This window comes from Pelodiscus sinensis, chromosome 3, assembly GCF_052426305.1.
Source record: "Pelodiscus sinensis isolate ZL-2025 chromosome 3, ASM5242630v1, whole genome shotgun sequence".
Classification (NCBI taxonomy): domain Eukaryota; kingdom Metazoa; phylum Chordata; order Testudines; family Trionychidae; genus Pelodiscus; species Pelodiscus sinensis.
Window position 1 is genome coordinate 37,294,378 of NC_143054.1, and position 121,896 is coordinate 37,416,273.

Consider the following 121,896-nt stretch of genomic DNA (forward strand, 5'->3'; position numbering starts at 1 on the left):
AGGTGAGTGGAGAGCTGCACCAGATCCTACCTCTTAACAATACAATGTTTTCTAGATCTTTAGTCATTTTGGTTACTCTTCTTTGGACTTTTTCCAATTTAATGTGGTGCTCAGAAATGGACATAAAATTCCAGCTGAAGCCTAATCATCACAGAGTAGAGTGAAAAAATTATTTCGCATTTCTTGCTTGCAACACTTTTGTTAATAAATCCTAGAATCACATTTTCCTTTTTTGCAACAGTGTTACAATGTTGACTTATATTTAGCTTGTGATCCACTATGACCCTGAGATCCCTTTTTGCAGTACTTCTTCCTAGGCTGCAATATTCCTTCCTTCCACCTGTGAAGTAGGAGAAAATAATTTAGTTCCAATGAGTAAGTACAGTTTCTCTTTGGGTTAATATTGCACTTAAAGCTATACTTAAAAAAGCTATATTTTTTTCTTCCCTGAATAGTGTTGATGGAAAGATGTGTATATTCCACTGCTCATATGTTTAAACATTTAGCTGTAATTTCAATATTTATTTAATTTTTCATGATGAAAGCCATAAATAGCATAACATTTTCTTCATGATCACATATTTCAAATACTCTTGTTTTATGGCAGATTTTACCAGTATATATTAGCATGAAATCCAAAATCGTGACTGAAATAATGGTAGCATTTATGAAAGTCCACTGAAAATAGAATTTTTTCTCATATTTGATAATGTACTAAGTAAAAACATCCCATTTCCATAATCAGTATATGAATATGAAGACACTTTCAATGAAGATCAAAGTGAGCTTTTGTTTTCATCCTAGCTGTATCTAAATTGTTTATGTGAAGCTATTATTAGTTGTATCTCTGTTTTTCCCATAGTTGAATGCTGTTAAGATGAAGCAACTGACAGACACAAAAATTAATGTATAACTCAAAATCTAAAACACATTTTAACTTCAAAACCTTATCCAAAAAGTTATCCAGATAGTTAATGAGGAACAAATAGTGCTGGTTTAAACCAAGTGAAATGTGAGCAATGGTTCTGTAAGGGTATGTCTACACTACAGAGGTTTTTTTTTAAAAAACGGCCATTTTTCTGAAAACTTCACTTACGTCCACACAGCAATCATGTCCTTCTGAAAGAAAATCGAAAGAACAGTGTGGTTTTTCCAGCACTGGTAATCCTCATTCTACGAGGAAGAAGTCTTTTTCCGAATGAACTCTTTTGGAAAAAGGCATGTGTGGACAGGGAAGAGGGAGTTCTTTCGCAAGAAGAGGAAAGAGGAAAAAGCACAGGTGCCCTAGTGACCACTCCGTCCATAGTAATCACAGCTTAAATGTGAGATAGAGTCCATTCAGTGTAGATGCTCTCTTCTGAAAAAGCAGATTGCTTTTTTGATGCACTTTGGCAGTGTGGACACGCTCTCTTTCAGAAGTTTTTTCAAAGATCTCTTCCAAAAAAAAGGTTCTTCCGAAAGAAGCCTGCAACTTAGATGTAGCCTAAAAGTCTCCACAGAGCTCTAGTACACATCTCTGTTTTGATCTTCAATACCACACTTTTCCTAGTCCTAGGAGCTTTTTGAGTAGAGACTGATAATGGTGCAAGTTATGAGCCTGATCTTTTGAGATGCCCATGTGGCCTCAACTTGCAACATCTTGTGGGACTTGAGGTCTCAGTTCCTCACCAGATTAGGTACCTTTTTCACTTTTGAACTAGTATCAGGAATTGCAACTGTACCACCAAGTCATTTGATTACTAAAGAATGGATTGTGCACTGTCTTGTTCTGTGCCCTATTCCAATTATAATCACTTAAATAAGATCCATCTATAGATTTCAAAACATATCATACAAATTTTACTTTTATAGTCCTTTTCAGATGATATGGACAACAAAGAAAAGAGGAACTACTAGAAAACACCGCTTATTAATTTAGCAAGTAGAGGAAAACCTCAGAATTACACAAACCAATTACAAACTAGCCAGACAAGCACGCACCTCATTTGGAACCAGACATATGCAATAAAATACTGTGTTAAACATAAACTGCTAAAAAAAATAGAGGGAAGGCAGCATTTTTTTCTCCATAATAAAGTTTCAAAGCTATATTAAAACAATGCTCACTTATAAATTTTCAAAAGAACAACCATAATGTTTTGTTCAGAGTTACAAATAACCTCTATTGCTGAGGTGGTCATAACTCTGGGCTTCTACTGTAAAACTTTTGCACTATCTAGCCCACAGCCTGTTGTGCTTTTCAAAATTGCCCCATATTTTAATTTGTTACCTCTTTTCATACTACAATCTTCCAGAGGTGGGGGAGGTTTACGCCATTTAGAGCTATTAAACGAGCTGTTTAATCGCAATCCTATGTTATAAGCTCTTCTATTATCACGTACTATTCTGCTGCCCAAATACAAAGTATGAACAAGTTAATTTTGTTTATCCATTTGTTTTGAACATTCCATCAGCTAAGCCTTTTATGGCAATTACAAAAATCACTCTCTTATAACCATGTGTAAATTATACAATTTTTTCTTCTATTTTTATTTTTTGTATCCTGATTTATATTAAATCCAGTTGGTTGTTTACACATCCATCAGGGAATGTTGGGATTATTCTGAATATACAAAACATGCCTATTTTTCTTAGCAAAAATGTTCACTAAAATCCCTGAAATTACTTACATCCTAAAAATCAATTAATTCATGTCAGGACTGAAAGTACTCAAGGACTTCCTTTCAAAAAACAGCTAACCACAATATATTTTATGGACTGAAGTTATTGCAATCCTTGTGTATAGTAACATCCAAAAAGCTATACTAAAATACAGTTGCCAAGTTAAGCAGTCAAAAGTTAGGAATTGCTCAAATTAAGGCTGCTCATGAAACTTCTCCCCAGGGGACTGCTCCCTTAAGAAGGGAAAAAATTGACTGGATGAGGAACCAAAAGGGGACTGTGATAAAGCAAGGTGGAAGGAATGGGGACAGGCAGCAAGAATTTGAGCCAACTGGGAAGAGACCAGAACTGGGAACAGAGATGGAGCCACTGGTATTGAGTGGAGGTGGATACTTGGGCTTGGACATAGAACCTGGATGGGAAAATCGGGAAAGTAATGAAAAAAGTCTTAGGAGTGGAGACTAGGACTGGTTAAGTGAGAATACCGGGACTGGGATAAGGAGCCAGAGTGGGGAAAAGACAGAACTGGGATAGGGACAAACTGAGGAAAAAGGGACTCTCTGTGGACAATGGACAGAAGCGTCATTTATTGAAGCATCCTCTGTGGCAGATCCTACAGCAAAACCCTCTAATTCATTATGTTCAGAGGAAGACTTTACCAAGCAACAAACTTTTGGAACGAGTATGTGTTGATGTCCTGTTTTTAGATGAGGCCTGCAAAAAAGTAGGATATTTTTTATTATGGACTGACTATTTCAAATCTATATGCCCAGGCATACCTAGACACAGAACTGAAGGCCACTACAATTGCTTGACTGTTGCAGGAGAAACACTTCAGACTTTATGGATTTCCAGCTTTGATACAAGCGGACCATGGAAGACACTTTGAGAGTTGTAGTGATTATTGAACCTAAAAAGTTACTGTAAGCTCAGCCATGAAAAGTGTGTGAAAGTTCATAAGATGTCAAAAATACCAATGATTTTTTGCCTGAGAAAATTAATCATGGAAAGTAAATCAAGTTATTTTCCATAAATGAATGTTGTAAATAGATGCAAGAAAACCAGACAGAAAAAAATGAATTAAAAAAAACCCTACAGCTATAACTTAAGGACTATGGTGGACATACTTAATCAACAAGAAAAAGTGGGAACAAAGTTACCTAAGCCATTTTGGTCTTATTGAAATGGATTCAATTGTTGGACAAAAGTGAAGCCAAAGTTAAAGAGAAATGAAACAAATTTAAGTTCTTTAAGGTTCATTTGCCTAAATGAGACACTTCAGTCTTTGACATTTAGCTGAACTAAGCCACGACATTACATGGCCAAATTCAGACTATAGGATGGCCAAGAGGTATAATTAAAAGGTATCAGAAGATAAGCATATCAACATAAGATCTTAATGGTAGAGATAGGTGACCTTAAGGAAGAAGATGGAGACAAAAATGTGGAGAGGTGAGATATGAACTTTGTGGGGGTGCTGCGAGAACTGGGCTGGGAGCACTATAAAGATATCTGCATATCTATGGAGAAGATACTGGTGCTTAATTGTAGGTTGTAATTCCATATAAAAAAAATTGGCAACTGCACAAACCACTCTAGATTTGTCCTCATGGCTTGACAAGACCCGAATTACTCAATGGATTATAGAGCTACAGTCCACAGCTTTTTGTTGCTAGAAGAAGCATGAAACACAGAAATTGTAAGTTCTCAAATTTGAGATCTTATTGTCCAACTAGCAAAGTTACCTTTTCTGGACTTTAGAAGCTTATGTTAATGGAAAAGTTCACAGATGATCTGTCTGTGTTGGATATTTAAAATTTCCAAGTGATACTATGAAGTATAATGAATAGAGAACAGAATATGGTCATTGTTTTAGGCATTACAGGGGGGAAAATCCTTGTTCTTGCAGATAAAGTCACATGCACCACAAAACATGAGCCTCTGAAACACATCCAAGGATATTATATTTTCCACTGAAAGCCGAGCATCCACAAACAATTTATTTTTCTAGAAGTGGTGATTTCCCTTCCTGACCCTTTGCCTTGACAGGGACTTTCAGTAATACTAACAGCTGCAACCAAAAAAGTGTTTGGCTGAGCCTACGATGCCTTACAGTCATCTTGATGGCATTTCCCTTTTTGGAGTTCCCCAGAAACAGTGGTCAAACTAATTCATGATCCTTGTTCAAATCTCTCCTTAAAATTCTTTTCTGCTGTGATCTCTACAAAATCTGGACAACATTTATTCTGTGATCTCAGCAAACCAGAAACCTATCATGTTGGTCATTATTATATAATTATTTCTATGTGTTGGAATCCATCTGTTGTCTCTTGTCTGGCATTTAGCTTTTCAATTATTTGGGACAGGAACTGTGTTTTAGCTGTGTTTGTACCTACCACAATGGAGTCCTTACCCACGTCTAATAACTAATAACTTGCTTATCAATAATATTGTGGTGAAATGTAAATAGCAACGTAATAAGTAAAGGGCCACTGCTATACTCAGACATTCAGGGCATACCTAATATGCTGTTTGCTGTTTGGGAAGCTATAACAGCAAAGCATTATGAGACACCCATGGTTTGGGAGCAGGTGGTGACACGGCTCCTTACTGGTCTGGTTCATATCCCAAAATATGACACCCTTCCTCACACTCTCAGAGCACAAAACATTCAATAGTGTCCTACTTTCCAGCCAAGTGCCCTCTACTGTTGAATTCCATTTTGGATTATACAATCTTTTACATTTTTCCTAGAACCATGGCCCTCCAGCCAGGTTTTCTCAATGTCCAGGCCCTTTTGGTGTTACAGTTCCTTTAAAATCATGCACCTCAGTAGCTCACTCTAATCTTGCTCAAGCTCCTTCAATGGCCAAGCATCTGGAGTCTCTAAATCACCTCTTCTTTCCACCATCTTCCTCTTAGCCCTGACTCTTTTTTCAGGACCCAACTTCCTTTAGTCCAGGCCTTCTACCAGCACCCAACTTTATTATAGTTCTGCCCTTCTTTCAAATCCCACTGCTGACAAGTGTTTATTTCCTCTATAGCCCAGCTTTTTCTTGACAGCCTGGACCTGGTCTCATTGCCATTTCTCCATTTCAGTTCCAGTACTTCCTCTTCCTAATTCTTCTTTCCTCCTGAACTACACCTTCTTCAGGTGACATTCAATTACATGACCCCTTTCAGGTAATCCTCATGTTTCGATTACTATTCAGTAATGCTTTATTAGTCCCAGCTGAGCTAAATGCTCCCCCTTCAGGTATGCTAAGGCTGCTTAAAAAGGCGACATCATCTTGTGAGGGAGAGACACAGAACTCCTGGCATGAGGGTGCAAGAGGGGATAGAATCATAGAATCATAGAATAATAGGACTGGAAGGGACCTCGAGAGGTCATCGAGTCCAGCCCCCCGCCCTCAAGGCAGGACCAAGCTCTGTCTACACCATCCCTGACAGATGTCTATCTAACCTGTTCTTAAATATCTCCAGAGAGGGAGATTCCACCACCTCCCTTGGCAATTTATTCCAATATTTGACCACCCTGACAGTTAGGAATTTTTTCCTAATGTCCAATCTAAACCTCCCTTGCTACACTTTTAAGCCCATTACTCCTTGCCCTGTCCTCAGTAACCAAGAGGAACAAATTTTCTCCTTCCTTCTTGTGACACCCTTTTAGATATTTGAAAACCGCTATCATGTCCCCCCTTAATCTTCTTTTTTCCAAACTAAACAAGCCCAGTTCATGAAGCCTGGCTTCATAGGTCATGTTCTCTAAACCTTTAATCATTCTTGTCGCTCTTCTCTGTACCCTTTCCAATTTCTCCACATCTTTCTTGAAATGTGGCGCCCAGAACTGGACACAGTACTCCAGCTGAGGCCTAACTAGTGCAGAGTAACTAGTGCAGGATAATTGCATTAAGTTCATGGATGGATGGGAGGCACATCAAGAGGCAGGAGACAAGACCAGAACAAATCAGAAATAAAACATTTAATCTCCAAAGAGAGTGAAAATGGACAATCAAGTGAGGAAAATACCTTTTCAAAAAGTCTATAAAATGAATGAGGGAACAGTGTTTTATTAAAGTGTGAAATTTCACAGTCATTTAACTAAATAATATCCTGTAGCTTTAGGCCCTAATCCTACAAATTACTATCTGTTTGCCTACACAGATCCACTTTAACTTCATTGTTCAGAATCCAGCTCCATTTATTATGATCAGGGCCATCCCCAGATCTGCACATGGCTTGGAGTAACCTCCTCCCTCCCCCTCTCTGACCAATCCTTGCTCCATCCCTGCCCCAAGCCCCATCCCTGCTTTGGTCCCATTCCTTCCCCTGAGCAATGCTGCCCAAAGGATTACGAGGGGTCTGGTGCAGGGTGCCAGCAGGGGTCACCCCTGGTCCTTCCCACTTACCATGGCAGCAAGAGCCAGAGCAGTCTGGCAGCCTTCTCCATTCCATTGTGCTACCCTCCTTGCCCACTGAGTTCTACTTTTCCACAAGTACAAGAAGTGGACGGAACTGGGGCAGGAGCATTCTACTTCCCACCACTGCTGAGAACTGAGCACAGCCGGCTAGGAATGGGTAGCAGGGCAGAGTGGAGAAGGATGCCAGGTCACTTTGGTTCCTGCCTCTGTGGTATTCCCTGCTGCTGTGACACATGGCCCATGGCCCCAGGTAATCCCCAGGTCCCATCCATAGGATGGTTGGGGTGGCCACCATAAGCCCCCCAAAAGCACAAGCCTGGGGCAGCCACCCCAAACTATCCTATGGACAGGACAGCTCTGCTTATGATTTTTATTACTGTAGCATTTAGAACCCTTAGTCACGTATCAAGACCCCATTATACCAAGTGCTTAAGAAGCAATCAAATAGAATATATCATCCCTTTTCATGTAAGATCAAGGTTTTGTTTGGTTTTGTTTTAATAACACTATTTTAATTCATTTCAAATGGAGGAAGCATGGGAATATAAAACTAATCTCGCTGTTCTCAATGATTTGAGAGATTTGGGAATGGTACAATAAATCTGATATTGGCAATCACGGATATCACATTCAATGCTCCTGTGTTTTCCCTTTTATAAGCTAATGAATGATCTGCACAAGCCACTTAAAAAAGCTGAGATACAGAAAGGATAAATGTCTTTCAATCCTGTCTATCATTAGAAAGTTTATGTAAAATTAATATATCAAATGTCTTGTTCCCAAAGTATTTTTGTTTGGGCTTAGATCAATTATGTGAAGGCTGGAGAAGCCACAGTAAAATGTATTCCTTGAGGCTTCTCTGAGTTTGCGTAGCTTTTCAGGGTAGAGAAGAGAGACAGTTATCCTGCATCCTTAGATCTTAATATTGTCATTAAAAAAAAAAAAGATTTAATGAAGGGAGTTTTGGAAAAGCATAGTCTGTGATGGTGGGCACCTGTTGGAAGCATGGCCTAGTGATTGGGGAGTCAGTCCCCTCTTCGGGTACGTATAGACTACATGCCTCTGGCGACAGAGGCGTGTAGATTAGGCTACCCGTCATAGGAAAATGAAGCGGCGATTTAAATAATTGCCGCTTCATTTAAATTTAAATGGCTGCCACGCTGAGCCGATCAGCTGTTTGTCGGCTCAGCACGGTAGTCTGGATGCTCCGCGGTCGACATCAAAGGCATTTGTCGACCTCCCAGGTAAACCTCATCCCAGGAGGCATACTTGGGAGGTCGACAAATGCCTTTGATGTCAACCGTGGAGCATCCAGACTACCGCGCTGAGCCGACAAACAGCTGATCAGCTCAGCGTGGCAGCCATTTAAATTTAAATGCAGCGGCAATTATTTAAATCGCTGCTTCATTTTCCTATGCCGGGTAGCCTAATCTACGTGCCTCTATTGCCAGAGGCATGTAGTCTAGACACACCCGTCATGTAGAGGGAGTCCCTTGGGGAGCCGAGGCTCCCACACCACAGGGCTTCTGCCCTGCCAGAGTTACAAAAGTTTGGACACCCAGGAGCTCCTTAAGGCTTCCCTCCTTGGGCTACTTCCAACTATCCACTCTAATGTCCAAGTTTTTCTGTCTGTAGGAAAAAGGTAACTGACAACGGTAGTAACTGCACCTTCAGTCTGTCTGCCCCCAGCAAGTAGGCTCCTCTTCTTCAGGAGAGGCTTCTTCAGCTTCTCCCTTCCCCCCCCCCCCCCCCCCCAGCTTATCAGGAGATCCCAGGATTAGCTCCATCTTTTTCAATCCCCACTCAAGCTTGCTTTTAAATTCTGCAGGTGGGGCTGGGTGGGGTCATCTTGGCCCAGAGTTGCTCTTTCATCCCTTTCAGTTTTAGTGCTGGTTATGAACCCCCCGCCCCCCCAGGCTCCATTGTCTCCCCAGAAATTCTGCTGGAGAAAGGAAATTCCTCAGGAAGTGGAGGGTAGGACATGGCATGGACACAGAATCATTCTGCAACTGGAACTGGAACCTAAGGACCAGAGTAATCTCTTTGGCCATATTGTCCATCGCCCATCTTGAATGAAAGAGTCAGAGAAGCTGCATAGGATAGCACCTCTATGTCCACGTCTACCCCCAAAGAACTAATGCATATCGTCTCACCTAAAGTTTTCAGAGAGGTGGGATGTGTGGAGGGCAGGAGCTGGATTCCCTGCAGAAGGGAACATGAAAAAGGTTATAGAGTGGTTTTCATGGCTCCTTCCCCACTCTGGCATGATAAATGCAGAAGTGGGGGCCAACAAGTGTACTCCAAAGCCTTATCTACCAGGCTTTGGTATAAAACTTCCCCCAAAATCTTAAAAACCTAGATTTTGGGAATAAAATTTACGCTGCCACCACCCAAATATTAATAACGAGATTAGGGAAAAGATCATTTGGGAAATCTCACCCCTATTATGAAAATCAGGCACACAATTAACCAATGCCAGGTTAATAAAAAGAAAAGAGAAAACTTTTATTATTACAACAATATTCCTGTTTCAAGCATAAGGATCAGATGGAAAGGTAACCAAATATACTCATGGAGGAATTACACCCTGGGCTAGAACTTAGTTAAAAAGAAAAGCCAAACATCTCTTAAGCAGTGCCAGATATCAGATCCCATACCCAACCCTTAAAACAATAAAGCCTAACGAAACTACCTAAACTTTACCCTACTTACAGAAAATGAAGAATGGTGTCTTGGAGAGAGAGAGACATGCTTGTCCCTCTCTGTAGCTGCAGAGAACTCACCCAGGCCGTGTCCAGACTCAGGGGTTTTTTCGGGAAAAGTAGCCTTTTCCCGAAAAAACTTCCCCTGCGTCCAGACTCAAGCCGCGTTCTTTCGAAATTATTTCGAAAGAACGCGGCTTTTCTTTCGATGGCGGTAAACCTCAATTTACAAGGAAGAACGCCTTCTTTCGAAAGTTCCTCTTTCGAAAGAAGGCGTTCCTCAATGTAAAGAGGCCGTCTTCGAAAGAGAGCATCCAGACTCGCTGGGTGCTCTCTTTCGAAAAAGTGGATTGCTCTTTTGAAAGATCCGCCTGCAGTCTAGACGCGATCTTTCGAAAGAGGCTCTTTCGAAAGATGCTTTCGAAAGAACCTCTTTCGAAAGAAGCCTGCAGTCTAGACATAGCCCCAGAGAGACAAAAGGAGAAAGGAAAAAACCCAAATTCCTTTGTCCCAGTTTGAAAGTCCCACCTACATTCCTACTGGTCACTCCACCTAGCTAGGTGTAGTTAACTCCTTAATCCCCAGGCTGCTGGCTAACCCTCATAATCATGACAGTGGTTTTGGTTTTGGGGGAAAACCAAAGGGTATGGAGGAGCATATGGATCAGAAACAGACATCAATTAGAGAAGGGTCTATTAATAGAGATTCTGTATGTTCTAGTCAGGAGGAGAGGATGGACGGTGATAAAATATGGGTTAGATCAGATGAGACACAATCAATTGAGAAAGAGTCTAACACATCAGGAAATGGCAGACAGATAAATAGGAACAAATTTTTAAAGTGCTTATACACAAAAGCTAGAAGCCTAAATAATAAGATGGGTGAACTAGAGTGCCTCATATTAAAGGAGGATACTGATATAATAGGCATCACTGAAATTTGGTGGAATGAGGACAATCAATGGGACAGTCATACCAGGGTACAAAAAATATATCAAAAGGAAAGAACAGGTCATGCTGGTGAGGGAGTGGCACTATTCGTGAAAGAAAATGTAGAATCAAATGAAGTAAAAGTCTTAAATGAGCCAAAATGTTCCAGGGAATCTCTATGGGTAGTAATTCCATGCTCTAATAATAAGAATATAGCAGTAGGGATATGTTATCGACCACCTGATTGGGACAGTGATAGTGACTATGAAATGTTAAGGGAGATAAGAGAGGCTATCAAAATAAAAAACTCAATAATAGTGGGGGATTTCAACTATCCCCATACTGATTGGGTACACGTCACCTCAGGACAAGATGCAGAGATAAAATTTCTTGATACCTTAAATGACTGCTTCTTGGAGCAGCTGGTTCTGGAACTCACAAGGGGAGAGTAAATTCTTGATTTAGTCCTAAGTGGAGTGCAGGATCTGGTCAATGAGGTAAACACAGCCGGACCACTTGGAAACAGTGACCTTAATGTAATAAACTTTAACATCCCTGTAGTGGGAAAAACACCTCAGCAGCCCAACACCATAGCATTTAATTTCAGAAAGGGGAACTACACAAAAATGAGATTAGTTAAACAGAAATTAAAAGGCACAGTGACAAAAGTAAAATCCCTAAAAGCTGCATGGAAACTTTTCAAAGACACCATAAATGAGGCCCAACTTGAATGTATACCCCAAATGAAAAACATAGTAAGAGAACCAAAAAAGTGCCACCACAGCTTAACAGTCAAGTAAAAGAAGCAGTGAGAGATTAAAAATAAAATCTATTAAAAAGTGGAAGTCAAATCCTAGTGAGGAAAATAGAAAGGAGCATAAACTCTGTCAAATTAAGTGTAAAAATACAATAACAAAAGCCAAAAAGGAGTTTGAAGAAGAGCTAGCCAAAAACTCAAAATGTAATAGTAAAATGTTTTTTAAGTACCTCTGAAGCAGGAAGCCTGCTAAACAACCAGTGGGGCCCTTAGATGATCAAGATGCTAAAGGAGCACTCAAAAAAGATAAAGTCATTGCGGAGAAGCTAAATGAAATCTTTGCTTCAGTCTTCACGGCTGAGGCTATTGGAGAGATTCCCAAACCTGAGCCATTCTTTTTAAATGAGAAATCTGAGGAATTGTCCAAGACTGAGGTGTCATTAGAGGAGGTTTTGGAGCAAATTAATAAACTTAACAGTAATAAGTCACCGAGATCAGATGGCATTCACCCAAGAGTTTTAAAAGAATTCAAATGTGAAATTGTGGAACTATTAACTGTGGTTTGTAACCTATTCTTTAAATCAGCTTCTATACCTAATGACTGGAAGATAGCTAACGTGATGCCAATATTAAAAAGGGCTCTTGAGGTGATCCTGGCAATTTCAGATCAGTAAGTCTAACGTCAGTACCGGGCAAATTAGTTGAAACTATAGTAAAGAATAAAATTGTCAGACACATAGATGAATATAATTTGCTGGAGAAAAGTCAACATGGTTTCTGTAAAGAGAAATCATGCCTTACTAATCTACTAGAGTTCTTTGAGGAGGTCAACCAACATGTGGACAAGGGGGATCCAGTGGATATAGTGTACTTAGATTTTCAGAAAGCCTTTGACAAGGTCCCTCACCAAACACTCTTAAGTAAAGTAAGTTGTCATGGGATAAGAGGGAAGGTCCTCTCATGGCCTGATAACTGGTTAAAAGACTGGAAACAAAGGGTAGGAATAAATGGCAAGTTTTCAGAATGGAGAGAGGTAACTACTGGGGTTCTCCAAGGGTCTGTCTTGGGACCAATTCTAGTCAACTTATTTATAAATGATTTGAAGAAAGGGGTAAACAGTGAGGTGGCAAAATTTGCAGATGATACTAAACTGTTCAAGATAGGTAAGGCCAAAACAGAGCTTTAAAAAGATCTCACCAAACTAAGTGATTGGAGAACAAAATGACAAGTGAAATTTCATGTTGATAAATGTAAAGTAATGTGCATTGGAAAAAATAATCCCAACTATATATACAATATGATGAAGACTAATTTAGCTACAACTACTCAAGAGAGATCTTGGAGTCATTGTGGATAGTTCTCTGCAAATATCCTGTCAGTGTGCAGTGGCAATCAAAAAAGCAAACAATATTAGGAATGATTAAAAAAGGGATAGAGAATATCTTATTGTCCCCATATAAAGCCATGGTATGCCAACATCTTGAATACTATGTACATATGGGGTTGCCTCATCATCTCAAAAAGATATATTGGCATTGGAAAAGGTTCAGATAAGGTCAACAAAAATGATTAGGGGTTTGCAGTGAGTCCCATATGAAGAGAGATTAAAAAACCTGTGACTTTCCATCTTAGAAAAGAGGAGACTAAGGTGGGATATGATAGAGGTCTATAAAGTGATGTCTGGTGTGGGAAAAGTGAATAAGGAAATATTATTTTCTTGTTCCCATAATATAAGAACAAGGGGTCACCAAATGAAATTAATAGGTAGCAGGTTTAAAACAAATGAAAGGATGGTTTTTGTCATGTAGCTCATAGTCAACCTTTGGAACTCCTTGGCAGAGGATGCCATTTGAATGTGTCCTTAACTATTTATCCTGGCATGCATGTTATTTTTGCTAAACACTGGATCTGGTAGAAAAATTTTAGATGGAGCCATTTTTCCATCAGAAATTATGTCTCATCAAATTTAAAACTTCCAGGAACATACTGATTTTGACAAAACTTTTAGCTGAAGAAATTTGAAGCCATTCAAATAAAAATGGAGTAATTTGTTTTGATTTCCTCATTTCATTTCAATCTAGCTCTTTTTTGTTTGTTTGTTTCAACTTTTAGGCTTTTTAAATTAACATTTAATATAATTCAGCCCAGTGTCTACCTCCTTCCCCTCCCACTGTGGTGCTCAACTGAGTGCTGCGCCCCTCAGCCAGGCTGCCACCGGCAGCGCAAGGGTCCGTTTGGGCTCCCCCGTAGTGGGAGGGGAAGGTGGCGGGGTGGTGACATACACAGCCCTGCCCCCTGGCTGTGTATGTCACTACCCTGCCTCCCTCCCTCGCAGCAGCCTGGCTGAGCAGGCAGCACTCAGCCAAGTGCCACGGCAGGAGGGAAGGGGAAGGGGAAGAGGAAGGGAGCGGGAAGAGAGGGGAGAAAGAGGCAGAAAGAGGAGGAGAAGAGAAAGAAAGAGACGGAGAGAGAGGCAGAAGGTGGAGGAGAGCTGAGAGAGAGGGGGGAGGCAGTAGGAGGAGAGAGAGAGAGAGAGAGACGGAGCGAGAGAGCTCAGGAGAGAAGACCTGAAAATGCCGTCTTATGACGGGCTAATTGGCTAGTATATATATGATAGCTTAATTGCACATTTTCCAACACTAACAAAACAAAATATTGACATTGCCCAAACAAACCAATTAAATAAAGTCATTCTGATATTTCTGAAAATAAATACTTTACAAATTTGTTTCATGGTAAATTTTGAAACTGCAACTTTTTCTTTCAGTTCAGTCTCTGACAAGCTTTACCACATGCTTTTCTTCTTCAGTATGGGCCTGATCTAAAGTCTATTGAAGTCAGTGGAAATACTCCTATTAAGTTCGATTGGCTTTGGTCTTATTCTATTCTTCACTATTTATTTTACAATTTTTTTGCCCCTTTGTATACTTTTCTTCCTAATGTACCTTTATTCATGCACTTACTGGTGCATATTTCTCTAGAAGGTTTCCATTTGTGTGTTTTTGAAGGGTTTGTCAACCCTGTAAGTACAGCAATTTAGTAGAGATGACAGCATTCCTAATGCAGCAAAAGAACAAGTAAATGAAAGTTGCCTTAAATATGTTGAAGGTGGTTGGATTATAAAAGCCCTCATGTACACTGCACATTTTCAATACAAAATACTTTTGGTGGCCACTGAGAAGTAAGCAATGCACCAAATAAATTATTTCTCCAAGCTTTACACAATGAATACAAATATCACAGGCTGAATTACATCTGAGGCATGCTAATACTATAATTTCCTTGTATTTCTAAGGAATGGGTATTATACACATTCTTCAGGGATGTAGAAATTGCAGAATTGCTCTTTATTGTAGACAAAATAAAAAAGCGTATCTTATTAGAACAGCATCAGGGCAACTGTGCATAGCTACTCAGGCTCAGATTTGAATCCACAGATGACAAGATAAGAGATATGGCAGCATGTTTTTCTGATCTTAAAACACTTACGTTATGAATCTGCATGTGGCTTTAAGATAAAAGAAGGTGATAGGTGCTTAAGACATACATTAGATAATGATAAGTAACAAATGTAAACCAACATTAATTTATAAGAAGCCAAAGAGAAATTATCATCAGCGGCTTGACGAAGTTGTGAGGCCTGCACTGATAAAGGTATGAGTCAATAAAACATATGGGCTACGTCTACACTGGCCCCTTCTTCGGAAGGGGCATGCTAATTTTGAAAGTGGGAATAGGGAAATCCGCGGGAGATTTAAATATCCCCCGCGGGATTTAAATAAACATGTCCGCCGCTTTTTTTCCGGCTTGGGGAAAAGCCGGAAAAAAGCGTCTAGACTGGCCTGATCCTCTGGAATAAAGCCTTTGAAGTAGGAATAAGAGATCCTCCGGAATAGGGCTTTATTCCGGAGGATTGGGCCAGTCTAGACGCTTTTTTCCGGCTTTTCCCCAAGCCAGAAAAAAAGCGGTGGACATGTTTATTTAAATCCCGCGGGGGATATTTAAATCCCCCGCGGATTTCCCTATTCCCACTTTTAAAATTAGCATGCCCCTTCCGAAGAAGGGGCCAGTGTAGACGTAGCCATGGAGTCTTATGTGTCTTTTCTACAGCATTGCCTGGGTTTCCAGAGGCTGGAAGCAGAATGTTTATTTCATTGAGTCCTAACTTTGAATTTATGAACATGAAATCTTAAGCACAATTATTTGTATCAATACACTTCCTGCATTTAATCACATATTTCATTTAAATAATATCCTACCATTTCAGGTTGAATGTTTTTTGTTTAATGATACACTATCATTACTCCAGAACTCAGTTGTTCTTTGTAGGCATTGGCCTACACTAGGGAAAGTGTCAAGTCACACTAGCCCAGCAACTGCTCCAAGAAGCACTATACAGCTGTAAGGGGGAACCACACCCACTGGAGGCACAGCTGGTGGCAAAGCAAGTTACTCTCTAGCTGGGCAGGTTTTGGGAGTGATTACTGCCACTAGGCAAGCACAGTCCCTTTACTCAAGAAAGCAAGGACTTGGCATGTGGTTATCATCTACACAGGGAGACTCCTTACAGTCACCTGTAATTTGGATATAGGGTCATTTGTTGGCAGTACTTCTCCACAAGAATAATTTTGTAGGCCAGTGGTCTTCAGCCTTTTTGACCACAAGATCATTTTTTCAGTGTAAGTGCAATGTAAGATCCACCTCAAACACAAATACCGTTGTCCCACTTTCTTCCCGCCCCTTCTTTGAGGCCCTGCCCCTGCTCCATGCCTTTTCCAAGGCCTCACTCTGCTTACTCCATCCCCCTTCCTTCCTCATCCTCATTCACTTTCACCAGGCTGGGGTAGGGGTTGAGGTGCAGGATCTGGTCTTGGGCCAAGGGGTTTGGAGTGTGGGAGGGGCTCTGGGCTTAGCCCAGGATGGGTGATCATGGTCCAGGAGGGGCTTCAGGGTGCAAGCTCTGGGAAGTTTGGGTGCAGGGGGACTCATGTCTGGGGCAGGAGGTTGGGTGCAGGAGGAGTTTCAGGACTGGGACAGGGGTTCAGGAAGCAGGCTCTGGCTGAGCACCATTTAACTGAGACAGCTTCTGGGTGGTGGAGCAGTGGTGTTAAGGCAGTCTCACTCCTGCCCTGGTCCTGCACCACTCCCGAAAGCAGCTGGAATGTACAGGAGCCATGTGCTGCCCCTCATCTATTTGCACTTAGCCCATAGCTTCTACTGGCTACTGTTCTCCCCGCTCTGTCTTTCTCAGGGGCTGCAGGGACATGCCAGCCACTTCCAGGAGGAACAATTACCATAGGGATAATTGCTCCAGTTAGGCATTTTAGAACTCACTACTCAAATAATTAAATTTTAACCATGAGAGAAATGAAAATTATGAAATGCAGACTAGTCAAAAACTCAAAATTGCCCACTTTGCAAGCAGTCAAAGAAGCAACAACAACCCCTCACATATGTGTTGGGTCAGAAGATGAGAGTGCAGGACAGTGTGTGTGAGAGAGAGAGAATGACAGAGACACACACAGTGTGTGAGTGACAGAGATTTGCATTGCCAAGCTCCTTCCACCTTCTCTCTGTGTGGAGATAGGCTACAGAAATGGGGGGAGGAGGAACATCCTGACATCCGCACACACCCTCTGTTCTCCCTCCCACACCCTGCACAGCAAGCACATGGCTCCAGGGAGGCAGCTTCAAGGCAGAGGGCAGAAGCATCATGACAGTGGGCGAAGGGCCAACTGAAGTGCCAGCACTTGACAGCTTCCTGGCCAAACCAGTCAGGATCACCTGTCAGAGGTGCCAAGATTTATTGGTAGATCCCAATCTACTGGTTGGTGACCATTGTTGTGGGGGGTAGTAGTTAACAATGACTTCACCTAGAGTATATCTCCTTCAGATACCCTTTGGTTTATTTAAAAAATAAGTTTATAAATCTATATGAGAGTGAGGAGAGTAGGGAGAAGGAGTCTCTTCATATGGCCAGTTTCTGATCTTACAGGTGTTTTAAGGATTAATGTCATATTTGTGACAGTCCTAAAATATGACATTTCCCTTTACCCCTCACTCTCTGTTTTTATTGTGAGCTTTTAGCTATGTACTCTCTCTAGTTTCACTGTACCTTTTTCAACTTTCACTAACAGTTAAGAATTTGGTTGTTATTTTTAAGCAACAGTTTCCTTTAAAAAAAGGAAGGGTCACATCATACTTTCCTTGCTTTTGTGAGAAGCCTTTTGAAGCTGCTCCTCTGAGGGGTAAGGCAAGCAGAAATTGGACTTGCATAGTAAAATGATCTGATTGAAGACTATTCTCCTAAGGGCCATGCTTTTGGTGCTTCAGGTTGAGAAGAGGCAGGAAAAAGTGTCTCCCAAAACAAAGTGACCTTTTGAAAGATGAATCATAGCTGAGGAGGGGGAGGCACCAGATCACCTTCTTGATTGTATGGATTATAGTATGCAGAGAGCTCAATCTCTGATGTAATGGGAAAAACAGTACATGGCACTCCTCCAAGGATTAGGAGGCTTTGTTTTATTATTTGAGTCTTTTCTAAATGAGGATGAACATTCATTTTCAAAACTCTTTGAAACATAAGCTAAGATGAAGCTGATTTCTCCCGCCTACTTAGATATTTTACCTAATTACTCCAGCACTACCCCCTTCCAAATCCCAGAAAATTGGCTGCTGGCTTTTCTGAGTCCCAGGAGAAATTCTTGATTTCTTTTGTAATATTATTAAAATTAAAATTTAATTTATCATGCCCATTACAAACCATCTAAATGCTCTGTTAAAATATATCCAAACAAATTCCAATTTGGATAAAACAATCAGACTATCTCGTCCCTCTATCAAAAGCCGGACCTGAAGACAATTGATATTTGCAGTTGACTTGAAAGGGTTCTGGACTGGGTCTTTAATTTTAGAAAACAGTTTATTGGTGCAAAATAAATACAATACAAAATGAACAACAAGGTGCATGCAGGCATAATGCATTCATCTCTTTTCCACAGTGTTTGTCTGAGTTTTTTATATCAAGAACAGTATACTCATGAAGTTACATACATATAAGGGATATATTTCAGAAAGAAAGATGCTTTCTTTATTCAGTTCTCATTTTTAATATGTATGTAGTTCAAGGAGCTCAACTTCATTCAAGCTGTAAACTACAAGAAGAAGGCAATTGCTCATTTTAATGAACATCTTTCTGCTCATGTTATTGGCCTCATCCCACTCTTTATTGACATAGTATTACTAAATCCAGCCACAGAGGTATAAATTTGAAGGCAGGCTGCTAAAATGTATGATAGGTTCATTGCTATTATCCCCAAATAAAAAGTTTGTTTCCAATACAATAGGATGCCAGGACTGATGTACAACTCTGAACCTTTAAAGTATTGTAGGAGAGCCCTCTTTCAGACTCTAATAGGACGCCTTTGAAATGCAACCAACAGCAGCAACAACTACGTTTTTCCTCTCAACAGATGAGAGTTGATCTTGTTTCAGAATTACAAATGCATTTTATAAAATTTAATTGAGAAAGGTATTTGATCCAGACAACTCTTTCCCTGTTTTTACAGTGTGCATAGTAGTCTTAGAGTTCTTCAAAGAGCAGATCAATAATATATTATGGAGTCCTGGCTGGAATTCTTTCTGTGGGAGTGAATTGGGCTCATTCTTGTACATCCATTATAACTTTCGAAATAGAATGATCCTATCTCCCATGCAAAGTCAGAAGGTACTTTTATTTGTTGCCATATACATTGTGGCTGGATTTGGCATTAAATGAGTGCAATTAGAGGTCCCATTTTTCACACTCAAGTTTAACTAAGGAATCATGTCAGATTAAGACAATGTACATGCAGAAGGCACCACATTTGCTTCATTGTGGAAAAAAACAAAGCTGGGAGAGGGAGGTAGACTATATCAACTTGTCATCATGAAGCTGCTGCCACAACTCACTGTAGTGTGATTTTTTTTCATACTGCAAAAAAATCTTCTAGTCTTGCTTTATATTTGAATGTTTTCTCATAAATACATGTTGAGGAATATGAAATTAGTTAGTCCCACTGCCCTAATACATGTTAGCAATAGCAACAAAATTGGGATCAGGTTATTTGGTTACTAAAAGTTCCAAGGTACTTTTCATAAGAGTGGCAATGTTGGCTGCAGGCTAAACCTCTCTAATCCAGCACCCTCAGGAATTGACCTGTACTGAACCAGAGAATGTGCTGGACCACAGGAAGCTAATATTGCCTAGCAGGATTACTAACACTTCCACTGCTTACTGGGCTCTTAGAAGACATTTAGGGCAAAATTAGAGCTAAATAACAGCACAGAACACTGAGCGCCAGGACTGGTGGCTGTAAATAAACTTTATGGGACCACAGAAAACTTGACCATACCAAATAGACATCCAGCTAACTAAACTTGTGCCAGACCACAGATGTTGCCGGACCAGAGAGTCCCAGCATTGAGAAATTCAACTTCTAGTGATAAAAGGTTGAGATTTGGCCTGGGAAAGCATCTGCACATTTGGCTTTTTCACTACTAAGCTTCTCCCAAACATTCAGATTTTGAGTCCTTTTTTAAAAAAATAGCTGGAGATTTCCTCATAAATGGTTTCCATGTAAGATTTACAACACTACATGCTTTGAGTTATTCCAGCCATTGCACATGATTTGTAATAAATGAGCATTTCTGCTTTCAATCCCAATCAGAAGCAGGAAGTGCAGAGATACGAAAATGGATATTGATATATAGATTTAATCTGAAAACTCCTTTTGAACCTAAAATAAAATAGATTTGGATTTTGTTCTTGTGAAAGGTAGCATGTAATTTTAAAATATGGTTAATATTAGCTTTTTGTTACAAAAGTAATGCTTGAAAAGGATTTGGAGCAAAGCTTTTTTTGCAAGACTTCCTGCTGAAGTTAATGAATGCAGTGACGTAGTTTCATCAAACTAAGCATCCACAATAAAGCTAAGACGCATTGGCAAAGAGATTGAGGACACCTATAGAAATGCACTGGTGAATAAACATGAAAATAGAACTACCTAGGTAATTTTGCAGGAAGAATTTTGTGGTTAGCTCAGTGGCCATGCAAAAATATCAGAATGGGGCTATAAGGATCTGTGAATAAGAGAAAATATGGTTACATGTGTTATAACCCTTTGGCAAGGTGTATAACACTGCAGTACTTTGCATTCTATATCAGCCTCCATTTTAAGATCACAGAGTATGCTAGCACCAACCGAATTAGCATGATCAAATGGACTGAGAATGGGAAATGGAACCAGACTCTCCCATGTTCTAAGCCTGCTTCTGAGAATGAGAATTGCTATATGGACTGGGGAAAATCACTTACAATAGCTATACCATCTCTTGGTTTCCCCATCTGCAAAACAACATTCCTTAGAGTGTTATGTTGTTTGGTTAACACCTGGTATGCGCAAAAAATGTTATCTAATGCTAAGCATTACTAATTTACTAAGCAGCATAAAATTGATGTGACAGTTTCTTCTGGGTAAACTGAGGCACAGATTTTAAGGCAAAATCCAGCTCAGAATTGCATCTAACAATCATTGAATAAGGCAATAAAGTATCTCACTGGTGAGTTAGTGGTGTGCTTACATGAGGAAAATCTAATATTCATCCATCTCTGGCATACAGCTGGAATCATCTTTATTGATTACTCATCAAGTTACAACAGGGCAAGTATCGCTGAAAAAAGGAGGAAGAGCTAGTATAGAGTCAGGCTTTATGTCATATCCTGTTCTCTAGATCATCCCTAGTAAAAGCCACTATGGAGAGAGAGGGGGAAAAGATGTGATACTCCCTCCTCAATGAAGAAGTAAAGGGAGTATACATGGTGTCTGTTTTGTGTTTTCCTCAGGCATTGGCTCCCTTCATTATGTGTGAAAGGGTGCTTGGCTGTATGATTTGGCTGAAGCTGTGATCACATTGCTCTCGATCATGTAGTGCAATTCTTCCACCCATGTGCTGATATGGCCTGGCCAGTGCTTATATTTTCACCATTGGAGATAAGTTCAAACATATTTACATTTTTTCACTGAGCTAAAGTGCAGTCAATGGTTGACTTAACAATGTGACTCAATTTGCTGCATATGCTTAGCTACTGCCTGCTCCACACTAAACAGCATTTGATCCTATGTAAATTGCAGACAGCAGTGGTTTTCAAACATATTTGATCACTTACTCCCCCATTTTTTGTATCTGTAATACTTTACTCCCGCCACACAAATACATACACTGATATATGCAATGGCGATGCTTCACTTGAATCAGTTTAGGCTTCTTTGTTTTTTACCTGAGACTTTTTTTTTTCTATTGCATGAATGAGCCAACAATTTATTGTAATAAGAGCAAAAACAAAACTCCGATTGTAGTTCATGCTTACAATTTAATGTGCACGTCGCATCGTAGCAAATGGATTAACATACAGATGGCAACGACTTTGTATAATGTTATGCAAGCTTAGCTGAAATCCGTCAAAATGCACAATGCCATCTGGAGTCAAATGCACAGCGCCATCTGAGGATCTGATATGTCTGGAGGAATAAGCTTTGCTAATTATTCATTGCTACGAGTAAAATGTGTGCATTGTTATGTTTTCATAAAGCTTCTCATGTCAACCCCTCCTCCATTCTGTGCTCTCCGGGTCGGGGGGGGGGAGAGGCAGGCTTCCCTACCGGTTTCACAACCTCTGTGCTATGGTAATACAACAAATCTGTGGTAAATCTAGAAGCAGAATATATAGCATTCTCTACCAGCATGTCCACACACGCATTTTATATTAGGGATTTTATCATATCAGATTGAAAAGATGCAAACATCACATTCAAATGTGGTAGTTTCCTAGATACCCAGCACAAAGGGTGATAAATATAAGATGATCTGTACTGACAGACAAAACAGATGCATTTTAAGAAATCTTCAGTCATCATCTAATCTCTGAAGAATCCTCAGACAAAACACATGGATCTGAAATATTCCAAGCAATTTTCAAGGGACTTCTCAGCATGTGTGCCCTCAAGTTTTGTATAAGAACAAAAGAATCTATTTGATCATGACTGTTTTCCTGGGGTACCCAAAATAACTGAGACACCTTTGAGAAAATATGAAACTCGCTCAGGGTGCGTCTATACTTACTGGACGATTGACACTCTGGAGGTTGATCTTCTGGCTTTTGATTTTGTTGGTCTGATATAGGCCCCCTACATTGAATGCTGAGGACAGCTCTGCCAGCATCTGGTATTCCTCCTTTTGCAAGGAGTAAGGGAGGCCAATGGGAGTGTTTGATCCCATCAGCCTCCTACTGTGTGGATACTGCCACGGCCTGGCTTAAGGTAAACGAGCTTCAGCTATGCAGTTGCATACTGTAAGCCGACCTTCCAGGTTTAATGTAGATCAGGGCTCAGGGATAAAGATACCTACCTCAGAAAACCAAATCAGCCAAAATCTTTCATAAGCACTGGAAAAGGCATTACCAACAATGAGAAGCTTAAGCATGGAAACGCCAGAGGATGTTAACAAACTTGCAAAAATTTGTGTGGAAGACAATCATGCCAAAGGATTAAGGGATTCCATGATCCAAGGCTGACTTGCCTTGTTTCACAGAAACAGACAAGAAGGACTGGCTGATTCAAGGGGAGAAAGAGAGTTCAGTACTTTGAAAAATCTTCATGAAAAAGTTAATAAATGTCTATTTTGCAACACTGTTTAATGTTTGGTGAGTACATTGCATTGGCTTGCAGCTATGCTGCTGCCTTCTACTGCATCAGTTATTGCATGGGAGGCTGGTGATCCACAGAGCAGTAACTGATTGTGGAGTGCCAGAAAGTCACATGATATGGATCCTTCTTCCTTTTTTTGAAATGAAAACCAGTAGGATGATCCAGCACCAGTTGTAGCTCTACTAGGTATGTAAGGGTATGTCTATACTACAGAGTTAGTTCGAACTAACGGACGTTAGTTCGAACTAACTTTAATAGGCGCTACACTAGCGCTCCGCTAGTTCGAATTTGAATTTTACGAGGATTAAGCCTAGTTCGAACTAGCTAGTTCGAATTAAAGGGCTGTGTAGACCCTTAATTCGAACTAGTGGGTGGCTAAGGCTTCCCAGGTTTCCCTGGTGGCCACTCTGGCCAACACCGGGGAAACTCTATGCCCCCCTCCCGGCCCCGGACCCCTTAAAGGGGCACAGGCTGGCTACGGTGCCCGTGCCAGGTGCAAGCCTGCCAGCACCCAGCCAGCAGACCCTGCACCTGGCACGGATCGAGCCAGCCACCCGATTCCCCCAGCCCTCCCCCTCCTCCCGGGACCAGGCTGGCGGCTCCCGGGAGCTTGCCCGGGACCGCAAGAGGTGGGCACCCACCTGGGCTAGTGTGGACATCGTGGACCTCGTCCACAATCTCCGCACTAGGCACAGGAAGGTGGCCGTCTAGGGCAGGAGAGCTGCCAGCCTGGCCACCCAGGAGCAGGTGTGCATGAAAATCAAGGTGGTCCACTGAGACCCCCGACCCTGAGCCCTGAGCTTACAATGGCCGTCCTGGGTCAGACCAAAGGTCCATCTAGACCAGTAGCCTGTCTGCCGACAGTGGCCAACCCTAGGGACCCTGGAGGGGATGGACCGGAGACAGTGACCAAGCCATTTGTCTCGTGCCATCCCTCTCCAGCCTTCCACAAACTTTGGGCAGGGACACCACTCCTACCCCCTGGCTAATACCACTCCATGGACCCAACCTCCATCACTTGATCTCACTTCCCTTTAAACTCTGTTCTAGTTCTAGCCTTCACAGCCTCCTGCAGCAAGGAGTTCCACAGGTTGACTCTTTGCTTTGTGAAGAAGAACTTTCTGTTACTAGTTTGAAGCCTGCTACCCATTCCTTTCCTTTGGTGTCCTCTAGTCCGTCTTTATGGGAACTAATGAAGAACTTTTCTGTATGCACCTTCTCCACCCAACTCCTGCTTTTAGAGACCTCTATCCTGTCCCCCCTCCGTCTCCTCTTTTCTAAGCTGAGAAGTCCCAGTCTCTTTAGCCTCTCTTCATATGGGACCTGTTCCCAACCCCTGATCATTTTAGTTGCCCTCCCTTCTCCCAGCCTCTCTCTTCCCCTCTCCCACCTCCTTTTCCCAGTCTCCCCCAGTTTTGTTCAATAAAGAGAGATTCTATTTTTGAACACAATTGTCCTTTATTTTGTACATCAAGGAAAGGGGCTAGGGAAGGGTAAGTGGAAGGAGGTGAGGGAGGAATGGGGCACGAGCCCCCGATGGGGAGGACTGGGCCGGCTCTGTGGGCTTCTGGGGGTGGAAGCTCTCCTGCAGCCCCCCAGTTGCCCCCTCTCTCCAGATGGCAGCCTGCGGCAAGTGCAGCCGGGCTGATGGCCGAGTGGTGTGATGTGCACAGTGTGGGCACTCAGGGCACTCCAAGCCAGGACTGCTTTGCAAGCGGGGCACCCCTTAGAACTGTCTGTCCGGGGTGGGGGTCGGGTCCCTTTAAGCACAGCCCTCGGCTAGCCTGAGACAGCATCTCCACGCTCTAAGTCCTCTTCTGATGCCCTGCCGGCACTGCTTCCGGCCATCCTTAAGCCCTGTTCAGGGTCCACTTAATGTGGACATGCTAGTTCGAATTAGCAAAACGCTAATTCGAACTAGTTTTTAGTTCTAGACGCGTTAGTTCGAATTAGCTTAGTTAGTTCGAATTAGCGCTGTAGTGTAGACATATCCTAAGAGACAACAAGGAGAAACTATGCTAGTTGCCAGAGCTATCATGATGGCTCTAGGTGATCAGCCAACAGTTGTCAGAGGAAGTGGAATATTCAGGGGACAAGAGAACCAGGCAGCAACCAGGGAAAGAAGAGTGAAGCACCAGATGAATATGTGAGAAGTGTTAGTAGAAGGAACGAAGACAATAGAAATCAAGGGTTGAGGAAATAAAAGGCAAAAAGAATCCCACATGTACCGCATTAAAGACAATTAGATATATATCTTACTTCCTTCTGTAAGAAATTACTGGTGTTGCCTAGGGATATAGCACAACTGTTGGTGGAATTATGACTGGGATGGAAGGTAATCTTGTAACCATGCAGTGGAAGGATAGTTTCACTATGGTATGATATGATCATAGGAACAATTCTGAAAACTCCTCTGGTTGAATATAGGAAAGTTACATATAGAAAATGGTCCCTCTTTCAGGCCGAAGAAGAGGAACACCATAGTGCTTCTGATCAAATGTACTTTACCATGAGAAGGTTGTGGAGCTTTCCTCAGAAATATTGTTTCTAGGAACAAGTCCCCACCAGCCGTGTGTGTACAGTTTTTTCTTTCCACTCCAAACACACAAAACATTTCAGCATATTTGTTAAAAAGAAAATTAAGCTCAAACTCTGTCTCATACACTTTAATGCCAGAAGGAACTACTGTGATCAGCTGACTTCTTGCATCTCACAGGCCAGGGAACTTCACTCACCCACTCTTGGAAAAAACCGATAACCTCTGACGGAGTTACTGAAATTCTCAAATCATGATTTGAAGGCCTCAAGTCACAGAGAATCCACTATTTAGACTAGTTAAAACGTGTAGGGGTATGTCTACACAGCAAAGTTATTTCGAAATAACAGCCATTATTTTGAAATAACCTTACCAGTGTCTACACAGCCAAACCGCTACTGTATTTCGAAATTAAATCGAAATAGCAGAGTGCTTATTTTGAAATTGGTAAACCTCATTCCACAAGGAATAGCACCAATTTCTAAATTGCTATTTCGAAATAAGTGTTGTGTAGACACTTAGGCTGTGTCCAGACTCCATGCCTCCATCGACGGAGGCATGTAGATTAGCCAGATCGGAAGAGGGAAATGAAGCCGCGATTAAAATAATCGCGGCTTCATTTAAATTTAAATAGCTGCCCCGATCTGCCGATCAGCTGTTTGTCGGCAGATCGGGAGAGTCTGGACGCGATGCCCCGACAAAGAAGCCTTTCTTCATCGACACAGGTAAGCCTCGTGAAACCAGGTTTACCTGTGTCGATGAAGAAAGGCTTCTTTGTCGGGGCATCGCGTCCAGACTCTCCCGATCTGCCGACAAACAGCTGATCGGCAGATCGGGGCAGCCATTTAAATTTAAATGAAGCCGCGATTATTTTAATCGCGGCTTCATTTCCCTCTTCCGATCTGGCTAATCTACATGCCTCCGTCGACGGAGGCATGGAGTCTGGACACAGCCTTATTGCAAAATAGGGGGCCTCCAGCCCTTCCCAGGGTGCCCTGGTAGCCACTCTGGGCACAACCAAGAAAACTCCTCTCCCTCCCCCTCCCCAGAGACCTTAAAGGGGTAGACTCTGGCCACATTGCCTGTGACAGCTCCAAGCCTGCCAGCCCAGAGCCAGCAGTTGCTGAACCTGACCCAGTGGTCCCAGCATGAGCCAGGCAGCCAGTGCCAGCCAGCCCTCCACGGCTCCCTAGGGCCAGTCTGCCAGCTCCCAGGAGCCTGCCAGGGGTTGGAAAAGGTGGGCGCCTACCTGGTCCAGTGCGGAGATCAGGGACCTAATTCAGATTTGGGAGGATGCCTCCAACATTCATGATCTCCGCACTAAATGGAGGAACGCAATCGTATACAAGCGGATGGCTGCCAGCCTAGCCACCAAAGGCCACATGCAAACCCAGGAGCAGATTTGCATGAAAATAAAGGAGCTGCGGCAGGCATATGCCAGGGCAACAGACGGCAGCTCCCAACCAGGGGAAGACCCAGGCCCCTCCCCCTATTTTAATGCTGTGGACCACATCCTGGGGGTCAGGATGGTCCAGGCCCCCCAGGTGGTCATCAGCCCTGGGGCAGAGCTTGCTGCCTCCTGCTGCTCCAGCCCTGCTGCCTCCCCAGCTACCGCTCCTCCTCCCACTCCTTCTTCCCCTCCCCCTTTTTCCTCCTCAGCCCCCCAGGGATGCCGAGACCCCCACACCAATGGTGCAGTGAGACCCCCAATCCTGAGCCTGAACGTCTCCTCCCCCTTCCTCCCCTTGGCTCCCCGTGACGCTCCCGGTGCATCATCCATTCCGCGTAACAACGCCTCCGGGGTTTTCTCCCCGAAATACTCCCTTTTTATCTATTCTCAACCCTTCTGGGGGAAGGGCAGGAAAGGGGGGCCCGGGCCCACCCCCTCTCACGGGCACCAGCCCAGGGCCCTAAGGACTCGGATCCCATGAGATCCGGTCCGGCTGACGGGGTTTGAGACCGTAACTCGTCAGTGCACCAGCCAACTCCGGGCTCCGCCCATGGCCACTTCCTTCCTCGCCCCTCTTGACGTGGTCCCCCCGTCCACCGTGGGGTGTCGCATCACTTACGGCATGTTTGGGGTCCTGGAGAGCGGGCGCCTGCCGCTTCTTGCTCCTGCCACTTCCCCCCCTCCCCCGTCCCGTTGCCGGCGCCTTCTTATAGTCGCGCCGGGTCGGCGACCCTGGCCGTGCTCCGGAAGCCCCACTTCCAGCATCGGCCCGGCCCCGAGATGCCGCGGCAACCACCCTGGCATCCCGGCTGCCTCTTGCGGACGCCGGGCATGACATCATCAGTCGGCGCCCCCTGCGCCGCGGCTGAACAGCCGGGACATCCCCGGCTTTCCCGCAGCCGCCGGCTAAGCAGGGCTTGCCGAGGCTGCTCCCCCGTGTCGGACAGGTGCGTCCCATCACACTCCCTCTGCCAGCTCCCTCCTCCCAGGTTTCCCCCTCGCTTCTCCCACCCTCCCTCCTCCACTCTCCCACCTTCTTTCCCCAGTATCACCTCAGTTTTATTCTCTCCCCACCCCAGTTTTGCTCAATAAAGAGGCTTTGTTATAATGAACACATGTGTCTTTTATTGTACAGCAGGAAGTGGGGTTAGGGAGGGATAAGTGGAAGGACATGAGGGAGGAGTGAGGCACAAGCCCCCCTGTGGGGCACACCAGGGAGACTGTTACTGCCTGCAGAATGTGCTGCCAGACTCGCAGCAACATGTCCAGGAGAAGCACCAGAGTGCCCAGGGATGGCTCCAGCTCCATGCTGCAGAGTGCTGAGTGTCCTGAGTGAGAGCAACCAGAGCACGCAGAAAAAAAAACGCTTTGCTGTCCCTCAGCAAGGTAGGCAAGCAAGCAGGGAAACCTTAGAACTGGCTGTCTGGTGGGAGAGGGGTCCCTTTAAGCACAGGTCTCAGATAGCCTCAGGCAGCAGCCACACAAGGTAACTCCTGACCTGATGCCCTGCCAGAACCGGTTCTGGCCAGCCTTAAATGCAATTCAGCATCCTATCAGTATGGACGTGCTATTTTGAAATAGCAAAACGCTATTTTGAAATGCATTTTGTGTCTAGACGCATTATTTCAAAATAAGCTATTTTGAAATAACACTGTAGTGTAGACATACCCTAGGTGGCCTGTGCCCCACGCTGCAGAGGAAAGCTAAAAATCCCCAGGGTCTTTGCCAAGCTGAGCTGGGGGAAAATTCTTTCCTCACCCCAAATATGGTGATCAGTTAGACTCTGAGCATATCGGCAAGACTCACCAGTCAGACACCTGGGAAGAATTCTCTATAGTAACTCAGAGCTCTTCCGATCTAGTGCCTCCTGTCCAACTGTTCAGGATGTTTACTAGTATCAGCTGCAGATGAGCCACATGCCATTGCAGGCAACCTCATCAGACCATTCCTTTCATCTAGGGTACATCTATACCACAACGTTAATTCGAACTAACTTAGGTTGAATTAGTTAATTAGTGAACTAACGGATCTAGACTAAAAAACTAGTTCGAATTAGCGTTTTGCTAATTCGAACTAGCATGTCCACATTAAGTGGACCCTGAAACGGGGTTAAGGATGGCCGGAAGCAGTGCCGGCAGGGCATCAGAGGAAGACTTAAAGCATGGAGATGCTGTCTCAGGCTAGCCGAGGGCTGTGCTTAAAGGGTCCCGACCCCCACCCCGGACAGACAGTTCTCAGGGTTCCCCGCTTGCAAAGCAGTCCTGTCTTGGAGTGCCCGGAGTACCCACACTGGGCACATCACAGCACTCGGCCATCAGACCGGCTGCACTTGCCGCAGGCTGCCATCTGGGGAAAGGGAGCAATCGGGGGGCTGCAGGAGAGGTTCCACCCCAAAAGCCCGCAGAGCCAGCCCAGTCCTCCCCATCGTGGGCTCGTACCCCATTCCTCCCTCACCTCCTTCCACTTACCCTTCCCTAGCCCCTTTTCTTGATGTACAAAATAAAGGACAATTGTGTTCAAAAATGGAATTTGTCTTTATTGAACAAAACTGGGGGAGACTGGGAAAAGGAGGTGGGAGAGGGGAAGAGAGAGGCTGGGAGAAGGGAGGGCAACTAAAATGATCAGGGGTTGGGAACAGGTCCCATATGAAGAAAGGCTAAAGAGACTCAGACTTCTCAGCTTAGAAAAGAGGAGACGGAGGGGGGACAGGATAGAGGTCTCTAAAAGCAGGAGTTGGGTGGAGAGGGTGCATACAGAAAAGTTCTTCATTAGTTCCCATAAAGAAGGACTAGAGGACACCAAAGGAATGGAATGGGTAACAGGCTTCAAACTAGTAACAGAAAGTTGTTCTTCACAAAGCACAGAGTCAACCTGTGGAACTCCTTGATGCAGGAGGCTGTGAAGGGTAGAACTATAACAGAGTTTAAAGAGAATTTAGATACATTCATGGAGGCTGGGTCCATTGAGTGGTATTAGCCAGGGGGTAGAAATGGTGGCCCTGGCCTCCGTTTGTGGAAGGCTGGAGATGGATGGCACGAGACAAATGGCTTGGTCATTGTCTTCAGTCCATCCCCTCCAGTGTCCCTAGTGTTGGCCGCTGTCGGCAGACAGGCTACTGGGCTAGATGGACCTTTGGTCTGACCCAGTAAGGCCATTCTAAGCTCAGGGCTCAGGGTCGGGGGTCTCAGTGGACCACCTTGATTTTCATGCAAACCTGCTCCTGGATGGCCAGGCTGGCAGCTCTCCTGCCCTAGATGGCCACGTTCCTATGCCTAGTGCGGAGGTCGTGGATGATGTCCACGATGTCCACACTAGACCAGGTGGGCGCCCGCCTCTTGCGGACCTGGGCAGGCTCCCGGGAGCCGCCAGCCTGGTCCCGGGAAGAAGCGGAGGGCTGGGTGGCAGCGGGTGGCTGGCTCGATCCGTGCCAGGTGCAGGGTCTGCTGGCTGGGTGCTGGCAGGCTTGCACCTGGCACGGGCACCGAAGCCAGCCTGTGCCCCTTTAAGGGCTCCGGGGCCGGGAGGGGGCATACGAGTTTTCCTGGTGGTGCCCAGAGTGGCCAGCAGGGCAAGGTGGGGAGGGCTAGCCTCCCACTAGTTCGAATTAAGTGGCTACACAGCCCTTAATTTGAACTAGTTAATTCGAACTAGGCGTAAGTCCTCGTGGAATGAGGTTTACCTAGTTCGAATTAAGTGCTCCGCTAGTTCGAATTAAGTTTGAACTAACGGTTTGCATGTGTAGCGCCTATCAAAGTTAATTCGAACTAACGTCTGTTAGTTCGAATTAACTTTGTAGTGTAGACATATCCTAGGTGAATACCCTTCCACTTTGCACTATAAATGTCATCCCATTGCTATTACAGGCAGTCCCCGGGTTACGTACAAGATAGGGACTGTAGGTTTGTTCTTAAGTTGAATTTGTATGTAAGTCGGAACTGGTACATATTGTAGGGGAAACTCTAGACAAACATTTCTCCAGAGCTCAGTTTTATTCTCCCACACCTTTATTCTCAAGCTGAGGTGTCTGCTGAGAAAAGCCGCTCCGCATCTCCCTGGTCTGCTGGGGGGGGGGGGGGCACTAGCTTCGCGTCTCCCTGGTCTGCTGGGAGGAAGCACTAGTGCGGGGTTGCCTCACCCTGTTTGTAAGTAGGGATCCGATGTAAGCAGCTGTAGAGTGGACGCTCAGGTAAGCAAACCATCTGGCAGCCCTCCAGTGGCTAACCCCAACAAGCCGTGTACTGCCTATGGGCTGAGGTTCTTCACCCCTGGTATAAGTCATAAATGGGGGCTTAGTCCTAAGGATTGTCAACACTAGTAGCTAGTTCACTAGAACTGAGAGATGACAAGTAATAGGGTTGTGGGAGTAATGAGCTAATTTGCAGCTTCCTTGCACCTTCTATAATCTCTCTTCCCCCATCTTCTGTGGTATTGTTTTAATTGAATATGTATAGAGTTCATAATTCATTTTTTTCTTCCATTTAAGTGTCATGATAAGTCTACATTGTCAACATCTAATATCATTTGGATATACATGCTACAATGCTAGTGTTTTCATTATATGGACCTTCCATTCTGGAGTTCATAGTACAGTAGACTTCCGATAATCCAGAACCTTTGGGACCTAGGTGGTGCTGGATTATTGGATATGCCGGACTATCAGGAGGTACTGTAAGACGGTTAGATAGATAGATAGATAGATAGATAGATAGATAGATAGATAGATAGATAGATAGATAGATAGATAGATAGATAGATAGATAGATAGATAGATAGATCTACACAGTATATACTGTATATAAAGTGTTTTAACCCTTTTTATTGTAGCACTAGCACTGTCCAGCATCACACAATGCCAGTGGCAGACTGACTCATTCCCATCCAGTTTTGCTCGGTTCAGCTGCTGCCTCATTTTTTGCCAAAGCTCACTCACTAGGGTCTTGCCATTTTGATGCCGGACTATCAGGAAAGTCTCTAATGTCTTACATCTGCACAGGAGGTGATCTGAAGGATGTTGTGAAAGCCTTGCACTTCTGTGGCCTCAGCCAAAGTCCAATTCACTCAATGGGAGTCTTTCCTTTGACTTCAGTGAGCTTTGATCAGGACGGACTGGCATTATTCATCAAAGGTGCTCAAAGCACCTGCCAAATATTATTTAAATGAGCTGTACAGTGTCTCTGAGATAGGAAAGTGGACAGAGATTGCTTCACCCTGCATTGAAACCATCTTAGGACAAAGGGAAAAAATGCCATGAATGAGGAGCGAATGACACTACGACAACCTACATTTGTGAATGAGGACCACTGAACATTCAGGAGTGCTTACATAGGTAGAATGTTATTCCTTGAGTTTCCTTTGGCACCTCCATTGTGATTCTTCACTAAATCTTCCTCCCCTCCCTCTCCTCCTAACTGGTGAATAAAGTGAACTTTGACAAGTCAACAACTCCAATTGTAGTAATAAATTCATCAATTTTAAGGCCACAAGGACCATCATGATCACTAAGTCTGACCTCCTACACATTGCAGGCCACAGAATCTCACCCATCCATCCCTGTAATAGACCCATAAGCTCTACCTTCTCCCAGGGGAAGTTTTGCAGTTCCATAACCATGACCTACTAATTCTAATGCTGCCCATCAGCCTTTAATGACAACATAAGGAGACTTTGTAAATGAACAGATCCTCCTGAATCCTATAAGTGTAAACTATCATGGCAGATTTAAACTGGAGGGTAGTAAGAGGGGAAAAGGCTGACCTTAACTGTAAATGGGGGAGAAAACAGGCAGGACAAAGGGAAACTAGGGCACATAAGAAAATCAGTTGCATGTTGTAGAGGTGATTCAAGGAAACATAAGGATCATACTAATTTTTTTTAAATCAATATTGGAGTGAGCTATCAGATGCAATAAATATCCTGGAAGTAGATACAAACATCATCCAGAACTAACATTAGCTTCGATGCAAATCATCCTGGAGAACTAGTTTACATTACATTGCAAGCTTCTGGATCTTTCATTGGCATATGCCAAGACGTATTTTTCAAAAGGAACTGGAAATTCCTATGCCCTCCCACAGTAAAGGATCATCTTAAGGCATCTCCCACTGTCAAATTAAAACATTCTGCATAAAAATAGAAAAGTCACATGACACTTTAATTTACTTTTGTAAACCCTGGATATCATTTTCTAACATAAAAGAAAAGAACTCTTCAGAAAATACAAAAATCTTCAGGAGGCTACAACAACATGAAGTACTGTTGATACAGAACACAGCCATGTTATTTGATTATGTTTAAATTCTCAAACAAAAATACTGTGGTAGTATTTGCACAATCTCTGCTTAACATTTTGAAAAGCTCAAAAATAAACTTTTATTACAAAAGTGCAAGAAGTCTTATGTCAGTGCAGACGGAACTGGATAAAGTTCTCTGGGTTGTAACACAGGAGGTCAGACTACATTATCCCTGCTGGCCTTAACCCTGATGACTCTATTCACTTCCAGATGTTGAGATTAGATGAAATACAATAGCTTTGCATATTAGGAATTGCTTTTTTCGTAAGTGAAAATGAGTTTACAGATTTCAACACAGACTTTAATTAGTATCTGTGTGCATCAAAAAATTTGGCACTATAAATGTGTGCAGCCTGATTTTACATTAATAGGAATAATAAATTGATACACCTGCATGTGGAATCCTAAAAGTATTATCTGATTCCAACACAATGTTGTTAGTCATTTGCTTTCTTGAAAACAAGAAACAAAAATTATCCCTATGAGTGAAATTCTGGCCCCACCAAAGTCAAAAGCAAAAATTTCATAAGCTTCAGTGGGAAGAGGATTTCACCCTAGTTGTTAAAACACACCACACACACACACTTAAGACAATGAAATTTTGATTTGTACCAGTGAGAATCTGGAATATCCAGATTTAAAATTCTTATAAATTACCATATAGATCAAAATGATAGCTTGCATATGGCATCTCCAAGCATTGTTATAGATAATGAAGTGCAACCCTAATGTAGTTACTTTATTATACTCTAACTTTTTCATCAGCTCAGTCTACCATCAACTATTTTGGATGATATCCTTTGTATATTTAGGTCTAATTCCTTAGGGTGTGTTTACACTAGCTTGTCCATTCTAGCTAGGTAGGCAAATCAGGCAACCAGAGTTGCAAATGAAGCCCGGGGTTTAAATAAAGCTCGGGACTTATTTTGGATTAACTTTAAACTGCCACGTGTAGCCGCGGACAGTTGTTCGAACTAAGGGGGATTTTAAAATGGTGGCCGGACGGGAACATGCAAATAAAGCCCGGGATATTTAAATGTTCGTTTCAAAGGAAACAGAGCGCATCCACTTATAATCCGACATCACGTGCATCAGGACATGGACTAGGCCGCAGGGCCTGCGATTGTGCTGGACTAGGCCTCAGGGCCTGCTTTAACCACAGACTAGGCCTCAGGGCCTGTGATTGTGTTGGACTAGGCCGCAGGGCCTGCGATTGTGTTGGACTAGGCCTCAGGGCCGGCATTAACCTTGGGGAGAAGAGGGTGGGGCCTGGGGACCCCGCCACAGATGTATATTTAGTGCCTTTATTTTTCATCTCTGTTCCTTTCTCTGCTCAGTTTTCCACAGTCTCTCCATGTGTTTCCCACGCTGCTCACATGCTGTTCCAATTTTGTATAGTATTTCTCTCTGCCACCCAGTTCTCTTTCCGTCTCTGTCTTTCCTAAGCAGAATGTAAGCCCTTTAAGGCAATATCTACATGGCACAGTTATTTCGGAAAAGCTATTCCAGAATAGTTGTTCCAAAATAGCTTATTTCGAAATAGCACAACTACACTGCAGGGAAGCCACAAAATTAGTTCGAGGCAGGCTTCCCTAACGTAGAATGCTATCTTGATTTAGAGCCCCAGGAGCAATAGCTTAGAATGGCCCTTGCAAGGGGCTATTTTGAAATAGCAGAAGTGGAGCGTCTACACACACCTTATTTCGAAATAGCTATTTTGGAACAGGCATTATTCCTCGTAGAATGAAGTTTACCAAAGTCAGAATGAGCTGTTGGTTATTTTGAAATTATTTTGAATTAACAGAATTGCTGTGTAAATGCTAGCATAGTTATTTTGGAATAATGGTCGTTATTCCAAAATAACTTTGCTGTGTAGACACAACCTAACTGTCCAGTTCAGCTTGAATTTTCAAACTCATACTACCTAAGGGTATGTCTACACTACAGCGCTAATTCGAACTAACTTAGTTCGAATTAGTTAATTCGAACTAAGCTAATTTGAACTAAGGCATGTATAACTAAACACTAGTTCGAATTAGCGTTTTGCTAATTCGAACTAGCGCGTCCACATTAAGTGGACCCTGAAGTGGGGTTAAGGATGGCCGGAAGCAGTGCCGGCAGGGCATCAGAGGAGGACTTAGAGCGTGGAGATGCTGTCTCAGGGCTGTGCTTAAAGGGTCCCGACCCCCACCCTGGACAGACAGTTCTCCCGGGCAAGCTCCCGGGAGCCACCAGCCTGGTCCCTGGAAGAAGGGGAGGGCTGGGGGGCATCGGGTGGGTGGCTCGATCCGTGCCAGGTGCAGGGTCTGCTGGCTGGGTGCTGGCAGGCTTGCACCTGGCACAGGCACCGTAGCCAGCCCGTGCCCCTTTAAGGGGTCCAGGGCCGGGAGGGGGGCAGACGAGTTTCCCTGGTGTTGGCCAGAGTGGCCACCAGGGAAACCTGGGGAGGGCTAGCCTCCCACTAGTTCGAATTAAGGGTCTACACAGCCCTTAATTCGAACTAGTAAGTTCCAACTAGGCTTAATCCTCGTGGAATGAGGATTACCTAGTTCGAACTAAGCGCTCCGTTAGTTTGAATTAAATTCGAACTAACGGAGTGCTAGTGTAGTGCCTATGAAAGTTAGTTCGAACTCACGTCCATTAGTTCGAACTAACTTTGTAGTGTAGACATACCCTAAGTGTTTTCAGAAGTCTCCATCCCTAGTGGTAATAGGTACCATGTCATTAAATAGCCCACATCTTCTATCAGCCAATCATTGAAATATAACTGCAACTGATTTCTTGTATTTGACTTTTGTGTTTATGGAAACGTTATGTCTTGCTGAATACCAAATAAGAGAGATAAATCCCTGTTCCTAGCATTGATATGTACATGTATTTTATGCATATGTGAACCGCACAGGTGACATGTCAGGAGGAGCATGAATGGAAATTGCACCCTGGATCTATGACTTCACTGAAAATTTGTTCAGTTTTGACCTTTTTGTTTTGTTTTGTTTTTGTTTTTTGTTTGATCCAAGTCCTTAGCACATCCCCGAAAACCAGTTACACACAAGACCAGAATGACTTTTAAGGTCCAGATATTATGTTTGTGTAGTGAAGTGTCTGCTCGGTTGGTTTATCTAAAAAAGAATCCACATGTCAAGCTTCTTCAAGCCTCTGAATCCTGCAAATGGCTGACTGATCTGGGCTCTTCTGGAGGGTTCAGAACAAACACCCCTGGCAGAATGAGAATATTTGAAATGTAATTAATACCTGACCTAAAGCTATGTGCGCAACCCGCATTCAAAGTGTGGTAAGTGAATTATTTACCATACCTCTCATGGAAACTGGGACAGAGAGGATGCTTCTGCAGTATGCCTATGGCCATTCACCTTGTCCATACCTCCTATAAAAAGGGCTGCAAGAGAGGTAATGCCAAGCCATTTTACTGGCTTTGAATCACTAACAGAATCATCTTGTATCTTCCCAGTCTTTTCTGCATTAGTCAGCTTAGCTCTCCAGATGCAGACAAAGATGGGTTCTGCAGTGTTTCCATCACCTTCCTGAGATTCCTTCCATTAGGGGGTATGATCCTGCATTGTCTCCACTGGGCAGCTGTGGTTTAATGACAATTTCATTTTTAAATATTTGAAGAGAACTTTAAAGAGGGTTTTTCATCTTCGGGATAACACAAAATAAACAAAGTTTGGGAGAAAAGAAAAGAATTTGGAAACAGGCTTCTCATACAAATAGTACATGCTCATCATGCACACCACCACCCTCCACCTCCCACCATATAGGATTAAAGAGTCTTTAATACATCCTGTTGCCTTTTCTACCACTCTCACTAATTTAGAACAGCAGAAGTGATCCTGTTTTGGGAGCGCAGGCAACCTGATTACAAAAAAATCTTAAGGTGCTAACTGAAGCAGCTGTATTGTGTTTCCTTTATTAAAGCAATCAAAGGCCAGTTAAAACTGATTTTTAAAAGTTAAGGGTGACTGAAAAAAAGAAACTACTTCCTAAAGAAACTTAGATCATCTACTATGGTGCAAATGGAAAAAGACAGAATTAATTTTGGTGTTTTGGGTTGCTAAGAAAGGAATATTTCCCGTTAGCCTTATGGAGTCCTGATCCCTGTAGCACATTTAACAGCTTTCTTATATTAGAAACTGAATGCCCTTATCACGCTGGCTGGAGTGGCTTGTGACCATGAGTATCTACCTCAGAACAGACTGTCAAAAACAGGGCAGACATCCAAAACTGGTGATATGTTCTATAATTAGATTTCACCTAGCCAGTGACAAATGTGAACTCCTGGGTCACTGTAACTGTCTTATTATGGAGTAACAGACTGTCCCCTTGGACTTTCCAATAAATCTTGCTACCCAGGCAAGCTGGATTTAGTGATAAATGGTCACTTCAACCAAAATTACAAAATATTCAGGTTACTTCCAGCCCCAAGAGACCAGTCACTTAACTCAGATCTATTTGTATCTTAGATCTTACATCAAAGACAATGCCTATAGCCAGTCCAGTAATACATTCAAGGCCATGTCTTCATTAAATGGCAGATCAACGCTGCCATGATCGATCCTCTGGAGTTTGATTTAGTGAGTCCTTCTGCAAGGAGTAAGGGAAGCCAATGAGAAAGTTTAAGAATACAATAGTAAAGCAGCTAGTATATGCTCACATAGACACACAGACACAGACACACACACACTGTCCCACCAGGCGATGTTATAGTTACCAATCCAGGATCTTTGTCCTGTCAAGATTTGGAGCATTGGCCTGTGCTGACAGAAGCGCAACTACTCCCTCACATTCAGTGTAGCTGGCCATTAGGTTGATATGCACAATAGACTGGTAACTATAACATCAATGGATGGATGGTGTGTGTGTGTGTGTGTGTGTGTGTGTGTGTGTGTGTGTGTGTGTGTGTGTGTGTGAATAAGCAAATATGCATTTTACTTTGTACTCTCAATAAAGATGACGTATTGTCTCTTCCCCTAAAAAGATCACGTGTGCTTCTTATAAGCATAACACCATTGTGTACCATTGTGTATGTAGCTCACCTCCACCATCACACATGAGACAGAATGGAATGAGACATCCCCATTATATCAATTTTGATGAGGCTGTGGGATGAGATTAAGGACAAACTTGCCCAAAGTGAGATCCCAATGACTCTGGATGGTTTCAGAGAACTCATCATCCACATCAACAATTGTCTACACAAGTGACAGGAAGAAAGAAGAGGAGCACCGCAACTGTGCTCGCTGCTATTGGGTTCCATGCACCCAGCTGATCTGATGCAGTGGCAACTTGTCACTGAAGGAGAAGAACATTGGTGATGCCTGAACATGTGCTACCACTGTGGCAATCCAGGCCATTCTATCTCCAATTGATCCATGAGGAGCCCAGTCCAGAAAAAATCTGGGAAATGAGACAGCCCAGGCTTGGTGAAGGAGACTAGCTTGGGTGTCCTTACAGAGTATTCCCCTGAAATCCATCTGAGATCCTGACTGAGATGCACATTGGCTACCATCAACCAGAATTGCACCTAGGAGTCCCAGTCAAATTTTGACTGAGGTGTGGGCAGTTAGATGTAGTGGTCGGAGTTAAGGGTCCAAACCAAAGACTGTATCAGGTATCAAGCCAAAGTTCAGAGCTGGAGATGGCATCAGGTACCAAGGCAAGCATCAGAGACAGAGGCAGTATTATAACCAAGAACAAATTCAGGTGACAGGCCAGGAGTCACAGCTGGAGACAATATTGGAGGTAAGGCAGAAGAGCAGGGACCTGGAGTAGGATGTGATAGCAGGAACTGGTAGGAGACAGGAACCCACAACAGGCAGAAATGCAGGGTTTAGGAGTCAGGTAAGCAGGAGGGGATTTGTAGTAGCAGTGAGCAAGGGATTCCTCTAGTTCAGGACTACTCAACTTTGGAAGCCCTGGGGCCACACTGATACTCAGCACATGCTGAGGGCCACAACTTAAGTGTGGTTGCCTATACATACATATATATGCAAATAGCTTCTTTCACACTGATGGGCATGAAAGCAAAGATTAAGGCAAGACCACACAACCCTCAGGCCCCATTTAAGTCAGTTCTGCTGATATTAATAAAATGCAATATTTACCCGATTTCCACCCATATGACAGCACTTTTAATGAGCAATGACAGGCCAGGAATTTAACTACTAAAACACATATCAAGAGAAGTCCATTATATTGACTACCTTTTTGTTTTGGCTTCTATCAATGGGCCGTGTGTTGAGCCCCGCGTAAACCCAAACTGCACTGCGGGCCACAAACAAACGGGCCGCAGGCCACATGCGGCCTATGGGCCGCATGTTGAGTAGCCCTGCTCTAGATGCTCAGACTACTTCCTTAAATAGAGTCCCTCTGCCAAAAGGAGGGTTGGATATTCCCCCAACTGAGAGCCTTGAAGGCAGGGCTCTGTGTGAGCTGCCGGGTGGTGGTTGTGCCTCCTCTCCCGAGTGTCAGTTACATGGGCCCCAACTGCACCTGAGGGCCCCATTAGTACCCCTACCAATTATTGACATTCCTTTTGAGAGGATTGCATGGACATGATTGGCCTGCTAGAGAAGTCCGCGTGGGATCATCAGAGCATTCTAGTCGGGTTGGACTATGCCACCCAATACACAGAGGTTGTGCCCCTATGCAATACCTTAGCCAAAACAATTGCTAGAAAGCTAATTCAAATTTTTTCTAGGGTAGGGATACCCAAATAAATCCTAACAAATTAAGGGACACCCTTTGTGTCCAAGTTAGCGAGGGGCCTGTCTGCAATGCTTCACATACAGGCCCTGAGGTCATCGGCCTATTATCCCCAAACTGACAGCTTTGTTGAACAGTTTAACAGGAGTCTGAAAAATATTATAGAGAAAGTGGTAAGCCAAGATGAAAAAACTGGGATACCCTGCTGCCATACCTCATGTTTGCCGTAAGGGAAGTCTCTCAGGCTTCTACTGGGTTCTCCTTGTTTGAGCTGTTATATGGCCATAACCCATGTGGCAGACTGGACCTCACCAAAGAGGCTTGTGAGAAACAGCCAAACGAAGGGAGGACTATCATTGATCATGTACTCCAGATGAGGGATGGGATAGCCAGAGTCACCCCACATAGTGTGGGAACATATAGGGAAGGCACAGGAGGCCCAACGAGCCTATTACACCACCGAGCAACAACCTGGAATTTACAATGGGAGACCAGGTAACGGTGTTGGTGCTGATGGTGGAGAGTAAACTCCTGGCCAGGTGGTAGGGGCCGTATGAGGTAATAGAAGCATTGGGGAAGTAGACTATAAGCCTGACCACTGGAAGTTGGAGCAAATATATCATGTCAACCTGTTGAAACCCTGGTGAGAGGGAGAATTACAGTTGGTTTCCCTAGGAGCACCACTCCAAGAAGAAAACCCTCATATGCAAGTGGGATATCCCTTCAGTTGACCCCAGATCAAAGCAGAGGTGGCTGACATAATTGAGAGAAATTACAATGTGTTTTCAGCAAAGCCTGGTAGAACTACTGACGTTTATCTCGACATCCTCACAGCTCCTGGAGAGAAGGTGAATGTTAAGCTCTACTGAATCCCAGAGGCAAAAGAGAGGAGCAGGCTGAAGTTAAGAAAATGATGGAACTAGGAGTTACTGAAGAATCCCATAGCCAGTGGTCCAACCCGATTGTCTTGATACCCAAGCCCAGAGGAAGTCTGCAATTCTTCAATAATTTCCAAAAATTGAATGAGGTGTCCAAGTTTGACATCTACTCCATGTTGTGGGTAGACAAGCCGACTGGGAAAGGCCCAGTTTCTGTACATCCTTGACTTGACCAAGGGCTACTGGCAGATCCCTTTGGCCCCAGGAGCCAAAAAAAGACGACCTTTTCAACTCCAGAGGGTCTCTTCTATTATACTATCCTCCCTTTCCGCTTACATGGGGCCACTGCAACATTCCAAAGGCTCATGGATAAGCTACTACGCCCATCTGCCAAGTACCTGGCCGCGTATCTTGAAGATGTTGTTATCCACAACCCAGCTTGGGACACGAACTTAGAGAAAGTGGAAGCTGTGTTAGATACCCTGAGGAGAGCAGGATGTATGGCGAAACCCAGTAAATGTGTGATCGGGTTATATTGGATATATTGTGGGAAGGGGCATGGTGAGATCCCCGAACCAACAAGGTAGAAGCAATACAAAACAGGCCCCTGCCAGCCTGGAAGAAGCAGATCAGGGCATTCCCAGGACTGGTAAGATATTACTGTGGGTTCATTCCCCATTTCGCTTCTAGGGCATACCCCCTGACGGACCTGAAAAGAATTCACAGCCCAGACATTGTAAAATGGTTCACTGCAGCAGAAGAAGCTTTTAGTGATCTGAAGATTGCCCTCTGCACTGATCCACTGCTCGTAGCCCCTGACTTTGAGAAGTTTATCTTGCAGACTGATGTCACAAAGGTTGGGTTAGAAGTGGTATAGTTGCAAATGGTCAGAGAAGAAGAACATCTGGTCCTGTATCTCAGCAGGAATCTCCTGCCGAGAGAACAGGTATCAAACTATGCTGTAATAGAGAGGGAATGCCTTGCGGTAAAATGGGCCAAGGAAAGCCTGTGCTACAATTTACTAGGGCGAAAGTTTACCTTTGTCACAGATCATGCACCCCTGCAGTGGATACCCTGGAACAAGGACAGGAATAGAAGGATAATCAGGTGGTTCCTGTCCCTGCAACCCTTCCACTTCCATGTGCAACATAGGTCAGGATTCCAGCATGGGAATGCAGATGGCTTATTGAGAGTACACTGGTTTATGACCCAAGTAGCCCAACCCCACAGTGTTGAGCAGGGGAGGGAGATGTGTGATAAGGGTTTCTACAGAATGGGAAAAGGCAGCCCAAAAAGAGTAAGGGCCTGTTAATTAGAGGTGGAAGACTGCAAGGCAATTAGAAGCAGCTGGTAGGGAGCTGGCCCAGGCAGATTGGAGCCAGCTGACTCCACTTCAGTCCTGCTGGAGGCCTTTAAAAGCCTCCCCAGTTAGAAGATGGGGGAGAGGTAGAGAGCATGGAAGGAGAGGTAGAGAGCATGGGTCTGAAACAAAGAACTAGCAGTTACAGAGCTAGAAACAGCAGGGGGAAGAGACACAGAAGTAGTGGCTGGGCTCCCTACTCCAGAAACCAGCTGCAAGACCTGACCCTTGACAAAGGGAGAAGGCTGCTGGTGCAAACAGAGGCCAGGAAAAGAGGGACCTTTGCCACACTTCTTACCCTACGGGTTAGACTAATAAATAGTACCTTGTTTTGAAAAGGCTTCCCTTCCTCACTATAAATATTCTGTAAATATAAAGTCTCTCTGAGGATTCTGATCTCATTTGGACTTCCTTTTGAGATCCACAGTGGGAACCAGTGGGCACTGGAGCCTGAAAGTTCAATCTAGGAATTGCTGAGACTGTGTGGCCTTTTCTTTTGGGGAAGTATGCACTCTAGAGGGCTAGTACACTAAAGGGGCTGCTCCCAGGAGAGTGTTTAAAAGCTGGAGCATAACACAAAACCCTTAAATCTCTTTGGTGAATGGGAGGTGGTGCCCATACTAAAGAAGAGGATTAGACCTGCTGAAATAAATTAACCAGAATGAGATTTGCTTTAAATGTGTAAGCTTGAAGTAAACGGCAGTTTGCAGGTACAGTTCTGTACCTGTGCATAGCTGAATGCCATGCAACAATCTGCTTTTGTGTTATCAATTGCAAGACTAGAGCGATAGGTGTCATAAAAACAAGTAATTACAAATCTGACTCCAACAGAAATACCCTTTAAAAATGTTTTAAAAATGAAAGAGTTTATTGCAACGACAAACATTCCTCTGCAATATTTTTTGCTAATATATTATGCTAGTTCATGAGAACCTGAAACTGAATATGACAACTGGAAAAGGTGAAACAGATCGACCTATTTTTTATTATCCAATCTTTGATAACTGTAAAATCTAAATAACACACATAGTAAATGATACATTCAAGTTTTTAAAAGCTTTCATTTTTAGTAATATAAATTGCCATTAGTACAGTACTATAAGGACTTAAACATGTTTTTCAACCCAATCAGCCTTTCAAAATAAAAATTAGTTAGTACAAGCCAATGCTAGAGCTAAAGCTTATATATACTGCCACATTTTATAGGTATTATATGATTTGAATAAAAAAACTGAAGATAAATATCAAAGAGTGTGGTTCTGTTCTGTAATGCATGTCAAATCCAAGTCAATGTTCAGTTCTGGTGTAATTGTGCACTAAGTTTCCATGAGAAAGGCCTAGACAAATTTGACCTTTTAGCCCAGAATGAGACAGAAACATGTAAAGTAATCATAATACTTAACAAAGAATAATTGAGTGCAGCTAAAATATATCTGAAAGGTTCTAATTGGCACCAAAACATGACCCATTCTGTACACTATAGTGTGTGAAAGTCCCTCAGTTGAAGAATGGTAAAAATGTTAAATTGGGATATCATGTCATAGCAGAGTCTGTAGAAACAGATCATGATAATTAAAATGTACAACAAATAAATTATACCATGTAATAGTAACTAGTGGGTGGCGCCAACTCCCCCTCCGCTGGCCGCTTTTGCTTTCATAGCCAGAGAGCGTGGGAGCATGATGACATCATTCTGTCACCTGGCAGGAAGAACTTTTTTAGAGGGAGAGAGAGAGAGAGAGAGAGAGATAACACATGTGGTATCATCAGCCTTGGGAGACAAAAGATCAGATTATTAAATTATACCAAATGATGGATTAACCCTTTCTGGTTCCCTTGGCTGAAATATTGACAATTTAAAATATTGACAACTGGCTAAATCTGTGTCATGTTACTCATTAGCGGTGAACCACAGAAACAAACAGCTGTTATTGTTTTAGTAGTGGGTTTTTTTGTTTGTTTGTTTAAAAAAAATAAATAAAAAAGTGCAGGTACTCCAGGGGAAAAGTTGTTGAGCTCTGACTGGAAGTGCTGGTACTGCATCTGGAGGTGCCGGTCCTGCGTACTGGGCAGTACCATCACAAAAAAAGCACTGTGCTTTAGCTCATGTGGTAGATAGCTGTGGTAGAGGTTCAAGCATCAAACTCTGCTGATAACTTATGTTGGAGATCTTTATGTTTGCAAAGTATCAAATTTTGTTTTTTAATTTTTTTGTTTTGTTTAAAAAGCTGGTGCATTTAATTCACACAATGAGAAAATATCATTGTAAATAGGTTGAATAATTAAAACTTACTATAATATGTCAGTTTCAGCACTGTGTTCCACAAAAACACAGATGTGTGACATTTTGTTCATGTGTCACATATTTTGATTGCTAGTATCAACAATGGCAAGTCTGCAAGCTGAGAGCTAGGTGTAGTTGAAGACCCCTGCACTGTCTCTAAGACTATTAAGGAGTCTCCTACATTTAGGGAATCTACATCTGGGGAGCTGCAGCCAGTTGTCATTCTTTTTTATGTCATGAGAGCAGTGCAGAGAGATCAGGGGAGGCCATAGATTGTATCCCATGGTGTCCAGATGATGAGAGAGCATTCACTAGGGACTCTACTCAGGCTGTTGATTTTACATGAATGGGGCTCAGATACTATGGTTGTGATAGAATGCTGTCACAGAAGACCCCTTGGGACTGTTTCCTGGTGTTTTGACAAAGCCACTGACACTCACCTTCTTGCTCTCTGGGGCTCCTCACCATCCTGTTTTGCTGGGCCAGATCTTCTGGTCTCCCCCAGATAAGGCACACAACTGAGATAACCCCCTTTCTGCCCCACAAAGAGCAATGCAGATATTAAATCACTTCAGCTATGGGAAGATGCACAGCATCCAGGAAACCAATCCTCAAGTGGGCTTAAAACCCCAAATAAATCCATCTTTGTGTGAGAGTTTCACATGTTGAAAGCTCATTCAGGTAAGCCCCCTTTAACAATGAAAAGAGGATGTGCACACCAATTGTTCCCTCCCAGGTAACAATTATTTACACTGGGTTTGATCATAAATGAAAGTATTGTATTAAGTACGGTAGATTTAAATGGTTTCAAGTGAAAAAGTCACAGAATAAAATAAAAGAAAGCATATAGCTAGTACTAATACACTAAAGTTTATTGCAAACTTACCCTAAAACTATTCTTATTTTAGGTAAACCTTCAAGTCAGAGAAGAACTTTTACTCTGACTTGGGTCCCCAGTTATCATTTTGGGTGTGTCATGCCAGCCAAACACAAATAAATTGATAGCTTTCCATTTAAATAACTTTTTTGGGTGGGAATCCTTTGTTTTCCATGCCCCCCTTTTCTAGAAAATTACCAGTAGTAACTGGCATGGTCACATGTCTTTCCAGGACCAACCACTGCTCAAACTCTAGACAAAACAAGGCTGTTTACAGTCCATTAAGTTGATCATCCAGTGATCGTTCTATCGTCAAGGTTTCCAGAGTATCGGAAACACCCTTGATGGCTTTCATTTGCACATTTAAAACCATTCCATACCCCATCTTTCTAACTTTACAAACAAGAATAATCCATACACCAAAATAAGAGATCCAGATCCAGCAAATTGTGACATCAAAATTTATACATTACCTAAGGCATTTTATTCAAAGAATCTTCGAGTTATGCATATTTGTATATGTAAGATTTAATACAGCATGGGGGGGACCATCGTAATGGTGATGGACAGATATATAAAAGTCTTAGATAAGCAGCTATAAGAAAACACACAAGTAAATCAAATCAATCCAAGATGGAACCACTTTATGAATAATCATATGTCTATCCTTTCTCCCTCTTTACTTTATCATTTATATTATGTATTGGGTTTTGTTTGTTTTGCTCCAATGCTGTACAATACACAAAAATTAAGACTGTCCCTAACCTAAAGTGCTTACAGCCTAAAAGATAGGCACACACTAGAACAGCAGTTCTCAAGCTGTGGATTTGGATCCCATTTTAATGGGGTCACCAGGGCTGGCTTAGACTCGTTGGGGCCCAAGGCTAGAACTGAAGTCCAAGTCCAGGGCAAAAGCTGAAGACTTAGGGCTTCAACCCTGTGCTGCAGAGCTCAGGTTAGAGTTCCCATGCCTTGCGCTGAAGCACTTTGGCTTTGCCCCTCCTCCCCCCTCCATACACACATCCTGGGGCTCAGGCTTTGCCTCAGGCTTCAGTCCCCGTTCCTGGGGTCATGTAGTAATTTGTGTTGTCAGAAGAGGGTCACGGTACAATGAAGTTTGAGAACCCAGCTGTAAAAGACAGGAAGCACTTAATAATCCAGAGAATTAAATCATTTGGAGCTTTTTCCCCCTTATATATAAGAGAAACTTCCTTATACTTCACATTGGACATAATGAAAGAACTGCATTTTTCAGGGGGAGCTGAGTGAAATGAAGGCAGTAGTTTAGTGAATTAGGATTGGGGAGAAATCATTTGATGCATAAGAGCAGTGTAGCAAAATGCATGGAGGTTTATATGGGAGAAGGAATGGCTAGATTCACCAACATGCATTGGCGGGGAAAGCTGGGTTTTCATTTACTTCGCAATGATGCAGCAGTAAAAAAACAGCATAATCGTGAATCTGCCCAAAGGCCGAAATATAGGCTGGTGTCCAGTTGTGTATGGCCTTAAATTCACACACTGAGAGAGATGAAAGAGACAGAAAGAAAATTGTTTCATAAACTCACCATGGAACATTAGACTAAGCCTGTGACACTGTGTGATGCTTAGGAAGTAGATTGAAGGACTCTCATTTTGGTCCCATGGCTGATTGATGGGATTTTAATCTTCTTGGCATTTACACCAGGTAGGAAATGGGGAGAGCTCTTAATGTGTTCCGTTGACTTAAAAATCACTAACATCTGTGGAAGTTATGTATGTTCTCTGGCTAATTTCAGCTCTGGAGAAATAAATGTTTAGTTCATTTTTTCTGCCCACCCTAACAGCTGTCACTGCAGTGGGCATTACTTTTGAGAGTTGGAGACTTGTGGAGACAACTGAGGCAGATACATAATATTATTTTACATGTATGCACAATGTCTTATATTTTTTTAAAAAGTATTTTGCAGTTTGGTAAATTTGTATGGAGGACCTAGAATACTGTTTTGTTGGCTGTAACACATTTTTCTATTATTTATTGGAAATTTAATATAAATTATCATACTTGCTTATATAATTTGAATGCTTGCTAGAATAGAATATTAACAGAGCCTGGCACGTACACAAATATATATAATTAAACTTATACTGACCAGAAAAGAAAAAGTAATTTTCACCTACCTATGGTTTTTTTAAAATTATTATTCATCAGTTGGGATGGTTCTGTTTAAAGAACTATTAACTTGTATCTCTAACAAGAGGTTGAGCCATAAACAATGTTTCTGGTTGTGAATTTTGAATTATGGCTCTGGCCAGTGCTTTGGAAGTCCAGTTGTTAACTCAGCCAATTGATATCTAGTCAATAAACGTGAGTTACCAGTACCTTCTTGTTCAATCAGATTCACCTGTAACTGCTGTAAGACAAATGTTGCTTCTCATTTGCTAGTGCTGCAAAGACTGTTTGTATGATTTTAAAACAGTAATTTTTACTATTTGATTTTAAAACAATCTCAAGAAAATATGAGGTATCTGGAAAATAGATTTTTAAAATATTATGAGGATCTGAGATCAGGAGAGAGCAGCTGACACCAAAATATATTGTAATATTTTAGTTATAAGGAGACATACTGGAATTTTCTTCTAAGCACACACACAGTTCATATGTCGGATGTAACTTTGATTCAGACAACCAGCACTGTTCTGCAATTACTTCAGAAGATGCAGCACTTGCTTTTATTAAATATAGATAGAAATCTTTATAGCTTCAGAGGGGTAGCCAAGTTAGTCTGTAACAGGAAAAACTTAAAAAAATAACAAATAGTCTAGTAGCACTTTAAAGACCAACAAAATATGTAGATGGTATCATGAGCTTTCATGGGCACAACACACTTCTTAAGATGTTTATTATATTCAGAACAACGGCCTGGTTAAATTGCTAAGCTTCTTGGCATCAAAATTTCACCAGTCTTACAAAGAAGAGCACCATAAGGAACATATTTTCTTGTTGTGTACATGCAAGCCAAATAAGTCAAAATTCAATTACATTCTGGCATGGTATGATATTATTAGAATCAGTGCTTGTTAGTAATGCTGATACCCGGAAAAGTGTTACTAATGTGTTATTTCACAACAAATAATTCCTGCCTATTGTTTTTTGAAAAAAAGTAAAATTCTAAATGTCAAATGTAGTTTCTGCTTTATATATTGCTTCGTTAGGTTTCCATATCCAGCCCAGGGAGTGGAGAACAATTTACCGTGAATTACTGTACCAGAGTGTCAATAGTTGTTTTATATGTTTGCTTTACAGTCCAGGTGTTCATTCAGAGGATTTGGAACATTTATTTTAAAGACCAGGTGATGTTTTTTAATAATATAGATCTGTATATTTGTAGCTTCTAAGTCCATGCAGGGTCACCGTGATCATTTGGTTCAATCTCCTGTATAACACAAGCCACAGAGCAACAACTAGTATTTTCCCCTTTCAATTCAAATCCTATATGGCTGGATTGTGCCACTCTTGCTCACATTTAATAGTACTTAACTACGTGTATGTCTACACTACCCCGCTAGTTCGAACTAGCGGGGTAATGTATGCATACCGAACTTGCTAATGAAGCCCGGGATTTGAATTTCCCGGGCTTCATTAGCATAAAGCCAGCGCCGCCATTTTTAAAAGCCGGCTAGTGCGAACCCCGTGCCGCACGGCTACACGCGGCACGGGCTAGATAGTTCGAACTACGTAGCCATTCCGAACTATCTGTACTCCTCGTGGAACTATCTAGCCCGTGCCGCGTGTAGCCGCGCGGCACGGGGTTCGCACTAGCCGGCTTTTAAAAATGGCGGCGACGGCTTTATGCTAATGAAGCCCGGGAAATTCAAATCCCGGGCTTCATTAGCAAGTTCGGTATGCATACGTTACCCCGCTAGTTCGAACTAGCAGGGTAGTGTAGACATACCCTACGTGAATAATTCAAATGAAATCAATTGAATTATCTGAAGCATAAGATATTACTTAACATGAAAAAGGGTAACCCAATCTGGCCCTTAAATGTTTATCACATTTATACAGGTATAAATCTTGAATAACTACACTGAATTCAGTGGAACAATTCTAGTTTTGTTTTGTTTTTATTTTAAATATGCTAGTGTTAACTAAATCAGAAACTGGCCTTTAATCTCAAATTACCTCCATTTTTATTTCTGTAAAACATATCATTGTATTTATTTACCCAACTCACTCTTGTGCAATTAATATGTGTAAAGTACTTGGAGAGTCTGTTTAAATGTGCTATATGGGTAAATATTATTCCTTGTTTGCATGATATTCACTTAAATATGACTAGTAAAATCAGAAAGAACAAATGCTCATAAAATAAAATAATGTCCATCCCAGTACTAAATTATTTTTTTAATTGTCTGCTTTGTAATTACATATGTCTGTTTCCCAAAGAATGAATTTGTAAGAGGGCTTGCTTTGAATGCTAAAATAGAAGTTCTATGCAATTAAGCAACCCTGCTACTACATCCTATTGGAAGTGCAAATTAAACTTCTGAATGAGAACTCATAGGGAAGTGTCAAATCCTGTGTACCTAAGTAATGTGTACTTCCCTAGATGAGTTGAGCTCAGTGTTTGATATGGAAGCATGTCTACCCAGCAGCGTTATTTTGGATTAAGGGTACATCTAGACAGTGATGCTATTTTGGGATATGTCCAGTATCCCGAAATAGCGTTTTCCACGTCTTAGCAACAAGCCCATTATTTTGAAATATACGAGGATTAAGGGACTTGTTGGAATAGCGGTCTATTTCAAAATGTGGTGCTGTGTAGACAGCACCCAATTTCAAAATAGACTTTCTAAATAAGCTACACAATTTGTGTAGCTCAAATTGGGTATCTTATTTTGAGCTACGCGGCACTATATACATGTTCCCTAACTGATGTTATTACAAAATAACATAGTCCATGTATACACACAAGCAGTTATTTAAACATAATGTTGAAATAATGTTGAGCTGGAGGACTTCTTACTTAGGATTAGTTGAAATAACTGCTATGTAGCTCAAGTTGCGTAGCATATTTCAAGTTTAGCCCTGCTGTGTAGACATACCCAAACGGAATAATAATCATATTATTTCTATATTATACAAATGCCATACTCTTGTAAATCTGGGCTCAACTCTCAAAAATTCTCTAGATTTCAAACTGATTGAAAATAAATAATAATATAGAAAAAAAGACATATTCTGGATTTCTAACTAAACTGAGCTTACTTTGGGTACTTTCTAAATTATGCAATGTTATATATTTCCCATTGGTTTGCAGTATCAAGCTAGATGCGACAGCATAGACTGAGGGTACATCTACACTTGCATCCCTATCTCGAGATAGGAATGCAAATGTAGTGTACTGAAACCTCATTGTATGAGGAGTAACAGTTATTTTGAGAGAGGGTTTTCTCTTGAAATAACACTGCTACATGGGGCATTTTATTTCACAATAATGCGGTTTAAAAATGGTGACCGGATGTGATTATGCTAATTAAGCACAGGATATTTAAATCCCATGGTTCATTAGCAATTTCGGTACACTACATTTGCATCCCTATCTCGAAATAGGGAGCAAGTGTAGACATACCCTGAGAGTGTATGGTAGGGGGAGACTATTATATCTTTTATGCAGGGGCACCATTTGTGGGGAAAGGAGGATTCCAGCCTTTCCCCCTCACTCTTGAGTTTTGTATGGGAGATATGCTCCAAGTAGATCTCTGAACTGCGCGGCATTAGTATGAAATGTGAGTTCTGCAGAGAAGTGCTTCTCCCCCCTTCTTCCCCTAGGACAGGGAGTCAATAGTTTGTTTACAAACAGAAGCAGAGTGATTAAAATAAGAAAGGGCTGGTAATTTAATTAAGGATCTGGATGTAGTTAGATGAACCTGTAAAACAGGAATCTGGGTGAGGTGGAGGGGAGTGTTGAAGAGACAGAAGGCAAAAGAAATACAGCCATGGGCAGTGGGTGGGAAAGGCCAGAGTTGGCTGTGCCTTCCCAAACTGCCAGGCATGGTCCTGCCCACACTTTGCCCCAAGCCACCACTTTGGCTGTGCCTCTGGGCTCCCAGGGTTGGGGCCACACCACCCACCTTCCCAGAGTAGGAGGGGAAGGGGGGATTCAGCACTGCTGTATGCTCTCTCTCCTGGTGCTCTGAAAAGGGCTAGGGCTGAGAGCATTAGCCAACCTGGGAAGGGGCCAATAGACACAGTGAGGAACTCTACATTTTAGGGGGTATGGAAGAAGTGGGGCCTCGGCTGGAAGGGGTGGAGCTGTGAGCTATCACCCCTCCAGTGAACAGTTCACATACCTCTCATGAATACAGCCAAGACCTCTGAGCCAACTTTGCGTTCAAAAAAGATAGAGCTCTGAGGGGTAAAAGTGAAAAGAAGGGGTCAAAACCCAGAGAAGGGATAACAGTGGTATAAAGAAGTTCCCATTTACCTATGTTATTAAAGAGGTCCCCACCCCATAGTGTCTGAGTGTGTCATAGTACAGACCTTCAGCGAGGTAGACCAGTGCTTTTATCCCCATTATACAGATGGAGTGCTGAGGCAGACACACAGATGAAAGGCCAGATTGTCAAAGACATTTAGGCTCGAAGTGAGATTTTTCAAGAGTGCCTAGAAATCTAGGTGCTTTGTAAATCCCACTAAAAGCATCTTTTGGTGCCTAAATGCTGAACTTTTGAAACTCTGTCCTTAAGACACCGGTCTGAGGTTATACAGGAAGGATATGGCTACACTACATGCTTTGCCGGAAGAGGCAATGCAAATGAAGCACAAGAAAATGCTAATCTATGCTTCATTTGCATTGCCTCTTCCAGCAAAGCATATAATGTAGCTGTAGCCAAAGAGGGAGTAGAACCTATGTCCCTTGGGGTTAGCTCACTGTCGACTTGACCACCCTTTTTGCTGCATGCTTCAAAAAAAGAAGCCTCTGATGTAGGGGAGGAAAATGAAGCAGGCCAATTCTCTGAGACTCCAGCAATTGGTCCCTGATAATCAGGAAATACATCATGATGGACACTGTGAAAGGCAGTGCAGCAGTCATAATGGATGAAGAGAGAAAATGAGTGTGAGAGGAGAGGAGTATACTTAGCTGCCAACATTTACGTGGGGTTCTGATGCCATTTGGAGAGTGGTTTCTCTGAAAGCTGGGTCCAAAACTGCATTTTTCTTGGACCTGAAGTGTTTCAGTGTCTGTATTGCTCCTTGGAGGAATGGGGGCAGTCATCTCAGCTCTGAGCCTTGGCTGGGGGAGACCAGCTGAGCTGACCCAGCAGGACAGAGCGGTGAGAAGCCCCAGAAATCAAGGAGGTGAGTGTCAGTGGCTTTGTCAGCATTCCAGGAAGCATCCCCAAAGAGTCTTCTGTGACCACACTCTGTCACAGCAGGCTCTGTGTTGTAGAGCAATGCCTGCTGTGAAGTTTTAGATGTGAACTGAGGCTATGTCTAGACTACAGAGGTATCTCAGAAAAACTATGCTGCGTCCAGGGAACACATCTGCTCTTCTGACATTTGTTGCAGAAAAGCAGACATGTTGTTTTGGAAGCCCTGTCTTCTTTGTTCCATGAGGAAGAAGGGCTCTTCTGAAAGAGGAGGTTTTTTCCAAAACTTGGTCCAGTGTAGATGGGCCAAATTTCAGAATATCTTCTTCTGACAAAACTATTGGAAAAAAGTACACAAATGGCGTAGCGCAATTTGCGTACCTTTTTCCGATGAAAAGAGGCAGTCTAGACATAGTCTAAAAGCCATTTTGTTTTGTCTTGTTTTGTTCTGAGTTCAAGAAAAGGAAGGAATGAGAAAGTTTTGTATGAGTATCAGATGTGTTTATGTTTCAAATTCTTAGAGTTTCAGCGTTATCCACGCCAATTACAGAACAAAAACCAGAAACTGTTTTTACAGTGCATAAAGTCGACATTTATTGTCATGATTTGTGTTATTCACTGGGCACCATCTGTGTGCTCAACAATGTTCAGAATATGCCAGAAAATCTACTTCCTGACCCCTGGTCTACACTAAGATATACATTTGAATTAAGATAGGCAACTTCAGCTACGTTAATTGTGTAGCTTAAGTCGAAATGTCTTAACTCAAATTTTGGCACTGTCCACACTGCAGGAAGTCCAAGGGAGCACACAGAGAGTGCCCTCTCAGTTTGAATTAGCACATCTTCACTAGATCCACTAAATCAAACCCCAGAAGATCGACTATGGATGCTTCAATCTTATCTGTAATGTAGACATGGCCTGAGTGAATGTGTATTGGAATTGTAACTCTGAATACAATGGCTCAGATATTAAGTATTAAGTGTACAGTTATTGACCATATATCATTACAAGTTCACTGAGATGTTACCATCTGTAAGTGGAGGCACTGATGGTAATAGTTTTACTTGATTAAGGACTAGAAGATTGAACCCTCCATCTTTCTTTTAACAGGAAGAGCTGCCCACTGTTCCTGTGCCTGTTTATTTTCCTTTTCTACCTACAGTGATCCGGATATATCTCCTAAGTTTACTTTTTTTCTCAACTTTAAAATGTGGAATTTTCTCGGTGTTTAGATTTAAAGATTCTCCTTTAAAAAGCTGCAGCTCAGTCACTGTAGTGTTGTGGTGTGCCCTTCTGGAAAGTAATTGTGGGATGTCACCTGATGTACTGAGATACTGCTGAGCCTGCCTTTTCTGCTAGCCTGGGCACCTTTAATCCTGTCTTGCTGAGCCAGGCTCTTAAACCTCCTCCAGCACACGCACAGGTAGGGCCGCACCCAACTGCAGAACAATACAGACACTGAAATCAGGTCTGGGAAGACTCAGTATAAGGGACTTGCCACAAGGGCGCCCATCTCCCTTGGAAGGCAAACCCAAAACTATAAGAAAATTGCTCCCTCACTCAAAGTCGAGATAATTGCTCAACTTCTAGCCCCGCCTCTCCCTGCTAGAAATGACATAAACTGGATTATATGATAAACAAGAAATAAGTTTATTAACTTCCAAAGTTGAATTTCAATTGGTTAACAAGGTGGCAAAAGGAACAAGACATTACTAAAATAAAACTAAGTATACAAACCAAGCTTGATTCACTAAGGGTGTGTCTAGACTACATGCCTCCTTCGACGGAGGCATGTAGATTAGCCAGATCGGAAGAGGGAAATGAAGCCGCGATTAAAATAATCGCGGCTTCATTTAAATTTAAATGGCTGCCCCGATCTGCCGATCAGCTGTTTGTCGGCAGATCGGGGGAGTCTGGACGCGATGCCCCGACAAAGAAGCCTTTCTTCATCGGCACAGGTAAGCCTCGTGAAACCAGGCTTACCTGTGTCGATGAAGAAAGGCTTCTTTGTCGGGGCATCGCGTCCAGACTCCCCCGATCTGCCGACAAACAGCTGATCGGCAGATCGGGGCAGCCATTTAAATTTAAATGATTATTTTAATCGCGGCTTCATTCCCTCTTCCGATCTGGCTAATCTACATGCCTCCGTCGAAGGAGGCATGTAGTCTAGACACACCCTCAAGGAATTGGTTACAAATAATATTTCCTCATCCTAAATTTTCTTTTAGATAGATTCCTTCACAGGTCAGGTATCTTTTCAGCCTGGGTCAAGCAGTTCTTCCCCACCCCCACTCCTTTTGTTTCCAGGTGTTTTCAAGTATCTCTTTGGGGAGGGAGGCACAGAAGCAAACTCAGCACCTTGATCATTTTCCTACCCCACCTTATTTAGGATTTTAATAAGGCAGGAATCCTTTGTTTGATTACCCTATCTCCCAAATGGAACAATTCAACAGTCCAAGATGGAATTTAGTATCAAGTGACTGAGTCATCTAATTCTGAAGTATTGCAGCATCCATGAGTCAGTGCCACTATGCATCTGCAGTAAGACCAAACCTTTTCATAGTCCATTGTCCTTACTCATGGGCTATCAGCCCTGTCTGTGGCTTTTCCGTTTTTGTACCTGAAGTGTTGGCAGCAGGCATTACCCAAAGTGGCATAGCTGAAATAAAGATACATAGTCAATATTCCTAACTTCGGAAACCACAATGATACAGGAATACAAATAGGATAATCACATTCACTAAATCAGAACCTTTCCAATGATAGCATAGTTGAACTCTCTTGCATAAAATGTATCTCAGTTATGCCATATCATTATCATAAGCATATTTTCATAAAGAAAATGGACTGTAACATCACAGTAACTTACCTTTAAACATATGTAAAAATGGTGTTGTCAGCTTTCATGATTTTTATGAGTCTCATGATAATTGCTTTCCTCAAAGACCCAACTCCTAGAGTGAAATGGAATGTATAATTATTACAGCCTTCATTCTTAAAGAAAAATGAAGTTTCCAGCCCTTGTGGCCATGGAGAAACCTTTAAAATGTGAGTGCTAAAAACTCAAAAAAGGAAAATGCAAATAAAAAGAACACCAAATCAATTATTTTATATCATCTCAATTTAAAGCCAATTTTAGGATTTTTGAACATTGGGAGTTGGCAATACTATGAAAGAGAGTTGAAAATGTCAGTTTCGTTCCTGTTTAAGGTCAGTTTCTAATCCATTATTTATTGTAGGGTACACTCCTAGCATGGAAACTCACAGACCTTTGCCCTAGCAGAATATTTCCAAAAGTTATATGATCCAGTTCGAATTTGGTGAACTGTGAAAAAGTGATGGAAAGTAATCTAGATTTTTACCATTGTTTCAATTGTTGTATTCAAGAGTTACTAACAAAGAATATACATTAAAATGTTAAACCTTACTAATATTCATTAAGTGAATTGAAACAAGATGTCAGAACATGAGCTCAGTGTGTCTAATATTTATTTAATTTTCTTTCTTCTATAGGAATTAGAAACTCTTCCTGTCAGATAATTTCTAAATTATTATCTGAAAAAAGAGATTTTCCAGGTGCCCAAGTAGCCTCTGTAATCAAGGTTAAAGTTGCTCCCCTACCAACATTTAAAATGGTGCCCTTGTGTTCAAGTTCAACTAGGATTTAGACTAAAATATGTCTATATATATAAACAATTTGCAGGAGTTAGTGAAAAGAAAATCCCCTCTCCTCCTACCAGTGTGTGTGTGTGTGTGTGTGTGTGTGTGTGTGTGTGTGTGTGTGTGTGTGTGTAAAGGACTTTAATCTACTAATGAAAAGTGCTATATAAAAGTTAGGTATTGTTTACACAGGATGTGTTCATATTTCATGCTCCTTGATTAGGAACTAGCATAAATGTCCCATTTGTTCTTTGAAATTAAGCAAGTATCTTATCCCATACAGATGTATGTAAGAGAGCGCACCTAACAAAGACAAAATTCTTGTGTACAGTGAGTCTTGTTTTGCCAACTAAAAGTCTGACAGGCATCTATACAAGTACGGAGCTCTGTCTCTCTCACACACAAGACAGGCACAGCAGTATTCTAGTCATTGTAAAAAATTTATTCTAAAGTTTTGGGCGTCCTGCAGAAGTTTGGAAGTGTGGAATGCACTCCCAGAAGCCATGATGAAGTGATGAAGACTGGGGAATGGCTTCTGGAGGAACGGATCGGATTAATTGCCCCCCCATGTTGATCCCGTTCCGTTTCTTTCACCTCATCGCCCTCCACGTCACTTTCACTTTGCAGCAGGACACCCCACCCGGGAAAGTTCTCTAGAGTTTAACTAGATTCGCTGCCACTACGTGTCGCTGTTGTCAGCGCCGGGCAGGGGACAGCACTCGGCTCGCGGCTTGCCTAAGACAAGAGGACAGCTCTGGTTTCCAGCTGCAGGCTTCACGCCCCTACTGAGGCAAACAGGCGCTGGGGGGCGTCCCCTGCATGGTTCTCCCTTAAACGAATGGTACGGCCGGGAGACTGTTCCCACCGCTCGATCCAACTTTGTATTTGCCTTTTAGCTGCGAGGGTGAGGTTTAGCCACACAGTGAACGCAAACAGAAAAGTTCAGCGGGATCATGTTTCAGCATCACCCCTTTCCCCCTTTGAGTGTTTTCCAGGCGGGGGGTGAGTGGGGGGGGGGGTGAATGAGGCAGGCTCCACGCCGCCCCTCGCGCTTAGGAGACCGGGCTTTGCTGCGTGGCCCCAGGAGGCCTCGGGAAAACTCTCTGCCCCGCGCCCTCAGCGCCAGCTCCTGCGCTGGGGTCCCGGCCTCGCTTGGGGCAGAGCCGCGTCGGCTGCCGGGCTGGCTGAGGGAGGGTTTCCAGGCACGGCTCCCAGCGCTGGAGAACTGCCCTTTACAAGAATAACCGAGGGACACCCCGGCTCCTTCCCAACGCGCCCCGCTGCCACATAACCGCAGGCTTCCCGACTGAGGTGCAGCGCAGCCCTGCCCCCCTCCCGGACAGACGGACGGAAAGTTCCTGGCAGCCACGCCAGTGACGGTCCGGGCGCGCGAGCCCGAGGGGGCCGGCTGACGGCGGGCGATGCCCCGCTCCGAGGCCACCGGGTTAAAGGCAGGGGCTCTGCCTCCCACTCGGGGACCGGCTCCTTACGTCGGCGCGAGCCTGGGGAAGGGGGGGCTGCAGCGCCGCTCCGGGGTTGCCAAGCGGACTTTTGTTGATTTCCTCCCACTTGCGGGTCGATTCCATCTGCCGGAGCCGCCGCCTCGGCTTGTCCCGTAGCCTATATAAGCCGCGGCGCCCGGGCTGCCGCCATGGAGTAGCTTGTGTGGCTGCAGCTAGCGCGCCGGGGCGGGAAGGGGGCAGCGGGCACCGCGGGCTACTCCTGCGCGGGGCAGGACCTGGCCGGCGCTGGGCAAGGAGAGACAGGTAACGGCGCGGCCGCGCTGGCCGGGCGAGCTCCGGCTGCCGGCTCGCCCCGCGAAGTGCAGCTCGGGCCCCAGGGGAGAGCCGAGAGGGGCTGCTGCAGGCGCGGGAGGGTCGGGGCGAGGGGCGAGAGGCGCGGCAGGTGCCAGGCAAGGCTCTGTCCCTCTCCAGGCGCTGCGGGAGCCAGGGAGGGGCAGTGCGCTGCTGGGCTCCCACGTGGCTTCGCCTCCGGCGGCTCGGGGCAGGCACTTGCGCCTGTCCTCGCGGTCACACCGCTTCTGGTGCAGCGAGGCATCCCTGGGGCGGGAGCTGGGCCGAGGCCCCAGCAGATTACTAGGCGCAGTCCCTCGAGGGGGCTCATTTGCAGGCCACTAGGGAACAGGCTGCCTCTCGGGGGGCGATGCCTCCCTGTTGGGCGCAGGTCCCGCGCTGCGCTACTGCAGCAGGGAGCGCGCAAGCCACGGGGGTTACACCTCCGTCACCTCATCGCTTGCCCTGGCTGGGCACCAGGAGCTGCCTTTGCTCCAGCGAGCAGCGCGCCTTGAAAGGCGCAAGTTTTCGAAAAGTTTCTGCAGCGGGCTGCCCCCTGCGTGGCGCGCACACGCCTGCTTACAAGGCTGGCCCGCGGTCTGTCCCTCCTGCGCGGGGAGTGACTCCGCTGTGTGTCAGCGCGCAGGGATTGCCCTTTGCTGCCACGCTGGAGATAGGGGATAGATAGGGTAAGAAGCGTCAGTGGAGCCCTAGGAGCGCACTTCTCCATGCAGCAGCCACGCTCTCTCCATCGGTGTGGGCGACAGGGACTTTTAAGGAAACCCTCCCTCTGGACCTGCCCAGGGAACGAGAGGCCCCCTCGGCTGCGCATTTCGGAGTCAGCCCCGGCCTGTGTAAACCGAGAAGGCAGCATGGGAGTACTTTGGCCATGTAGCTCTCGTGCTGCGGAGCGGCTCTCTAGTCGGCACTGCAGGCGAGAATAAAGTTGCTGCTGACAGGGCAGGTAAAAGGTAGATTGTGCCATCTCTTGACCTCAACTGGCGCTAATCTTTTGACTTCACTTGAACCCTGCCAGTTTACACCAGTTAGGAATCTGGTTCATTTAAAACCTAAGGACGTGGTGGGAGGGAGGAAACAAGGCACCCTGATTGCATAATGTGCAAAGTAGATTCTTTGCTCTTCCCCTGTATTTCTGATTTCACCCCGTGACGGCCCCTTCCCCCACCCCATTTTTCTTGCAGTGAAATAGGAGTTCCCCAAAGTGGATCATTGCTTTCCCTCTGCTCGTTCACCGTCCAGTTCAGACTTGCAATGAGTGGACTGAGGTCTCCTGTGCTGCTCGGGCTGGTGCTCTTAATGCTGTCAGCAAGCTATTGCAAAGAGAGAACTGACTCCATAGGTCTAAAGGACAGGCAAAGCCTCTTCAATCTCATCATGGAGATTATTCAGGAACTGAAAAAATACCACACGGAAGAGGACAACGGGGTTCTATACTTCTCCAACCACGATTATACTTTAGACAGAAGAGAAGTAGCTGATTATGGAGAGTACCAGGACGAACAGAGAGCAGGTAAGTCATAGACTGACTGTAATCCAGTCTGCTCTTTTCCTTTCCTGGCAAATAATCTGTTCTTTTTGAAGGGGAACACAGGCATCACTGTACTACTTCTTATAAGAGGTACTAACCTCTCAGGAGATCTGCAAACTTGCTTGGGAAATACAGAAGTTTCTACAAGAAACTGTCTTTGAAAGTCCAGAGTAGAACTCCACTCTTACTTCTGTCTAATGTACTTTAGAAATGCATTTCACTCAAAGCCAGACCTGCATGAGCTTTGGCTTTATACAGGCTATATTTTTAAGGAAGAACAGTGGGATAGATTGGGGTTAAAAAATGACAGAAATGCCTACTTACTGTAAGTCATGTAGTCCAAAGGCCTAGAGTTTTGTGGATTATACAGTTTCAAACCTCTCTGGACTTGACCTTCTTGCCATCTCCCTGGGGAGAGTCTATTCAGCATCCTAATAGATCCCAAACCTGGAGGTTTTTCCTGCTAGGCAGCCTTATTCCCCTCTCTTCCCCCCCCCCCCCCCATTCATTCCTTTAGGGGTTTTCTTTGTTTTTTGTTTTGGTGTTTGCACCTTTTCAAACACTTGTTGATTTTCATAATTTGTCCTTCATCCCCTTAGTTAACCCATGTGGATTTTAATTCTTTCCTCCTAAATCAGTCTGTACATCATCATTCTAATAATTTGAGTTGTTTTTTTCTAAGCTCTCTCCAGTTAATACTGTTGCTGGTAACATAAAGTTTTCCAGACTTGTATGTAATATCCCAGATGCAGTCACATCAGACTAATGTAGAGAAGGGTGGTTTATGTGTCTGTTTCATGAGGTCCTGCTTCTGTACATGCAGCTCAAAATTGAATGGTCTTTTCTTGCTTCCTGGTTGCTCTGTAAATTCATGTCTGTTCACCATCTTTTCTAAACAGAATTACTACTGCCCATTTTTCATCCTCCCTTGATTTTTCTGGGTTTGGGATTGTTTTCACTAGATCTGTCAGTTTACACTTTTCCAAACTGGATCTCATGTTATTTTCATGTTGTTATTTTCTAATAATCTCTTGTGCTTTCTCTAAGCCTCTTTGTATCTTTTCTTTGTACTTAATAGTGTTTAAAACTGCTCCTAATTTGGTGTTGTGACTGTCACTAAAATGTGATTTTAGTCCCATCTCTAGATCATTAGCAAGGATATTAAATAAAACAACTTAATAGTCCCCCATAAACTCTGAAAAATAAGAACTTGTTTGCTTAATGTAAGGTACAAGCTTAATGGGCTAGCGTAACCAATGCACTCTAACTACTCTGTGCAATTGTAGCAAAGCAGCTGTAAACCCAATCTAACAAGAAGGTTAAGCAGATTTTATGGCTCTCCCCCATAAGCAAATCAGTGTAAAGCATCTGGTGTGTACTGGTGAATATGACTCAATGAGAAAACTACTTCAGAAGCAGACTAGTTGGTACCAGTGTCATTGACTCCTAAAAGGGATGTTTTATTATTGTTGTTGTTATTATAAAGAAATTTATTCCCAGAAAAGCTGCTGCCACTGAAAAGAAATTGTTGCTTGGAGCCCTCCTTTATTTCAGTCTTAGCATCACTTTCCCAGCATGTTTGTCCCACGGGAAACTTCTGAGAGAAGCATGTAAGCTTTTAATGCTCTTCATAACACAATTAGGTCAGATATGATATGGTCAATTTTAATCAGGCAAACTAAAGTTAGAAGTAAATGAAGATGGACTTTTGAGAAATGTCTAAGCTTACCAGTGAATTAGATCTGGATGAAAATTTTCTCTGCTTTAAATGTGATAAGAGGTGCCAGGGGAATTAAAAGACTGTTCAGGCATTTCTGGTCAAATAAATAAAAGTACAGCATCTTATACAATCAACACTAAGCTATCAGCATAGAGTTAGTAACAGAAAGAAAATCAACAGGACACAAACATGGATTGATGCAATATGGATTTCAATAAACCAGTTTCATTTTTGCATCTGCTGAACACAAAATACAGAGAAGCAAACTATAAGAGTTGGGGGGAAGCAATTTGTTTTGTACATTCCTTTCCTGTGGATTTTATTTAATACTGGTGATATAACAAGGTCTGTTTCTAGATTTCCTGTAAATATATTGATTCAATCTCATGTTCATAATAGCTATTTCAGATAGTGCTTGTTGACACTTGCCTGTGACAAAACAGTGCAGGTGCCCATAGGAGAATGTTGCATAGACAGCTGTGGAGTAGCCAGAGATCATTCCCTAGTATGTCTCTGAACCTTTATCATAGGTGGAGTCTGTACAGTTTCTAAACATAGTGATATTAAAGTGATACATTTAGATTAGAGGTAGCCACAAGATGGCCCACAGAGCCCCACAATATAAATCATGATTGCTGTCATTTTTAATGTGATTGTTGAGCTGATGGAGACTGTCCCAGCACTGCAATGCTCTACATTCTTTTTAGTGTCACTATGAAAGATTGAGGGTATGTCTACATTACAGAGGTTTTTTTTTGAAAAATGTCTGTTTTTCCGAAAACACCTCACTTACGTCCACACTGCAATTGTGTTCTTTCAAAAAAAAATCGAAAGAACAGAGGGGTGTTTCCAACATTAGTAAACCTCTTTCTATGAGGAAGAATGCCTTTTCCAAAAGAGCTGTTTCGGAAAAAGGTGTGTGTGGATGGGGAAGAGGGAGTTCTTTCGATAGAAGAGGAAAGGGGAAAAAGCACAAGTGCTCTGGTGGCCACTCCACCCTAGTAATCACAGCTTACCTGTGAGATAGCATCCATTCAATGTAGACACTATCTGTCGAAAAAGCAAATTCCCTTTTCAATGTGCTTTGGTAGTAGGGACTCTCTCTTTCAGAAGAAGTTTTTTCAGGTGATCTCTTCCGGAAAAGCTTCTTCCGAAAGAAACCTGCAGTCTAGAAATAGCCAAAGGCAGCTGCAGCTTGTTCCGCTTTACAGCTCTCAATCTCCTAGTAAAAGGCTATTTTGAGTTTCAAGTTAAGCAAAATGTTGGCACTTCCTGTGGTAGTCCTAGCATCCTTAACAAATATATTTGCATTGAAGAATAATGAAACCTTTTTTTTTCACCCCAACAGAAATAGTTCCTCGAGATCTGAGGTTGAAAGACAAGTTTTTAAAGCATTTAACAGGTAGGTAAATTTAGATTTTGCATTGTATCCATCATTTCATACACATACCACCTAAGCCCCAACTCCCCTTCTACTAGGCCTTTTGGGCACTGTTGACTACTGACTTGTTCTTTTTCTATATTTCAGGTCCTCTCTATTTTAGTCCAAAATGTAGTAAACACTTTCATCGGCTTTATCACAATACAAGAGACTGTACCATCCCAGCTTGTAAGTGCTATAATCCAAAGCTAACTTTTTTCAAACAGAAAGCTATGGAATGGGGTGGTGGTTATAGCAGATAATAATACTGTGGTATTAGCAGTGGTAATACTGTAGAAGTGTACAGTGCCTTTTTAATGAAAGGGTTCAGAGTGCTTTAGAGATATTAATTGATCTTTACCCCCTGCATGTGAGGTACGTTATCATTCTCATTTTACAGGAAAGTGAGGCACAATTTCCACTGGATATATTGTGTAAAATGAGTGTTAAAACTGTTTTCTAGGATTCCAAGTTTATTGTCTCTTGTATCCAAATGAAGTGCACTCAATTTACAAGAACAAATTTAATTGCTAGTGTTTCAGATTCTGAAAACCAACTGGTGTTACTTCCTTTTCATGCATCATCACTTATAATACACTCTACAAATTAGGGCATGTTGCATTTCAGCAACCTTGTGGTCTTCCAATTATGCCCTCAATGACATCTCGAAACCTTGTTGCCTTCAATGAGTTTCCAAAGGTACTGTAAACTTGATGGAGATTAATAAACAAATCAGTGTTGGCAATTAATTAACAATGGATGAACAAAAACCCAACTTAATGTATTAGCTGTGTAGACAGTGCAAAAAGGGCTACAGCACTGCAGGATTTTTTTTTTTTTAACAGCAGATTCTGAGTAAAAACTCAGAGTAAACCTGTTTTTCCAAAGTCTTTTTTAGAAGAGAGGCCCACTTTAATGTACATGTTAAAGGTCACGTAGTGGGTGAGTTGCAGAGCTGGAAATAGAACCAAGACTTCCTGACTGAAAGTCTCATACTTTAAGGAGGTTTCTTCTCCATTTGTGACAATCTGAACATTTTATCTGTACATCTGTGAGCCTTCTTCCAATCTGTCATTTAATAGTCTATTTGAAAACAAGATGATGGTCTCCACCTAATTTGTTGTGGACCACATCACAAAAATAATCGGATTTAATGCCAATTCGAATGTTCATCAGTGAAACCAAGGATCAAGTGCACTTAAAGATGAATTAGCTTTTCCTTCAGGCTATGTCTAGACTGAAGGAATTTGTCAGCAGAGGCAATGCAAATGAAGCGCTCATTAGCATTTCTCACGCTGTCATTTGCATAGTCTCTTCTGATCCTTTTTGGAGAAGAGGTGTTTGCGCACACAAAAAATGCAGTGGAGACAGCGCCATTTTGCACAAAGGAGTACTCCACGAGGAGAAACAGTTAATCCAAACTAAGGACTTAGTTCGGATTAACTTTAAACTGCCTCGTGTAGCTGCGGACAGTTCATTCGGACTAAGGGGGATTTAAAAATGGCAGCTGGATGGGAACATGCAAATAAAGCCCGGGATATTTAAATTCCGGGCTTCATTTGGAACTCCGGTTCCCTGATTTGCCTACCTAGCTCGAATTTACAAGCTAGTGTAGACACACCTTCAGGGAATGTCTCATAGCATTTTGAAATATGTATGCTGTTTTTATTGTCAATGTATAATAGTCTTAGTTTGGTTTAGGTCAGGATGGGGCACCTTATTTAGGTCGGGGGCCGCTGACCCACGGAACAATCGGTTGGAGGTCACACACAAATGAGAAGCACAAAAAACAAACAAAAAAAATCCTCACTGATGTGGCCCCTGACTGAGGAGAAAGACACTCCCCATTTTCACTTGCATACCAGAGCCTAGGGAGGACCGGACTAGTAGATTGTGTGCTCCAGCCCCACTGTGGGTGGCGGTTGGAGCGCCAGCACAGGATTCCCAATTCTGGAGGGGGAGCCCTGAGGGCCAGATCCAGGCAAGCTGAGGGCCACATCTGGCCCTCGGTTCCCCACCACTGGTTATTGTTGTAGTATGAATACTGTAATACTTATATAATTCTGATTTTTGGTTACATCTATTTATTTATTTTGTGCAACTATTAAGATTAAATGAAACAAGAAAATAAAGCACTTGCACTTTGCTGTCTCAGAGAGGGAAAAGAGCTCTCTCACTGCCAGTACAAGTTTTTCTTTCAGTACATTTTCAAGCATTTTGCATGGTTTGGTGGTATCATGAGCTCAGATGAGGTAGCTCAAGAACTATTGACACTTCAGTTGTAGTTTAGGCTGTTAGTTATAGAATTGCAGGCGGTCTTCAACTGAGCATGTGAGCAATCTTTGAATAATTCCTTTTCAATCTGCACTGCACACACAATAGATCATCCGACTGAACTTTATGAAACACTTTCAAACATGACCGCTTCAGTTTTACTTATCTGTTTAACAAGACTATACAAAGATCTAAGGAATATAGAGCAAAGAACCATCTTGTCCTTAGTTGGAATACCTCTCCAGGGTGCAAGCCTCAGCAAATTATATAGAGGCCCCGAGTTGCCAGTGTATCAGGACCTCCCTCTTGGTGACAGAGGAGAGGAAGAACAAACACATCTGGTATTTGATCTGCTGCAGGAGTTGCAGTAAAGATACTAAAATGTTCATACCTGACTGCCTTTGGGGCTCCACTCCAGATTTTCTACTGACGTTTATTCTCAGAGTCTTGCATTCTTCTGAATTCACCCACAAGGCAGTGGGGGCTTCTCTATCAGTCTTAGCCTTATACCCTCCCATGCTACCTACAAAGCAGTGGGTTTGATGAGCAGCAGATAATACTGGCTACTCATTTATGATAGTAGGCATCACCTGACCATGGGCTATACTGAGGTGGGCAAGAGGCAGCTAGCAGGCTGAATCTGGCCTGCCAACCCACCAGATCCTGCCCAAGGCCACCTCGCCAGGAGCTTTACAACACAACAGCTCATGTCTCTTTAATCAGCTGGCTGCTAATTGCTCTGGATGCTGGGGAAGGCGGGGGAGGCTTTGCTTGCTGTCCTCACTCCCTAGCTAAATCTCTTAGCTCCCATTGGCTAGTTTCTTACCAATAGGAGCAGAGAAATTTTTCTGGAGGCAAGGGTAGAGAGCAAAGTCTCCTCCCTTCCTCACTCCGTGTTGGAGCAGACCCAGGTGGAACAGCCAGTCCAGCAGACAGCATGGATTCTGTCTCAGGTTCCTGCAGGGCTGCTGGCTGGGAGCCACCTAGGTAAGCACCTCCCAGCCAGGGCCTGCCTCTGACACCCTATTTCCAGCCCCAGGCCATCACCCAAACCCTCTGTATCTCCTCTCCCCACCCGCTCCAGGTCACAACTCCCTCCCAGACCCTGTACCCCTCCTATCCCCCTCCCTCAAGCCAGAATCCTCTTCTGTACCCATAACCCCTCCTGGAACCTGCATCCATTCCTCTGCCCCAGGTCACTACCCAAACCCTCTGCACTCCCTTGCCCCAGGTCACAACTCCATACCAGACCCTGCATCTCCTCCTGCACCTCTTCCCCAGGCCAGAATCCTCTCCTGTACCCATATCCCCTCCCAGATCTTGCACCCCTAGCCCTTGCCCCAGATCATAACCTTCTCCTTCATCCAAATTCCCTCAGACCCCACACTCCTTCCTGCACCCTAGTTCTCTGTCCCAACCTCCCTTCTGCACCCCACCAGCCATTCCAGACCCCCCTCCACAGAAGTGCGGCCCTTAACCACTTACCGAAATCTTGGAGTAGCCCCCCATTAAAGATTATTGCCCACTCCTGGACTATACTTTAGTGGATAGCAGGTTTAAAACTAATAAAAGAAAGTTCTTCTTCACACAGCGTGTAGTCAGCTTGTGGAACTACTTGCCAGAGGAGGCTGTGAAGGCTAGGACTATAACAGAGTTTAAAGAGAAGCTAGATAAATTCATGTAGGTTAGGTCCATAAAAGGCTAATAGCCAGGGGATAGAAATGGTGTCCCTGGCCTCTGTTTGTCAGAGGCTGGAGAAGGATGGCAGGAGACAAATCACTTGATCATTGTCTTTGGTCCACCCTCTCTGGGGCACCTGGTGCTGGCCACTGTCGGCAGACAGGCTACTGGGCTAGATGGACCTTTGGTCTGACCCAGTATGGCCGTTCTTATGTCCTTATACCATCCTGTACTGCCATAGGAAACAGATATTTAAATAACTAGTCTTTTCTTCTGACTCTATGGACTTAAAAGATATTTAGACATGTAACAACTATTCATTTCAATCAGAGTTAGATACCTTTAGAGATCTGAGCCTCTAAGACTCTATTACTCTCCTCTTCAATTGTTCTAGAAGGAGAATTTGTTGGATGACTGTACTGATATTTATCTATTAAGTCATTAAGATCTGCAGTTCAGTGATTGGCCAGTGCCACTGCAAACACCTAATTTGCACAATCAGATGCCATCCTTGCAGGTTCAGATCCAACACTTGTCCACACCATAACTAGTTAGATATACAACTGAACATATATTCATACTCACAAGCTGTTTTCATCTACAGTTGTGCTGTTTGTGTTCAGAACCAAAGAATTTTCAAAGAAAATGCATAGAAATTAGGCACCTAATATTTAAACAGTAAATTCTTAAGCATATCGAGCCAATGTCTATCCTGTTATAATAGCCTAAGTTGTTAAATCTAGGTACAGATTAAAATTAATCATGATAATTTACAGAGCACCTCTAGAAATGTTTATTTTTTGAAACCAAAATCAGTGACTTTAGTTCTGTCATTAAGTTATTGTATTTATCTTTTTCATGTCAGATTATAAAAGATGTGCCAGGCTTCTTACTCGACTGGCAGTAAGTCCAATGTGCATGGAAGGATAAGGTAAGCTTTTTGATAGAGGTAATAACATTCTACTTCATAGCAGGGTTGTGGATTTTGCATTGTGGACATGAAAAATTCATGAGTGTAAAAATGACCATCCTTTGGCTAAGGTATTCCCTTTCAGAGCACTTGACATAACTATCTTAATCTGGCAAAATACTGACCATAAATAAAGGGTACTCCCTACTAGAAGGCATTATAAAGACCTATAGACATCAGTTGTGAATTATTCATAGCTGTATGCAGTTAGCAGATAGTGAATTTGCTCTTACAGAACAAAACACAGCATCTATAGCTGATTTTTTTCAAAGTTGACTCAGCATAGTGGTGTGTACTGGCGCTGGCTGCCCTTTCACATTCACAGCTTTAAATTTTATGGGGACATTTTAATATTGATACTTACATATCTAAATACATGCAAGCTTTTTAAACAGATGTCATTAGTACTTCTAGAATAATTCAGTTGTGATGTATTTTATAGCACTAAAATATGTACGTTACTCAGATTTCTTTGGATTTTCATTACATTCAATTTGTACTCATGGGATTATTTTTCTCTTAATGCACCTACCTCCCTTTTTAACAATAAAGGGAATTTCAGTGCAAACAAAAGGAAGGATGTCCTCACAAAATATCTATACTTCTGGGAGTTGACACCTTACCCACATAGACTAGTCCATGTCCTGGTCCCAGTAAGCTGAGATAAAAATACAGTTGTATGTGATTTTATTTGAGAATTTTTAAATGAGGTTTTATACATTATATATTTTAGTTTTCCCTGCATATTTAAGTATTATAATATAGTTACTAAATGAAGTTTGCAATTCAGAATTATTACTTTAAATAAAGTACATCTCTTCCCTCATGTTTTTTACTTCTCTTACTTTCTTACCTTTTTTCTGTTCATACTAGGGATGTTAACAGTGATTAGTAAGCTAATCGAGTAGTCGATGGAATTTCCATCAAGTACTTGATTAGTTGATAAGGGGATTCACTGCGGATCTGCATTTTAAATGTAGTAAGAGGCTCTTGCTACATTTAAAAGGGAGAGCCGCTGTGGTCTAGGACTGAGCGCGAGCCGGGACAACTGAATCCCTGCTTGCACCCATTCCCAGAGGCTGCACCTCTGCTTTTACCAAGAACCAGGTGGCTCTTACTACATTTAAAAAGCAAAGGTGCAGTGTCTGGGAATGGCGTGAGCCTGGAGTGCTCAGTCCTAGCTCGCGCCAGGTCCCTCGCTGCGCCTCTGCCTCTCCTGCCCCCCTCTCCCTCCGTGGAGATGGTGCCTGGGGGGAACCGGCTTTTAAGCCAGCTCCCTCCAGCACCAGCTTCTGCTCCCACCCCTTGCTGCCTCTGATACAGATTATTGTACAAAGGGTTGGAGGAAACAACTAGTCAAGTAGTGACTTGACTACCCGGTTGCCTACTTGACTAGTCGCTTCCATCCCTAGTTCATAAAAGAGATAGCTTTACAAGTAAATCAAACTGGTCATAATTCAGCTTTTTAGGTTTCTGAGGTTCTATATTTGGGGAAGTGCTCCTTGTTTTAAATGCTTCATTTACCTTTAGTAATACAGTCAAGGAGGCAACTCCATGGTCCAGATAGTGCCTCAGGGTGAAATCACAAAACCTATTGCATGTGAGGTAAATTGCTTGTTCTAGGTCAGGAAACTGTGCAGTTCCAAGATAGTGAATTGCATAATTCAAGAAGTTCGTTGTCACCTATCATCCATACATTATTTTGTAAGACAAACTTAATGGTACTGTTGCAAATATCTGCCAGAAATGGCCAGTAAGCATAGATGGGGGAGCACATCCTCCAATATATTGTTCCTTTTCTCTGAAAGTCTCTGTACATCAACACTTCCCATTGGGATTTTTCGTTTTCAGGGTGAGAAGGGACAAAAGGCAGCTGCTTTCAGAGGCACCTGTTTTACTCTGAAACTTGGAAAGTTTTTGTTAGAAAATCCATGCCATCCATCTCTTGAGAATGGGACATAGAATCATAGAATACTTGGACTGGAAGGGACCTTGAGAGGTCATCAAGTCCAGTCCCTGCCCTCCATGGCAGGACCCGCGTTGGGGACCACTGGTCTAGACCATCCCTGATAGACATTTATCTAATCTACTCTTAAATATCTCCAGAGATGGAGATTCCACAACCTCCCTAGGCAATTTATTCCAGTGTTTAACCACCCTGGCAGGAAGTTTTTTCTAATGTCCAACCTAAATTTCCCTTGCTGCAGTTTAAGCCCATTGCTTCTTGTTCTATCCTCAAAGGCCAGGAAGAACAAGTTTTCTCCCTCCTCCTTGTGACACCCTTTTAGATACCCAAAAACCGCTATCATGTTCTCTCTCAATCTTCTCTTTTCCAAACTAAACAAGCCCAGTTCTTTCAGTCTTCCATCATAGGTCATGTTCTCTAGTCCTTTAATCATTCTTGTTGCTCTTCTCTGGACCTTCTCCAATTTCTTCACATCTTTCTTGAAATGTGGTTCCTAGAACTGTACACAATACTGCAACTGAGGCCTAATCAGTGTAGAGTAGAGCGGAAGAATGACTTCCGGTGTCTTGCTCACAACACACCTGTTAATGCATCCCAGAATCATGTTTGCTTTTTTTGCAACAGCATCACACTGCTGACTCATATTCAGCTTGTGGTCCACTGGAACCCCTAGATCCATTTCTGCCGTACTCCTTCCAAGACAGTCGCTTCCCATTCTGTTTGTGTGAAACTGATTGTTTCCTCCTAAGTGGAGCACTTTGCATTTGTCCTTATTAAACTTCATCCTGTTTACCTCAGACCATTTCTCCAATTTGTCCAGATCATTTTGAATTATGACTCTGTCCTCCAAAGCAGTTGCAACCCCTCCCAGCTTGGTATCATCTGCAAACCTAATAAGTGTACTCTCTATGCCGATATTTAAATAGTTGATGAAGATATTGAACAGAACCAGTCCCAAAACTGACCCCTGCGTAACCCCACTTGTTATACCTTTCCAGCAGGATTGTGAACCGTTAATAACTACTCTCTGAGAATGGTTATCCGGCCAGTTATGCACCCAACTTATAGTAGCCCTATCTAAGTTGTATTTGCCTAGTTTATTGATAAGAATATCATGCAAGACCATATCAAATGCCTTACTAAAGTCTAGGTATGCCATAAAGCACATAAAGCATAAACCTTTTTTGTGACATAAAGTAGAACGTCTGTTGGATTGTCACTGATTGAAGCATAATTCTTAAGTGATCTGCTTTAGTGGGAAGGAGGACTGGTTGTTATCACAGATACTTCAGGAGTCTCAGATTTCACTAGCAACCTTGGGAAATCTATAAAGGACCATTCTTCCTGCCACTCCACAAACTTTTCACCATAGAGACAATGCATTTAAACTGCTATTCATTTCAACTCTTCCATGCAAGATACCTTCTCCTGTGGAAAAGCTGGGTGGCGCTGTCATGTCCTATCTCCTCCACAGAAGGAGCTTTTGAAGAAGGTAGTCCTTTTGCTCTTTCGCACAAATGAATCAAGCTCATCTCTGTGCAGGATGTGGTTATTTTCTGCTGGACCTGGCTTTTTGGATGTTTTTAAGACATTCAAAAGTTTGCAGCATAAATTCCAGTTAAATACACATATACAGATACCAAACTGTAAAGCCCATATTATATATTTAAGGTAATTTATCTAATAATGAAGCTCTATGGAATGAACAGGTGATTTTTACACAATCGAATGAAAACACTTTTTGCTCGTGTCATTTTGGAAGCTATTAGAAAATTAAGAGTTAAGATAAACATTGAATGTCATGAACCAAGTTTTGCTTTGTTTTACTGCTTTAATGCTGTTACTAACGTGGAATTATTCCAGATTTATGTGGTTCTAAGAGTGTGGAATTTGGCTCGTTATTATACCTGCTATGAATTTGGATAGCTCTTTGGAATATTTTGCCAGATTGTGATGTTTCATGTATGCTCCTTTCACTTTCCTGTCTATTATATTCTACCCCACATGTATTCTATACTGCACCCTAAATTGAAAACATTCATGGATGCATTCATAATAAAAGCGTACAGTGATACATAGCATGCCAATAAGGTAAGAGGAAAGGTAGCCAAGTTAAGTGTGATAGATAGGCAGCGATCACACAAATCATACACTTTTAGGATCCAGTCTAGCAAAGCACTTAAGCATATGTTTAACTTTGAACGCATACTCAATGTTTTCTGAAACAAGGCCTGTTGATAGAAGATAGATTGTGAAAATTGAGGATAACATTGAGATCTGTAATATTTCTTCAATTTTAAAGAGGCTCTGTTCTCACTGGTGGGAAGTGGTTGTCTTCCTTCACATGCCTCTGTAGATCATAGAATCATAGGACTGGAAGAGACCTCGAGAGGTCATCGAGTCCAGCCCCTCACCCTCAAGGCAGGACCAAGCTCCATCTACACCATCCCTGACAGATGTCTATCTAACCTGTTCTTAAATATCTCCAGAGAGGGAGATTCCACCACCTCCCTTGGCAATTTATTCCAATATTTGACCACCCTGACAGGAATTTTTTCCTAATGTCCAATCTAAACCTCCCCTGCTGCACTTTAAGCCCATTACTCCTTGTCCTGTCCTCAGAAACCAAGAGGAACAAATTTTCTCCTTCCTCCTTGTGACACCCTTTTAGATATTTGAAAACCGCTATCATGTCCCCCCTTAATCTTCTTTTTTCCAAACTAAACAAGCCCAGTTCATGAAGCCTGGCTTCATAGGTCATGTTCTCTAGACCTTTAATCATTCTTGTCGCTCTTCTCTGTACCCTTTCCAATTTCTCCACATCTTTCTTGAAATGTGGTGCCCAGAACTGGACACAGTACTCCAGCTGAGGCCTAACTAGTGCGGAGTAGAGCGGCAGAATGACTTCACGAGTTTTGCTTACAACACACCTGTTGATACAACCTAGACTCATATTTGCTTTTTTTGCAACAGCATCGCACTGTTGACTCATATTCAACTTGTGGTCCACTATGACCCCTAGATCCCTTTCCGCCATGCTCCTTCCTAGACAGTCGCTTCCCATCTTGTATGTATGGAACTGATTGTTCCTTCCTAAGTGGAGCACTTTGCATTTCTCTTTATTAAACTTCATCCTGTTTACCTCTGACCATTTCTCTAACTTGCTAAGGTCATTTTGAATTATGTCCCTATCCTCCAAAGAAGTTGCAACCCCACCCAGTTTGGTATAATGAATGCCTTTTTATTCCACACATTTAATATGATCACATTGTTCTGTTCTTATCTTTAAATTATCCTTTTGGTCATCTCTACCTAGTAAAATTAGAAAGAAACTGTCCAAATGCAGGGCTTCTTACATATTCCTCTGAAGCACCCGGTACTCGCACCTGTCGGACACAGTGCACTCTGCTAGAAGTACCACTGGTCTGAGGCAGAATGGAAATACCCGTGGTCCAAACTAGTTAAATGGCAATTTTCAATTTGCATGTCTGAAGAATTTTGTTTATATCACTCAAAGGTAGGGATGTAAGCGACTAGTCAACTATCTGATTGGTATAAACTTATCGGATAGTCAAATGGTCCCTTGACTAGTCGCTTTCCCCCTCGCCCTCTTGTACCTCTGTCAGAGGCAGCAAGGGTGTGGGGCAGAGCAGGAGCCAGCTTAGAAGCCAGTTCCTCCCAACACCATCTCCACAGGGAGCAGGGGAGACAGAAGAGTGGTAGGGACCGGGCGCGAGCTGGGAATCAGCTGATTCTCGGCTCATGCCCAGTCTCAGACGCTACGCCTCTGCTTTTTAAATGTATTAAGAGCCTGATGGCTCTTAATACATTTAAAAAGCAGAAGTGCAGCAGGGGGACTGGGTTTGAGGCAGGAATCAGCTCTCCAGTTCTTAATACATTTAAAAGGCTGGTGTACAGTGCGGGTACCTGGCGTGAGCTCTTATTACATTTAAAAGGCAGAGCTGCAGCAGGCTTAGCTCCCCTGCTGATCAGTCAATGAAAATTCCATCAACTAGTCGATTAGTTGATTAAACTAAATTTAACATCCCTAGTCAAAAGAGTAAGATTTCAGTATTATTATATTGTGTTTTACCATCAGTAGAGCTAAAAGTGCTTTTCAAAGGAAAGTCAGGTTTTATTATCCTTATTTTTGGCATTTTCTGTTTTGCTCAGTAGTTCCAACTTATTTCACTCACCCCTTCCTGGCAGCAGGCTGTGGGTGTATTAATGCTTGTTACTGTTTGGAAAGTTGGCAGTTAGCTTTTCTTATTTTCTTTGGAGATGCAAGGACATACATCCATGTTTTGAGATTTGTTTTGGATTTCTGCTCACAGTATCTCTGATATTATCCCAACTTCAAGGTAGGTAAAATGCTTCAGATTCCAGATAAAATGAGTAGACACAGCCAGCCTTTAACCAATTGTCTTGGTGACAAACATATAATGTACAATTTCTGTACAATAGTCTTTAACAAAGGTGGATATTCACTACCAAACCCAACACAAGTTAGGCTGTATGCTCTCTAGTTTCAACAAAAGATTATTAACATCTCTCTGCCATCAGATACACAAAACTACAAACATCAATCCTGTACAATAGGAGCTCATTTACTGTTGCCAAAAAGGTTTAACCACATCCTCAAAGAGAACATATTCTCCTTTGTTCTTCGCTCAGCCGTTTGTCTTAGACGCTTGCACCTCTGGCTATGTGTCCTTCTCTGTGAATCTTGGGAGTCTGTTGCCAAGATTTTCAGAAGTGGCTAGTGACTTTGGGTGCGTAGAGTCACCTTAAAAGGGCTCAATTATCAGAGTGTACATCCCTCCATCCTCTGAAAATTTGGCCTCTGTAAGGTGTCAATTGAATTTTAAAATTAACACTCCAAACGCTTTTGAAAATCTTGGCTAGTGTGATAGCTATTCATTATGAATTAGAATATCCTGACATTGTGTTCTCAAGAGGCTTAATTTTTGGCTGGATTTCTAGCTCCTCAGTAGGCACAACTCCTTTGTGCCTGGGAGTTTCCCGTCTCACTCCACAGACTGCACATAGTTTCATAGGTGCCCTTGCAATAAGAGATTTCCACACACAAATATGAACATACTTTGGGAGTGAAAAATAAGTTTCTTTGGGCAGAGCTACACATGTCAGATAGGGACTTGTTAAATATTTTGCATACAACTTGCCTTTTCTATTATAGAGGGATATGCATGTCGTGGTTTTACTGTAAGTCATCTCCCTTTTACAGCATAATTTATTTTCTCAACACCTACTGAGCTTCACTATGCAATGAGCCTTGAATATTATTTTTCTGTAACTTTTTAAAAATTTTAATCGTTTACCTATTAACTGTTATCTTCCAAAGATAAATATTTATTACAAATGAACAATAAGGTTATTCTTTATCTATAATTTTGATTTTTTTGGTCCAGCCACATGATAGAAAAAGATTTTTTAAATGGCAGTTGTAAAGAAGTAAAAATGCTTAAAAAGTATAACATAGGAAGAGTAGCAATGAAATTGATTCACATCTGTAAATTAGAAAAATCAAAAGTCCCAACTATTAGTGAATCTAGAAATATTAAACTAAGGTGAAAATAACTAATATTAAGAAATTATCATAACTAGGCAGTGAAATAGTACCTCATTAGAAAACTCAGTTTTCAAAGAAAGATAAAATTATTTTACAGAAGAGCAGTCAGACCAAAGGTCCATCTAAGCCAGTATCCTGTCTTTTGAGAGTGGCTAAAGCCAGATGTCCCAGAGGGAGTGAACAGAATAGATAATCATCAAGGCTGTGTCCAGACTCAGGGGTTTTTTCGAAAAAAGTAGCCTTTTTTCGAAAAAACTTCCCCTGCGTCTAGAATGCAGCCGCGTTCTTTCGAAATTAAATCGAAAGAACGCAGCTTTTCTTTCGATGGCGGTAAACCTCATTTCACGAGGAAGAATGACTTCTTTCGAAAGTTCCTCTTTCGAAAGAAGGCGTTCTTGAATGTAAATAGGGCTTCTTCGAAAGAGAGCATCCAGACTCACTGGGTGCTTTCTTTCGAAAAAGCAAGCCGCTTTTTCGAAAGTTCCACGTGCAGTCTAGACGCTCTCTTTCGAAAGAGGCTCTTTCGAAAGTATCTTTCGAAAGAGCATCTTTCGAAAGAGGCTTGCAGTCTAGACATAGCCCAAGTGATCTCTCTCCTGTCAACCATTTCCAGCCTCTGACAAACAGAGACTAAGGATGCCATTCCTACCCATCCTAGGTAATAAGTATTGATGGACCTAGCTTCCATGAATTTATCTAGTTCTTTTTGAACACTTTTTAAAGTCCTGGTCTTCACAACATACTCTGGCAAGGAGTTCCACAGGTTGACTATGCGCTGTGAGAAGAAAAACTTTATTTTGATTGTTTTAAACCTGCTACCTATTATTTTGTAGCAGGAAAAACTTTGCTTCCTTCTTAAAGATGCAGATTCAATACATTCTAGGACAAGAATAAACTTTACATCACATTATATATAAACATCATAGGATACCTTTATAATATTCTTCTTAGCAGCATCTTAAAACTGGGTAACAATAGACATATACTTTTGATGCACAGCTCAATGAGTAAGAACCAAATGTTAACACATTAGATAATTATTAATCTTCATAGAACCTGCAAGAAGTGCAACATAATATTGTGATTTTTAAAGGTCCAAATTGGAAAACTGAAATACTATATCAACTAGCCCTATTCCATGCTTTTAATAGTGTTTTTAGTCATTTCACAAAATTTCCAAAGGAGTATTACTGGCAAGTTTACAAAAAATTATTGGAAAACACTTTCAGCTCATGAGAGCACAGCCTTCCTCTCTACATAGTCTCTTATTCAAAGAGTCAGACTGAATGGAGTTAAATGGCAGCCACCTCTACCTACACAAGGCCTGAGCTGAAGATATGGGTTTTGCCTAAACTTCAGTGTAAGACTGTTTCACAGTCATGTAGGCTCAACCAAGATATTTCTGACACAGAATCATGGACATATTCAGTCACCAAATTGAACAATTTGCAATTGATAATATACCCCCAGATAATTTAGACATACTAGATGAGGACCAGAGCTTTAAATTGGACACTCAACTAGCTAGGCAACACATGGTTAATTCTGCTCTGTTACCTCCAAGTTGTTAACCACTGTGGTCAGATCCTTGTCCTATACAAATTAGTTTTTTTGAGGATTTTTGATCATTGTTGCAATCTGGAACCCTATAGAGGAATAGGATTCTACAGACTGTATGCATCTGTCAGGCTGATTAGACTGGGACCTTCTAATGTCCTACAATCCTATTTTACCTGTCATATCTCATCATTGAAGCAGATTGTGTGTAGTCAGTCACGCTGGATGGATAACAGGATGACAGCATAACTTTACATTTCTTGATTTTTGTGCTTAAATCTTAACCATCATGGTGAATATAGTTTCTTGTATTATAAAAGGAAATAAAATAGGCTGAAGTGAAAGTGGTAGTGCCAGCATTCCTGTTTGAATTTGCAGTAAAATGACATTCAAGGTCACCAACAGAATGACAGACTGAGTCCTGGTCTGTATTAAAAATGCATGGCTGTAGAACAATGACAATCAGGGGTGTCGAAAATCCATGTACCTGAGACTACATCTTCACTACGCAAAAGATCGACACTGTCACGATCGACCTTCAGGAGTTTGATTTAGTGGGTCTAGTTTAGAGGGGTTTCCATGTCGGTGCTGGTACTCCTGATCCTCGTGAAGAGTAGAAGCAGACGGGAGTGTTTGCTCCTGTCAACCTCCAGCTGTGAAGAGGATGCAGAAACTGAAATACATGGACTCCAGCAATGTAATAAACATAGCTGGAGTTATGTATGTGAATGTGACCATCCCCTATAACGTAGACCTGGGCTGAAAGACACAGATGATACCAAATGAACTCCCAGTGCAGATAGAGTATGTTAACATGTGGGCTTCTGTAATTGACATAGCTACTGCTAGGGTGGGCAAGAATTTTTGATGGTAGGCCACTCCAAGATTTTGGTAAGTGGTCAGAGACTGCATGTTTCTGTGGAGTCTGGGATGGAGGTTGGGTGCAGAAGGGAGCTTCGGGTAGGAGATTGGGGTGCAGGAGAGGGTGTCGGATCTTAGAGGGAGTTTGGGTGAAGGAAGGGGTTGTGACTTGGGGCAAGGGATTAGAGTACAGTGTCCAGGAGGGAACAGGGGTGCAGGAGAGGATTCTGGCCTGGAGGAGGAGTGTAAAAGGGAGCGCAGAGTCTTGGAGGGATTTGTGACCTAAGGTGGGAGGGTGGTACAGAGTTTGGATGTTGATCTGTGGCAGGAAGTTGGGTTGTGGGAGGGGGTGAGGTTCAGAAGCAGGCTCTAGGAAGGAAGTGCTTTATCTTAGGTAGCTTCCCTCCGGCAGCTCAACAGGAACCCTGAGGCAGGTTCTCTGCCTGCCACATCCTCAGGAAGAGCTGCTGGAGGCTTCCTCCATGCCTTCTCTGCATGCCCCTGGTTGGGGAGAGACTTTGTGTGCTGGTTCTAGTCCCAGGCCAGTCGTCAGAGCTCTCATTGGCACCAGGGGCATGCAGCACCCAGAAAGCACCACCAGCCATTTTGAGCCACCTCGGACTGCAAGAGGCAGAGAACCTGCCCTGGGGACTCAGCAGGGTGAGTCAGATTTGGCCCATGGGCCATATCTTGCCCATCCCTACCCTAAGCCAATGGGAAAAACTCATCCATGTAAAGTGTCTTCATTAAGTGCTATAAGTGTACAGAAGTCCTAAGTGTTCTCTCAGCTGAGCCCTTGTTGATAGCAAAGTTGAGGTGTTTAGTTGCTTGCAGCAGTCCTGGTCAAAATTTAAAATTTTGGGAATTTTGCAGCATGACGTAAGACAAAGGTAACTACCAGTCAATCTTTGGCTTGTAGATTTCTGAAAAGGTAAGGGAAAATAGGAATGAAGTGAGATCTGCCTCAGACCTGGAGAATTTCAGATGCTTTATCTGATTAGCTGTCCAGATAAACACACATGTAGTCTCAAAACCCCACTAGACCTACCGTATCAAGGAAGATGCACTTAATTTCCCCCTGTGGTCCATTGAGGGCCCATTTAAAGGTGTGTAGCTCCTAATAGTCATGTCTCACTTTTTCTTGACCAATGTTTCTTTAAAGCTGCAGTTCCCTTCCTACACTAGAATATCCCCAGAAAGCCAGACTGCTTAAAAGGCTAGCATCTGTGCTTCACGTAGAGCAGGGGTGTGCAAGAGGTGGCTAACAGGCCAGAGGATCCAGGCCACAGCTGCCTCGCCAGCACCTTTATTATACAGCAGCTGCTTTAAACAGCAGGCTGCTAATTGCTATGCAGTCAGCACAAGGAGGAGAAAGCTTCATGTGCTGTCCCTGCCAAGCAAAATCCGCCAGCTCCCATTGATCACTTTCTGGCCAATAGAAGCTGAGTAACTTTGCTGAAGGCAGGGGCAGTGAATGAAGCCTCTTCATTCACTCATCCCCTCTCAGTCCCTGTGCTGGAACAGAGCCACTAGGAGCAGCTGCCCAGCACACAGGTAGGGAGTGTGCAGAGCTGCTGGTTGGGAGCCACCTAAGTAAGTGCCTCCTAGCCAGAGCCTGTCTCTGGCACCCCACCCTGTCTCTGCCCTGGGCTACCACCCAAACTCTCTGTATCTCCTCTCCCACCTCCTCCAGGTCACTATTCCCTCCCAGACCCTGTACCCCCTTCTGTACCCTTCCCCTAGGCCAGAATCCTTTCCTGCACACATACACCTCCCTGACCCTGCACCCCATTCCCCTACCACACCTCACCACCCAAACCCTCTGCACTCCTCCCAGGTCACCACTCCCTCCCTGACCCAGCACCCCCTCCTACCACTCCTTCTCCAGGCCAGAATCCTCTTCTGCACCCATAACCCCTCCTGAACCCTTTATCTCAAGCCCCCTCCTTCACCCAACATCCCTCAGACCCTACACTCCCTCCTACACCCCACTTCTCTATCCCAAGCTCCTTTTTATACCCCATCTGCTGTCCCAGACCCTGTGCCTCCCTCTGCAGAAGTGCGACCCTTGACCACTTACCAAAATCTTGGTAAGTTTAAAAATTATTGCCCACTCTTGTCTTAGATTATGCCTAGTGTATTGCTCACAATTATGAGTTACCACAGAGCTCTTTCTAAGCAAGCACAATTAAGGTGCAAGCAGTAGAGGGAGAATGTTAAAAAAAAACCCTGCATGCTAAAAAGTTTAACAGAGGCCACCCCCACTCCTACATCAGGCTCTTGTAGATGCCAGTCTTTCAAATCCCACAACTGGGTTCCCTTTGCTGCTACAGGTTTGTAAGTGTGTAAGATTCAGAATCTGAACCAGAATGGGCAGTTTAGCCATTTTTTTTTAAATACTGTTAAGGCCTTTGATCGCCCATGTCCAGAAACAGATAATCAGACAATTACTGACTCCTCTGTGTGTAGCTTCAAAAAGATGAGTTTTTGCATAACCAGAGGTAAGAAATTTGTTTTTGCCTAATATCTAAAGCAAGGTTATCTTGTTTACAGTTATTCCTTACTTCATTCTTGACTGGTACCCTTTCAATATAGTTCTTTGAAATCCCAGGATTCATATCATACTTTCCCTCTCGCCCCCAAAAGTTACATGCAATCCAAGAGCACAATAACACATTTGCATTTAATATAATGAAGCCCCATCCATAAATCCAAGTCCATAAGATCTCTTAAGAATATGGCATACTTGTTACAATGCACACTTAAATGCGAAACTGTGCTATACACAGTTTCCTATTTTTCAAACTCAGCAAAAATACAGCCAAAGATAAATATTTTTTGATGAGCTTCCATATCTCAATCACTTCTGATTTAACAATTCTAGGCCATTAGGTAACAGATACATTCTTCAGCTAACAGGATTCAATACCAGTTACTACATTCCAGGAGTTGTTCAAGGAAGAGTTGTCCCACTGTAGTCAGACTATACTGGTAAGATAGTCTCAAAACATGATATTCAATTTTTTGCTGTCATCTCTCCAGATCTTTCTGTTGAACAGAGTAAAAAACTCCTAATCACAAGAACATAAGAGCTGCCGCACAAGCCCATTTCTTGGCTAGAAATGGTCCATCTGACTATCCTATCTCCAGCAGTCACCCATACTAGAGCTTAAGGGGGGGAAATGTACAGAACAGGGCAGTTATGAAGTGATCCAACTCTATCTTCTGGTAGAGGCTTCAGGTTGCTCTGAACTTGGGGCTGCCTCCTTGTATGGAAGCTGCTCCATACCCTTGATCATCTCTGTTGCTGTTCTCTTTATCTTTTCCAATTATGATACACCTTTTATTTTGAAACAGAGTGACCCAAAAATGCACTCTGTAGTCAAGGTATGGGTATACAGTGAATTTATATAGTGGCATTAGGATAATTTCTGTCTTTTCTATACCTTTCCTAATATTTCCTAACACACTGCTGCTGAGCATTAAACAGACTATTTCAGAGAACTATTCACCCTGACCCCAAAATCTTTTAGCTGGAAATAACTAATTTAGAACCCATCACTGTGTATGTAGAGTTGGGATTATTTTTTCCCCAACATGCACTACCCATTGCATTCATAAATATTGAATTTCATTTGCCATTTTGCTGCCCACTCTCCCTCTAACTTCTCCCAGTCTGCTTTGGATTGAACTATCGTGAATAATTTTGCATTGTTTGTAAACTTTGCTGCTTCACTGTTTGTCCCCTTTCCATATCATTAACTCATATGATGAAAACCACAGGTCATACTACATATTCCTGGGGTATCCTGCTGTTCACCTCTTCTCTGTTATACCTTTCAATCAGTTTCTAATCCATGTGAGAAGCATTCCTCTTATCCCATGGCTACATTAGTTTATTTAAAAGCCTGAAAGATCTTGTCCAAAGTTTTCTGAAGATCCAAGCACATTACGTCTACAAGATAATGCTTAAACTTTGATGACTCTTCTGCAACAAATCATGTTAATCTATAGGTCTAATAATTCTGTTCTGTAGTAGAATTGCTTCCACTTTGCCAGATGTAGACAGACTCACTGGTCTGTGATTTCCAGAATGTCTCTGGCACAGGGGCTGAGTTCAACCTGCAGTAGCAAGTATGTAACCTCTGTGGTTCAGGATACTCTGGCCCAGCAACACCCAGGCTACGTCTACACTGGCCCCTTTTCCGGAAGGGGCATGTAAATTTCACCAGTCGTCGTAGGGAAAACCGCGGGGGATTTAAATATCCCCCACGGCATTTAAATAAAAATGTCAAAGTAGGAATAAGACCCTCCGGAAAAGGGCACTTTTTCCGGAGGATCGGGGCCAGTGTAGACGCTCTTTTCCGGCTTTTTTAAAAGCCGGAAAAAAGCGGCGGACATTTTTATTTAAATGCCGCAGGGGATATTTAAATCCCCCGCGGATTTCCCTACGACGACTGGTGAAATTTACATGCCCCTTCCGGAAAAGGGGCCAGTGTAGACGTAGCCCCAAGGTTTGGAAAGACCACAGATGTTGTGGGACCAGGGAGCCCCAGCAGCATAGGTTGCTGGCAGCGCAGAGCAGAGCCTGTCAATGGGGCCAGCGGATTGCATGGGGTACCAGAGCTCTCAGTCAGTGGGGTAGAGAAGCTGGGGGGAGGAGTGAGCTTGCAGGGCAGCAGAGCCTACAGCCTGCAGAGCTGTTGGGAGCACCAGTGGGGCGGCCGTGAACTCTAGGAGGGTGGCAAGGCGACAGTTCACAGGGTGGGGAGGCTGGTAGAGGAGCCCAGCAGGCAGGCTGGCACCCCACCCTCTCCCAGGCCTCCCTTGGTCCAGCAAACTCCCTTGTCTGAGACTGGTCAGGTCCTGAGGGTTCTGGACTAGGGAGGACCAACCTGTAGTTCTGAAGAAACTCAAATAGTAAATTTCAGAATTCTTGGGTAAATACTATCTGGTCCTGGTGACTTACAGTTTAATTAGCTTATTCTAAAACATTTACAACTGACAGAATTTGGAACATTACTTCACATTTGTTGCTCCCTCCTCCCTCAATAGCTCTGATGTGGGTATCATCTGCATTTGCTGCAGTGAAGACTGTTGCGAAGAGTTAAGTTAGATTCTCTGCAATGGCCTTGTCTTCCTTGAGTGCTCCTTTAACACCTCTGTCAACCATTGGTCCCACTGCCTGCTTCACAGATTTCCTGCTTCAACTGCTGTTAAATAATTTTACTGTAAATTTTTGCCTTAATGGAAGAATACCTAGGCTTCTCTTGGAAGAATGCCTAATCCTGCCACTGAATGTGGGCAGCAAAAACCGTATTGGTAGTGAGATTTTAAGACTTCACAAATGACAGTACATTAACAGCATTGTTGATGTATACTCAGATTTTGGCTTCATTACTGCATTTAGAGAGATTTATTCTTAAAAAAAAAAGCTTAATGTATTAAATATTTAAAAATAGTAGAATTTTGTAGTTTTCAAAATCTGTTTTCCAGGCACAGAGCAGAGAATAGGAATAGCAGAAAGTACGATACTTTTTCAAAACACTAATCTACAAGGTTTCTTTATTGAATCGTGCAATATGACCATAACAGGAGATCGGAAATGTACTACCAGATTTTCCATAGACAGTTGTTACGAAGTCTCTATTAACTCTATTCAGGTTGCCAAATGCACTTTAAAGAACTGAATTAAAGTATTAAAATGATGAAAGGCAACTAATTTTTTTTATTTTTTCGAAACAGATACTACCATACAGACGAGAAACATTAAGAACCAGGAGAAGTGCCTTGGAAACCAACAGGGAAATAGAACTTAAACACTTAAATACCTTTATAACATATTTCATTGTGAACAAGAGGATTTATTTTTGCAGATTGACAGACTATTTCCCATAATTCTTCTAACATGTGTTTTGTATGTTTTGAACAGTTTGCAGATCTACATTATTTACAATAGTATAACTGCCAATAGTATTTACTGTTCCATACTTAAAAGTACACTCCACATCAGGTGTGTAGTGCTGCCAAAAATTACATGGACATATACCCTTCAAGAAATAAATGTACTGTTGCTGAATTCTGAGACTTGGAGGGATGTTTTTATATATCCAGAACTCTTACATCTACTCCACTGCAGCGGTTTTCACTTGATATTCTTCATGCTTATGCAATTAAGAGTTTGGTTAAAACAAACTTATTTACAAATTTCAATGTTAGAAGGGTCACATTGTACCCTTGGAGTACAAGTTACAAATTGCATGACAAATACATAAGATAATACCAAGTGAACATGTTTTCTTGAGTCAGAGGAGTGTGGATTTTGTATACACACAATTTACCATTGGTTTTCTGTTCAATAAATGTATAAACATTCCAGCCAACGTGCAATATGTAAATACTGTAAATAACAAACATGACTAATAAAGTGTTTGATATAGTACATGATCTTCAATGTGTATTCATTAAATGTCTCTTTAGAATACTGGCTTTCAGAAACTGGAATTGATTTCACATGGTTGCTCAACATTTCAAAGCAAATTAATCTGTAAATTATATTAAAACCTAATGCAAAATTATAGCAGGAACATAACTTTTGAAAAGGCTAATCAAAGACTGCATGAGGAGGGAGGTCTCACTATGCATCTTAATTTTCTCTCACCTATGCAATCCAGCTGATGTATGTCATATTACATTTATGACCAAAAAAATCCAAACCAAACCCCAAGCACTATGGAGCATTTCTAACAAACGCACTACAGTCTCATAAGTTTTGACACTTTCTTTCAAAGCAGCATCTATTTTATTGAAGTGCTTTAAATCATATTAGACTGTATAAGTGTAGAACTTTTGAGTATGAAACATGAAAATGGGGCTAGGATTTTCAGTTTCATAGAATTTAAGGCCAGAAGAACCCAGAAATCATCATTTGACCTGCATACCTCACACTATTATATACCATCCAAATACGCTATGTTGAGTGCCATGAATTCAATTAAACTAAAGAATTTTAGACCTCAATAGACTTAACTACGTGGCACAAGCAATTAATAGGAGAAACCACAATGCCACTGCTGCCATGTCAGAAAACTGATTAGGTGAGATATTCAGATTACCCTAGCAGGTAAACCATACCTCAAGATGCAAAGGACAATGTGAAGCCCTGAAGGTTCCTGCCAATCTGATTTAGGGCAAATTTTTATGATCCAAGTTTTGTGATCAGTTATACCCTAGGCACCTGAAGATAAAATCCTCTTAAATGACTGGATTGTGTATGTACCCATTCCAAGTGCTTCTCCATTTTAACTAGTGATCTGTCTCTAGTTGTAACAGATATCTGATGCTTCATTACCCGTGACAATCTGAAGCATGAGATCAGATTATAATCATTATCAAACACAGAGTGAAAGTGTTACAAGCAAGTTCTCCTTAAGGTCATAGCTTCCAGGGCCAGATGGCATAACCATAACTGACACCCCAAGCCTGCAGAACTCCCAGAAACTGACTTCAAACATACCTTTCTGGGGGGAAAAAAAAAAAAGTTTTTCAAGGCTCCAAACAGTGAATCCATCACCTTTACTAACACTTCCCCCTTAAATGTATATTCCCAATCAGTTATACTTTCAGCTGTTTTAAACTTTGGAAGACCGGCCCTTTGAAACTCCAAATATACACATTATTGGTTGACTATGCAATTTACCAAACTTGTAATTAAGTCTTTGTCTAATAGTCATCCTTTGTTGGGAACAGGACTTTGCATTTACACATCTTCATCTTTTTTTTGTTTTGTTTTAGACTCCAAGGTAAAGTTTTGTTGTTGGCCACATAAGATACAAGCAAATATCCCATAGTATCCTCTAGTGAAAGTGTTTAGGGCCCTATCTCTCATCAAACTCCAAAAGGATTTGAGCACCTAACTACCTCAGTCTTCTTTTTGTAAGAGAAATCCATACTATGTGATTTATGCCAGTGGCTCAATCTTTCCAGACTATTGTACCTCTTTCAGGAGTCTGATTTGTCTTGCATGCCCCAAAATTTCACCTCACACTAAAACTATTTGCTACAAAATCTAATACAAAAAAGTGTGTATCAGCACATTACTGAACAATTGCTCACTTTATTTTTACAATTACAAATTAAAATATAAATTGCTCAGATTTCTCTCTAGAGGATTAACTAGAGGATAATAAACAAGTCATTGTATAACTTTTTAGTTTGTACTGGAGCAGCTCGAGAAGAGCTGCCGGCAACTGGCACCCTAGGTGGAACCCCCCACCTCCATAGCCCTCAATAGTGTGACATCATTATTGGGTGCCATGTTAAACGCAGTGCCCTAGGCAACTGCCAAGGTTGCCTACATCCACGGGCCGCCCCTGAGTTTGTACTAACTTCACTAATGCTTTTTATGTAGTCGGTTATAAAACTAGGCAAATATATAGGTGAGTTGATGTTCACCTTGGAAGTCATCTACATACCAGCAGGATACACATACTTCTGGTTGAGAGCCACTGAGGTATGTGACCTCATGACACATTAACATGTCAGCTGACCAACATTTCTTAATAGATTTATAACAAAAAATTTCAGCTGGGAGAATAATGGGCTCCTACACAATTCATTTAGGGCCAGATCTACAAAGCAACCCAAGTGTCAGTTTTAGGAGCTACTGCAATCCACAAAAACTCTGGGTGGCTGCTGCCTAGCCCTGTAGATGTGAAAACTTTTTTTGATTCCTAAAGCTGTTCTGTACAAGTTTCTGTTGTGTAGAAGTCCATCATTCTAGATACCTATGTTTCTGGGCATGTTGCTTCAATCTAGTTGAAGGGTATGCTTGTGTTCATTTTAAACAAAATGTGATTTAGAAAGTATGTATGCATAAAGAAGCATGCTGTGGCTCACCACCCTAGGAACATTCTAGAAAAGGACAAGGGGAGGGAGGTGAGCTCAACATGTAGAGTGGAGAAGTATAAGCATGTGATGAACAAATCCATATATGGAAAGGTTAAATATGATTGGCCAGAGGTTTGTGTTATGTAACTTGTTTTGTAACTGCCATGTGTTATAAAATAGCCAGGGGAAGGGCTCCTTGCTCCAGGCACTCTGGCTGATTTTTGTATTAGGGACTCCCTTTGTGCACACTGAATAAAGTCTTGTTGAATTGAAGAAAGTATAGAAGACCCTTGATTCTGCGCCCGGCCTCTTACTCATTTGGTGGTTATTGAGTACCACAAAATCCCAACATAGTCTAGGCCTTCATATACAAGTCTCATGGCTAAGCCTCAGACTAATCCACAAACCTGGGGAGAATCTATCTTGCTAGGTGACCTTAGAGACTGCTTAATGCCAAACAAAATGGGGGAGGGAGGAAACCTCCCTTAAAACCTTTAGCCTGGGGGTTATATACTCAGAATTTAATCCTTCAGTTGCTTTCCTTGATGAGAAGTGATGTCAGCCGGAGCTCCCTACTTGTCTGATAAGTGCCCTAACCCCTGAAGTAACACTCGTGTGCATCTCAAGCTCGTTCCAATTGAATAATTGAATAATTAAAATATTAATGGGCCAGAGAATCACTGTGCAGTGCAGTGCTTAGAGCATTGTAACCAGATTGACTCATCACTGCTGCCTTTCCTGCTGGTCACACTAGGAATTAGGTCTGCTTGGAGTACACTGCCTTCTGGTTGCTGACTTGCCCATTATTGCTCTACTCTGCCGCTGTCTCCACCCTCTGGTGATTGACCTGCATTTCTCCCTGGACCGTGGTGTCCTCTTCAGTGCCTACTACTCAATTCTCCCCCATTTCCAGAGGTAACAGCAGTCCTCAGTTCTTACACCTGCCACCATGGCCAAGTGCAGCCCCAAAGTCTAGCCCCTGGCCTCATGTGCAAGCCATAGTCCATGCTCCAGTGTAACCAGGTAGGATGCAAGAGGGAAAGAGGGGGACTCAAGTCCATCCACTACTCTGGATCCCAATCCAGGAGTCTTCTGGCAGCAGCTTTGTCCTGCCTTCCTTCATTTCCCTTGACTGCTTTCATTCCCTGGGCCACTTCCCCGTGATCCTTGAACCATCTTGGCCCTTGTCTCAAGGAACACAGCCTGGGAGGTATCAGGCTGGAGCTTCTCTGACTCCCCTAAGCCTGCCCAGCACTGTTCTGTACAAGGTACTTCCTTTCTGCAGGGAGCTAGTCCATCATCCTTGGTGGTCAAGGCAAGAGTGAGCTCCCCATAGCTCTGCAGCCTTTTATAGGACCCAGCCTGGCCCTAAGTGGCAATCCTTAGCTTCACCCTGATTGGCTAGGGTTATACAGGCCCCTCCGGCCTGCTTTTAACCCTCTCTCCTGGAGTGGCAGGCACTCAGAGAGGATACTGGCTAAATCTAACTATATCTTTCCATCTACTTAAGGTGTGCCACTGTGGATTAAAAAAAAGTTAGAGGAAATGGCGCATTTGTCCATGTGGCATAATGTTTTTCCTAAGACTTATAACCAGTCTTCTTTATGGATTGTTATTAGTACAACTTCTTAGGTCAGATGCTCATCTTACACATATATGTTTATATAAATGCCATTGTGCAACTGCCCCCTCTCCCCCAAGGCTAGCTGTTCTTTATTTTAATAACTTATTCAAAAAAGTCTTTTTTAAATGCAATGTTACTCTTGTGTCTAGATTAAGTAAGCTTTTAAGCATACTGAACACTCTTCCTGAAAAAGGATGAACTCCTGAATTAGCGCCATGAAATTTTATCATGCCAGTTCCAATTTTATACATTGTTAAAAGTACAGTCCCAATTACAAAAATATAAAACTGACCAGACCTGAAAGGAAAATGATTGAAAATGCAATACAAAATGAAAACTTCTGAGAGACTGTGATATGGGGGGAGCTGCTGCTGGCAAGGACTGGTAAACAAGGGAGATGCTCTTGGCTAGCAGACTAGCACTCAGAAGACAAGGGCCCAAGGGAAGTGGCCAAGAGAAATAGTTAGAAGGACATGGTTGCCACTTAAAGAGCCCCTGGCTTGGGATTGGAGCAGTGGGGGGAAGACTTGGACCCAACCAACCAACCACTGGAGAAGTGGTTATGCCTTGAGAAAAAGGAGGTTAGATAGTCTCAGAGAATCTCTGTATACGGAACTGTTACTTTTGCCCTCCCCCACAAAGAGGGCTAAACTGAGTCTGACCTAGCTGGAGTCAGAGGACTAATAGACAGGTTAAAAGTCTCCAGGGAGGAAGCCTGGGGGCATGACTACATCCCAGAACAGGAACCTTCACAGATAAGCTCATCAGCTATGGTACAGAAATAGGCCTTTTTGGTCAGGCGGAACACTGAACCCAGGGAGAGCTACAAGAAGATATCCGAATTGAGAAGGTACTGCGATAGACCCCTTGGACTAATTAAGAGCCCATGCAAGTTGATGCCAGTGAAGAGGGTCCTATTGGACTGTTAAAAGATTGAGCCCAGGGACAGCTGCGAGACACTCTGGACTGTGTACCCAGGAAGGGAAGGGTTTGTTTTGCATACTGACTGTGGCTCAGCTAGAGTGGTGAGTCACTGCGGACCTGCCTGAAAAGCACAGCAGCTGACAGGAGGCACTGTGAGCAGAGAAACTGATAAAAAACTGAAAGCTCGCATGCACATGCACACAACTACAGAGACAAATGCATTTTAGCTGCAGTTTCACAGCGTTACTTTAGCTCAGTGGTGGGGAACTTTTTTTCAAGGGAGTGGCCACTGACACAGGGGGAAAAAAATAAAATCAATCAATCCAGGGCCATACACAAGTGATAAGCAAAAAACAACCCCCTCCCCCCCACAAAAGAACAAACAAACCTACTGACCTGGCTCTCAACAAGCTTGGGTCTTCCCCTAGTAGCAGAGCAAACCTGAATTCATGCTCCAGCTCCGCAGGGAATAGGAAAACAGGAGAGGGGGAGGGGGAAGACACTGAGGCCCTGGTTACAAATTCATGCCCCATAAATTTTACAATCAATTGAACTTTCTCTGGACAGAGGAGAATGACCTCCCCATGGAATAACCCCACTCTACTATGGTGAGGCTTGTTGTCTTGTGTTTAAAACTGAGCTTTCATGCATAATTTTGATATGCCACCTACTCTCCTCTGAACAGAGTTCAGTGACACTGACTGTTAACAGACGCGGATTATGAAAGATTTCATTTACACCTAGTTTTATCTTTAATAGGTTAATATTGCTAGATAAGCTATTGGCAACCTTCGGCATGGCAGCCCATCAGGGTAATCCACTGGTGGGATGTGAAACACTGTTTGCCTGCAGATGGTCAATGTAAACAAAATGTCTTGTGATTACCATGATGGGTTGCAGGTTGAAGGTTGCCAACCCTGCTGCTAAACCAAGATATGAATCATTTTTTCATATCATGCTACTTTATCTTGGAAAGTTCTGTCTCGCTGAGTTTCAAAACAATGTCAAGATAGAGTGATGTGTCTGAAAGGTTATAGTTTAAATAAAAATGGGAGGGGGAGCTTACCTTCAGTCAGGGGAGTAACTCATTTCCTGAGGACACCAAAGCATGCTTTACTTCTCAAATTAAGATGTGAGCCCTGTCCCAAAGAATGCGAAGCCCAATTTTAACAACTGAGACATCACAATAGGAGGGAAGTGGGAAGGACAAAGGAAGAATGGTGAAAATAAAAATCTTGTGGTAACTCATAAATGGATGTTCGTGAGGGATTTAAAAAAATTTAGTATTTATTTTAACATTTTCCCTCCCCCGCAAGTTTCCATAGGCCAGTCAGAAGAAGAGAGTTTTTAATAGTATTTGAACAAATAAAGGAACAAATGAATCTGGGTAAAAGCATACCAGGGCATTCCAAGCACCAAAGAAGATTCAGAGCCCTTTGAAAATGAAACATAAAAGGCAAAGCAAGGCTGACCCCAACACTGCCTGGCCTAGAGCCCCCTCCCCGAGCCAGCGTCCTCCCTTATCCACCTCCTCCTGCATCCAGATTTCCTCCCAGAGCTTGCACCTCTCACCCCTTCCCACTCCCAAATCCCTCATTCCCTCCCCAGAGCCTACACATCCTGTCTCAACCAAGCAAGTGTACAGCTAGACTGCAGGAGTTTTTCATGATTCCGGAGATATCCCAGAAAAACTCTTCTGCATCCAGGGATGCATTTGTTCTTCTGCTTCTTTTAGTGGAAGAGCAAACATGATCTTTTGGTCACCCGTATATTCCTCTTTCCATGAGGAATAAGGGGGCTTCCGAAAGAAGGGTTTTTTCTGACATTTGGTCCAGTCTAGACAGGCCAAATGTTGGAAAAACCTCTTCCTACAGAAGAATTGGGGAAAAAAACAGCAGTATAAGGGTTGGGGATAGCAAGTGATGGAGAGGAAGAAAACAGACAGGGCGGGGCTTCAGAGCTTGGCTTGTTCTGTCATTTAAAAAATGATCTTGGGTGTAAAACGGTTGGAGACAACTGATCTACAGACCTGTCTGTAGCAAAGTCAGTGCCATAGCCTTGTCTGAAATAAACATTCTTGTTGAAAAATACAGCATTAATCAGTTAATGCTCAATACATGTACACCTGCGTCAAAACATTAAAAGATGTTTCTCAAATCCATTTTTCTGACTACTTAAATGGGATATGTGTACAAGAATATGTTTGTATTATACACAAAAAAGCAAAACAGGCTAATTTTATAGAACTTAGACACTGAAAGAGTTCATAGATATATTTATTATGTTTGTCTCTGAAATAATTTGTTACACCAGTGCCTGACAAAATGGCTGATCCTCAAATACTTTGTAAAATGTTTCTTGTTCTTCTAAGTCAGGCCACAGAGTAGCTACAATACAAAACTAAAATTAAGAAGATGCAATTAGGATTTACTGCAGAGATACAATATTACATTTTAAATACATCAATCAAGTGAAATTTATATAACACTTCAAAGAAGGAGCTAAATATTATTTCTTTACAGAAATAAAATGGCGTGGCACTAATGAAACTTCTCCAAAAATGCCTTACAGCATCTAAGACACTGCTCATAGACAGTTTCAAAGTCTTTTTCATTTCCCTGGAAAAAGATAAGAAAAAAGTGTAAAACTATCTAGCCACCCAAATATAAGTCTTCAACAGCTACTTTTAACATTGAGTTTGTTAGGTTTTACAATCATACATACATACAAATAGTTAGAAGTTCTTGGGTCAATCTGTGATACTTACATAGTATGGATCTTCAATAATAAGCTGTTTCTGTGGATCATAGGCCCCAAGGAGTTCAATTTTAGCTGTACAGTTTTTAACTTGATTACTTTTTCTTTTCAGATCTCTAAACACAAAAAAAACCACAATTCTGAATAATTATTTTCATGGCAAGGGTGATGTCTGCTCTATTTGGAACTAATTATAAATTCAATAATTACTAGAAAGTTTACAGGATATGAATGAAGATGAAATAGAGCTGGCTATACTTTCATTGTGTGGCTTACTCTATGTTGTTGCTTACCTTTTATTAAATATCAAAGACTTCTACATAAAGTGAAGACTAAAGGAAAAACAAATCAAGGGATTTGGTGCTGAACTATGACCTTAATTTCATCAAAGCATAGAATACTAGAACTGGAAGGCATCTCAAGAGCTCATCAAGTCCAGTCCCGGGCCCTCACAGCAGGACCAAGTTTTTGGCTTTAGACACTTTAAAAAAAAAAAAAAAAAAAAAAGGAGTTTACAATTTTTTTCACCAGTAATTTTACTTAGTATTTTCGATATCTCCCTTTAGTTTTCATTATACAAATGTTTCTGGAACACAGTCAATATATTTCTTAAAAGTATGAATAACACTGTTTTAATTGTTCTGTTTTTGTAAGTTCTCTTATCTCTGCCTTCAATTAATTAATTTAACAAGTTCTGCTGTATTCATATATTGACTGTTGAAGTGCTAGACAAAGTCTCTCCTCTCATTAGTGCTTGTAAACATGTTGACAGCACTTCTGATGGTTCTGCTTGCTTCTGTTGGTGAGATGTTGAGAGCTCTATGCTCTAAAACCAAAATTCTTATATAAAACCTGACCCAAAGACAACCACAATGATTACCCAATCTTACTTTAGGGCTCTCAACACACTATCAACAGAAGCAAGCAGAATGCTGTGATTCTGGGGCACGTGTGCAATGAAAGGTTCCCAAACCTGTAAAGATGTCCTTTTTCCTCCCTTTTATGATACTATGCTAATAGCTAGAATAACTCTGGCCTCCCAGACATTTTGATAGAGCACCACAAAGCAATTCCACTGGGGCCTAAAACTGAGGTCCAGAATGGTGGTGTAGCAGAGGTGGCTGGGGGCAGATGTCTTCTTCCCACTGTTTTTGTGATGCTTCCCTGACAGGAACCAGAATGAATTTGTTTTCCCAAATAATAAGCAGTTTTGAAATCACTCCAATTCTACACTTCCGACATTTTCCAATTGCTTTAATATAGCTCTTTTCACTGTAACACTGACATCTTGATAAGTGTCAAGAACACCAATAAAAATGGAGAGTTTAAATGAAACTGGAAGTCACTTAAGTATATCCTTTAGTTACTAACAGTCAATTCAAGTGCCATAAACAGAGTGCTTGTGTAATTGGGTTGTAAAAGAGGAAACCATCAAAACAATCTGAAAAGACTTATGGCTGATACATTTAATTTCATCTTTATTTTGTAGTCTTTAAAACCTGACAAGTTTCAATGGGTTATTGTTTAGAATTTGATACTAATTTAACCATTTGGCTGGGGACAAATGCATCCACCAATTAAGAAGTAATTTTGCTACTGCTATCCAAATTAGCAAATTAGGCAGCTATTCCCATTCCCATTTATTAAGCGCAACATGGCCCCAGAGAGACATGTTACCATGATCATAGGGAATAGTAACAAACAAGCTTTATTTTTTCCTAGGATAATAAACTTGTTTTTTCAGCCCTACCTCTATCTGAAAAATAAATTCTTAATTCCTGCCCCCCTCTAAAAATGACCCTTTTTATGAAAAAAAATCCGATTTAATATTGTGTCTGAGCGCTCCAAGCACAGCTATCAGAGACCTTTCCTTTAGTGGTAACTGTTGGCTCAGCTTTGACAAAATCATAACACCGGTAAAGGGCCTCACCAAGCCTCTACTCCTCAGTTTCTTCTTACCAACCACTCTGGTGGGTCCAGTGAGTGGGTTTTGCAATGGACATCTTAAAGAACAGTTAAAAGAGATAGGTAACCATTTTTTTGAGCACTTGCACACGTCCATTCAACTTAGCTGACTCGCATGGAGTAACATTGGAAGTGGGCTGTAATACCATTATAGAATTGCTTGGCCTAATTGGGAAAGCCCGCAATGTGATAGCACAGTGTTTTGAAAACGTGCAGAGGACCAGGTCACTGCTCTACGTATGTCCCAGATTCAAACTTCAATTAAGATAACTGCCAAAGAGCAGTTGGGCTCTTGTAGAGTGGGCAGTTAGTTTTGGTGGAAGGGGGAACACCTGTCAAGTTATAGCACGCTCACATACAAGAAGTGATCCAGGGCGAGAGCCTCTGGGCAGAGATGGAAACCTTTTCATTCTGTCTCCTAGTACTATGAAGAACTGGCATGACCTATGGAAGTCTGGTCTTTTCAATATAAAAAGCCAGAACCCACCTGATGTCCAAGGAATACAAGTGCTGCTCCTTCCTAGTTGCGTGAAGTTTAGGGTAAAAAACTTCTTTAGGAGTTAGGCTTTAGTCCAAACCTGCTCCTTGGTTCCTAAAGAAAATCATATCAGGTTGCTCCGCCAAAAAGACTTAAGAGTTCTGAAACCCTTCTTGGCTGAAGTAATCACCACCAGAAAAGCCATCTTCCATGAGAGATGTAGGAATGAACACGCTGCCATTAGTTCCAATAGTGACCTCATCAGTTCTGAGAAAGCAAGGTTCAAATCCTACAAAGTGAGCACTTTTCTCTCTGGAAAGGAATGCCCACTCCAGACCTCTGAGGAAGCAAACTGCCATTTCATGTGAGAACACTGACCTACTGTCAACCTTCAGGTGGAATGCTGAAATGGAAAGGTTAGACCCTGTTATTTCAAAGACAGGAGATAGTCCTGGATGAGCTGGATTGAAGAATGCATCAGGAGAACCCCATGACAACAGGGAAAATGTTTCCAAATTGCACAGTAAGCTGTTCTCATAGAAGCCTTGCTGCCCAGGAGAATTTTCCAGGCCTAACTCTGAACAAGCTTGCTCATCAGGATTCAACAATGAAGATGGAAGTCATTTGGTGGAGAAACTGACTCTGGTTTGGAGATCTGTGGTTCTGGGCTGTCTGGGTGAACCACCAGAATCAGTTTCTTCTCTACTGTGGAGCCCACAGAGGCAGCTCTGAAGTGGAGGGGAAAGATGGTGGGCAAATGGAACATCCACAAGGGGGAACACCTTGAAGAACTCCAGTTATTTCACGAGATAGTATCCTGTGCCCCTGTGGATGCATGATTTTCAGTAACTCCCTAGCTGTAAGAACGCAGGAATTTTGGAACAGAGTCCCTCAATGCATTCTATCACATCTGATTTTGTAGCATGAATTAAGGCATAGTTCTTGGAAAATGTGTACACTGAAGATCAGTCCCAGGACTGGAAAGGACCTAAAAAGGTCATCAAGTCCTGTCCCCTGCCCTCACAGCAGGGCCAAACACTGTCTAGATCAGTGTTTCCCAACTAGTGGTACATGTAACCCATAGGGGTACACAAGAGAAGTCTGGAGTACGTCAACACAAGTGAAGTCTGGCAAAAAATGTCCAGAATCTTGCCCTGCAAAGGGGCTCAGGAAGGGGGCGATGGCATGTGCCTGTCAAATCAAATGTTCAGAGCTGCACACCCAGACATTAACAGCTGCTCTGAGCACACACCCCAGCGCTGGCGGGAAAAGCGTGTGGCTACGGTGGTGGCTCGGGTGAGACCTAGAATCATAGGACTGGAAGGGACCTCGAGAGGTCATCAAGTCCAGCCCCCCGCCCTCAAGGCAGGACCAAGCTCTGTCTACACCATCCCTGACAGATGTCTATCTAACCTGTTCTTAAATATCTCCAGAGAGGGAGATTCCACCACCTCCCTTGGTAATTTATTCCAATATTTGACCACCCTGACAGGAATTTTTTCCTAATGTCCAATCTAAACCTCCCCTGCTGCACTTTAAGCCCATTACTCCTTGTCCTGTCCTCAGAAACCAAGAGGAACAAATTTTCGCCTTCCTCCTTATGACACCCTTTTAGATATTTGAAAACCGCTATCATGTCCCCCCTTAATCTTCTTTTTTCCAAACTAAACAAGCCCAGTTCATGAAGCCTGGCTTCATAGGTCATGTTCTCTAGACCTTTAATCATTCTTGTCGCTCTTCTCTGTACCCTTTCCAATTTCTCCACATCTTTCTTCAAATGTCGTGCCCAGAACTGGACACAGTATTCCAGCTGAGGCCTAACTAGTGCAGAGTAGAGCGGCAGAATGACTTCACGAGTTTTGCTTACAACACACCTGTTGATACAACCTAGAGTCATATTTGCTTTTTTTTGCAACAGCATCACACAGTTGACTCATATTCAACTTGTGGTCCACTATGACCCCTAGATCCCTTTCCGCCATGCTCCTTCCTAGACAGTCGCTTCCCATCTTGTATGTATGGAACTGATTGTTCCTTCCTAAGTGGAGCACTTTGCATTTCTCTTTATTAAACTTCATCCTGTTTACCTCTGACCATTTCTCTAACTTGCTAAGGTCATTTTGAATTATGTCCCTATCCTCCAAAGAAGTTGCAACCCCTCCCAGTTTGGTATCATCTGCAAACTTAATAAGCGTACTCTCTATCCCAATATCTACATCATTGATGAAGATATTGAACAGTACTGGTCCCAAAACAGACCCTTGCGGAACTCCACTTGTTATCCCTTTCCAGCAGGATTTAGCACCATTAACAACAACTCTCTGACTATGGTTATCCAGCCAATTATGCACCCACCTTATCGTGGCCCTATCTAAGTTATATTTGCCTAGTTTATCAATAAGAATATCATGCGAGACCATATCAAATGCCTTACTAAAGTCTAGGTATATGACATCCACCGCTTCTCCCTTATCCACAAGGCTCGTTATCCTATCAAAGAAAGCTATCAGATTAGTTTGGCATGACTTGTTCTTCACAAACCCATGCTGGCTATTCCCTATCACTTTATTACCTTCCAAGTGTTTGCATATGATTTCCTTAATTACCTGCTCCATTATCTTCCCTGGGACAGACGTTAAACTGACCGGTCTGTAGTTTCCTGGGTTGTTCTTATTCCCCTTTTTATAGATGGGCACAATATTTGCCCTTTTCCAGTCTTCTGGAATCTCCCGTCTTCCATGATTTTTCAAAAATCATAGCTAAAGGCTCAGATACCTCCTCTATCAGCTCCTTGAGTATCCTGGGATGCATTTCATCAGGACCTGGTGACTTGCTGACATCTAACTTTCCTAAGTGATTTTTAACTTGTTCTTTGTGTATCTTATCTTCTAAACTTTCCCTCTCTCTGCTTGTATTCACTACGTTAGGCACACCTCCAGACTTCTCAGACCGAAACAAAGAAGTCATTGAGCATCTCCGCCATTTCCAAGTTTCCTGTTACTGCTTCTCCCTCCTCACTAAGCAGTGGGCCTACCCTGTCCTTGGTCTTCCTCCTGCTTTTAATGTATTTATAAAAGGTCTTCTTGTTTCCCTTTATGCCTGTAGCTAGTTTGATCTCATTTTGTGCCTTTGCCTTTCTAATCTTGCCCCTGCATTCCCGTGTTGCTTGCCTATATTCATCCTTTGTTATTTGTCCTAGTTTCCATATTTTATATGACTCCTTTTTTATTTTGAGATCATGCAAGATCTCCTTGTTAAGCCAAGCTGGTCTTTTGCCATATTTTCTATCTTTCCTACACAGCGGAATTGTTTGCTTTTGGGCCCTTAACAACGTCCCTTTGAAATACTTTTAACTCTCCTCAGTTGTTTTTCCCTTCAGTCTTGCTTCCCATGGGACCTTACCTATAAGTTCTCTGAGCTTATCAAAATCTGCCTTCCTGAAATCCATTACCTCAATTGTGCTGGTCTCCCTTCTACCTTTCCTTAAGATTATGAACTCTATTATTTCATGATCACTGTCCCCCAAACATACCTAGGGTAGTTCCAAGTTGGGGGGCGGGTTTAAGCGGGGGGGAAGAGGAGGAAATCACTTCCATGGCCACCTCTCCTAGTCTGTTTCCTCTCCGACAGCCTCCCCAGGGTGGCTGAACCTGGAGACACGCATTACCCCCACCCCTGTCAGCAGATCAGTACAACACATGTGGCACTGTGGAAAGGAGCTAAAAGGCGGTGAAGCAGCACAATAAGCTTTGCTCCAAGGACTCCTCTTCCCTCCCCCCCCCCCGCATCAGTGGCATAACGAAGGGGTGGGTGTGTGGGCGGGGGGGGGAGGCAATTGCCCCAGGGCACCATGCTAGGGGGGTGCCGGGCTGAGGTGGGAGCGCACTGCCCTACGCAGCGAGCCCAGCGCTGGCAGGCCACTTGCTTCCTGCAAACAAGCCACTGTGGCAGGGCCGGGTGGCAGGAGCAGACACTTCAAAGGTAGGGCTACCATTCGTCCAGTGCCTGGCTCTGGGGGAGGAGGGCGGCACTGGCTTAGAGGGGGAGGGCTAGGGGTGCCTGGCTCTGTGGGTACTTTTTTTTTTTTAAAAGGGGTAATTTATAAAAAAAAGTTGAGAAACTGTGGTCTAGATCATCTCTGACAGGTGTCTGTCTAACCTGCACTTAAATATCTCCAGTGATGGAGATTCCACAACCTCCCTAGGCAATTTATTCCAGTGTTTAACCACCTTGACAATTAGGAAGTTTTTCCTAATGTCCAACCTAAACTTCCCTTCTTGCAATTTAAGCCCATTGCTTCTTGTCCTATCATCAGATGCCAAGAAGAACAATTTTTCTACCTCCTCTTTGTAATACCCTTTTAGATACTTGAAAGCCACTATCCTGTGCCCTTTCAGTCTTCTTTTCTAAACTAAACAAGCCCAGTTCCTTCAGCCTTCCTTCATAGCTCATGTTTTCTGGGCTTTTAATCATTTTTGTTGCTCTTCTCTAGACCTTCTTCAATTTTTCCACATCTTTCTTGAAACGTGGTGCCCAAAACTGGACACAATACTCCAACTGAGACCTAATCAGTGCAAAGTAGAGCGGAAGAATGACTTCTTGTGTCTTGCTCACAACACTACTGTTAACACATCCTAGAATCATGTTTGCAAAAAAAAAAAAAAAGCAAAGTGTCACACTGTTCACTTATGTTTAACTTGTTGTCCACTGTGACCTCTAAATCCCTTTTAGCAGTACTCTTTCCTAGACAATCACTTCCTATTCTGTATGTGTGAAACTGATTGTTTCTTCCTAAGTGGAATACTTTGCATTTGTCCTTATTAAACTTCATCCTGTTTACCTCAGACAATTTCGCTCGTTTGCCCAGATAGTTTTTAATTTTGACCCTATCCTCCAAAGCAGTCCCAGTTTGGTGGTATCTGCAAACTTAATAACCATACTCTCTATGCCATCAATTAAATCATTAATGAAGATATAGAACAGAACCAGTCCCAAAACAGACTCCTGCCAAATTCCACTTGTTATGCCCTTCCAGAACAACTGGGAACCATTAATAACTACTCTCTGAGAATGGTTATCCAGCCAGTTATGCACCCTCCTTATAGTAGCCCCATCTAAGTTGTATTTGCCTAGTTTACTGATAAGAAGGTCATGCGAGACCATGTCCAATGCCTTACTAAAGTATAGGTATACCATGTCCACCACTTCTCCCTTATCCACAAGGCTTGATACCCTATCAAAGAAAGCTGTCAGATTGGTTTAATATGATTTGTTCTTTACAAATCAATGCTGTCTGTTACTTATCACCTTATCTTCCAGATGTTTGCAGATGGTGATTCCTTAATTACTTGCTACATTATCTTCCCTGGCATAGAAGTTAAACTGACTGGTTTGTAGTTTCCTGGGTTGTTCTGATTTCCCTTTTTATAGATGGGCACTATATTTGCCCTTTTCCACTCTTCTGGACTCTCTTCCGACTTCCATGATTTTCCAAAGATGATAAAGGAGGTGTGTAAGCCTTTACCTATCATGCTATAATTCTGCATATTTCAGCAGCAAGAACATCTCTGAGCAGGGAAACAGATGCAGATGTGCTCTAGTAAAATACAGTCACTACAGGGCAGTGGTGGGCAATAAGCAGCCCACGGGCCAGATACAGTTTGTCAGGGTTAGCCCCGATGGGCTGCTAGACACTATTTATCTGTACAGCTGCTCATAGCTCCCATTGGCTGTTGTTCACTGTTCTCTGCCAATGGGAGCTACAGGAAGGGGTGGCCTAGCCAACACCACTTCCCAGTCCCCAGTGGCTGGGAATGGGAAATCATGGCCAAGGGGAGCTTCAAGAGGAAGTACCTGCAAATGCACACACAAAGTGTCTGGAAGCACACCAAGGGCTAACTGTGGCAAACCGAGTCCAGCCTACAGGCTGCATATTGTTCCTCCTCCCCCACTCTAGCACAAGGTGAACTAATCTCCATACGGGCAATTATACCCAAATATGCATCTAGAAAAATCTGAGTTTATTCCCTCAGATCTATTTGTTAGGAACCAAAGTCAAGAAGTCTTCCTGAATGGCTTAGTCTTGTCCATGTAAAAGGCTAACTTCTTAATGTTCAATGTATAAATAGCAGACTGATTTGGATTAGGGAAAAAAATCCTCAAATGAATAGTTCGGTCAATATGAGGTCATAAATACACTTGTTCCCTGGAAAAAGTACAGTGAAAGGAGAATCTGTCAGTAGAGCCTCCACCTCTGCAACCTTTTGAGCAGGAGTGATGTCCATTAAGAAGGCAGTCTTCATAGAAATAGGGAATAGTGAGCACACAGCTAATGGTTTCAAGAGTTATTTCATAAGACAGTTATTTCATGAGATTCCAAAGCCACACAGGGGCTCCAATCTGAGAGAAAAGTCATTTTAGCTTGTCAAATGAGTGCATACTTAACAACCGTATGCTGGCATATGGAAAGCTATTACTGCTAAATGAACCTGGATGAAACTCATAGCATGGTCTGAATTAAAATGCTTGTTGGAACTAAATATTGAGGAAAAAGAGATGAGTTGGTCAGAGAAAAGTAGCATTGGATATCTTCTCCACTTCTGAAAGCAAGTAGATTCCTTTCTAGTATTTAATACAAGTTGAACCTCCCTGGACTGGCATCTTTGGGACCTAAGTGGTCCCAGATGAGGAATTTTGCAGAATGAGGGGAGGTCATTTCTCCCCCACTCCATCACCACTGGCTGGCCCCACTAGGCTCTCAGCCTTGCAAAGGCAGTCCCACTGCTCACCCCACCAGGCAGCACACTGCCCTGCCAGCCTGCAGGGCTCCCAGCCACCAGCCCTCCACTGAAACTCTCTGGTCATGGAACATCTGTGGTCTGGTGCCAGATCATAGAGTTTCTGTTGAGATAGGTTCACCCTATAGTTATATTTTCTCATTCTGATGAACATAATAGTCCCAAGATCTATTTAGGACCATGCTTGAAGCTATAGAACATTCAAATGTGGTGAGGTTTCCAACCCAAATAATTAGAGCCCTTAGTAGATCAAAACATGTATCTGCATTCACTTTCATGCATGCAAGTACCAATGGATAACAAGCAGATATCCACAAAGCTTTACATATAATGTGCTGGTATGATGGGCAGTAACTATGAAAGTTGAGATGAATTTGATGAAATAAGGAAATCAAATTATCTTAGCTAAGTGGTTCAATCAGAATGACTTTGGCCCTGTCTGATCTTGATATGGAATGGAGTTGAAGGATATGCATAAAGAGACCTTTTGCCCATGTAATGAGGAAAGCATCTGCTCGGGCAGGGTGGACAAATGGGCCTCTGTGGTCCATATCCAGCGCCTCCCATTCCCAGAGGGAAATGTAATATGACTGTAGAGGGATTTTGGCAGAACAGGATTCCTGTACAAATTCTGTGGGGATTCATCCACCACATGAGGGACTTAAGGATCTGATATGGTACAGACACAATATGGACAAGCACAATTTAGGTACATAAACAACACTGAGTCACCAATAGACACATCCAAGATATAACCTAGCATTGTTTCACAAAGAACAAAAGACACCACATGTCCCAACAGCAGCAGACATGTTCTCATCAGAGCTTCACTCTTTGTATTAGCTCCTTAGAGAAAGATAAACTCTGTCTGTTACTGAATCCAAAAGTGTTCCTAGATAGTTAATTGAGCAAAAGGGGGGGGGGGTGTCAAAATCAATTTCTTAAGATTCATCTGCACAGTACTACACTTCTGAATAGTCAAGTCATTGTTTGAACTGCCTATCCAATCTCCTGATAGGATTGACCCTTGAAGAACTAATTGTTGAGATGAGGAAAGTTATTCCTAGGCAATGGAGGTAGACATCTATGCCAACTATGATTGAGAACACATGCAGGGTGGATAACTAGCTGAAAAGACCTAGTACTGGTAAAGACAGGACTGAATGAATCTTTTGAGAGAAGGATGAACGGAAGCAAGCCTCTTTTCTTAAGTGGAAGTAAGCATCTTTGAAGTTGATGATCACAAACCATCCTCCCAATTCCAGTGAGCGAATTACAGCTGTTACAGACACTATGCTGAATTTCAGATGTCTGAAATCTACTATTGGTTTCCAACCCCCATTTTTCTTTGGCATCGAAGTATTCTGAATAGAACTTTTTCCACTGTGTCAAAGTGGGATGGTTCGATGACCCCTAGACCTCGGAGTAATGAAATTTCCTGTGTAAACGATCACAAAAAAGGCCTTTGAAGAGGAATGGGGAAATGGGTTGGAAGGAAGGGATGGAGGTAAACTAGACATTATAATTTGAAGAAATTGGCTCCAAAGCCCACTTGTCTGACGTAATAGCCTCTCATGCTATTAATAGAGAGGCAGTACCCCAACTCAGGAAGAGGGATCCTATCATAGAGCTGACAAACTCGTCATTAGGTGGTCTGGAGTCTCAATAAAAATTGACATCTGGATTATGCTGAAGGCTGAGATGATGCAGTCGAGATAGTTGCAGGCCTATTCTTTGAAAAGTAAGCCATAAGACCAATGGAACCACCAGTTCTGGAAGGTGAAAAACTAAGTAGGCTAGGATCTCTGTGTAATTAGCACTCTTGTATTTATGGAAGTTGCAGGAATCGATGGAGTTTGCCAGATGAACTTGGCTGGTTCAAGGAGGGCTTCATTAAACCAACAGTGCCACCCATGCTGAGGTAGAGGTGTGCAATACATTCAGGAATTTGCAGGATGTTAGCAACCCATTTAATCAAATCCTGGAATAGTCTACAATCAGCCAGAAACAGCAATGATGGTCTTGCTGTCTCATAAGGTGAAAATGAGATTTTTGTAAGTGAGGTAATCTCCTTCTCTGCTCTCAAGAACATAAGGGTCATACTGGGTCAGACCAAAGGTCCATCTAGCCCAGTATCTTGTCTACCAATAATAGCCAGTTGCAGGTGTCCAAGAAGGAATGAACAGAACAGGTAATGACTAAGTGATCCATTCCCTATCACTCATTCTGAGCTTCTGACAAACAAAGGTGAGGGACACAAGCTAGCTTTTGCTCCTTACAAATCTCCTTGGGCTCAGGAGTGGGGAGGAGAGAGGAATAACATCAGGCACAAAGACTTCCATCTTTCCTGTGGACTGAGCTGAGGTATCTCACATCTGTTACAGGTGCACTGGTCATGGATCTCAGTTGGGCCAATGAGAGAGATCACAAGGAAGTGGAGAGGGATCCAGTGTTGGTTTCCCCATGTGTTGGAAAGCAAGGTTCTGGTATCATGTCTTTGTTGCATTCACAATGGAGAACAACATCTAGGAACAAAAGAACAGAGAACCTTGAACCAAAAGGTTTGAATTGAAAAACTTTTCTAGATTGTGTACAGATGTCAACCCCTGCTTGTGCATAGCTGAAGAAGTAGGTATCCCATGAATATGAGCAGTCAGTGATTCAGAGGGTTGCAAGAAGCAGAGACTCCATCTCATTCACTACCACAATCTCTGCCAAATATAGGAATTCTTATGTTACTGGAAGCATACCAGAACTTGGTTCTGTGGCAATGATGCAGCAGGACCTCAGGATACAGAAACTGTATGGTTCTGGAAGCGTTACTGAATTTAGTACCGGTGCATATGATGTAAATGTCATGTGAGGAACTGACACGAATATCGAGGATTTTATTGAAGCCAGTTTTTTGTGATAAGGAGCTCTTTATCACTGAGGCATGAGACTTAGATGAAGTGTTAATATACTTCATGGTAGCTGAAGTACTTGGAACCTCAACTAGCACTCTACTCAGGGCCTGAGGTCTTCAATAACTGGATCTTCGTTGAAGATGAACTCTGATGTTTTGCTTCTTTTATCCCCTTCCTTACACTTGGAATGTGAAACTCTTGATACTGGGATACAGTAACTCAGTACAGAAGAGTATTGTAGACAGAGGTTTTGATGTTCTCTCCCATATGGAAGTACTTGGTAACAGTGATCTTATGATGACAGGGTACTGACAGATGAAGAAGGTCCCTGGCATGAGGAGGGCTGTTCTCTGAACCCAGGCCCAAATTCAGCCTTAGGATCTGTCCCATTATTCAAGTCTATGCTTAATCCATCCCCCTCCCCCGCCCTTTCTTTAAAGCAATGGTTCTCAACGTATTTCAGTCCATGGACCACAAGGCCAATCAAAAAGTTTGAGGACCACCTCCAGCACAGGTAGCACAGGACGAAAGACACAGCAACCGCTCAGCATGACGGCAGCAGCTACACTAATGCTCAGAGCCTCAGACAGAAGTTACTGGCAACACAACGTAGTTGCGTCCTAGGTGACGCTATGGATGACGTGCCGCATGCTTGTGAACATGGCGTAAAACAGCCTAACGGTGGCACCTGCTCATGCCATCTGACTTTGGACAATGTTCCCGTGGACTACAGAAAAAGTCACCATGGACCACCAGTTAACAACCACAGCTTTAAAGAAAATAATAAAAAAAGGGAAGTAGTATTCTCTCTCTCACTTTAAAGTACAAAACAACTACACAGCTGAATATGAATAAAACAGGCAAACAGGCACACCCTATACTCTGTCTCAAGCTGTAGGCAGCTGAAAAAGAATTAAGAGAAGTTTGCCTGTAAAGCCTTATGCAGCATCAGTACAGAACACGAGGATCTGTAAAGACCACATGCAGGCCGAAAAGGCACCACTACCAAAACCTCTGATCAAAGGTTTCGGGATCCTAAAGTGGAGCATCCACAGAGATGCCACTCAAAGAACTTTGAATCTGACTGAAGCATATTTACATTGCTTATTTTGATATATGTTGACAATTTGTATTTTGATGGATATGCAATTTTAAATTTTTGAATATCAGTGTCTATGGTAACTAAATACAGTAGTCTGATGTACATAAAGTTTCAGTTGCAGAAAATTAAAACAAATTTTTAAAAATGCTTAAAAATAAAACACCTCATCTACTGAAATATATTACATACACACACACACATATATATTTTATTCATACACATATATAAAAAATTCTGCCAAGTGTAATTAGACACATTAGGCACTAAAGCATTCAGGCCCATCAAAAGCAGAGAGTCAAATCAGAGTTCTATTAGCATTCTACCATACATTACCTTAGATTGCTTTCATCCATGCAAAGTATATAATCAAATGTAAGGAAATCATCTTTCGTAATCTGGAATTAAAAAGATTTGCTTAAACTTTTCTAGCAAATATATATTTGCTTACACTACAAAAAAATGTAACTTTTGCAAGTGATAATGATAAATATGTACGCAAAAAAGGAATTGTAATACATACTGAGTGCAAGAGCTACCCTGCAGATTGATGGTAATTGTTTTAACAAAACGATGAACAAATTATGATGAAGATTAAAATAATCAGTTGCACTTTCACAATATAGTTTGTTTTCAAAAGCTATCATCTAATCTTTTTATACATAAATGAACATACTAGGTCAGTTATACTTCCAGAGTTACATACATTTTCATTCCACTCACTAATATGTAAAAAGTAAACCAAGTCAGTAATAATTTTTATATGTTCCCCTGAAAATTAGAGACCATGGTAGGGAAGTAATAGTGTTGAATGAACCAGCTTGTTTGTGAGAAAGACAAGCTTTCAAATTTACACAACTCTTGTTCAGATTGTCATTAGTACTGAAAAACTGGATTAACATACAGAAACACCATAAACAAACCACTTCCTATTTTTGCTTTTATTTTTAAATCATGTTTTGATCTTCTAAATTAAAAAAAGAATTTTTATCTTTAAATAAATTACAGGACTATGTAGCATTTTAAAGACTAACAAGATGGTTTATTAGATGATGAGCTTTCGTGGGCCAGACCCACTTCTTCAGATCAAATAGTGGAAGAAAATAGTCACAACCATATATACCAAAGGATACAATTAAAAAAAAGTGAACACATATGTTCACATATCCTTTGGTATATATGGTTGTGACTATTTTCTTCCACTATTTGATCTGAGGAAGTGGGTCTGGCCCACGAAAGCTCATCATCTAATAAACCATCTTGTTAGTCTTTAAAGTGCTACATAGTCCTGTATTTTGTTTCAGCTACACCAGACTACACGGCTACATTTCTATCACTATCTTTAAATAGTTACCTGATGAGGAAGAAATTATTTTTCCTGAATAGAATCAGAGCTGGAATAGACCTCAGAAGGTCATCAAGTCCAGCTCCCTGCTCTAGGCAGGACCAATCCCAACTAAATCAACCCATCCAGGGCTTTGTCAAGTCGAGACTTAAACACCTCTAGGGATGGAGACTCCACTACTTCCCTAGGTAACCCACTCCAGTGCTTCACCACTCTCCTAGTGAAATAGTTTTTCCTAATATCCAACCAGCACCTCTCCCACCGCAACTTGAGACCATTTCGCCTTGTTCTGACATTTGACACCACTGAGAACAGCCTTTCTCCATCCTCTTTGGAAGCTCCCTTCAGGAAGTTGATGGCTGCTATCAAATTCCCCCTCACTCTTCACTTCTGCAGACTAAACAGACCCAACTCTCTCAGCCTCTCCTCATAGGTCATATGCTCCAGCCCCCTAATCATTTTGGTTGCCCTCCGCTGGACCCTCTCCAATGCGTCCACATCCTTTTGGTAGTCGGGGGCCCAGAACTGGACATAATACTCCAGATGTGGTCTCACCAGAGCCAAATAAAGGGAAATAATGACATCTCTGGATCTGCTGGCATTGCTCCTTTTAATGCACCCTAATATGCCATTAGCCTTCTTGGCTACAAGTGCACACTGTTCACTCATATCCAGCTACTCATCCACTGTAATCCTCAGGTCATTTTCTGCAGAACTACTACTTAGCTGGTTGGTCCCCAGCCTGTAACAATGCTTGGGATTCTTCCTTCCCAAATGCAGGACTCTACACTTGTCCTTGTTGAACCTCATCAGATTTCTTGTGGCCCAATCCTCCAATTTGTCTAAGTCACTCTGGACCCTATCTCTGTCCTCAAGCATATCTACATCTCCCCCTAGCTTAGTGTCATCTGCGAACTGGCTCAGGGTGCAATCCATCCCCTTATCCAGGTCATTAATAAAGATATTGAACAAAACTAGTCCTAGAACTGAACCTTGGGGCGCTCCACTAGAAACCAACCGCCATCCTGACATCAAGCCGCTGATCACTACCTGCTGGGCCCGGCCTTTCTATCCATCTTACCGTCCATTTATCCAATCCATATTCTCTTAACTTGCTGGCAAGAATATTGTGGAAGACTATCAAAAGCCTTGCTAAAGTCAAGGTATATCACATCCACTGACTTTCCCATGACCACAGAGCCTCATCATAGATGCTAATCAGATTGGTCAGGCAAGACTTGCCCTTTGTGAATCCATGCTGACTATTCCTAACCACCAGGGCTTGCCGAACCGCATCGAACCCCGCTCGCCAGCTGCTCTGTCCGGCGATCTGCACATGAGCAGATCACCCGAACCCAGCTCTTCCGGGTTGCAATCTACTCGCCACGGGCGAGTAGATTGCATTATTTGTCAAGCCCTGCTAATCACTTTCCTCTCTTCCAAGTGCCTCAAAATGGATTCCTTAAGGATCCCTTCCACGATTTTTCCAGGAACCGAAGAAAGACTGACTAGCCTATAGTTCCATGGATTGTCCTTCTTCCCTTTTTGAAGATGGTCCTTTTTCCAATTATCCGGGATCTCTCCCAATCTCCATGACTTTTCAAAGATAATGGCTCCTCAATGACATTTGCCAACTCCCTCAGTACCCTCAGATGCATTAAGTCCAGACCCGTGTATTTGTATACGGTTAGCTTTTCTAAATAGTTCCTAACCTGTTCTTTACCCACCAAGGGCTGTTCATCTTCATCCCATCTTGCGTCACTTAGCGCATTAGTCCAGGAGCCGACCTTGTCCGTGAATACAGAGGCAAAGAAAGCATTGAGTACTTCAGCTTTCCCCCACATCATCTGTCACTAGGTTACCACCTTCATCCAGTAGGGGCCCCACACCTTCTCTGATCACCTTCTTCTTGTTAACATGCCTGTAGAAACCTTTCTTGTTATTCTTCACATCCTTTTCCAGTTGCAATTCCAATTGTGCTTTCGCCTTCGTGATAACCCCCCAGCATTCTTGAGCTATACATTTAAACCCCTCCCTGGTCATTTGTCCAAGTTTCCACTTTTTGTAAGCTTCCTTTTTGTGCTTAAGTTCACCAAGGATTTCCCCTGTAAGCCAATCCGGTCTCCTACCATGTTTGCCTCTCTTGCTACGCATGGGGATGGTTTCTTTCTGTGCCTTCAATAAGGCTTCTTTAAAATACTGCCAGCTGTCCTGGATTCCTTTCCCCTTCATGTTAGCATCCCAGGGGATTCTACCCATCAGGTCTCTTAGGGAATAAAAATCTGCTTTTCTAAAGTCCAAGATATGTATTTTACTACTCTCTTTTCTTCCTTTGGTCAGGATCCTGAAATCTACCATCTCATGATCACTGCTTCCCAGGTTGCCACCCACCTCTACTTCCCGTATTAGTTCCTCCCTGTTTGTGAATAACACGTAATAAGTTTGCCTAGCCACTGTCTTAATATTTGTGTATAAAAACAGGATTTTGTGTGAACAGAATCAGGTTTGTGTGTAAAGAATCAGATAGACAAAATTCAGAAGCAATATTTATAGGTTAAACTCCTACCCAAGTAGAAAAAACAACTGAGGAGAGCTGGCAATTTTTCAAAGGGACATTATTAAAGGCCCAAAAGCAAGCTATTCCGATGTGTCGGAAAGATAGAAAATACGGCAAAAGACCGTTTTGGCTTAACCACAAGATCTTGCATGATCTAAAAATAAAAAGGAGTCATAAAAAATGGAAAGTAGGGCAAATTACAAAGGATGAATATAGGCAAACAGCACAGGAATGCAGGGGCAAGATTAGAAAGGCAAAGGCACAGAATGAGCTCAAACTAGCTATGGGGAATAAAGGGAAATAAGAAGACTTTTTATAAATACATTAGAAGCAAGAGGAAGACCAAGGAAAGGGTAGGCCCACTGGTCAGTGAGGAGGGAGAAACAGTAATAGGAAACTTGGAAATGGCAGAGATGCTCAATGACTTCTTTGTTTCGGTCTTCACCAAGAAGTCTGTAGGAATGCCTAACATAGTGAATGCTAGTGGGAAGGGGGTAGTTTTAGAAGGTAAAATAAAAAAAGAACAAGTCAAAAATCACCTAGAAAAAGTTAGATGCTTGCAAGTCACCAGGGCGTGATGAAATGCATCCTAGAATACTCAAGGAGCTGATAGAGGAGGTATCTGAGCCTCTAGCTATCATCTTTGGAAAATCATGGGAGACAGGAGAGATTCCAGAGGACTGGAAAAGGGCAAATATAGTGCCCATCTATAAAAAGGGAAACAAGAACAACCCAGGAAACTACAGACCAGTTAGTTTAACTTCTGTGCCAGGGAAGATAATGGAGCAAGTAATTAAAGAAATCATCTGTAAACACTTGGAAAGTGGCAAGGTGATAGGGAACAGCCAGCCTGGATTTGTAAAGAAAAAAATCGTGTCAAACCAATCTGATAGCTTTCTTTGATAAGATAACGAGTCTTGTGGCTAAGGGAGAAGCGGTGGATGTGGTATACTTAGACTTTAGTAAGGCGTTTGATACAGTCTCGCATGATATTCTTATCAATAAACTAGGTAAACACAGCTTAGATGGGGCTACTATAAGGTAGGTGCATAACTGGCTGGATAACTGTACTCAGAGAGTAGTTATTAATGGTTCACAATCCTGTTGGAAAGGCATAACAAGTGAGGTTCCACAGGGGGTCTGTTTTGGGACCGGCTCTGTTCAATATCTTTATCAACGATTTAGATATTGGTATAGAAAGTACGCTTATTAAGTTTGCAGATGATACCAAGTTAGGAGGGGTTGCAACTAATCTGGAGGATAGGGTCATAATTCAAAATGACCTGGACAAATTGGAGAAATGGTATGAGATAAATAGGATGAAGTTTAATGAAGACAAATGCAAAGTGCTCCACTTAGGAAGGAACAATCAGTTTCATACATACAGAATGGGAAGCGACTGTCTGGGAAGGAGTATGGCAGAAAGGGATCTAGGGGTTATTGTGGACCAGAAGTTGAATATGAGTCAGCAGTGTGATGCTGTTGCAAAGAAAGCAAACATGATTCTGGGATGAATTAACAGGTGTGTTGTGAGCAAGACACAAGAAGTCATTCTTGCGCTCTACTCTGTGCTGTTTAGGCCTCAATTAGAGTATTGTGTTAAGTTCTGGGCACCGCATTTCAAGAAAGATGTGGAGAAATTGGAGAAGGTCCAGAGAAGAGCAATGAGAATGATTAAAGGTCTAGAAAACATGACCTATGAGGGAAGACTGAAGGAATTGGGTTTGTTTAGTTTAGAAAAGAGAAGATTGAGGGGGGACATGATAGCAGTTTTCTGATATCTAAAAGGGTGTCATAAGGAGGAGGGAGAAAACTTGTTCATCTTGGCCTCCGGGGATAGAACAAGAAGCAATGGGCTTAAACTGCAGCAAGGGAGATTTAGGTTGGACATTAGGAAAAAGTTCCTAACTGTCAGGGTGGTCAAACACTGGAATAAATTGCTCAGGGAGGTTGTGGAATCTCCATCTCTGGAGGTATTTAAGAGTAGGTTAGATAAATGTCTACCTGGGATGGTTTAGACAGTATTTGGTCCTGCCATGAGGGCAGGGGACTGGACTAGATCTCTCGAGGTCCCTTCCAGGCCTAGTATTCTATGAATTGGTTAAAGAGCATAAACTGATAACATTTTCCAGATTTTTTTCGCCTGTCAAAATGTAAGTTAAAACCTTAACCTACAATCTCCACGCAGCTCCCATTGGTCAGGAATGACAGTCCATGGCCAATGGAAGCTGTGAGCAGCTGTACTTAAACAATCTCGGCAGCCCACTGGAGCTAATCCTGGTGAACTGCGTCCATCCCATGGGGCACTTATTGCCCACCCTTGGTCTAATGCAATTCAAGCAAGGGCTCATCTGCATAACAAATAGAAGTTCACAGACAACCTTGTATATACTCTTATTCCGGAAGAGTGTCCGGTTAAGTAAATGTATTTCAAACTGACACACAAAACTAAAAAGCAGGTCTTGTATTTGCACAAGTAAGCAGTGATACTAGTATAACCACACTAGTTTACATTTATATTCTAAGTTATACTGAAAAAGATTTTCCAGTTCAGGCAAGGTCTAGACCAATTAAAAAAAAGCAGAATCCCAACAGATTGGTGAGGCATGATTTCCCTTTACAAAAACCATACTGTATCCAATGTATCATGTTTACCTGTGTGTATACTAGTTCTATACTGTAGTTTCATCCTGCGCTAAAAGATATCCACATGCTCTACTCCTTCCTTGGATTTTTAGCCAAAGAAACAAAATTCAGATCAAGACTTTTCTCTAAGCTTGTCTATCTCGATACTTCTTTGCCTGCACCTTTGACTTCCCCATTCCTACAGGACCTTTGCTAGTCATGGTCTCACACCATCTGCATCAGCAGAGAATCAGAAGAACCCATTAGGAGAGATTTTCAAAAGGTATAAATAACAGTTGGGTCTCTCAAGTCAGTAGTTAAACACCTAAGGCCCGTGCCTTTGAAAAATTCAATCATTTTCCAGCTGGATCAATAATTACTAACATAGTGAGCTATTTCAGACATACACTGCCAACTTCTCATCATCCCCTCAAAATAGTATATTTGTGATTAATTATATAGTCAGGGACAGGAAATATATTTTATCAAACTCATTATTGCCTTACTTTCACTTCGCTGTAATCTCTCCAGGTCAAGCTACAATTTTGTTCTGGGAATTTCTACAAACTTGTTCATGGTTGCATTTATATTAAAAAACTCGACAAAGTATAATTTGAAGCAGCCATTAAAAATGCACATGTGCATGTATGTTTGAGACATGGTTTCTTTTTGATTCAAGTGGTAATGTGAAAGGAGGATCTTCACAAGAGCCCTGAAGACCTCTGCAGGTTTTACCACTGAGGCTTCACAGGTGAGTTTGAGAACCACTGACCTAATATAAAAATAAATGTAAGTATGCTGCTTGCAAGCAATAAAAAAAATAAAATAAAAAATTGTTACCTGTAAATGGAAAATCTAGTTCTAATATTAAAACAGGCAAATTTGTAATAGTGTACTGTGTTCAATTCAGTTTGGGTTATTACATAAAAATTAGAGACTGGAAAGATCAATGGAGGGCAATTAGTATGACTGAAGAAATGTAATCAGAAGCTTAGAGGAACTATGCATGTATTCTTTAGAAAAGGAGAAATTAAGTTTCTCCTTTATTAAGGTCTACCAAAAATTCTAAAGGGAACAGAAAAGAAAGATGCTAACAGCACTACTTGATCTTGTGTCAAATGCAAGAATTAGTGACATGAACTCAAACTAAGGAAAGATCAGGTCCTAAAGGAATATTCCATACACACAGAATAGTTAATGGAAATAAGTTATGTGCATTCATTTGAATGTGTAAGTCATTTAAATACATGAAGTTCTGTTTATTTCAAGGCATTTCTCTCTGGAGTGTAATACTTGAAATATACACAGAAAATTTCAGACAGTATTTCCGTTTGGTGAAGGATGCACCTCTGATTCTTGACAAGAATGCTCCAACGTACGTTTAAGAAGATTATCTATTTGTAAGTTTCCTTTGAAGATGATTTTCATTCTTGGGTCTGAGCTCTTTAATGAAGGGTTGGGAAACAAGCAGCTCGCGGGCCAGACAAGGTTTGCCAAGAACAGCCCCTGGTGGGCTGCCAAACAACAAACCTGGTGAACTGTATCTGGCCTGTAGGCCACTTATTGCCCATCCCTGCCTTAGTGAGAGGTAGAAGTTCCCTCAACTCAAAGAATGTTGATCCTAAGAGCAGCAGTACCAGGTCAGAGTGCAAACCAGGTCCTCCATTAGACCTGTACAATATAAATGCTACCCTTCCAAAATGCATGGGACTCAGAAGACAAGACATTGTAAAACTATTCAAAACAGAAGGAATATGCCTCATAGAAAGAATGTTAAATATTTAAAACAGGGGTAGGGAACCTTTTTTGGGTTGGAGGCCACTGACCCACAGAAAAGTCAGTAGGGGGGAGTACACAAGTGAGAAGCAGGGGGAGGGGCAGCTGGAGTGCCAGGGTGGACTAATGCCAAGGGGGGCCTGAGGTTCCCCACCCCTGATTTAAAAGTTGCAAGTCACTCAACTGTTGGCCTAACTTTCCTCCCATTTACTTCAACTAGAAAAGTAAAGCTAATGCTGATGACTTTTGAAAATATCACATAATAGTTAAAAGTCAATCTCTCCTAATATTTAATATTCAATTTGACACGCCATATACTCAACAATGGCTGTTGTGATTGTTATGAGTATTACGCTGAACAAAATTACTAATTTCCTCAAGAAATAAAATATACTCTTTTCTACCTGCCGTGCTTTATGAGCTGTTTCAATGCCATGATTTCTTAGACAGCTTAAAGCCCTTGCATCTGGGGAGCGCCCCACGTTCCAGTCAGAAACAGCACCACTGTCTGTCATCCACTGCAACAGAAGAACCACATACAGAGACACGTTTAAAGGAAATAAGAGTACACTACCTGTCTGGCAATATGATTCATGGTAATGCCATGCTTCCTCATGCAAGTCTGTCCCCGATAATCAGGAGGGTTTCCTATTTCATAAGTAGATGTTGCTGCACTGTCTATTCTCCACTACAGAAAAACAAATTCAAATGTTTATGTTTTTCTTCACACAGTTTATATAAATACTGACTAGTTAGAAGAAAGTATATTTTGGCAACTGTAAAAATAAAAGACTGACCTTATTTTCAATGTTTTCATCAGTTACAAGTTTTCTAAAAACCGCTTCTGCTATGGGTGATCGGCAAATGTTCCCTGCAAAAACAAGAGATGGAACTAAAGTTTATCTATAGTAAAAGAAGCAAGACATTGGTTGTAAAGTATTGGCCAGCGTAAGTCTGCATGGACAGGATTGTAGTTCACATAGTTCTTTAACAGTTGATTTTATCAAATCCCCTAGGTGAATCCATTGCCAGTAAAGACAATGCTGCTAGAGCAATATGTTTATTTCCATCTCAGTACATGAGGGGAGTGAAGAAACTGCACCATGGAGCCTGCCACATACGGGACATCACTTGCATTTAATCCCGAATCTTGTTCCCCTTCTGTATGGTGTAATTACATTGCTTCTCCTCCCCCCACCAGAAAGACTTTCTGTAACCATAACTGAAATAGTAGAATTTTGAACTCTGTCTCAAATGAATGTTAACACCAAGTTTCTGTCTCTGTCTTTCATAGTTTTACTCAGAACAGTCTGGAAATTCTAAGGCAGCGTTTCTCAGCCCTTTTTTAAAAAAAGATATAAAGTATCCCCCCCTTTTTTTTAAAAAAAAAGAAAAAAGTACCTCCAGTAGCTACAGTTTTCAGACATAACATTTTTTTTCTACCATTGCAACACATTTGTTTAAACAACTTAATTGTAGCCGAGCAGGCAATGAAAATTGTGTGTAAAAAGTACAAAAATAAAGCAGTGCTGTAAAACTTAAAAATTCAGTTTTCTCCAAATTTCAGTTGTGTTGACATACCCCCCCACGCTCCCGACTTCGAGTACCCCTAAGTGTACTCATACCACTGGTTGAAAAACACTGTTCTAAGGGACTTCATATGACTCTCATCCCCATGTATTTCCGATGCACTCGCAACATATAGAATATATTTCTGACTACGATTAACTGGATGATTTGTAAAAGTTTGTTTAAAGTATTCATCTTAATCCCCAGCATGGTCCACCTGAGCTGCGTTTTTCACTCTTAAAACAATCTTAAACAATGTAGAATGCTAAAAATATTTGGGAATATCACATCCTTGCCCAAATAAAATAAAATTCAATACAAATTTTGCAGACATCATGAATACAGCACATATGAAGAATGAACTATATTCCTAGAAGTGGTCTCTTCACAAAGAAAAAAGTAATGTTACTGTAGGGGGAAATACAAGCATCTATAAGCCATCCACCAACTCTTAAAAAGTGTATGGATTCTTTTCAAGGATTACAACTGGTCAGAATCTCACAGATGAAGGAGCTTAATGTCCCTCATACGCTGTCTACAGTACATAAATATGTTCCTGTTAATACTCATGCACAGCATCATTATAAAAATTAGTTTACATTAAGGATGTAAAAGATCAACTAGTGATCATCATCCTTACCCAGCATTTTGAGCAGATCCCTTTCTGCCATGGACAGGGGGCAGCTCCAGCCCCGCAAGACTTACCAGACAGGGGTGCCAGTCTGCTAACTGGTCATGAACTTCTCTCTGTCTGGCCGTGGCACATTGCCAGACCATGCCTCAAGCTTTTATTTAGCCCCCCGCCCCCACTGGAGTTCACCAGGGAATTCCCTTCCTACCCACTTATCCACGCAGCAGCAGGGCAGGTGGGGAGAAGGGCAGCTGGGACTGTGGTGAGGCTGTTTCTACTGGGGCAGTAGGACCAGTTCTTTAAATCCGGTTCTGGAATCCACAAGAGGAGAGGGCAATTCTTGTTTTAGTCCTAAGCGAAGTGCAGGATCTGGTCCAAGAGGTAAATACACCTGGACTTGGAAATAGTGACCATAATGTAATAAAATGTAACATCCTTGTGGTGGGAAAACAAGAGGACTAAAACAAGAATTGCCCACTCCTCTTGTGGATTCCAGAACCAAATTTTCATCTCTCCATCCCGTCCTAAGGTGATGTGTACGCAGTCAATATGGGAATAGTTGAAATCCCCCACTTTTGAGTTTTTCATTTTGATAGTCTCTAATCTCCCTTAGCATTTCATAATCACTATCACTTTCCTAATCAGGTGGTCAATACTATATCCCTACTGCTATAGTCTTATTATTGGAACATGGAATTACTATCCACAGAGATCCTATGGAATATTTTGGCTCATTTAAGATTTTTACTTCATTTGATTCTACATTTCCTTTCACGTATAGTTCCACTCCCCCACCAGCACAACCATTCAATATATTTAGTATCATAGTAGGGCTGTGTCCCATTGATTGTCCTCATTCCTCCAAGTTTCCGTAATGACAATTACAGTAAAACTCCATTGGTCTGGCATCTGATGGTCCGGCACTCCTGATGGTCCGGCACCATCAGGAACCCGGAAGTGCTCCGGGCAGCCGGACCATTGGAGCTACTCTGCCCCCAGCTTCCCTGTTTCAGCCAATGCTGAAACTGACCAGCGGCTGAATCGGGGAAGCTGGGGGCAGAGCAGCTGGAGTACTGCCTGATAGGCCCCGTAGCGCTGCCCCTCAGGGCTGCGGGACCAACCCGGCAGCAACCCAGCAGTCCCCATTCAGCCACTGCTGAAACTGACCAGTGGCTGACTCCAGGAAGCCCTGGGCAGAGCAGCTCTGCCACAGGCGTCCCCGATTCAGCTGCTGCTGAAACTGACCAGCAGCGGCTGAATCGGGGATGCCTGAGGCACAGCCGGACTATCGGAAGGGGGGGAGGGGCTATGAGGGGTCTGTGGTGGCATCCCCCCCACACCACCCCAGACTCTTCAGCCCGGCATATCTGATAATCCGGCACCCCCTGGGTCCTAAAGGTGCTGGACTATCGGAAGTTTACTGTATATCAATATCCGCCTTTAAAACGAGGCATTCACCTATCTTATTACTTAGACTTCTAGCATTTGTGTATAAGCACTTTAAAAATTTATCTGTCTGCCATTTCCTGATGTGTTAGATTCTTTTTCATTTGATTGTATCATCTGATCTGACCCATATTTTATCATCTTTCATCCACTCCTAACTAGAACATAGAAAATCTCTATTAATAGACCTTCCCCTAAGAGATGTCTCTGTCTAATCCATGTGCATCTCCGCACCCATCGGCTTTTACCCAGCCCTTAGTTTAAAAACTGCTCTACAACCTTTTCCATATTACATAGAACCAGTTAACCAATTCAACAGGATTTTACAGAGGTAGTTTACATCAATGCAACTTAATTGGAAATTACCAGAGTTAACTGCACCTGTGTAAACCCCATTTTAGATTTAGATGCAGTTACCCTAGAGCAAATTTCTCTAGTGTAAAGAGGCATTAAGACAAGTCATTGCTTCAGTATTTATTGGAGGAGAGTATCATTTAATGCATCACCAAATACACTTTTGGCAGTATATCAGGGCCTCCTGTTCAAATACATATCTGGGCTGACATCCTTGCTATGTGAGTTTCTGTGATCATAACTTAATACAGCTGCAAAAGCTTTCATAAAAAGGTTAAAAAAATATTTTCATGTGTGAGGAAACCAAATGACTGCATAACAGTTTTCTCCAGAAGGTATGTTTTTTCTTCACTACTTTTTAATAGTAAGGACATGTCCCCTTAATCCCTTCTACCTGAAGCAGAAAACAAAAGTGATTATTTCTACAGCTTTCATCAAGCAAAGAACTAAGTTTATATTAGTAAGCTATTGTCCATATGGCTGAGGCTTTTCAATCACTATGTAAAATATAATGTTTATTACTCCTAAACATACAGCAAGGCAGGGGTAGGCAACAAGAGACTCAGGGGGGCTGGATGTAGTTTGCCAGGGTTAACCCTGACATGGTAAAGCACGTCCAGCCTGTGGGCTGCTTATTGCCTACCCTGGGATTAGAGAATAGAGCAGACAACTGAAAGTTAGGGAAAGAACACAGGAGCTCTAAATTGTCGCATGCCTGTGGATAAAATCAACTACAAGACACACAGAATTTAACAATCTGCATGTAGGGTATAATCTGCCAGTTACTGGCACTAGGAAAATTAATGGATGAGCACCTACAACAAAAGATACTATACAAGTGTAAAAAGAATATATATATATATTTTTAAAAAGTCTACCCTTAAATTAAATAAAAACTTCAACTTGTTCTCCTTTTCTCAGTCCCAATTTCTCTTTTATGTATTTGGGTTATTTGCATTGTTGTATGTTTAATTTATAGTTCACTGAGAAGAAAAAAAATCAGCAATGATCTAATTAGGCATGTATTAATTAGATATTTTGCTGCATAATGAATATCAGTTTCTCTTGTTATAAACAGAAAGCAGATAAGTGAATATTTGACTATTATTTTTTTTCCGAAACAAATGCATAAGAAAACAATCTGACTTTGTCTGAACCCTTTTACACTGTGGAATTAACTCTCAAGAGCATAGGAGTATCTTCAGACATGATAGCCTGTTTCACCCCTCAGACAACTGAACACTTGAATTATTGAAAGTTTCAGATATTTAAAGTGTGGATTAAAAATAACATTTATAATTTTGAATTGACTGGACTCTCAGTTTTATTCTTTGAATAAAATATTACATATACTTAATGTTAATAGTCTATCAAGATCATTTTTAGAGCACAGGAAATTTTAGACCACTACAAGTTGAACGAGGGGATTTTCCATACCAGGGGAGGTCTCTCCCAACATGGCCTGTGCTGTTCTGCTGCCTGCCTCCGCCCCAGCTAGGGCTACTGCCTGGCCCTGCTACTGCCTGCCTGGCCACGGCTAGTCAGGCTGGAACTCCGTAGCTGCTGCAGCCAGACCTAAGCTCCGCAGTCAGAGCTCTGCAGCCACAGCTGAATCCCAAGCTCTGCGGCCAGAGCTCCACAGCCATTTCCAGACCCCAAGCTCCAATGGCTGGAGCTCCACAGCCACTGTGGGACCCCAAACTCTGCAGCCGGGGCTGGAGCTCCCTGGCTGCAGCTGGGGCCAGAGCTCTGCGGCCACTGCTGAACCCTACTACCTCCTGGCCACAGGGAGAAGTCTCTGCTACACCACCCACCCCTCTGCACACATTCCCTCCCCAATGGGGCTCCCTGGTGAGTTGCCGCCCCCATGGCCAGACCTCCCTATACCTGGGCTCTCTGGTCCAGGAACATCCCTGGTCCTGCCAGACCATGGATGTTGCCAGACCAGAGAGTCCTGGTTAAGGCAGGTAAAACCTGTAGAAAAACACCACAAAACTCAACAATGGCAGAAAGAAAGCACAATTCAGTCTTAAAATTATATTTTAAATGAATGAAACTGACAGGTCAGCATTTATTACAAAAAATAAGCTCTCCCACACATCATTCAGCCTTTGTTGTCATATGACTCCAACTCTTTGGGTAACTAATATAAGGAAAACATTCAAGGGAGTTAACATTCATTACAATCATTTCAGATCAATCACTTGTTCTTTCAGACTTTATTCATCCTTCCCTGAAAATAGTTAATATGATTTATTCTCTCCATTCCCAAATTTCTCTAGTATTATTTAACACTGAGCTAAACACACAGAGCAAGCCATGTCCCTGCCCCAGAGAGTTTACAATCTAGAGGTGCTCTATTAGTGGTTATTAGCTGTTTAATTAATTGTAGACAGAAGACATTAAACTGTAATTTGCTGTGTAATGAATATCAATTTTTCATTATAAATACAAGGCAGATATGGTTTCATAACAGGTCTAATTTAACAAATGAAGACTGGCCTTCTCAAGGATCATCTTAGCTTGCCACACTCTTATATTATGATGTCAGTGTGTAGACAACGACACGATTAAGCGATAACCATAGGTTTATCAGCTAAACCTGCTGGCTACATGTATCCCTCCCTCCCTACACCATTCTGCCTCTGAATAAGAGGCAGCAAGGGGGGATGACGGCTTTTAAGCAGTCTCTCCACGAGCACAGGATCTGCATGCCATCCCCACTCTTGTGCTGCTGCCTCTGATAGAGAGGAAGCAGAGAGGAGAGTGAGGGGGGCAGGCAGGAGTCGATACATGCAAGGAGCCAACTCCCCCGAGCATCAACAACACAGACCCACCAACTCACCCCACCCTCCCCGGCGCTGCTGCCACTGCAAAGGCTGCTCTGCAGCAGCAGCCTCTGTTTCTGGGGGATTCAAGCTCCTCGCGGACAGAGGATGCTCTGTGCCAGTCTGTGCAAGGAGATGTTTTTTATAGATGTAGGAGCGGGACCTGGCAGGAGGCTGTCCAGGAGCGGGGCTAGGAGCTTACTAGGGCTGACCCCACTCCCAGGGACTATTGAATAGTCATGTAACCACTACAATTCAGTAATTATGTAACTGCATCAAATTACATGCTATCTAATATATATCCAATATCCCTATTTCTAAGTGAAATTCTTCTCATTTCTCTTCACTGATGTTTATCTTGTTTATTTCAGGAAATTCAGAAGTTTGTTTACAGCCTTTCTTCCAAACCTGGTGTCACACACACATGCATATTCTCTGCCCCATTAAATAGCTCACCCATAAAAACACGATAGTATCATAACCAGAACCTTCGCTGCAAACTCTATCGGGGAGATACTAAGCATGAACATGTAGCCTGGGGCTACACGTACTATGACACTGTATCAAGGCCTCTGGGCACAGACCGCAGCTCCTTGGGAGTGGAGTGAGCAAGCAGACTAGGAAGGGGAACGTGGATAGGAAAGACTCGAACTGCGTATTAAAGGAGCAGGGGCTCCTCAGCTACGCAGGGTGCACCTCTATCCTCCCGCCACTGAGTCACTCACCTTCATCTGCTTCCTGGGGAGCTGGGGGGAACCTACTCGGGAGGGCACGGGCTCTACTCTTACCCCCTCCCCAGCCCGCCCTTCCTGCGGCTGCTGCCCCGGAACGGCCCCTCTCTCCCCTGCGCGGCCGCCCCGCACTCACCCAGGCACACGAAAAGCACCGACTTCACATCCCCAGCCGCCATCTTCCTCCCCCGGCCGAACCAAAAAGAAGAAGGGTCCTTCCTTCGGGCTTCTTCCCTTTGCCAGACCGTCGCGAAAACTTCCCCGCGCTTTGCGGCGGCGCCGCACGTTAACGGCGTCTATTGTGTGTGCCTGATAGGAAGTGAAGGTGGGGAATAAAAGGCACTACAATATTCTCGCACAGTCTGGCAAAGCCACTGGGGCCCGAATAATAAACCCATCATGGCGTTGACGTGTGTAAAAACATCAGGCACTTGTATGGACACCCCCTCTATCCCTCCCAGCTGCACCTGTCCCAGGTGAGCAGCTCCCAGGGGCCCTTCCTTCACCTTGCAGCAGGCAATCAGGGCTGCGAGATAGTTTGGGCCTGGCAGCGTCCTCTCGCCTCTTCCCAGTACTGTGCAG

The 121,896-nt window shown here is 42.6% G+C and overlaps 2 protein-coding genes across 9 annotated transcripts; one reads left to right on the top strand and one right to left on the bottom strand.

The window, feature by feature from the left end:
- Positions 1 to 57,646: 57,646 nt before the first annotated feature.
- ALKAL2 (ALK and LTK ligand 2) lies at positions 57,647 to 84,427 on the top strand. 3 transcript variants are annotated; one of them, XM_006130964.5, is made up of 6 exons: positions 57,647 to 57,944; positions 59,629 to 59,957; positions 63,044 to 63,097; positions 63,224 to 63,304; positions 67,935 to 68,000; positions 83,759 to 84,427. In XM_006130964.5, the coding sequence occupies exons 2-5, from the start codon at positions 59,699 to 59,701 to the stop codon at positions 67,997 to 67,999; spliced, it is 459 nt and encodes a 152-aa protein (XP_006131026.1). In that variant the 5' UTR covers positions 57,647 to 57,944; positions 59,629 to 59,698; the 3' UTR covers position 68,000; positions 83,759 to 84,427. The 3 variants fall into 3 exon arrangements, with proteins under 3 accessions (XP_006131026.1, XP_075779682.1, XP_075779684.1); XM_075923567.2 differs by lacking the exon at positions 57,647 to 57,944 and adding an exon at positions 57,969 to 58,399; XM_075923569.2 differs by lacking the exon at positions 57,647 to 57,944 and adding an exon at positions 58,510 to 59,397.
- A 7,281-nt stretch (positions 84,428 to 91,708) lies between these two features.
- Positions 91,709 to 121,671, bottom strand: ACP1 (acid phosphatase 1). 6 transcript variants are annotated; one of them, XM_075923564.2, is made up of 6 exons: positions 121,451 to 121,643; positions 114,553 to 114,626; positions 114,160 to 114,273; positions 105,789 to 105,850; positions 92,218 to 92,323; positions 91,709 to 91,850 (listed from the first exon to the last, which is right to left on the bottom strand). In XM_075923564.2, exons 1-6 carry the CDS (start codon positions 121,491 to 121,493, stop codon positions 91,755 to 91,757), a joined length of 495 nt encoding a protein of 164 aa, XP_075779679.1. In that variant the 5' UTR covers positions 121,494 to 121,643; the 3' UTR covers positions 91,709 to 91,754. The 6 variants fall into 6 exon arrangements, with proteins under 6 accessions (XP_075779679.1, XP_075779681.1, XP_075779678.1 ...); XM_075923566.2 differs by having other exon boundaries at positions 91,709 to 92,068; positions 121,451 to 121,609; XM_075923563.2 differs by lacking the exon at positions 114,160 to 114,273 and adding an exon at positions 114,330 to 114,443 and having other exon boundaries at positions 121,451 to 121,609.
- Positions 121,672 to 121,896: the final 225 nt, after the last annotated feature.

Coding starts and splice junctions, on each gene's coding strand:
- ACP1 (XM_089777066.1), bottom strand. CDS start 121,493: ATGGCGGCTGGGGATGTGAAGTCGGTGCTTTTCGTGTGCCTGG. Junction 114,627..121,450: donor GGTGCTTTTCGTGTGCCTGG/GTGAGTGCGGGG, acceptor TTGTTTTTGCAG/GGAACATTTGCCGATCACCC. Junction 108,585..114,159: donor CAGCTCATAAAGCACGGCAG/GTAGAAAAGAGT, acceptor TTCACGGACAAG/GTCGGCTCCTGGACTAATGC.
- ALKAL2 (XM_006130964.5), top strand. CDS start 59,699: ATGAGTGGACTGAGGTCTCCTGTGCTGCTCGGGCTGGTGCTCTTAATG. Junction 59,958..63,043: donor CCAGGACGAACAGAGAGCAG/GTAAGTCATAGA, acceptor TCACCCCAACAG/AAATAGTTCCTCGAGATCTG. Junction 63,305..67,934: donor AGACTGTACCATCCCAGCTT/GTAAGTGCTATA, acceptor TTTTCATGTCAG/ATTATAAAAGATGTGCCAGG.